Consider the following 144,179-nt stretch of genomic DNA (forward strand, 5'->3'; position numbering starts at 1 on the left):
TCATAAACATTTATTTAAAGCTACGGCGCTGACAGGAGCCTCCAGAACCACGATGCGTAAGAGCTGATTAATGGTGTTTTAAGGCGTGCTGACGAAAGTTACGACATTTAGTGGCTATTTCCGACAGCCACACAGAGCCCAGTGACAGCGGGACTGAAGGCAGTGCGGAATCTACTTTGAGCAGGGGCGTATCCGAGTATACAGGGGCTGGGGCATTAAGATAAGATAAACCTTTTATTGATCTCACAAAGGAGAAATTCACTTGTTACAGTCGGCGTTACTTCACAGTCTTATTGTACAGTCTGACAGGGGAACGAACAGAAAAACTGCCAGAAACTAACAAAAATAAAAATATTATTTCATATTTATCTTTCAGACTGTAGGGAAAAGCAACTCATGTTTAAACTACTCTGTTTCCATTTTTTTTAAGTAGGGCCCCCTTCCTTAAAATGCTGTCCCAGTAATTTTGTACATAGACTGGAACATTTAAAATATAATTATATTTAAATATTAAGTAGACTAAATCCAAATTAGATTTCAAAAACTTTGATTTTAGATAATCTAAATCTTGAGAAATCACTTTATATTTTCAAGTAGATTAAACACATTTTGAAAAGGAGAATTCGGCTTAACACTGACGTTTGCGACTTGAGGTGACTTACCGGCTAAGGAAAGACTTGACTTGACAAAAGCTATGACTCGACTTGACTTGACTTGACCCCATGACCAATTGACTTGGACTTGACTCGAGATATGCATTTAATGACTTCCTCCCACCTCTGCACATTAAAGATCAAACTCTATCTCGTTCTAGAATACGGGATCAAGTATTATAAAAATCCCTACTTTAAGTGCCTATAAAATTTACAAGGGGACGCCCCCGAACCCCCTGTTAGGTCATACACAGTGTAATGTACAACCCTGGGATTCGGAATACTTGGTACTTTTTGGGGCTGCCATTGAGAGCTTTGGTCCCTAGTCCAAGTATTTTGAACACTTCTAAAACAGAAAAGAGAAAAACAGCCAAATTCAAAGCTAACGCATAAGTGAAATCATCTGTAACTAAAAAGTCATGACTGTGTTTCATTTCAACAGATTGTTACTTCCTTGTTCGCAGTCCAAGGAGCATGTGCACTGTGGCCTAATGTGACATTGAGGGCCTGTGTGACCAAGTGGCAAAGATGGATCTCGTGAGACGCAGTCAGGGATTCCAGACAGTGAAGACGCTACATAAGTGAAGCTAATCCGGTTGGTTTGATTTATCGGACTCCCATACGGGCAGGCCTATGTCTAATAAGATGAGGGTGCGTGCAAACAGAACATTGATTAATAAATGACTATTTCATTGTGTGAAAAATTGCCGGGCTGTGGAATCGGGTCAGTTACCATCGCCTTGTCCCCTCCCTCCCCTCTTTCCACCCCTCCCCACTCTCGAAGCATGTTTCTCCACTGCACTTTTTATTACATTATTACAAGATGTAAGCGCATTAAACCCACGGCCTTCTCCTCATATTAAAGATGAGTCAAAGCAAACATGCGAGGGCTTCCTGTTTGATGCAAGAATAGACCCGAGAATATTCAATAAAGTCAGGGTCTCTCTCGTAACACGATGGGAAACAACAACTCTTGCAATAACAAAAAGGCAGTGTTCGGGTTTGTGAGATCTTTGGACAAAATTATTACCGAAGAACATTTCTCTATCTGGTTTTCGGACAAAATTTGAATCTTATTTCTATGTTTTTCTGTGGTTCACTAACATCTCTATGTGTTTTCAATGAGGGGTTTAGTGTTAACATGCATTTGGGGGAAGCAAGTCTTGTAAACTTTTTGTTTCTAAGGTAAAATGGGTTAAAATGGCGATCAGTAGAACATTACAGAGCGATACCTTTTCCCTGAGGGTGGCCTGAGGCATCATCAGCAAGTTGTAGAGCTCGATTTAAGAGGCGAGCTTTATACAGCTTGTGGCTCCAGGAGAGGAGTGAGATTACCAAACCACATAGTAATACAACTGGTTAGGACACTCTCAATTACGCAATAGTTAAAGTTAAAAAGAATCTTAGTAATTTGAGTGAACTCTCGACGTCTGCGTAAAAAGAAGAGGGGCCGTCTTGCTTTCTTAGCATGAGAAACAGTCACACCCAAGAATTTACGTTTCTCAACAATCTGCACACCAGAATCATTTTAAAGTGTTCGAATGCATTAAACAACACTATCCACCTCCTCACGATGATGAGATTCATAGTTTGAACTGATCAGCCCAATGACGGTTGTATCATCGGTATATTTGATTATCACGTTATTGTCATGAAATGCTACAAGGTCATGAGCATACAGTGTGAACAGCAGGGGGCTCAAAATACAGCCCTGCGGTGAACCAGTGCCAACATGCAGCTCATCAGAAATACGACCATTGATTTTGACACTTTATGGTCGACAAGTGAGAAAATGAAAGTCCAAGTCGAAAGTCGAACTACTCCTGGTATTATTACGCCTTACAATATAGTCCCCCCTTTTATCCGCGTAGAAAATCCACATTGTTTAATTTTGTGTAATTATACTTTGTAGTGGAACTCTTCACGTAACCATATTTAAATAGGGAAAACGTGGAAGAGCTTGGAAGCTTCTATCTTGACCTGTTTTGGAGCTATAGAGGAGAGAGGGAGAGGCTAAATGCTAACGCCGTCTGCGCTGTGTTTACGTGACTGAAGGCACGGGGGAAGATCAGACAGGTCCTAAAGAACTTGTCAAAGCTAAGGTAAGAACATATCTCAGTATGTAAAAACGATGGCCTATTCCTTTAACTCAATGGTCCCAACAAAGCTCATTCACAAACTCAAATGACTTGGACTGGATTAGACTTTCGACTTAGACTTTCATTTTCTCACTTGTCGACCATAAAGTGTCAAAATCAATGGTCGTATTTCTGATGAGCTGTATGTTGCACTGGTTCACCGCAGGGCTGTATTTTGAGCCCCCTGCTGTTCACACTGTATACATTACCTTGTAGCATTTCATGATAATAATGTGATAATCAAATATGCTGATGATACAACCATCACTGGGCTGATCAGTTCAAACTATGAATCTCATCATTGTGCGGAGGTGGATAGTGTTGTTTAATGGAGTAAAGAAAACAACTTGCATTCGAACACTTCAAAATGATTCTGATGTGCAGATTGTTGAGAAATGTAAATTCTTAGGTGTGACTGTTTCTCATGACTTGAATTGGACAAAGCTAAGGTAAGAACTAGGTAACTAGTGTTTTGTGTTAATGGAGCCCCTCGCAAACGAGATGGAACATCTCAAGGGGCATTCCATAAATAAACTTACTTACTTAAGAACATATCTCAGTATGTAAAAACGGTGGCCTATTCCTTTAAAAGCTGAACCGTAGTCTCATCAAGATGCTTGTAGACAGAGTTTAAAGCAAAGGAAATGGCATCCTCGACGCTTCTGTTTTTCCTATATGCAAATTGCAGCGGATCCACAGACACGGGGATTTAATGCTCAAAGGTTTTCATCAGGACAGATGTGAGAGTCACTGGCCGATCGTCATTCAGACAGGTCACAGGTGTCTTCTTGGGCATTGGAATGAGGAATGATCTTTTAAATCTAACTGGCACAGTGACATGTTGAAGAGATCTGTCAGAACCGGAGCAAGTTTAAGGACATTTTGAGGAACACAGTCGCACTTGTGGGCCATCATTGCTGGCACAGAACAGCCGCTTACCACCTGCCTCCCAACACCACACAGGCCACAGGATGTTTCATTCACATTACGTACACTCCATCCCCATCTCCAGCCACAGCTGTGCCCTGTACTCAACGTAAATCCCTTAATTCCACTCATTCAGACAATAATAATCATCATCGGAATGGTAAAAACACGGTCTCTCCTCTGTCCCATTCCTCTAATTGCGGCGGTAATCCGGCGGATGAAAGGGCATCTGCGACTGGGAGCGCTTGCCCTGTGTGGTCTCGATGAGCGGATCCCTCTCAGATTATTCAGCTCATGCTCAACTAACGGCAATCCGGTTTCTCCCCGTCAGACCGTAGGGACTCGGCCCGACAGAACCAGAAACAGCTGAGCCAAAATGTTGTACGGATTCGACTATTATTGACATCATGCCTGATATCAGCTGCTTCACATGCACAAACCAGGGCTGAATCCTTCCCCCCATATTCACCTGCAGACAACTTGATTCAGCCGACTGAGTTTCCAGTTGTCTTCTGCATCTTCATGGTTGGCAGACGCGGTCGTGGAAAACGCCGCGGGCCTAAAAATAGCTCCACTCTGTTTGGCGCTCATCTCTCGTGCATGTTCTGACCTACTTGTCTTATGGCCAGTGCCTGTCTTCGGGAGCATCTACACCATTGTGATGGCAGCCGACAAATGAAATAATGAATAAAATAAGAGTCTGGCTCTTTAACTTGGGATAATTACACCGTGGAAGTTCTCTGTTTCTTCATCTTCCGACTAATGTTATCGTTGAGTGGGAAGTAGGTCATAGTACTGTTTTTGTGTCTTGTCAAAAACGTTCAGCTCCTCACGGACTACAAGGGAAGCTGAAATTGTGTTTAGCAAATGTAGGTGTTAAAGGAACAGGCCACCGTTCTTTCATACTGAGATATGTTCTTACCTGAGTTTAGACGAGTGGATGCGTAACTGTCTGGTCTTCGTGCGTGCCCTCAGTCATGCAAAATGACCAAAAATGATGTTAGCATTTGGCCTCTCCCAATGTATTCCTATAGCTCCAAACGGGGGTGAAGTTGGAAGCTACCACTCTCTTGCACAGGCACGTACAAAGACTAGACAGGTATTTAATGGAAACATTTAATTAACCTAATTATTCTTTTAGGTAAGAAATGTATTTTCAAAGTAAAAAAAGTTTTCTACGATATATGGAGTATTATTACAAAGTTGCGGGATGTACAGTAATATCCGCAAAAGGCAAGGCAACTTTATTATTAGAAATGCATCTTTTTTCTGTTTTGTCTGTTTGTACTGTAACTACTACTTAGTTAGCGGTAGTTATAATTTTCCCCCTTTTCCTGGTTTAATATATTTCAAAATAAGTCTTCCTTTTTTTTTTTTCCTCCCTGTAATATGTATTTAATCATGATTTTAGTTTGTATTGTTTAGTTTTATTTATTTTGATTTCTTTTTGAACATTTGCCTACTATATTCCCTTGATTAAGTTAAAAGACCATGTACATTTCATTTTGCATGCATGTGTGTGTGTGTGTGTGTGTGTGTGTGTGTGTCTGTCTGTCTGTGTGTGTTTTTGTTTGTTTGTTTGTTTGTTTGTTTTTTTGTTTTTTGTTTTTTTATGCTTTGTCCTGTCCTGTCATGTATGGTTTTAAGTTGAAATAAAAAATAAAAAAAAGACTAGACAGGTACGCATCAACTCGTCTAAGCTCAGGTAAGAACATATCTCAGTGTGGAAAAACGGTGGCCTGTTCCTTTAAATGTCGTGATAAATCCACTAGAGTCTGTTAAATTGTGTGACAAAGTTCATTTGATGTTTCAGTGTGGTCTTCCCTGTCCCTCTGAGTTACTAATGCTCTATGAGAAATCCCGTTTAAGCTTGACTTCAAAGCTGGGGGTGATGTCTAACACCCACCGGCTGAATGGCGATTGGCTGCTTCTGCAAAAAGGCGGGAAAAAGCTTCGACTGACAGCTCCCGCTCCTCCTCTGTGTCTGCGAGAGCAGCATTAGCATTAGCATTAGCTGCTGTCACTGTGAAGCTCCAAGGGGAAAACTGAACATGACAGGGATGGACGACTTCTTTTGTGGAAGCTTTCCAAAAAAATGGTGGAAATAAGAGACTTCTGGGGTGAGTGTAAAAATAGGCTATTTTTGGCATTAGCGCCTCCTGCTTTGTGCTGCTATTAGCCACATTCAGCTACAATCATGACACAAACACATCAGCTTCTAGCTAGCCCTAATTTGGACATGGTTTAATCCCAGGTTTTCTCTGTTTAGTCCTAGCTTTGTTTTGTTCCAGATTAAACCCTGTTAGCATTGCAGCTACTGGACTTGGTTTAGTCCCAGGTTTTCTCTGTTTAGTCCTTGTTTTGTTTTGTTCCAGATTAAACCCTGCTAGCATTGCAGCTACTGTTTGGACTTGGTTTAGTCCCAGGTTTTCTCTGTTTAGTCCTTGTTTTGTTTTGTTCCAGATTAAACCCTGCTAGCATTGCAGCTACTGTTTGGACTTGGTTTAGCTCAAGGGTGCCCAAAGTGGGGCCCGCGGGTGAGTGACCTACATTTGCGCCGCATATGGTTAATACTAATGTATGTCTCTTTCTTCCCATTCATTCTCAATGGTAAATATGGATGCAGTACACTGTTTGGCCACCAGCGTCAAATTGGGGGCGCTGTTTCACTTCTTTCGCACAGTTACGGAAACACTGTTTGTGGTGTTCATCAATCACAGAGCGTTGTAGCACATCAACTTTTTTCAACTTAAAACTTGGCTTTTGCCATAGTTACCATTTGTTTTAATGTAAAGATAGAATCAAATGCAAATGTATAGCCTACCGAAAAAATAGATTCAAGTAACATTGTTTGCAGTTCTATGTGCTTCACACTTCACTTTGGCCTGCGATATTTTACCCCTACTCGGAGACAAAAAGTTTGGGCACCCCTGGTTTAGCTGATGATGTGCCAGTAATGCATATGCCCCTAAACAATAGGCCTAGTTCAATTGTTGAATTGTAACATTTAGATTTTTAACTATGAGTCTAAATATATCCAGTCTGTTCACAAAAGGCTTTGTAAAAATGTCGGGTACAATGTTAGAGCAGGTATGTTGATGTTTTATGGATTGATTTGATGCTTTCTTGTAATTTTATGCAACCGTGAAGCACTTGTGTGAATCGCCTTGCCAGAAAATATCATGAGCTCCCCCTGTTTGAAAGACCACCAGCCGCCACTGGTGATTTGATATCCGCGGAGAGGCTGCCGTGTGATAAAAATGAATTTTGTTTTTCCTGCAGTGCCTGGAAACTACCGGACACCCCAGAGCTTACACACAAACGCCGGGCCTTGTATCGAACTTCTTTCTTTTCTCACAGGCCACGTTTTATCTTTGTTTTTCTCCAGCTTGCCACAGTCAGGAGTTCAAGCTGCACAGAGATTGCAGGTTGCAGGTTTTCGTGGTGTCCCGGTCTGTTTACCCTCCCAGAATGTGTCTCCTCCGGCGTATTCTACAGTAAACCCGCGCTCCGAAAACAAACCAGTCGTGATGCAAGCCTAAAAGAGTCCGCACAAAGAAAGAAACGTGGGCGATTGGGACACAGTCACCGGGGCTTCGAATTTCACACAGGTATGCCATGTCTTTTCCTGGCTCAAATTGGAAAAGCAAAAGTTGATGGCAGAGATGGTGCTTATAACCTAAAAAGCCTTAACCGTATATTAATACCTGAAGGTCCAGGGCCGTCTCAACCCTCCCATCTGTGTCTACAAAGTACTTCACACACGAGAACTCTCAGCTTCACTGAACTCGCACGCCGTGTCCTTGACGTTTTGTTCCCTTCCTTTGACGGTTGCAAACAGAAACTATGTCCTGCCATAAAACCGGTCAGGTTATATTTAGCGAAGAGTTTGCTCAACAGCCCGTCACTATCACAGAGCAAATACAATCTCAGCTTCTAATACCATTCATGTTAAAAGGCCCTGTACCTAATATTTACCTTCTTCAAACCAAGAGGGAAAAAAATGGAGCTTGTTAGTTGTAAATCCGGCATCCCTTTTGTTTTTTTTGTGGGAATGGGTTTTTGGGCATGATTTACAACTTCCCCTCAGCCTCCGCCGGGCTCAGGTGCTGTTTACACGGTAATAGTCTCCAGAAAAACAAAGCAGCCTCGTCTTCTCTCGATCTGCTTTTTTATGAAAATGAGGACGTGTCAACAAAACCGCTGCAAGTGCAGGGCGCGCCTTTGTCCAGAGAACGGCGCTGTTTTCCTAAGACACGCTTTTGTTTGCACCGTGAGTACGCAGAGGAAGACGGCTTGTTTGTTTATACTTCCTGGGATGAACATGGCTTTTTTAACGTAATAGGCCACTGCTTTTCCTTACTGAGATATGTTCTTACCTGAGCTTGGACGAGTTGATGCGTACCTGGCTGGTCTTCTGGTCAACTCGTCTAAGCTCCGGTAAGAACAGTATGGAAATACGGTGTGCCCTCAGTCACACTAAAAGACCAAAGATGTTGTTAGCATTTGGCCACTCCCAGCATATTCCTATGGCTCCAAATAGGGTGAAGTTAGAAGCGACCACGCCCTTCCATGGGGACACACAAAGACCATACAGGTGCCTATCAACTCGTCTCAGCTCAGGTAAGAAGAACATAAAATGGTGGCCTGTTCCTTGAAGGTGACTCTGGAGCTTTCTAAAGTAACAGTAAGTCCATAAATGATTTACTGGCCGTTATGCGACTAAATGTCAATGTGAGAAGCTTCACAACACAATATTATAAGTACGTGAGTTAGCCAATCATTGTTCAGATCGGGCCATGACGTGACCATCCTGTGTTCGTACTTGTATTCTCACCTGGGGCAGAGAGGCTGAGAAAGGCCTCCTGCTAAAACATGAGACTGCCTCCTCCAGAGTTTTCAGTGAGGCCCGGTGTCAGACAATAGCGCCTTGTTGTGCAAAAGAAACATGCGGCCGTTCACCGTGTAAACTGCGCCTAATTGTTTTTAGCATCGGTGCTACCTCCGGGTTTAGGATGGCTCATATTAGGCTACAGACATCGTACAAAGTCATCCTCTTACATTCACCCACTTTTATTTCTGAAATCCGGCAAAGGTATGACTTTGGTTATGAAGAATTTCAGATGATAAAACACCATCAGAGGTTCTGTGGAGATCAAAACAAAATGGAGGAGTAACAATGGTAGCTACCTTCAAACGCGCTAAAAGCTAAAAGCTCAGAAAAGTGGACTTCCTAGTGTTCTTAATTGTATATATCCAAAGATGAGACTCTCTTTTCTCTGTGTCGGGGGTTGAAATGATGAGTGCAATTGAGATTGATAGTTAGATGGTGTAAAACGTAAAGAACACAACCTCAAAGCTAACTGGAGCAGTTCTCAATACATCCTACAGAGCCTATCGTTTAAAACTGAGGTGGAGGGCAGCTGTAACTGTCAAAATGCAGATTTCTAGTCTTAGTTTATTGCCAATTTCTCTATAATTCCTTAGCCAATTCACATGAAACAAACGCTGTCACAAAGTTCAAAGTCCTCTCTTGCAGCACGTCTGAACTACTGTCTAATTATTTCCTCATAAAGGCGTCCAAAAGTGGAGACAACATTCAAAAACATGACACGACAAGAACTTTCATATGTCAGGTTTTTGCGAATCCAATCACTGTTGGATAATGATCAGGGAAAACATCTGGACATTTTGTTTTGGAAACTGTTTCTCTCCCATAGAGTTGCATCAGTCCCTCCAACAGGCTTTTTATAGATACTGCGAAGATTGTCATCGTGGAAAATGATGAAATATGTACATCACTATTCGAGATGTTGAGATTGAGCATTTTGTACAGGAATGAACTTTAAAGTGTTTGTCCCGGAGCATCTACAACACGTATGTGCAGTAGTATTTATTTTGTAAACACCCCTCGCCTTAACAGCACTCCCAGTCCTTTCTCTCCATCTGCACGGTGACGTCTAAAGGCCATGTTTAACGGAAGCCGCTCTCAGGCTGTTTACCTATAGCAGAGCGTGTTTGGGGCTAAACAGGAGCGTATCCCTCAGTAATTACCACGCTGTAATGTCAGTAAGCTTCCGTTAGCTTCCGTAGGGTGTTAGCGAGTTTGACTGCTGCTGCGGTTCGTCCATGAAGGTAAACGGCTGCTCTCTCCGTGTGTGCCCGGGACATACGTGTTTGAATAAAAGGCGTGGCCGGCTGTCCGGAGGAGTGCGGGGAAGGACATAAGAAGAGGCTATGCTAGGTTTTGCGCTACTGGGAGATAAAGAACGACTTCACAGACTGCAGGGGTCTCCAAGTTTCTATAATTAAGCTGCCCCCTAGTGGCTGGAGTGAGCATTCTGGTTCAGGAATGGGCTAGAGTAGAGACTTGTTTTTTTTTACTTACTCAGGATTTTGCGCTCTACTAGTCAAGGGCTGGATTGAATCATCTGGTGGGCCGGATTTTGCCCGCGGGCTGCCTGTTGGAGACCCCCTGCCTTATAGACACAGATGGCATCTCTACATCGTCTCCATGCTAACGCTAGCTACGAATGCCGTTTTGTTTTTGGCTTCGACTGGACAATCCGCTGTGAAAGAACATCCATATGGGCCTGATTTAGACTTGACTTTATTTGTATGCGATAAATTGGTTCATATTCTGCCAAATATAAATATATAAGAAATGCTGATGCTTAAAGAGGGGGTGTTATGCTTTTTTCAATCACATAGCACCAGTCTATATCACACTACAATGATGACCAAACCTTCTGTTGGTCTGTAAATGCAGTAAATTAGAATAACTGCCTTGTATAAAATTGCTCCCTCATAATGGCTGTAGTGAATGTCTTGAAATAGGCCTCTGTCTCTTTAAGAACCTCTGACCCTTTCCGACACGCCCCCTCCACACGCTGTCTGTGGCATCAGTGGGGAGGGGGTTCTGCTGAGGAGCAGTGGTCGGTTACTCGGCTGGTGACGAAAGCTCGGAGGCGTCTCCGGGAGGTGGGGGCGTTCCTAGGAGGACTCAGGCAAACCTATCCCTAAAATGGCCGCCATCAGAGTTTTTACAGATTACTCAAAAATACGTGAAATGTGCCAAGGCAACACTTCAGGCATGTTTTTAATGAGGGAATGACAAAATAACATGATGTAAAGCTTGAAAAAGTCGATTTTTTAAAAATTTAAAAGTGTTTCAGGTGCCTTGTGTATGAAATGTGCAGTATAAATAAACATGCCATGCCTTTCTGTACATTAGGCCATACAATAAATGGGAACTTGTATCTCCACATACACAAGCTGGAGAGTCGTCTGTTTGCGGATGGATCAACCAATCGCAGGTCTTTGCGTTCCACAGTGTATTGTGGAATAAGAACAACATGCAAACATCCCCTGGAAAGGCCCCACACAGTCTGGGAATCAGAACCGGGACCTAAAAACGTTCCACTTCGTGTAACTCTGCGTGCATTAAAGCGTGCTCCAGAATCCCCGCGTTCTCGTGCGCAGACAGACTGTTCGGTGTAGAAATCGCTCTAATCCCGGCGGCTCCCTGAAGGCCTTTAAAAACATCTCCGTCTGTAATCTCTGCATCAGTCTCCGCGCTCCTCTGATTAGCTTCATTCCTCGAACACGAGCGGAGCAGATGGAGTTGAACGCGCTGCAGGTCTTCCCGTTGCTCGCGCTCCCATGCGGCTGGAAGAAGGTTCATGTGCAGGGATTAGACTCAGGTAAAGGGAACAAGTCTGTGACAGAATTCAAAATACAAATGTTTATCTCTGTAATTACTTGGTTTATCCACATGAAGCTTTTAACTCTAGTCTTGTCTTCTCTTGCAGACGAGATTGTACATGCAGAATCTGCGGTTTTCTAAATGACGTAATGAAAAATAATTACACAAGGATCACGAGCTTTCTACAATAAATGTCCTTGTCTACATGCCTCGTTATTAAGTACATTAATATAAACAACTCACAATGTTTAGTGATCTGATCATTACAACATGTGCAAATATAATGTCAGTTATTCTTTAACAGCGTTTAAAGGGACTATAGGGAGTTTAAAAATGTTAAAATTATGTATTTTCCTCCCCCTACATGTTCCAGCCATGTCCTAATGTGTAGAATGAGCTGAGACCTGTTCACCACAACTGCCTCTAAAATCCTGTACGGTCAATCAAAAATGTGTCACTTCGGCCCGAATTGCCGTCATGCACGAGCGTAATATAGAAGGTGCAGTTACACGTATGGCCTGAGGTGGCAGTAGTGAGTATAAAATGGCGAACTTCCATCCAGCCCCTTTAATAATAATAATAATAATAATAATAAATTGTATTTGTATTGCACTTTACATATGAAAAACACATCTCAAAGTGCTACAGTTGACAAAGACAAACAAAACAGAAACAAATAAAACATATCAATAGTAAAAGCACAAGGGATATTATCAGTTAAAAACACAAGATAACACATTAAGAATAAGCCGCACAAAATAAGTGGGTCTTAAGTGAAATGATTTAATGAAGTAAATGTAAGTAAATGTGAGTAAACTGAGACCTTTGTGCCAATATTATTTTATTAGGCTACTTTAGAACCAGTCATTCTGTCCCAGCCTAGATTACTTGTTGCTAGCATTAGCGTGCTATAGCTAGCACTAGCATGCTGCAGCTAGTGGGGCCATTTTGTGCGGCCATAAAAATATATATATCCTATTGAATTGTTGAGGTTAAGTGCTTCACAATGAGATACAGTCTGTCCATATTTACTTAGATTAAGTTGGTGAAAGTTGTGTTTTTATAACGACGTGTGTCAAAACAGGTGTCGGTTCAGTATCGGATATTTGGAACCGATACGAAATGTTTTCCAGGGTCGGCTCTGGGATCTGACACCAGTATCGGATTGGTGCCTCCCTCCTTAACAACGCCTATACTACTATATTGCGAGGCGTAGTGATATTACTACGCCTCGCAATATAGTTCCCCTTTTTATCCACTTAGAAAATCGACATGTTTAATTTTGTGTGACTATACTTAGCTCATGTGACCATATTTAAACGTGGAAGAGCTTGGTTGCTTCTAACTTCACCTCTGTTTGGATCCATAGATGAGAAGAGGAGAGGCTAAACGCTAACGCCGTCTGTGCTCTGCTTACGTGACTGAGCGCACGCGTAAAGACCAGACAGCTACGCATCAACTCGTCTAAGCTCAGGTAAGAACATATCACAGTATTTAAAAACGGTGTCGTCAACATGGGCTTGAATAACATTTTGAACTAACTGTACTTCTTAGAGTACTTTTATCACACAGTACCTTATACCTAAAATACAATAAGCAAGTGGCTTAGCAAGGTTTGCTTAAGGTTCATGTTAACATATGAAACTAATTCAGTTTTTGTTTTGTGTGCTTTATTCTTCTTAATGATTTCCATTTATGTATTTTTATGCCTTTTTATTTGGAAAGATTTCACTTTATTTCTTTGTTTCTCATAAATGATGTCCCTTGTGAAACTTAAATGTGACTTTTACGCTCAAAGAGTCAGTTTTGAGAGTAAAGTCTGCAGAGGAAATGCTACATTCCTCAAGTAGCATTTCCTCCAAGCACCTTATTACTTTCTCTTCTTACTAGTTTAGTCTCTTCCTCTAGCCTATCTGAATAAAAACGATTTGAAAGTAACAGTAGGCCTGAATATGATTACAATGTCGCTGTTCCTCCCTGAGCGCTCTCCTGTTTATTGCAGAGCCCACACTCACTGTAAACAGCACCGAGTTTCCTACAAAAACACCGCTCCACCCCCCACTGACGAGGCGGGCAGCGAGGGCGCTCCCTCCTCCACAGGCAGCCAGCCTCTCTTCCTCCTGACTGAGGTCGTGAATGCCCTTTGATGCTGCTAATCTGGCTGCCTTCAACTCCGCGATTTATGCCTCTGCGAACACTGGGTCAGAAAGCCCTAAGACTTACATCGGCGACGGCGCGTTCAAGGACCGGCTTTGTTTGACGTTCACTCAATCATTCATTAAGACTTGGTTAATCTTTATTGATTTACGAAGCAGGGCCACTCAAGCCGATTCAAAAGAAAGGGCTATTTTTTTCACACTCAAGGATTTCTTTATTGATTTTCAAACCAATTTTAGAGATAAGGTTCCTTCAAAGTAGTGTTTTGTGAGCAGAGTTCTTCAGGGACCACAACCATATGTCCATTCTGGAGGAGCACAGAGGGGACACTGGACTGGCCTCTCAGTTTTCTCCTCTTGTCCCCCGCCTTAACCGAGCTTTACCTAAATCTAAAAGCATCCAAATAGCAACGTTAATGAGGATGAAAACGGAAGAAAAATGTGCCGGAAAAGCAACAAAAAAGTGTCAAAAACATAACAAGAAAGCAACGGAAAAAAGCAATTCAGAACCAACAAAAACATGACAAAAAACAGAGATGAAAACAAAAAAAAGCAATAAAAAAGCCACAAAAACACATCAAAAACAGAACAAAAAAGTGACGAAAACATAACGACAAAGCAATGGAAAAAGCAGTGATAAAGCAACAAAAAAACACACCAAAAGTGACAAAAAATGTGACAAAAACAAAAAAAAGCAATGAAAAAGCAATAAGAAACATGACAAAAATGTGGTGACAACGTGACAAAAAAGTTCCATTCACTTTTGTAGCTCTCAGCTTTCAAATCGGGCATTAGACTGTTGCTCTTCGGTTAAGAAGCTTAACTCGGTTAATATGTTTTTGTAGAAGTGTTGCATTTACTCTAATTTGGGCCTGGCCGGTCAGAGTCCGGGGCCGTTTTTCGGTCCCAGTCCTCCCCTGCATGCACGTCAGCACAGAATAATCCCATTTCAAGACGTGAGTGAGATTTTTTTCAATCAAAATGCAGTCACTTGTTACAGAAAAGCAAACAGAATCAGAAAAGGACATACATTGATTTGTTCTGTGTGTATTTCCATGAGGCACATGAGTTTGACTTTCTTTAGTTGTGTTCAAACCAGCCCCAGCCAAGGGGCCCCTTCCAACTGCATTTTTGACATATCTTTTGGCGTTTCCAGGAATTCACGTACCAAATAATACAAGTGCCTGCGTATTGCTCTCATAATTTGTCACCAACACACGCTTCTTAGTAAGGACAGCTGCTTTGTACCAAAAATATCTGCACGAATGCATACGCTGTCCCAACCAGCCCCAGTCTCCAACTAATTGTGGACAGAGGCACCGGGACGGAAGACATTATAAAAACAATTGTCCGAGGGGTGAAAAAAATGACCCGAATGAGCAAAATGAATGTGATTTGTGGATTCAGCACATCAAAATCGTCCCATAGATATTGTCTTAGTAGAGTACAACTAAAACCCTTTGAACCCACGCCCCATATAATCTGTGTCGCACTCTAAATCATCCGTGAGTCCATTGATCATTGATTCAATTGTGAAAGCAGATTCCTCACTCATGACTCATTTGTTTTTTGCAGAACAACGCGACCTTGGGAAATATTTGACCAACGCAGGGGTTTCCATTGTGCATTCCACGTGTTATGACCTCAAACAGAGTGATTTCAGTGCATCAAGGAAAACAAAACAACAACGAAAACCTTTTACTTTTGTCATTCGGCTTACAACAAAGAGGTGCCGGCTATCAGCCACGTGTGGACTTTCACCAACAGAGCCGGGGCCTTATCTCGCTGACCACAGGGCCGTCTTAGCCAGCGCCGCTCATCCTTGTTTGTAGTGTACACTCAGCGCTCACAAAGACAGTAGGCTACGCTAGGCTAGGTCAGGTTAAGTTTGAAGGGCATCGGGCTGCACTTACACTGCAAAAAACGTCATACCTAGGCTACCTCGATTATGAATTTATTATGAATTTATTGAATGACCTTTATGATATGTTCTTTTTTCAAAAAAAATTGCCCGAAATACGTAAAGTGAAGTGATTTGTACAGCGCTATCAGAGTATGACCAGGAAGTTAACTGATTTGAGTAAAAGGACTTTAATTATAACTTTTAAGTCCAGCTAACTTGATCTTTTTCACAGAAATTACACTTTATAAGTAGACAAACAAAACAAACAAACAAACAAACAACAGAGAGTAGCCTAAGCCATTGTTTCCAAACGGGGTACCAGCAGGGGGTACTAGGAACTAATTCAGATAAACTACAAACACTATTTTGAAAGGAAAAGCTATATTTTTGCAGTATAATACGTAGGCTTGGAAGTATTTGGGGTTTATGCGAACACAACATTATCTTTTCACTTACAAATACTGCTTTTAAGTGATTGTTTTCAAAATAAATTGCAACAATTCCTGCGGTGGGGGGTACACAGAGTACCACTGAAGGGTCAAAGGGGTCCACAAGACAAAGAAGATTTAGTTTGAAGGACAACTCTGTGCAATATGTAGTCGAGTTTGTGTATTTAGTGTAAACACAATTTAACTACAAAACTATAAACATGAATATAGCCGTCGGCGTTGGCAAATGGAAGAATTACCCCGCAGATTTGATTCTCGTTTTTGCTCCGCTGTTGTGTGATGGACCGGTATGTGCCAGGGCTGTTGCTATACGACGCTAGAACATCCCACGCATGGCCTTTATTGTTTGTTAGGAAGTAAAATGTTTGAAAAGTATAGCGAAATAAATCCGGACAGCTCAAAAAATGTATGTTTATGAAGTAGCAACTTCAACTTTTTTAGTTAAATACAGCTAAAATTCCAACTCGTAAAACGTGTAATGAGGACTCAGTGGAAGTAGTTGAAATAACCTTGTCCGGCATACACTGCAAACGATTGACTCAAAATTGCTTGAAATAAGATTGCCAGTTGAACAAGTTTATGAAAATAAGCTAAAACCACAAAATGTATTAGAAAGCAGTAGCAATAGTATTTTTTTTTTTTTTTTTTTTTACAGTGATTGCAGATTAGTCCTAACTTGCAATTTCACTTATTTTACTTGATGGCCTTTTTTTTTTTTTTTTTGCAGTGTAATCCAACCACGTGCACAGACTCCACTCATTTCGGAAAGAAAAAAAAGAAAAAAACTTGAGCTAGAACAAAACCAGGAAGTTGAGCAAGGTCCACCCCCCTCCCCTTTACTCCTCCTCCCCACCCCCCACAACCCCCCGGCCACCTTAGCCCCCCCTCACCCCCTCCCCTCCCCTCCTTCTCAGAGCCACAAAACAAGATCCGAAGACACCGGTCTCACCTGGCCAGTTTCACCTTCCAACCCCCCCCTTCCCTCCCTCCCCTGGTCCCAGGCACCTCCATGCTCCTCCTTATGGGGGCAGGTAGGTATAAAAGTATGCAAATCTCAGGGGGAAAGGACCATTCTCTGCTGCGGGGAGTGCGGAAGACAGGCACAGGGCAGGACAGAGAGAGAGAGAGGGAGTGAGAGTGAGAGAGAGAGTGAGAGAGAGGCGGAGTAGGAAAAAGTAGAAATTCAAACACAATTGGATTGACTGTTCCACAACTTTCAACGCAACCATGGGGCTGGGAGTAAGTACCGCTGGCTTTTTGTCACATGCTCTGGCCTGCTTTTGTCTTAGGAGCCCGATTGATTGAGATAAACGTTTGACAGCTGAGGATTTACCTCCAGAACTTTCAACTTTTGGAACTTTTTTTTTGTTTTGTTCCACAACTCTCTCGCATTTTTGGAGCTCATTGATTTCCAAACCTACAGCTACATAGCTCCGGAGAAAGCCTATAGCCTTTGCTCTTCAAGATAGCTCTTTCTTTTTTGTGTTGCTGTTTCACCTCTAGCTGAAAGGAGGAAGTGGAGCGCGGCTTTTTTTCCCTTCCCCACACATGTGCTCTTGAGCCCCCTGACAAAACTCCCCGGCTAACTCTTTAACTTTTGTGCTTTGACAGAAAGGGAAAGATGAGTACCAGCTGGCGGCCACGTCTGAAAATGAGAAGAAGAAGAAAATGGGGAAGAAGGCGAAGGAGAAGAAAGACATGGATGAACTCAAGAAAGAAGTGGATCTGGTGAGTAGACACAACAACTGTGGGATTTGTAACAGCTGGTGTGTGTGGGACAGGGGGGGGGGGGGGCAGGATAGTCACTAAACGCTCACACATTGCCTTGATTTTTACGCCGGATCTCAACTTTCCCCGACTTGTAACCCTCGCTTGCAAGCCCGCTCACTACGAACAGAGCAAAGTTTACTACAGACACCGCACCACCCCCACTGTAGAGCAGGCTTACGAGCAAAGGACAGCCCCCCCTCCTCCTCCTCCCGCTGCTACTCAGACAGACAGTCAGGGAGCTTCTTTGCTTTTGTTACCAACTTTGAAAGTGACATACCTTCAAAAAAAAACGGAGTCTCGAGCGATTCCGTTCACGTTGTTCGTTTCCTCCTCTGCTACTGAGGCCCTTCTGTATTTACTGTGTTGCGTCATAAAGGAAACATAAAGGAAAGCTGTCACCGTTTTTTAAAAGTCCGTAATCCAACACTGCGCTCAAAGCGTGTTCATCGCGGTGCCATGGATTTGCTCGCATGCAGTTGAATGAAAATGAAAGCTTATTTTCACTTTTTTCGATAGCTAATGCATTGCCTGTGTGCTTGGAGCTAGTTTGAAATGCTAACCAGCCCAGTCTCTCGCATGTGTCAAATTTCAAAATGTGAAATATCAATGCCCAATAGTGGTTTAAACTCAACAAATTATGCAGGGTATGCCCGCTTTGAATCAAGAATTCAGTTCCCAGTCCATATTTCAACGCAGAAGGAAGGCTTGAGTATGAATTGCTGATCACAAGAATCTCATTCACTTCCTGATTCAAGAGGTCTAAAGTACAGGCGGCTTCTAATCCACATAATCCTTCACATGACACTATATTAGCGAAATGACTGCAGCCTGTTCGATTTGTTGTTTGTGATTCGTGAAGCCTGTGTGTGGAAGGGCATGGTTTAGCTCAGTCCGGCAGGTCTCCAGATAAATGCTAACACATTGCCCCTGTAAATCATCGGTCGAATGATCCTAAGGCGCCTTGTTGTAGCCCACACATGCGTTGCCTCATAGTTAAAGACCGGCTTGTTCTGGCCTGGCTAAGCTCCCGTGCCCACGATGACACAAACTGCAAACTGCAGACCATCACAACAACATTAGCTACCGTTCGAACAGTCGCTAATGGCTAATGGCTAAATTGATGCTTCATGACACTATGAAGCATTTGTAAAGGCATTTCTAAAACATTTGCTTCCCTAATCATTTGTTCGTGAGTGTGAACATTTTCCCCACAAATATTTTCCTGCTTAAAGTGATAGTCTGTAAGTTTAAATGTTTTACAAATTTTGTAAAATGTGCCAAATCGGCCACCTGGTCTTCCATTTTGATGTAAAGTAAGAAATAAATATGTATAATTTTTTTTGCTAAGTCCCAACTTCCCAGATCTCAGCAACTAATCAGAGTCTGGTATCCTCCCGCGTCGACCAATGAGACAAGCTCAACCAGCCTGTCAGGTCCAATCATGAGGGAGGGATCATTTTCTTTTGAATATGATATCCCTGCTCTCCTTTTGCAAAATAAGAGGTGCTTTCTGGTTAAAGAGGGGAGGAATTTGATCAAATTAATTCAAATTTCATGCTCTCTCTCTCTCTCTCTTCACTTTGCAAACTTACAGAATATCACTTTAATAGTGAGAGATTTCATACACAATGAACCTGTTTTAAACTGTTATTACAAAATGTGGCTTAACACGCCCTCTATATAAAGCTAATGCCCTTGTGTCCTGTTGTTTTGAAAGGCACGCGACTCTGGTACAGGTTTAGCCCTTAGCTTGTTCATATTTCAGTCTTCCTCCAAATCCTCCTGATATCAGAACAGAAATGGCAAAATGAATCCCAAAAAGAAAAAAATTAGCCTAAGTCACATTAAGAGGCTACTGTCTGTACTAGGAGAGGGCTAGCTACCCCCGCTACCACAAGCTAACTCGCATGCTAGGTGTTTTACTGACTTGACAGCTATTCTTGTACCTATCTACTCTCAGATTAGTTCTTTCATTATTCACATGCCTGGGTTTACTCAAAGGTGAGCTAGCATAGCCTGTCAAAGTCTGAGATTTGAGTTAGAACAGAGGAGCCTTTTTTCCCCCGCTGTTGTCAGCTGTTTTTGCTAACAGGAGATTGAGGTCACTTCCCAAGGTCGGACGGGTATTGAATGAATAAGTTGTTACAAGTTTGCCTCAAAGTATTATATGTAGCCTACGGAAAAAAAAGTTGCTAGTTTACTCTGCTTTAAGAAGGCTCTAATGATGTGCTAGCTTGCGGAAAAGATCTTTGTCATTTGATGCAGTGTCGAGCCAAGTTGGTGAAGGTCAATGGGTAATAAAAGCTGCGTTAGAGTGACATATTAGTGAATATTACCCGGCGACATCTTAACTGGAAGTCAAAGTCCTGCGTTTGGCCCGAGGAGGCATTAATGATTACTGACCTCGCGTTTCAAAGTCTGTTCAAGGACTTCTCAATGACACACAATGGCGGTTGCATGCACGGTATCTGTTGATCTAAATGCACCGTAAGGGGAATGCAGATAATGTCAAGACCGAGTCATGAAATTCAGTACTATTTGACACTCTAGAGGTTCCGTTTAAGAATATGTCTTTCATCCAGAGTAAAGGTGACCAACTCAACACAGACAGATTACATTTATTCCTTCACATTTAACTTGTATTATCTTTAAGTATGAGTATAACGCTTCCCATATTCAAATAAGTCTGTTACTATTTCGTTTCTTGCAGAAAAAATGTTCTTTTTGTTAGGTTTCCTCCTGCAACTGGTTCTGTTTTTGTTCATATACTTTTTTAAGGCTTGTTTTGACGCAACTGGATAAAAATAAAGGGTTTGTTTAAACTTAGTGGAGCGCTGGCATAGTTTGATCATATTTCTTTTTCTCTTCCTGTGCAGCTCTGGGCCTGACTTCCTGGAGACATTTTTTTTTTTTTTGGGTCAACCCTCCTTCCTGTTAGATCAGTGGTTTGGCTTATTTAACCTCTTAACTCATGCCGTAACTGAGTGGATTTTCTCCAGTTTTACCCAAATCTTAAAGGTGCATTATGCAACTTTTTATGTGGAAAAAGAAAAGTTGATATTTGTGCGTATTTGACCTTGTAGTGACCCCTGGCTGTGTGAGTGGTCAACATGGCGGCTTTACTTTCCATCACAGTGGTCTCTCGGACGCTCCAGGATCAATTGTTTGAAGGTTTTCGCTGCTGACGGACCCTCCCACCAGAAAACCTACAAAACAATTGATCCTGGAGCGTTATAGAGACCACCGTGATGGAAAGTAAAGTCGCCATGTTGACCACTTATACAGCCACGGGTCACTACAAGGTCAAACACGCACAAATATCAACCTTTTTTTTCCGCATTAAAAGTTGCATCATGCACCTTTTAAAGCTTCTCGAATGGAGAGCATACAGCCTACTTTTTTGTAACTTTTGTTCTGTTTTCAACTTCATTTACCTCTCATTTTTGCTGCTATTTAGACACTTTTTTTCAAGAAGCTTTTCGATTTGGGTAAAAGCAAACTCGAGTTAAGAGCTTACTCAAGAATAATGTTTGAGGAAAAGGCAATAATTAGCATTTTATTTGTAAGTCTAAGTCTTATTTGGGTCACTGGTGGTCATCCCAGAGGTGACTGTGGGTCCCGATGTCATACCACTTAAGAACCACTGTTTCAGATGACATCCCATACATAGTAGTATTCGTAGTAGTATCAGATCATGTGAGTGGGGGTCACATGCTCTCTACATCTTAACTAATCAACAATGCCCTTCCTTGTAGAAGACGCAGAAGCTTCCATATACCGTCATGCCCCAGGTCGGAGTTAGTGAAGGTTAATGGGCAATAAAAGCTGCATTTGCTGCACGCAGAACGGCCGATCGCTCCATCATGCGTTGTGAAACACCAACAATCAGTTGCCGGCAGAGGTTTCAGACGGACAATGTAAAGTTAATGATTATTGCCGCCTCATGCGAGCGCCGGCGGCCTCAAAGTCCGTGTTTAAAAGACAACGGATATTGTTCCCATAGCAACTCCAAAGCAGCTGCTGAATGTGACAAGAAGTGCCGACAGGGCTATATATAGTCAGTTTGGGAGTTCAGGAGCGCGTGGTCTAAACATGAACTCATTGTGTGTGTGTGTGAATGTAGGGGAGGCGGGGGGGGCGTTGGGTCGCAAGTAAGTAAAGACACGCTCGTTCTCTCCGGGCTTCACACTGACTCCTGCCTGCTGTTGCCGAGAGACGAGACGGGCGGCGAGGTTATACTTTTCGACTCCGAACCAAAGTATCTTGCTAATCATTCGTTTTCGACTTGGTAATATCGCTATTTTTATGACGGAAGGCGGGGAGAGGCAGTAGTTGCTTAGATTCAGGCTGATTTTCTTCCTCGTCAGGGTTGTATATGTTCATCGAAAGACTCCAAAATGATGGTCTAAAACAGGGGTAGGCAACGTCAGGCCCGGGGGCCAAATCCGGCCCTCCAGCACAGCACCTCTGGGCCTCAAGATGATTTTGAGAAACATTTTTACACAAATCAGAGAGTACTTTTAACATTATTAGAGTTAAATGGGAGGGGGAAAAAATGTAGAAATACTGTCAATACACCCAATTAGGTCATATATTATGTACAACACTGGCATTTGAAAGAAGTGCACTGGAAAAAGAATTATCGTTTTAAGGAAGAAATGACATAAATCTACTTGAGTTAACAGATTAAATCTAAGGTTTGAGTAGATTTGGTCCGGTCCTAGACGAGATTAAACCTCTAGTAGTAGTTATTCTCTTTTTTATTCTTTTTCCATTGGCGCTTTAGCATTTGTATCTTGGATTAGTTCAAACCAAATCAAATTCAACATAGAAGAACTTTAATTCAGGCATTTTTAAGTCATTTATCTCATTTAAGATGGTCTTTTTTTTTCCAGTGTTGTGCTTTAATTTGGGCCAATAATCAGCGGCTTTGGCCCTCGGTCTATTTACAATAAAGAAAATCGTCCCTCCACCAAGAAAACTTGCCTACCCCTGCTCTAAAACATATGCAGCTGCAGTTTTAGCTGAAATTAACCTCACGTTTTTGCTTAAAAGTTGCCTGTTGTGTCCAATTCATTTTTTTTTTCTGCATTTGTGGCATTAAAACATTGTAAAGAGTGACTAAGGCAGGATATCAGAGCAGTTGGTACCAAGGCTGCACAGTATACTGCAAAAAAGTATGGTAATGTATGTATCGCTATTAAGTGCAAGTGCAATACACTGCAAATCATCCGACTGCACTTGAAACCCTTCTTTGCCTATTCACCAGTGGCTGTAGGCGTTATTCAAAACTCTGTGTAGGCTGGGGAAATGGGTCGGGTTCATTTGCAAGATCCGACATGAAATCAATTTGTGCAGGAGCACTTAGAATCCGCTATAAAGGTGTTTGAACGGACTTATTACCAAACCTGGCTACAGTAATGGGGCTGCACTGCAAACAGAGGAATATCTTGGTTTGTATAATTTCATGTGACTAGAAAACACCGCCTTGAGAGGTGTTGAAATGAAACGCAACACATAATAATCAACATTATAACACAGCTTCAAGCTCTGCAAAACAGGATGTGAACCCTTTGATCTTGTGTTAAGTTCTTTCAGTAGTTCAGGCTCATTTAGTTGTTCGCTAAATGTGTTATTTTCAGTGCAATTTGCAAGGTTTGCCATGTTATTGAGTGATATCCATACACCACAAACCCAATATTTAAAAAAGAACAAATCTACAAAGGATTGATGTGTACAATTAACACAAAACCATGAGGGGAACAGTGGATTTAAGTCCAGCACTACAAAAAGTAAATATCAAGCATGGGCTTAAATGACTTGAATTGAGGAAATGTATCTTGTTTTGAGCGGTTTACACTCATTTAGGCTTTTTTTTCTCTGATCTGACCAAGTTTACTTTGCTTGTTTGATGACATTTCAAACTAGTTCTAAGGTAAATCTTGCTTGACATGTGGAAGTATATCTGCCAATGGGATAAGACTCATTTTCTTGCCCCATTGGCAAAGAAATATACCTCAAACAATGACAAAAAGTATTGAAACGAGTCAGAAACATGTCATAGCAAGTGAAATAATCGACATCAAATGCACAACTATGCTTCTTCACTAGTCAAAACAACTCAAACTATGCTCAAATTGAGACATTTAAACTAATTTAGTTATTCATTTTTTGCAGTGCATCAACATATTTTTTTAGTGTAGCTCGAAGAAACAAATTAATACTTTGAACGCAAAGTGAAAAATAGTAAATCTACTCAATGTTGCCTACAATTAACAAAAGCTCTAGGAATTTAAGTAGGGTCAACTTCTTTAGTTGAGCTTGAATAACTAATATATTTAATAAAGTTACAAATACTTTGAAACAATCAAACTACTGTAAAATAAATAATCAAATGTGTATTTTTGAGTGAATCGTTTAGATTCATTATCCTATTACTCAAAAGTACACATTTGAGTCATTGTAACTTGTATATTTCTACAGTGCATTGGCTTCCCCCTCCCTTCATTTGCAAAATCCACTTCACTGCATCCCTTATTCAATTATCATTGCACTTACCCGGTATGAAACATTTGGATTGATTCATCCATACATTTCCGCGCTTCGTTAATGAGCTAATTGCTTCGCTGCCAGAGAGGCCCACTCCAGATGGTTAGCACGGTTAGCAGGGTTAGCAAACACTGTTGAGTGCCATTGATTCACGGAGATGTGCCATTTTCTCACGCTCTCTTACTCTATATGTGGACGCTTTTCGGGTGAGCTGCTGATACCAATGAGAGATTAATGTTGAATATGAAATAAGAATCTGGTCATGATGTGTATTACTTTAAAGGGACATATCATAATCTGAATTTTAACCAGTTTAAGAGTGTACATCAGGGGCACAGACCCTCTGGCCCCCACGATGAATTTGCTCACATACCTGCCAAAGTTGGGGAAAGATGAGCCACTTTTTTGCTTTGGTGGTTATTGTGTAAAAACAATATAATATAAATACAAAATGTTACTGTTTTTGAACCTCTTAACTCCCACCTGAACTAAGCACATTTCCCCCTGTTTGGCTTTACCCAAACCTAAAAGCCCCTTGAAAAGAAAGCATCAAAATGGCATCGAAACACAACAAAGTGACAAAAAAGCGACATAAACACAACAAAAGGATGACTAAAACATGCCAGAAAAGCAACAATAATACAACAAAAAAGTAACTAAAGTGACGAGAAAAAAGGGCCAAAATACTTACTTAAACTTAATTAAAAACGCAACAAAAAGCTACGATTAGTTTTGCAGGCCTTAGCTTTCAAATGAGGCACTACACTGTTGCTTTGCAGTTTTTAGACTTGGGTAAAGCCGAACTGGAGGCAAAAAAAAAAAAAATAATCCAGGAAAAACATCCCATATAATGATTTGGTGATGATGAAAATCGGCCGTTCACCACACAAACTTACCCCTGGTGTACATTATCACACCGGAGTGTCCACAAACAAGTTCACAAGCCACAATTCTACATCTTCATTTTAAAAAATAATAATAAGGTGGATTTGCTGCAGCCATGGCCTCATCTGTTTTTCTCCTTCACAGGATGACCACAAGCTGACCTTGGATGAACTGAACAGAAAGTACGGGACTGATTTAACCAGGGTGAGTAAACCAGACCAGTTGTTGACATTTATTTACATATTAATTCACCACGTATTCAGCGTTCAATATTTTTAGAGAGTGAGTCACCGTGCACTCCGCTCGCACCCCCTCGCGGGTCAAAGAGCCGAACTTTTCCACCCGCCCCGCGCTCAAGAAATCCCCCGTGCTCTCCTGTGCGCGGCCCGAATGCCTCCCTGCAACCTGATCCGCCTGAGTTTACGGCAAAACAAAGCCGCCATTCAGGGGCCAAACACTGCGGCTATTGACCCAACAAACAAGCCGGAGAGAGGTGCGCTTTTCCAGTCGCGCCGCCGCGTCACATCCCTGCAGAAAACGGAAAAAATATATCGTTAGCTACGACAACCTTGACCTTGTGGAAGGACGGAATATTCTTCGGAAACAGCCTGATAGGAATGTGTCATGAGCAGCATATCGAGAGTGTCCTTTTCTTATCGGCTCATTAGAATATAAAAAGATAACTAAAAGTGTTGAAGAGAAAGACTCAAAGTTATTTATCCATGAAATAAACAGGAGGTTATGTAAACTTCCCCTTTTTGTATTACTACATGTGAAATTAACTTTATTCAGGTTTTAACCATATTATTCTCGAGTATTGTTGGTCATTTGTAAAGTCCCTGAAACCATCACTGGACCTGTTCACTCTTCAAATGCATTCATCATGACTTTTTTTGGATTTGTTAGCATGCCGTTGCAACAAAAAACGGAGGCTCACATACTGTTAAAAGCGTTTTTTAACCAAAATTTGAGACACAGGCCAATATATTCAAGCTATATTAACTAAAGTGTCTGAAAGAAGGTTTTTAAGTCACAAATGTGCAGGATACTGTATGTCTTTGCTTAGTAGAATGTACTTTTTGAGCTTGCCTCTTCACTAAAAGCACTTTGAGAACAATCAAGAGAGAAAAAGAGCCAAATAGGTGGTAATAAAGGGTTTTGTTCACACACATTTGCACATTAGCTGCACAATATACTTTAATAATGAAGGTTATTGCCGTGTTAGAGGACGCAATACCCATATTGTAGTTCCATTTTAGTTTTCTTTTGGGTCAGATTTTACCCGTTTACCCAAAACCTAGGCCTGTTGTTCAAGTTTCACTCTGACTGGATGCAGACGAGACCCAAACCGGCCCCGCAGGTTTGTGTTTTAATGCCTGTCCCCGTGGTTTACATAGACGTCGCCTCCAGCGGTCTCTTTAACGCCCGCAAATGCACGTCAGGATGCATCACACTGTCAAACATGGGCGCGGCTCACGCTCCCGCTGCTTTTGTTTTCCCTCCGCAGGGTCTGTCCTCCTCCCGGGCCAAAGAGATCCTCGCCAGGGACGGCCCCAACGCGCTGACCCCGCCCCCCACCACTCCGGAGTGGGTCAAGTTCTGCAGACAGGTAACTGGGCGCATCTTTAAGCTTTTAGTGACCCAGAGGTTGCATGGGTGGTTAGCTTAGCGCCTTGACTTTCCATTTCAGAGGCCTCTATGACGCTCCAGGACTAATTTAACTTCAGTTTTTTTAGGGTTTATGGTAGGTTTTCTGGATGGAATATATATGTAACCATGGAGACAGTTCCACCAGCAGTGATAACCCATCCTAGAGGGGCATCCTAGAGGTCATTGTGATGGAAAGTAAAGGCACCATGTTGACCATCCATGCAGCAGATCACTGACAAATCACATACTCACCAATATTAACTTTCTTTTCTGCATTAAAAATGTTACATAATGCACCTTTAACCTCTTAACTCCCGCCTGAACCGAGAGCATTTTCTCCAGTTCAGCTTTACCCAAATCCTGTAGGCCAGTGCAACACCTCATTTGAAAGCTAAGATCTGCAAAACTCATTTAAATGGACCTTTTTCCTCTTGTCATCAAATTTTTTCCATCTTTTTTTGGGGGGGGTATTCAACTCATTTTGGAACTTTTTTGTCATTTTTTTCTTTTCATTTTTTGTCACATTATTTGTCATTTTTTTTGTCACTTTTTGTGTAATTTTTTGTCACATTTTTTGTCATTTTATTTTATTTTTTTGTCATTTTTTTGTCTTTTTTTGTCACATTTTTTGTCACATTTTTGTCTTTTTTTTTTGTCTTTTTTGTCATTTTTTGTCTCATTTTTGGTCATTTTTTCTTATTTTTTTTCTTTTTTTTGGTCATTTTTTGTCACATTTTTGTCATTTCTTCGTCACTTTTCCATCAAAGTTTTCTCACTTTTTTGTCACATCTTCATCATTGTTTTCATCTCAGTTCTGTTGCTATTTTCACACCTTTTTTCCAGGAGCTTTTGGATTGGGGTAAAACCAAGCTGGAGAAAATGTGCTCGGTTCAGGCGGGAGTTCAGGGATTAATGAACAGACAGTACACGGGACTCAGATCAGAGACTAACTCCGACTTCAACGGTTCGCCCTGAAGTCATTAGTCGAACGTTAATTCCACTTTTGCATTTCCAGTTTTGAGAGAGAGTTTTGAGTCTCGTCCCGTCTTGTTCTTCTCGCTCTGGAGAAATTCAAAAATCTTGGAATCCGAGTTGATGCAAATGCGATGTGAGTAATCCGTGCGTCTCTGTCGACAGCTCTTCGGCGGTTTCTCCATGCTGCTGTGGATCGGCGCCCTCCTCTGCTTCCTCGCTTACGGTATCCAGGCGGCCTCTGAGGACGAGCCCGCCAACGACAACGTGAGACCCTCAGACAAAATCAAAAAGCTTGTGGATTTTTGGCAGTACTCATTCATTCCCTCTGTGTTTCTTGTGCAGTTGTACTTGGGCGTCGTGCTGTCCGCCGTGGTCATCATCACCGGGTGCTTCTCCTACTACCAAGAGGCCAAGAGCTCCAAGATCATGGACTCCTTCAAGAACCTGGTTCCACAAGTAAGTCCTGGTCCTTTTCAGATCAACACAAGAGAAAAAGACTGCTCAGCTCTCGGCCTCTGACGCCTTTCCCCTGTGATACGCAGCAAGCCCTGGTGTTGCGCGACGGAGAGAAGAAGTGCATCAACGCCGAGGAGGTGGTGGCCGGAGATCTGGTGGAGGTGAAGGGAGGGGACAGGATTCCCGCTGACCTCAGGGTCATCTCGGCGCACGGCTGCAAGGTAAGACCGTGAAGGGATATTGGATTGTTGTTGTTTACAGGAACCGTAGAAATCATAGGAATGGCTTTAGCTAGCTCAGCATGTTAGCCATCAAATCCTTGACCCGTTCAGATTGCGCAATACTAAAGTATGGCGAGGTACGTCTTGTCCTTTTCATGGCGTTAATATCATTTCTGTTAACATCTTGCTGTATAAAATGATTTTTAGTGTGGCATTGGATGTTTTTACCTGAACATGACTTAGCATTTAGCTCGGAGGACACTCGTATACGCTAATTTGTATCTAAAGTAACATCTCAAAAGGTCTGTACATTTTATTAAAGAAATAAAAATGGAGGAGCGGCGTTTGAACCTAATGTATGTGGACAGTTAGCCAACTAGCATGTTAGCTAGTCCAGGGTACATTTTCAGAGCCTGCACAATGTGTTTTTCATATAGCCGTTAGCATTAGCCATCAGACATCGCGGTTTATGGCCTAGCTTGATGAATGTACAGACCAACAGATTTTACTTTTGATGCAAATTACCGTATAAAAGTGTCCTGAGCTAAATGCTAACACAAATTCTGTCAAGTTTTGCTTTTTGTCGGGTCAGATTCACATCTAGCGGCCACTCAACTTTATCTTGTAAGAAGTTAATGATAAAGAAACTACAGAAATTCTATAAATGCCATGAAAAGGGCAAATCATACCTCACCATACTTCAGTATTGAACCTGGCTTCTCTAATCATATGTATGGGATAGAGCGTTCAATTTAAATCAGGTCCAGGATTCGACGGCTAACTAAATGTGGGCCTTTGATGGAACAGGCTCAGATAGCTTACAGCATTTCAGTCATTTCTCTGACGGGAAACAGTCCTAGGAAGTTAGCATCATGTTGCTAGGTAACATCAGCCACAGTCATGCAAAGCTAAATTGAGACATGAGTCTGAGCGGTTCTCTGGAGAAATCAGACCGGCTTTGGAATAAGGAGCATAGTCGCAGTAGAGTGTATTTAAGCGTAATGACTAATGTATGTGGGCTTCGTCAAACATGTTCTGATTCAAAAGTGTTTCATGTAGGACGATTATAATACCGAGGTTTAAATCAGTCAGATAATCCACTTGTATATAGTATTTTCTGTAACTGGCAGATATAAAAGTCCCTGTAGTCTCTTAAGTTTCTCTATTTCATTTCATTTAACTTTCACACGTACAGGTGGACAACTCCTCTCTGACCGGTGAATCCGAGCCGCAGACCCGTTCTCCTGACTTCTCCAATGAGAACCCCCTGGAGACGAGGAACATCGCCTTCTTCTCCACCAACTGTGTGGAAGGTACGGCCGTGTCTTCGTGCCGTTCGATGTGATGCGCTTTGCAGTCTTTCCTTCATTGTGCACACGTTTGTTTCCAGGCACTGCCCGCGGTATCGTCATCAACACCGGAGACAGGACGGTCATGGGTCGCATCGCCACGCTGGCCTCCAGCCTGGAGGGCGGCAAAACTCCCATCGCCCGCGAGATCGAGCACTTCATCCACATCATCACCGGTGTGGCCGTCTTCCTGGGCGTGTCCTTCTTCGTCCTGTCCCTGATCCTGGGTTATGGCTGGCTCGAGGCCGTCATCTTCCTCATCGGTATCATTGTGGCCAACGTGCCTGAGGGACTGCTGGCTACCGTCACTGTGAGTGTCATCTTTCAGTCATACGATTGCACCTTTGTGGCTAAAATTAATGAAGCGTGTGTGAATCACTTTGTCTGCAATGAGTGATGTGCCCTCATAATGAATCCCTGCAGTTCTTGTTACAAGGGTACTTTTCCAAATCACCCTGGACTTCACTTCACAGACCCTTATTCGAAAACAACACATAAACTGAAATTGGATTGTTTTATTTTTTTGTCACATTTTTTGTAATTTTTTTGTATTTTTTGTCTTTTTTGTCATTTTTTTGTCACATTTTTTGTCATTTTTTTGGCCATTTTTTGTCATTTTTTTGTTATTTTTGGTCATTTTTTTGGTCATTTTTTTGTCATTTTTTTGTTATTTTTTGTCTTTTTTTGGGTCATTTTTTGGTCACATTTTTGCCATTTCTTCGTCACTTTTTCGTCTTTAAATAAAATCGATTTTCTGAAAATATTAATTGATCTGATATACCGACTCGATTTTTAATTCAAATAGATTTTTTGCCCAGCCAGACTCGGTCATATTTGATTATTTTTAACCATTACATTTTGCTCAAGATATATCACTCATGAGCTACTGGTTGGGGCCCCCCCTTGGTTAGGGGCCCTGGGAAGTTGTCTAACTTTGCCTAATGGTAAAAGCGCCCCTGAAATGATCCGGCACATCAGCTAGAAATGTCAGTTTCATGAGCTAAGCATCGATTTCACCCAGACTTGCAGGCTATAAGCAACAAAGACCCATCATAGGTGGTTTTCTATGCACCCAGAAGATGTTTCTATTTTTTCTGTTATTCTTATAAGAGGACAGTGCATTTTCATGGACAAATAAAGCACAAGCACTTCTTTACCAATTCTCTCTTCCCGTCTCCCCCCAGGTGTGTCTGACGCTGACGGCTAAGCGCATGGCCAAGAAGAACTGCCTGGTGAAGAACCTGGAGGCCGTGGAGACCCTGGGCTCCACCTCCACCATCTGCTCCGACAAGACCGGCACCCTGACGCAGAACCGGATGACCGTGGCCCACATGTGGTTCGACAACCAGATCCACGAGGCCGACACCACCGAGAACCAGAGCGGCACCTCCTTCGACCGCAGCTCCGCCACCTGGGCCGCCCTGTCCCGCATCGCCGGCCTCTGCAACCGCGCCGTCTTCCTGGCCGACCAGAGCAACGTGCCCATTCTCAAGGTGGGGTATTGTCACAGGAAACCGCCACACGCTGCGCACCGGCTCCTCCATTCAGGCAGCTACAATGCACCGAGCGTTCATTATTTAGTAGGCGCTATATTTAACTTTGACGACGGCTTTTAACAATGTTCAAATGTTACGAAAAAAATCATATCTGGAGTGGAGTTTTGGTCGGTGGAAGTAGCACGGTTTGAGCTTCTACTTTGCTTGAGGCTCATGTTTAAGAATCAACGTTCATGCTTTGTGGTCTGATGATGTTTCGACTTGCCGTTCACAGAGGGATGTTGCCGGTGACGCCTCCGAAGCCGCTCTCCTCAAATGTATCGAGTTGTGCTGCGGCTCTGTCGCCGGCATTAGAGAGAAGTACCCCAAAGTCGCCGAAATCCCCTTCAACTCCACCAACAAATACCAGGTACACCCTCATGCTCTGGGAAGAAGGGTTGGCGCCTTCTAGTGGTGGGGCTAAATTCAAGAGTATGTACACTCAATGGCTTTGGTGTTGTGCCATTTACATTATCTGTGTATGACTTTTCCTTTTCTGTAATTCCATAGACTTACATAACATAGACACATGAACATCAAACACCTAGAGCAGGGGTAGGCCCTCAAGATGATTTTGAGAAACATTATTACACAAATCAGAGAGTACTTTTAACATTATTAGAGTTAAATGGGTGAAAACAGGTAGAAATACTGTCAATACACCCAATGAGGTCATATATTATGTACAACACTGGCATTTGAAAGAAGTGCATTCTCGTTTTAAGGAAGAAATGACAGAAATTTATATGAATGAACAGTGAAACCTTAGATTACATCTAAGGTTTGAGTAGATTTGGTCTGGTCTCAGTAGTTATTCTCTTGATTCAGATAATTTTGTTTCCTTTCAAGTGAAAAGCAATTATTTGTCTGATTTGTTCCATTGGTGCTAACATTTGTATCTTGGATTACTCCAAATTAGACTCGAATTCAACATAGAAGATCTTTAATTCAAGCAATTTTAAGTCATTTATCTCCTTTAAGATGGTAATTTTTCCAATGTTGTGCTTTACTTTGGGCTGCTACTCAGCGGCTTCAGCCCTCGGTCTATTTACGATAAAGAAAATCGGCCCTCCGCCAAGACAACTTGCCTACCCCTGACCTAGAGGCCACTTAGTACGTTTTATGAAAAGTTTCTGTCGCCCCCCCGCAGCTGTCCATCCATAAGAACGCCACCCCGGGCGAGTCCAAGCATCTCCTGGTGATGAAGGGAGCACCCGAGAGGATCCTGGACCGCTGCTCCACCATCGTGCTCCAGGGCAAAGAGCAGCCGCTGGACGACGAGATGAAGGACTCGTTCCAGAACGCATACGTGGAGCTGGGAGGCCTGGGAGAGAGAGTGCTGGGTAAAAAAATACAAATGAAATGAAAACAATCGAAAGTCATGTGATTTCACCTCAGTCATTCAGTTTGGAGTTCATAATGCAATGCAATGCAATTTCGATAGGATTCTGCCACTTCAGCTTGCCCGATGACGAGTTCCCAGAAGGCTTTGCTTTCGACACGGACGAGGTCAACTTCCCCACCGAGAACCTGTGCTTTGTTGGACTCATGGCTATGATCGACCCGCCCCGTGCCGCAGTGCCCGACGCCGTGGGCAAATGCAGGAGCGCTGGCATCAAGGCACGTAGAGACGAAACACGACGGCACCTTTTAAAACATCACGTATTAACTGTTTTCTCCGTGCAGGTCATCATGGTGACAGGAGATCACCCCATCACAGCCAAGGCCATCGCCAAAGGTGTGGGCATCATCTCTGAAGGCAACGAGACTGTGGAGGACATCGCGGCTCGCCTCAACGTACCGGTTTCTGAAGTCAACCCAAGGTGAGAACAAAGCCATAATAATATTGTTCCTTCATAAAAAAAAACAGACCTGGAGTTGAGTGGTTAAGGGCACAACATTGGCTTTTCTTTATTTTCAACACGTGGGATTATGTAGGGAACAAAAATGTGTTTTATATTTTAAATCCTTCAAAATGTAACTGGATTCATCAAGTTGTCACTGTAATAGTTTAACAATCTGTGAAGTCAAAACTATTTCTGGCGACTACATCGTGAGGCTCACCGAGTAAATGTCAAAAGTGTGCATGGCAGTAAGTAAAAGACAGCGATTTGAAAGAATCTATTGAAACTTTTTTTTTTTGTTCAAGGCGAGACACTGCAGGTGAATAGGGAAAAAATGTATATTTACAGATATCAATTTCAAACTTTTAATGTAGATTATTGGCATAAAAATGTGAGAAAAAAATACATGGAAGTTTTCTATTATTTTATCTTTTCATTTATCTTTTCAAGGTGTTTTATGCCTAAAAATGCCCCAAATTTCCCATCTTTTCGGCGCCGAAATCTGAATAAGGGATAGAGCTAAATTCTAATTTATGGTTTCATTTTATTGATAAATGAGCTGCCAAGACTTTCTCAGAGGGGATTTAGGATTTATTTTTAATTTTTAAAATAGGCTGTTTTTTAGTGGAAAAATTTGTAAAAAATTAATTTTCGCCTTATTTTCTGACATTCAAAACTCAATAAATGGGGCTTAGGGATTAAATAATAAAAAATCCCTCTGAAAAAATCTTACAAGTATTGTTCAGTCCAAGGCTGGAACATTTGAAGTCTTTAGGTCCGACTGACGTGGACATAGTGTCGCCACAATGACAGAGAAAAAGGCCCATGAAATTGCATTCTCCCATATAAGTCTATGGGGGAACATTGAATCAGCGCAATATTTAAACATGTTATTGTGAAGATTCTGCATATTTTCTGTTTCCGGGTGAAAGCTTGTATGTTCAGAGACCAATTTGGCCCAAAACATGAAAAATGAAAAAATTGACTTTTGCCTGTAGTGTCTCCCCTTAAAGTAATTCGATATGTGGTCACTCGGAAATGAACGCCTCCATTGAGAATCTAGTGGACATAGCCTTGAAATAAAAGAAAAAACAACACATGTAAAAAGCATTTAGAGACTTTTGATGTGTAGCAGCCACATTACTTTTTCCTTATTGAACAATGGCACTTGTTTCTTCCCCTCACAATATATTCTATTTCCAAATGGGGATAATAAAGACCCTAATGTGCTGTTTGCGTCCTAGTATGGATAAAACAACAAGTTTCTAGAACACCACTCGCCAAATAGGGACTATTTTGCAACACAGAGCGATCCATCTCCTCGCCGCTGCTTGGATCTTTGTCAGGTGTTGCATCCCGTGAATAGGACCACGTTTTACTTCTCTGAACTTGTCAATTGTCTTTTCAAACTCCCCACAAAGAACTGAAAGAAAACACTAAAGAGGTGAGAATGTATAAAATCGGGGCACACTTCAATGTCTTAGTGTTTTCATTACATTACTTTAAGTTGTAACCCATATAATGACTGAGGTGCTAAGAAGTGTTTTAGGTATTTTAAAAGCTAGAATAATGCACAACAAAATCGTTCCACTTTGATTTCATTTGCGCTGTAGCACATAAAAAAGTGTTTTGGCGAACGATCCTTTCACCGCACTGCTTTTCATTTACTGCGGGCAAATAAATCTACTCCGGGCCGCTGGCTTCTCCGGGCCTTTATCAGCAAATTTCTCTGTGGACGTCTTCCAATCGAACCCCCTCTGCTGCCTGAAAACTCTTCAAATGGAAAACGCTGCGCTGCTCTCGCCAGTGTATTAGTTAAAAGGTCCGATCTCGTACTTTTAGCCGTGCCATTGTCTCTCTTATGTGATCTTGATCTGGGCCTGGTGGTGTTTTAGCAGGTGATGGTTGGTGTGAAAAGGTTTTAACAGTGTAGTCGACATCTAAAACCATCGGGATCTGTCATAATGTGAGACGTTTGAGGCTAGAGGATGTAATGTGGTGAAGACGTGCGACAGAATAGAGGGTTTCATGACATGCCATTCCCATTCTGCTGCCTGCAGAGGGCGCTCCAGGCCAATACCAAATACTTCCCAGGCCATTTTCTCAATCTTGACTGTTTCTTTTTTCAGACTTACAGTATCAGTGTTGGGGTAGCACAAAAAGAAAGAAAGAAACAGACAAAAAGAAAGTAGGAAAGGAACATTTGAAAGGAGGAAAAAAGGAAGAAAGAAAGAAAGAAGGAAGGAAAGATGGAAAGTAGGGAAGGAAGGAAGGAAGGAAGGAAGGAAGGAAGGAAGGAAGGAAGGAAGGAAGGAAGGAAGGAATTAAAGAGAGAGAGAGGAGGGAAGGGATGGAAAGGGAAGGAAGGAAGGAGGGAAAGAGAGAGAGAGGGAAGGAAGGAAGGAAGGAAAGAGAGAGGAGGGATGGAAAGGGAAGGAAGGAAGGAAGGAAGGAGGGAAGGAAAGAGAGAGAGAGAGGGAAGGAAGGAAGGAAGGAAGGAAAGAGAGAGAGGAGGGAAGGAAAGAGAGGGAAGGAAGGAAGGAGAGAGAGAGGAGGGAAGGAAAGAAGGGATGGAAAGGGAAGGAGGGAAGGAAAGAGAGAGAGAAGGAAGGAAGGAAAGAGAGAGAGAGAGGGAAGGAAAGAGAGGGAAGGAAGGAAGGAGAGAGAGAGAGAGAGGGAAGGAAGGAAGGAAAGAGAGAGAGAGGAGGGAAGGAAAGAAGGGATGGAAAGGGAAGGAAGGAAGGAAGGAGGGAAGGAAAGAGAGAGAGAAGGAAGGAAGGAAGGAAAGAGAGAGAGAGGGAAGGAAGGAAGGAAAGAGAGAGAGAGGAGGGAAGGAAAGAGAGAGAGAAGGAAGGAAGGAAGGAAAGAGAGAGAGGAGGGACGGAAAGAAGGGATGGGAAGGAAGGAAGGAAGGAAGGAGAGAGAGAAGGAAGGAAGGAAGGAAGGAAGGAAAGAGAGAGAGAAGAGGGAAGGAAAGGAGGGAAGGAAAGAAGGGATGGAAAGGGAAGGAAGGAAGGGAGGGAGGGAGGGAGGGAGGGAAAGATCACAGCAGGCTGGAGAACCACTTTGTGACATCAGCGGGTGAGGGCAAGTGTTAATGAGATTTGGACAGACTGACCCCAAACCAACTTCAGGTCTGTTTGACATTGCGAGCTCTGCAAAAAACCAGTGTAAACTTGTAAATCTGGCTGAAAATGAACGCGGTGTGGGCGTTCTCCGCAGGGATGCCAAGGCCTGCGTGGTGCACGGGGGAGAGCTCAAAGACATGACCACCGAGCAGCTGGACGACATCCTGAAGTACCACACGGAGATCGTGTTTGCCAGGACCTCGCCGCAGCAGAAGCTCATCATTGTGGAGGGCTGCCAGAGACAGGTGAGGCTGTGGGCAGCATGTGACCGGGCTGTGTGTGGAGGCTCTGGGTAGGTACAGGATTGATCATTTCAGAGCAGAGAAGACCAAGTATTGTCAACTGGACCGGGGACGTTTCACTTCTATTCAGTTTCTTCTCACTCTTGTTGTCTGAATGTAAGATCTGGCCACTCTGGGACAGGTTTTAATCCTTTTTTAATTATGACTTATTTACTGTAGATGGATAACATCTGTTGTAAGTACTAATTATAATTCTATTTCAGATGAGCAGCAGTTTAATGAAGAGAAGTTGGGAGGAAAAGTTAATTTTATTAAACTTTTTATATAGTTAGAAGGAAAGTTCCATGTTCTGACTCACTAATTTCTCATTGATATAGATACAGACGGCTCGAAGCAGCCAGAGGCGGAAACTGAACTTTCTCCCATTTCTCCACCAATTACTTTAAGAAATGCTGAATGTACTTTGTTTCTACAAATTAAAGATACAAAGTGCTTCAAGAGCCCATAAATACAACAAAAAATGGACAATGCTACTGGCTAGCAATGTCCTGAAGCTATTGTTTGCTTCATGCTACATATTCTAATGTTAGCTTCATGCTACATATTCTAATGTTAGCTTCATACTACATATTCTCAGGCCAGTGTCATGCTACATATTCTAACGCTAGCTTCATGCTACATATTCTAATGTTAGCTTCATGCTACATATTCTTAGGCCAGTGTCATGCTACATATTCTAACGCTAGCTTCATGCTACATATTCTAACGCTAGCTTCATGCTACATATTCTAATGTTAGCTTCATGCTACATATTCTCAGGCCAGTGTCATGCTACATATTCTAACGCTAGCTTCATGCTACATATTCTAATGTTAGCTTCTTGCTACATATTCTCAGGCTAGTGTCATGCTACATATTCTAACGCTAGCTTCATGCTACATATTCTAATGTTAGCTTCATGCTACATATTCTCAGGCCAGTGCCATGCTACGTATTCTAACGCTAGCTTCATGCTACATATTCTAATGTTAGCTTCTTGCTACATATTCTCAGGCCAGTGTCATGCTACATATTCTAACGCTAGCTTCATGCTGCATATTCTAATGCTAGCTTCATGCTACATATTCTAGCGTTAGTTTCATGCTATATATGCTGACGTTAGCAACAAGTGCTGTTTTTCGCTACTACCAAACAATTTATGGGTGTGTAATAAATATGTTTATAGTCCGCCAGAAAATGGGTAAAGACTGAAAAATTGTGATTCCCATGAGAGCTTTTTTTCCTCCCTCAGCTCGGCCACGCCCCCTAGTGACGCATTCCACCTGTATCTATAACATGGTTCTTTACCTCTACCCAAGTCACTTCCTGTCCAATAAGGAAGTGAAACAACAAACATCACAAAAAATGAACAAATGAAAACTGGGATGCATTTTTTTTAAAGTTTTAGCAAAAAACCCAGCTTGGTATGGATGATCAATGGCTTTAATAAAATAGTTTTGCATTTAGATAGGACGTGGGATAGGACATAATTTCTCAAGCTATAGAAGCAAGCAAGGTAAAGATCCTCCCCTGCTGTGTGTCTTCAGGGCGCCATCGTGGCCGTGACCGGTGACGGCGTGAACGACTCCCCGGCCCTGAAGAAAGCAGACATCGGCGTCGCCATGGGCATCGCCGGCTCAGACGTGTCCAAACAGGCCGCCGACATGATCCTGCTGGACGACAACTTCGCCTCCATCGTGACCGGAGTGGAAGAGGGACGCCTGATCTTCGACAACCTCAAGAAGTCCATCGCCTACACGCTGACCAGCAACATCCCCGAGATCTCGCCCTTCCTGCTCTTCATCATCGCCAACATCCCCCTGCCCCTGGGAACCGTCACCATCCTCTGTATCGACCTGGGAACTGACATGGTGAGGCTCGACACACCTCAGCGGGAAACCTCTCTTCAAATAGTGCCGCAAACTAATTCCGCGTGTCTGTCCAGGTCCCCGCCATCTCTCTGGCTTATGAGGCCGCTGAGAGTGACATCATGAAGAGACAGCCCCGAAACCCCAGAACAGATAAACTGGTGAACGAGAGGCTCATCAGCATAGCTTACGGGCAAATAGGTAAGTGCGTCAGTCGCTAAAATGGCCCGATTCACTGGATTTGCGTCACATAACGTAGCAAAATGATCAGTCATCATATCATTCCTACTTTGACAAAGCGCCTAGAATTTAGGATTATAGCTATATTTCATAAACTAATTCCAAAAGTATAACGATGGCACGAAAAGCTGTCTAGAAAAGAAGGAAAGTCCATGAATAAAGGTTTATTTTAAATCTCCTAATGTCATGACAATCCTCCTCTGGGAGCCCAATTAGGTCTTCATGCTGCCCTTATTTTGGAACAGTCTTGGCCTCTGATTTTGTTCCCTGGTGCCGCTGTTCCCCCATTTCTAAGGACAAGGAAACGGCGGGTCTTCCCACCGAGGCTATTGGGAACAGTGGGCATTCCCGACTCCAGACAAGTGCCGCTGTTTCCGGGGGGAACTCACTGACGTCCTGACCCTGATTCAAACCCAAACTCACACTTGTTGTATCACTATTACTGACAGGGCTGGACTGGCCATCACGACGACTGTTCCCAATGGGCCGACACACCTTTGGGCTGGTCAGAGAGATTAGATTAGGCCCATGTTGCACCTCAAATGGCCCATAATAGGACACATCTTCATCCTTGGATTATGGTCCCAAGATATTTTCTTATAATGAGCAATTTCTTGGATGTAGGCCGACTATTAGTCCTGGCACAACAACAAGTGAAAAGAGTTTATTCTAACACCCTTATTGACCCGGAGAACCTGAGTGCAGAGGGGACTGGTAATGCCCCAAAAGCCCAGACAATCCAACAACTTATCCGAGTGTGCGGTTCCTGCTCGTCCTTCCAGGTATGATGCAGGCGACGGCAGGGTTCTTCACATACTTCGTGATCCTGGCCGAAAACGGGTTCCTGCCCATGGACCTGCTGGGCATCCGTGTTTACTGGGACGACAAGTACGTCAACGACCTGGAGGACAGCTACGGGCAGCAGTGGGTGAGTATCACAGCCTCGACAGTTATTCCCGAGCTCTCTCTCTCTCTGTGCTCGTTCACTCATTTCTTGGTTCTTTCTTTCAGACGTACGAGCGCAGAAAGATCGTGGAGTTCACCTGCCACACGGCATTCTTCGCCAGTATTGTAGTAGTGCAGTGGGCCGATCTCATCATCTGTAAAACAAGGAGGAACTCCATCCTGCAGCAGGGGATGAAGTATGTACTTTTTACTTTTTAAAGTACTGAAGTATTTACTGTACTTTTTGAAGAGCATTGGTACGCTGCCACCTGCTGTTCTGGAGAGAAGCTTTGAAACTGAAAACACTGGAGACTGTTTGACTTTTCACAGAAGAAGTAGTGGAGAACAAAGTAGTAATGGTTTCTACTCGAGGCTTGAAAACAAAATCTTAATTCAGATTTTTAAATTTAAAGTCCTAAAAACTCATAATTTAGCTGAAAAAGAGTCTAGGTCTTAAATTTAAAGTGTATGTTTATGATACTCCTCCTCAGAGAAATAATATACTATGTGATATTATGAATATTATATAACAATTCAATAAATTAATAATCAATTGAAATGATTTGGAAAATTACGTCATAACCCGAGCTTTTATTTCTGAACAAAAGTCCAAAAAAAAAACATTCTGTGCTCATTACACTAAAACTATAAACATTTAAATGGCAAAAGTGTAAAATGTATTTGTAGATATAATAATTTAATGATCAGAATGCATTTTAACTATATATATATATATATATATATATATATATATATATATATATATATATATATATATATATATATATATATATATATATATATATATATAAAATTGTAATTCATAAACAAAGCAATAGAGTAAAGAGTAAGGAGCAAGGAGCAGTCCTATGATGGGACTGTACAGTTCTAATGAGGGACATGGCTCAGGTCTGTCCCTATGTGCTGCCCCTACAGGCCAAAGCTGCAACTGCACTCATGGGAATGCAATAAGCTCTGCTAACTTCTATGGCAGAGATGCCACCGGGGTCCAGACCGAATAACCTCGAGGTCCTCATCCGGGCCTGTGTCTCAACAAAAATACTCAGATACTCAGCAGTAAACCTGACCACCTCCTTGGGCTTAAAGCATTAACATCACTCATGTGTCATCTCCATCATTGACACCCCCCAGCATCTCCTCATCCCCCGCCTTTGTCTTGCAGAAATCGCATCCTCATCTTCGGGCTGTTTGAGGAGACCGCCCTGGCTGCCTTCCTTTCATATTGCCCCGGGATGGACGTGGCGCTCAGAATGTACCCCCTCAAGTGAGTCAGACACACCATTCCCTCAGCATTTCACGTTCTGACGTCAGGATTACCAGGTTTTTAATAACAGCGCTACACATCAGTCTGCTTTCGTGCCTAATTGGGCCTCGGCTTGTGTTTGAGTCTATTTGTGCGCCACGGTGAATAATTGGATCTTATTTTAAAAGAAGCAATGCATGAAATCCTGTTTGTGTTAATGTGCTCAGATTAGCGTCTCCTTCAGTCAAGCTGGAGACATATTCCCTCCTTTGAAGTGCTACAATAAACACCAAAGCATCTGCGACCTCCGTGCCATCGTTCCCACTTGGACCAAATGCCTAGAATTGTCTAAATCTCAAATGTGTTTCCATCTTTAGGCCAAGCTGGTGGTTCTGCGCCTTCCCATACTCCCTCCTCATCTTCTTATACGATGAAGCCAGAAGATACATCCTCAGACGCAACCCGGGCGGTGAGTGCTGCTCTTTCTGTCTTTCTGCTCTTTATCGTTGTAAGGAATCTGACCTTTTCGACAAAAAAAAAACTAACCAGGGCGTTCGTCTCGAGACTCATTTTGAGATAATTTTAGCCCATGTCCCAGAGGAAGCGGTGTCTTTTGGAACTGTGAGTAACGCTGAGTCCGTCTATAGCTGAAGGCCCCGCTCTGTCTCTCGTGTTCTCGATTTGTTCGCTTTTTTTGGGCTCGCTTCTCCTCTCCTCTACCTGTTTTTGAAGTGTTTCCATCAGCTTTACAGTTAACTGGTACTTTTATTTTGTACCTGCTTGGCCTCGGTTCTAGCCAGGTTAAAGTCAAGCAGTATACATCATTATAGTTCTTCCTCAAATGATAATTTTTTGGCTGTAAATGCTGATAAAGTGGCGCTAGGCCGCAGTTAGCCTGTTAGCTTCTTCTTCGTGATTCCATTAGTGTGTATTGCGCCCTCCGACCCGGCGCAGGGAAAGTTGCAATTGTGGTTTTCTGGCCAGAGACACCAGGGGGAGATGAAAGACCCCCCCAATCATCCCATTAACACTTGTATTACTCCCAGAGGGATTAAGGAATGGATTTAGTAAGGTAAACAAGTTACTGAGTTCTTCTTTAAAGGTGCATTATGCAACTTTTTATATAAAAAAATAAAAAAATAAAAAATCCAGTTCATACTAGTGCATATTTGACCTTTCAGTGACGGTATGGGTTAGCTTGGCGCCTTCGCTCTCCATCCTGGTGGCTCATATGATGCTTCAGGATCAATTTCAATTTCAATTTTTAGGGTTTCTGGTAGGTTTTTGGAATGAAATGTATGTGTGTAACCATGGATACGGTTCAATCAGCAGCGAAAACCTATAAAACACTTGATAATAGAGAGTCCTACAGGCCATCAGGATGGTCAGTAAAGACGCTATGCTGACAACCCAGCACCCGCTAGGTCACTGAAAGGTCAGATGCACTCTAATATCAACTTTTTTTTTTACATAAAAAGTTGCATAGTTTACCTTTAACCAAATGCAAAATACTGATTTACTTTAATGTACTCTTTTTCTACTTCTGGAGCTGTATTCCTTGGATTTTGTAGCACCACAGAAAGAACACCAAACTGTCCGCCGCATTTTTAAAGCCCGTCATCCATGATTGGTTCTAGACAGTTCTGCTCTCAAAAGTGTGTTCATCGCGGTGCCGTTGATTGCCATCCTGTTGCCTGAAACCGAAAGCTTGTTTTCACTGTTTTGGTGAAATCATGACAACAACTTGACGTTTGCACATTGTCAAGTTCCCGAGCATTTTAGCTGTGGCCTGTGTGAGCAAAAAGAAAAGCAAAAGGATTGCGTTAGTGATTTATTTCGGCTTCTCGTGATTTGGATGTTGCGCTAATGATACCGTAGCGATACGTCGTCGTTACCCGGAGGCTTCGCTAACGCCGCACTCCAGCCGCCGAGGAGCACTGGCCCCGCGCATATACACAGGCCCCTGCATGTGTTCCAGCTGCACAACAGCCCTCTCAGAACACATCAGTGAGCATGCTCAGCCATGGACGTAATGTGTAACAATCACGCAGCACGTTAGCTTCACTCCGCTAACCAGCTCGGAAGGCAGTCACGGAGGAGGGAGGGCCTGGAAACACGAATGGAACAGATCCAGCCTTTTTAATGCGACGAACAGGGGGGAGGAAGTTTAAGATGTTTTAAGGTGAGACACGGCCAGTGAAAGCATACGTTTTAATATCTTAGTTTTATTGTCAATGAAAATAAAAACAAGACCCAAATCACACATTAAGATGTCCATTTTGTGGCATTTTTTCCCTGAAATCACTACAAGTTAGCGACATTCCACCGAGTCTCGCTCCATCTCTATTCACAAAAATATGACTCTGTTTGGTTGTTAAGCGGTTATCCAAATACGGTCATTCCTGTAGTTAAAGATACCAGTCGTGAACGTCTTTTCTTTAATATCATATTCCTAGCCCAATTTATTCCCAAAACTCAGAATGGCTATCCATGGGTGTATTGTATTAACTGGAAACCCTCAGACCTGTGTCCAGTTAGCTCAGTGTGTGTGCCCATGAAAGAGCTTTGGTCACTTCTAACTTCCCCCCTGTTTGGGGCTATAGGAATATGCTAACAACATCTTTGGTCTTTTTGTGTGACTGGGGGCACACAGTTCTTCCATACTGTGATATGTTCTTACCTGAGCTTAGACGAGTTGATACGTACCTGTCTGGTCTTTGTGCGTGCCCTTGGAAGAGCTTTGGTCGATTCCAACTTCACCCCCGTTTGGAGCCATAGGAATACATTGGGAGAGGCCAAATGCTAGCAACATCGTAGTCGGTTTGCGTGACTGAGCGCACGCACAAAGACCAGACAGGTACGCATCAACTCATCTAAGCTCCGGTAAGAACATATCTCAGTATGGAAAACGGTGGCCTGTTCCTTTAAAGACCTAGCCTAGCCCGCACTAGCTTCCCATCGCACTGGTTAGCCAAAACAAACGTTAGCACACAAACGTTAGCACACAATCTAGCGGCTCCACATGACGGAGGAGAGTAAAAAAAGTGGACAGAAAAAGGCATTAGCGGCACATGACCTAGGATGTTAACTCCACTTTAATTTTTAGCAAGGGAGAACACCATGCTAACAGAAATGGCCCGTATGTTTTCATCAGGGGAATCGGCATTGGCCCCCGGTGCTCCCCGTCTCCTGAAGACTCGCCGCGGCCCTGGCAGGTCTATATTTAGAGCGTGTTGCGCTGACATCCGTGACCCTGTCGGTTTCCCTCGCATCACTGTCACCCACCTGAGCCGCGGTATCACCCGCCCGGCGCGGGGCAAATGTCAGCTGCTGCCGCTCACACCGGCCCTCGCTGGCTCTTTGTAGCATCGTGTGGAGGCGCCGTAACAAGCTAGTCCTAAATATGGTGCCTCCAGCAGGGGGGCGGGACATGGTTCAATTGGAGATACAAGCACCGAATAAAGTGGTTTTGCTTTTAAAATGATTCATATTTGAGTAGTGCTTGTTACTTGTGTCATAATCACATCATTTCATGACCGCATCTGTCCAAAGTGTGTGCGTTTCATCATCTTTCAATTGAAACCGAGCTGAAAAAGAGGTTTGGATGGGTTTCGGAATCCAATGGGGCAAAAGAAATGATTTTTTTGGGGATGGGCTAATGGGCTTTTATGCTAAACCACCCGCTCCTCTAAAAGCTCCACTAAAAGCCAACATACGTAAGTCAACATATTATGAAACATAATATACTTTCATCATAATATGTTGATGTTATGATGAAAACCATGACAGGCTGCGCTTCTCAACCAGGGTTTAAAAAAATAAAAAGAAGAGGAAACTGAAGTTAAATGTAATCCCATTTTTCCATAATGGTTTAATTTGAACATCATATGGAACATGGCTCAGACAAACCTTGATTTTCCCTGTTGCATTATAAAGCCTTTGACTAGATAAACATAGTAATAATGTGGTGTCATGTGTGTCTGTTTGCAGGCTGGGTGGAGCAGGAGACGTACTACTGAGTCCACAAATGGTTTCTTCATTGTTCCTGCCCCATGTTACAGATCTGACTAACATGTTAGCCAGACCGAAAGCCAACGCGCCAAGCATGGACTTCAAACAAAAAGCATTTCTGTCTGTACGTGTCATTCACAATAAAGCATTCTGGTTTGTGTACGTGAAGCCTGTCTGGTGTTTGCATTTCACCTCTTCAAAGATTTTAAGTTTCATGATGTGGCTCTTGGTTTGAGAAGTTCCGGATTAGACAATTACCTTGTTAGTCCTCAATATTGTGGAAGCCAGACCGATGTGTTTGTGCTCAGACATTAGCTCCATGAGTAGCCGGCGTCGTGGATGCTCAGTGGAAATGAACTGGTGCTGTCTACATTGTGTTTGCCCTGGTCGTTAAGTAGGGGCCCCAATTCACATCCCTATGGGGGGGTGGTGAGAGTGTCTAGTCAAGCAGAACACTCAGACAGTGAGAAGAAGAAGTATAAGAAGATATCAGGGACAAAGTTTTTATTGGTCTTTTGAGGAAATGATCTGAAAGTCTGTCTTTTAAAAAAAATGTTTTCTTTTTTTAACAACCAAGGAACCAGACTTGTTTCTGGGATGCTAAGTTTGTTTGGTTTGGAGCTATCAATGATCAATGTAGGATGGACAACACAGTCCTGTAGGAGCTTACACGGACAATAATATTGAGATAATAATAAGCCCAATGCCCATATTGCATCATGGATAATAGAATTTCTTTTGGCTACCAAACAATATTTAGCATAAAGCAATGAAGAAAGCTCTGATTTGGACCGTCTGAACCGCTGGAAAGTTGTTGATGTAAATCGTTTTTGTCGTCGCCGTGGAGCTTGTTACAATATTAGCATAAAGTCTATTTTTACAACCACGGCTGCAAATGGAGATAGACAGAAACGGAAAGAACTGAACGGCTGTTCATATGTAGAGATGCTTCAAAAGTGACGACCAGTCATTGTTCACCTAGTTGGAATAACTATGTGAGAAAAACATTTCTGACCCTTGAAGGCGACTGTTGGACAAAGTGCAGGGTCTAAAACTGTGGCCTCAAGTCGGCGACATTTAGAACATTTAAACTGGAATGAGAAATAAATCGTAGAATAATTCTTTCTTTTTTTGTCAATAAGGAGGTGGACAGTACACAAAATTGTTTTCATTATTATTGTGACCAGAGAGATCCACATATAGGCTATGCCCCTAAATTTACTTTGTTTGCAATTATTATTTTTTTTACGAATGATCTGATGGTACAACATAGCTAGTCGATCGCTAATTTGACAGACGGAAATGTACCCACTATATTTAACATCAACACCGTTTACTTTTCCCTGTGATTTCAAGACAAATTTAAATGATTTAAAAAAGTGACGGTGTCTTTGTCAGGCTGATCCCAGGCCACCGTTTTTCCATTCTGAGACATGTTCTCACCTGAGCTTAGACGAGTTTATACGTACCTGTCTTGTCCTTGTGCGTGTGCTCAGTTACGCACAACGACCAAAGATATTGTTAGCATTTGACCTCTGCCAGCATATTCCTATAGCTCCAAACAGGGTGAAGTTAGAAGCGACCCCAACTCCGCCCAGGACCGCAACCCCAGCTTTGTTGAACCCTGGACTAGAGACCCTCAAAACCTGTTCTCACAGCCAAAGTTCTTTGCCCCGGCACCTGTACACAAACTGATTCTGTGGCTGGTTTCAAAAGGGCCCCGTGTTCGCCCAAGCCATCCCAACAGATGACTTTGCCCACTTATATTTTCTTTTAACGGCGGGCGCAGGAGCAGTCTGTTTGCAAACAAAATCGAGGCGGTGAGCGAACGGGGAGCTTCATGCGCGACAATAAAGACGCCTCGATTGGGGTCTGTTGCGTACTCTGTCATGCTCTTCAAACGCTGGCGCCTCCCCCCCCCCCCGACACCTTCAGATACAGTGAACCGTGCGGCGGATACAGTTGGCGGAAAGCGCGGTCAGAGAGAGCGAGAGAGAGAGAGAGAAAAGAAGCAGGCGAGTAGAAGGCTAACATTATCATGCCTCCGTCCTCCGTTCACAAGCTGGGCCCCTGAACGTGCCTGTTGCTATGGTAACCGCTCTCTTTCTCTCTCCCCCGTCCTGCTCTCTAATGTCTAAATAAAATCGGAGCTATTTTTAGAAGCACGCGGGCAAAACGCGAGCGCACACTGTACATGCGTGTCCATTCACTGAAGGAAGGCCCAGAAACAGTGAAAGCACGGGGGCCCGTTTGTCATCCATGGGTTCTGGATCAGTGAGGGGCCCCCAGACCTGCAGCCTGTTGATTCTGAACTGTGTTTATTCTGAACTGGAGCTTTATATAAGGCCTCTGTGGGCTAGGAACAGCCCTGAGATACAGAGACCCAGTGAGTCGGCGCTGGGAGCCAGGACTCCCGCAGTGCTCCACCTGCGCTCCTGCTCATTTACACCTCACAGCCGGGTTAGTCCAGTCTGCTGCGCTCGGCATGCCAGTTCACGGGAAACGGCTATATAAGTTCACTAACATGATGGAGCAGCGGCGGTGTGTGTGTTTATCATTTAGACAGGCCCTTTTTCACAGAGGTTTAGCTCATTCAGAAAGTCACTGCCTTTGAATCGCATTTTTCTTTTCTCATGGGGCTGTCACACGCATATTCTAAGTCCTGTACATAATGGCAGTCAGCAGACCGTTTTAACCCTCCTGCTTCTGATCTATTAAAAAAAAAACATCTATTTTATTATGACCGTGTCCACTAGATTTAAAGAGGGGGTATTATGCTTTTTTCAATCACACAGCACCAGTCTTTATCACTCGGAAGCTCGGAGGCGTCTCCAGGAGGTGGGGGCGTTCCTAGGAGGACTCAGGCAAAGCTATCCCTAAAATGGCCGCCATCAGAGTTTTTACAGATGACTCAAAAATCCGTGAATGTGCCAAGGCAACACTTCAGGCATGTTTTTAATGAGGGAATGTCATAATAACATGATGTAAAGCTTGAAAAAGTCAATTTTGCATAATATCCCCCCTTTAAGCAAACTCTGAGGGGTGGTCAACATCACATGGTATCTCCCAAATCCAAGTTCAAACCAACTGGATTTATCTTGACAACAAAAAATGTTATTTCTTCACAGACTGGGTCTCACAAGGCAGCACAGAGGACGGTTACACATGACAGTGCACAGGTGTTTCAAATATAGACAGTCAAAAGTAGGAATGCACCAATCCGATGCCGGTATTAGATATCGGAAAACAAGCACAATATCGTGTACCGATTCCAAATAGCCTATCTGATATTGAGGCGATCCCTCTTTTGGCTCTCGCAATTGTAAAAAACGTACAGCCACTAAATCTCAGTGAATATGAACATGCTGTATATTGGAACATATTGGATCTGTTTGTTAATGTGATCCTTTTGCCGGTGCTTTATATGTATTTTATATCGTGAATGGACTCGGAAGTAAGATGCTCACTGGCCACTGTGTAAACCTGCTGTCACTTTGCCTCTGCCCAGGGACTACACATGTAAATGAGCTTTGTAGCTATCTCTGGTCTGTGCAACACATTTGTCATTTTGAAGCTCTGGACCTGGAGAATTCAACAGCAGAGATAGTTTTAACCTCTGTAACTGTATGACAATAGTGTTGGAATAATAGACCACGACTTCAGCCTACACCTTTCACTCAAAACATGTTCTTATAGCCAGGCCTGTGAGGTAAATCATGCCCGACAACAAATCATATGTAGCAGAAACTGGTAGGGCATTCAACCTCAGGAAGAAAGAGCATACAGAATGTGAAAAAGAAGCTTGCACACGAGTCAGCCAGAAAGTTCCCAGTTCTTAAGAAGTCGGACTGCAGATGCCGTTGTCAGGCGTGGCTACTACAAGCAGGAAGACAGAGCCAAAAACTGTTTGAATCAGCTGACCAGACATGACACAGTAGCTGAAACTGTCGGTTTATTGTCGTCATTACTAAAAGACCAAATGAGCCTAATTGGAAAACTCTGCAAATGTACTTTTGGTCGCTAATGCTAACGTCGACCAATCAAAGCTGGGACAGAAACAATGATAAGAAAAGATAAGACTTGACTTATCTCACAGTGTTAGCCTTGGTATCCGTGGGTATCAGATAATGGTGGACACTCAACCCCCCAGTGAGGGTATCAGAAGCAAAAAAGTTGGATCGGTGCGTCACAAAGCAATCACTGTCCGACTCGAATCCAATCAACAAGTTAAATCATCCGGGTGCGTTGAATACATACGCCCAATCAACTGAACCGACAGGGAAACGTGCTGACTCCTGATTACCCAGCATGCCAGTGAACTACGGCACAGTCAGAAACTAATCGCACTGACTTGATTTGCTCTATACAGTACCACTGGCTACTCCGGGGGGAAAAAAATGCATACGCTGAGAGAGTATTCAGGGTATGCTCTCATTTGGCTTCTGCTGCCAAGTTGTTGAGTGGTCAGGGATTCAACAAAAGCTTTGCGGTTGATTGAAAATCCAACTTGTAACTGTCAACGTTTGAGCAAGAGTCGTCCGTTTTTTGCATGACTGGGCAAAGAAAAAGAAATCCTTCATCTTCGTGAGCCGATCCTCGTGTAAAACAAAGGTCAGATAAATATGGGTTTGACAGCAGAGGCAGCAGGAGTGTAAAAGGAAGATGGAGCACCAGAGGCGGAATCCGTACACTCGCATCTTTCCTGATCCGTCCGAGTTTATCTCCGCCGTCGTGCGCCGCGCTCCTCAGGGCTGGCAGATAAGCTTTGTCAGGATGCGACCGGCAGACGGAGAGCGAGCACAATGGGCTCCGATCAGCCTCCATCACCGTCTGAGATGGTGGGGGAAGAAAAGCCCGACTGACAGTACCGACAAACACCACCTTTTCCAGTCTTGCACTCGATTTTGTGGCTGAAAATAAAGACAATTGGGCCATGTTAGTTTTTCTTGTTGTTTTCTTGTGACGTCAACTTCGTTTGGCGCCATAGATCTGATTTGTGAAAGAAAAACAGACCAAGTGCAAACCAGGAAGTCAGAGTCCTCCAGCGCCAACCAGGAAGTCAGAGTCCTCCAGCGCCAACCAGGAAGTTAGAGTCCTCCAGCGCCAACCAGGAAGTCAGAGTCCTCTAGCGTGGACCAGGAAGTCAGAGTCCTCCAGCGCGAATCAGGAAGTCAGAGTCCTCCAGCGCCAACCAGGAAGTCAGAGTCCTCCAGCATGAACAAGGAAGTCAGAGTCCTCCAGCATGAACAAGGAAGTCAGAGTCTTCCAGCGCGAACAAGGAAGTCAGAGTCCTCCAGCGCCAACCAGGAAGTTAGAGTCCTCCAGCGCCAACCAGGAAGTCAGAGTCCTCCAGCACGAACAAGGAAGTCAGAGTCCTCCAGCGCCAACCAGGACGTTAGAGTCCTCCAGCGCCAACCAGGAAGTCAGAGTCCTCCAGTGCGAACCAGGAAGTCAGAGTCCTCCAGCACGAACAAGGAAGTCAGAGTCCTCCAGCGCGAACCAGGAAGTCAGAGTCCTCTAGCGTGGACCAGGAAGTCAGAGTCCTCCAGTGCGAACCAGGAAGTCAGAGTCCTCCAGCACGAACAAGGAAGTCAGAGTCCTCCAGCGCGAACCAGGAAGTCAGAGTCCTCTAGCGTGGACCAGGAAGTCAGAGTCCTCCAGCACGAACCAGGAAGCTAGAGTCCTCTAGCGTGGACCAGGAAGTCAGAGTCCTCCAGCACGAACCAGGAAGTCAGAGTCCTCCAGCACGAACAAGGAAGTTAGAGTCCTCCAGCGCGAACCAGGAAGTCAGAGTCCTCCAGCGCCAACCAGGAAGTCAGAGTCCTCCAGCGCCAACCAGGAAGTCAGAGTCCTCCAGCGCGAAACAGGAAGTCAGAGTCCTCCAGCACGAACAAGGAAGTCAGAGTCCTCCAGCGCCAACCAGGAAGTCAGAGTCCTCCAGCGCCAACCAGGAAGTTAGAGTCCTCCAGCGCCAACCAGGAAGTTATAGGCTAAATTAGCGCGCCGTTAGCATTGTTTACATCTCAACTCTGCCTCGCTTTGAACTCCGGCGTAGACGAGCTTCAAACTAACAAGTGAACAATCATGATGAGAGCTAAAAACGAGTTTAGGCAACAGCTCATTACTGCCTATGACTTTCACTGTTTGTTCAGGTAGTGCAGCTTTAAATGACAGAAAACTTGCATTACCCTCACAATTATATCAATAATCTAACAAAAGTTTCAAGCTGTTATGTGAAATTATAATTTTACTGACCACCTCTGGAAATGTCCGCCTTTAAAGTGATAGTCTGTAAGTCTAAATATTTTACTAAATTTATAGATGGTGTATAATTGACCGCCTGGGTCTGAAATTTGACTTAACATAAGTAATATTACATCCTAATATTTTATTTTCTTCTCAGACACTAAACATAATCCCCGGGCTATCACTCTGACCAATGAGACGAGCTTTCCTGTGAACCGGCCTGTCAGGTCCAATCAGGAGTGAAGGGGGAAGGAGCTTGATCGTTTGCTTTTCAAAGTTTGTTCCTGCTCTCCCCCTTTAGCTTTCTGGAGGGGGAGGCCGGGACTTGGATTGCTTACTTTCACATTTTGCTCACACTCTCTCATCACTTTGCAATCTTACAGACTATCACTTTAATGTCACACTAAGGACTGGGATAACCCTATGAATGATTTACTCAATTTTTAAAATACATTTCCAAATAGCCAAAATGTTGAACTGTAGGGCACTGAAATGGCAGTAAAGTTGGGGTGCTAGGACTTGGCACCACTGGCAATAGAAGAGGAACTCCAGTCCATTGAGTTTGCTGTAAAAGCGTGGGACGGCCTGGGAGTGTATGCGACCAAACAAAAGAAAAGTGGGGCCTCGAGCTTTCAGGGGCTGAATGGGCCCCACAGGCTGCAGTCTCTCAGAAGAGAAGAATGCACGAGTTCGACACAGTAATGCTCTTGTTTTAGAAAGTTATATGGACTGAACCGGGACTGAACGGGGCCCGGTGCGCCGGTGGATTCAGATCCGTGCAGCCCTGTCGGCTCCGCGGTGAGCAAGGCGTGTGCGAACAGCTGTTGCACCTGCTGAGGAGGCAGCTGGAGGAGAGTCATCCCACAGCAGGACCAAAAGTACACTTCTGTCAGGGTCGGGGAGAAATGAAGTCGTTCTTAAGGCATACGAACTGGTTTTAAAACGATTATCAAGGCATGGTGATGGCCTTGGAGGAAGTCCACACTATCAAGCTTGTGCAACATAAAGTTATCGTGAGCTTGAGTAACTATCAGGGGTGGACTGGCCATATGTCCATTCTGGAAGAGCACAGAAGGGCCACTGGCTCTAGGGCCACCGGTCCCGCCTCAACCGAGCTTTACCCAAATCTAAAAGCTAAAAAGAAACGCATCAAAATAGCGAGAAAAAGGGGAGGAAAAGTCAACAAAAACATGAGAAAAACACGGAAAAAAACAACAACAAAAACGTGAGAAAAACACAACAAAAAATTATAGAAAATATAATTTAAAAAACAAAAACATGTCAAAAATGTGGCGACGTGATGAAAAGTTTCCGTCACTTTTGTAGGTCTTAGCTTTCAAATGAGGCGTTACATTGTTGATCTCCAGTCGAGAAGCTTTTAGATTTGGGTAAAGCCCAGTATAAAAAAAACATGAATCTAAAAGGAATTCCGTGGAGTATGGCGTACCACAAGGTTCAATTTTGGGACCAATATTATTTATCATTTATATTAATGATTTTGCTTCTGTTTCTACGACCACCTTTCCTGTTCTTTTTTCTGATGATACCAATCAAAAAAATCATAATAAAAAGCCGAACTGGGGAAAATGCACTCGGCATCGGTTAAGGCTGGTGGTAAAAGGTTAAAATATGTATTTGTGGAAGTGCACAATTACGCTAATTTGGGCCAGGCTGGTCAGAGTCCAGGGCTGTTTTTCAGTCCCAGTCCAGCCCCTGGTAACTATGGTACTTACACATTCATTTTTACAGTGCTTGTTTGCATGCTCATTTTGGGGGGGAAAAGCTTGAGAACCCAGCTGCTCCAGCATGAAGTCCCAGTCCAGGACTTGAGCAGACTACAGCAGTTTAATGAGCGGTGTGGCTGCTTAACACGGTCATTTACTCTGAGGAGCCTAATGAAGTGCATCAGGTGTATCTCCTTTGCTGTTTTATCATTTTATATTCCCTGCATTGTGCATTGTTTTCATTCTACTTCTAGTGTAATCTTAAAAAAAGAAGGGGGGAAAAAAACCTCTTGAGATTCTGATGCTGAAGCCACGCCCTCGTCCGTGGCGTTACCATGGCGAGGGCGGTGACGTCACAATGGCCCCGTATAAAGCGCGTGGGTCTGCGGCTCCTGTCTTCGGTGCGCGTGAGTACGGGAGGAGTGGAGCATAAAAAGGAAGAAAAACAAAAAAAATAAAAATATTACAAAAATAAATAAAAAATCACCCGCGGGTCACAGCCGGGGGATTGACCTCATTTTCATCTCTTTTTTTTTTTAGACTGTAAATATTTTTTTAAGGTGGATTTTCGGGTTCATCTTCTACTTGAACTGGGAAGAATTCAGTCCACATCCTAGCAGCCATGGGAAGAGGAGTAAGTACCGCCTCGAGCTCATTGTTTCATTGTTTTTGTCGATATTTCAAACGCCTTGTTTAAGAAAGAGATGTATCGGTGTCCAGGGGCATACAGTAGCTACAGTGGGCAGATACTCTCACAAGTGGTTCGCCCTCGCGCTCGAGACAAACGCACGCTCGCGACGACAACAACAGCAGCAGCAACAACCTCTTTTCCCCAAACCGCTACTATCTTCAGGTGGCTCGAATTTAGGACTTCCGTGTTTTCGTCCCCCCTTTCGAAACGCCCATTCGCTTTCGGTTTATTGATTTCCAAATCAAATCTCGACTCGTGAAAGATGCTCCGCGCGCGCCTTGCAACAGCAGCTCGGTGTCCAGTTACGTAACGGGATGTTCTCTGTAAAGTTGCAAGTGTGTAGCGGCATTAGCCCCCCCCCCCGGTCCAAGATACGGAGATGATAATGGAGGGGGTACTTCACGCTTCGAAGGCTATACTCCTGTCGATTATTAAATGGGAGACTCTGCAGGTGTAAACTTTTTCCGTCAAATAAATTGTCGGAATTTCCCGGTTTGTACGGGGAGTCAACTTTCCGTCGCAGGTTTGTGTAGGGATATTGTGACTTCTCAAGCTCAGGGGGACAACATTTAAGCTTAAAGTAGCATTTAGAGACTCAAATGTGTCTCAAACTTTACCCCCGATAATTCCTGGTCTGATTTAATTCTGGTTATTTGTGTACGTACCTAAAAAAAAATCCGTTCGTACTGTATCTGTCGGCCCTTATGATCATTTCCCTGCAGAGTCTTGCCTTTTTCAGTTGAAAAGTTGCGCAAAACATCACCAAAACTTTTGATTCTTTTTCATGTGCGCACTTACTTCTTTACACATGAAGGGAGTGTGAATTCTCTTTAACGAAATAGACGGTGCAGCCCTTTTTTCCCCCCCTTCTACGCCGAGATTCAAAGCTCCTCCGTGACTAAATTATCTCATCAACTTATCACGAGCACATCTCCGTGAGCTGCGGGCGCATCCTGGAAATGCACCTGTTTTTTTGAGACTTTTGTGTCTTAATTTACCATGGAGCCAATCGCCATTTTCAAGACTCTCCGAAGTGATATTGATTCTCTAATCTCTGGAAACTGAGCTTTCCTGACATGCTACGATTGCCACGGGCTACTTTTCGCACCAAGTAGTAAATATATGACGTTCCAAGTACCACCGGGCCGAGATCAAGATTGAAACTGGGATGAACCAGGCTTTGAATCCACCTGTGTCTAAACTATGTGTAAACCAGAAAAACAGCAAAGTCTATTGGATGAATTACCACCAGTTGACTTGAAGAAATACCAAAGTAATCAAATTGTTGGCGACTTTCTAATTCCTCCCAAAATGAGCTAGCTTAATATCTAGCACTAGGGCTGGGCAATATTGGTAAACACAAATATCTCAATATATTTTTGGAGACCTTATCGTTAACGATGAGACGATATTTTCGCGAACTATCAGATATATGCAAAAAACATGTTGGGAAACCTCTACATTTCGATTGTTTTGGAACTCCGAAAGATAATCGTCTTGAACGAACGCCAAAAGTGCAGACACGCTTCAAATATTGTTTATTTCTATTTTCTAGCAGCTTTTTTTTGTTGTTCTTGACAATGGACATAAACTCGACGTTAGAAATGCGCATATCTCCCTAACCGCAATTTTGATTCGATCTCGCAGACGATATACATGTTTCCTACTTGCGAACCGTTCTCTATCTCTTTTCATTTCGGCCGACGCAAATTTCTCTTACTGTCATTCTCCGTGATGGCATGAATCCGAAACCCTCCAACTCCGCCCCGGCTTGAGAGCCCTTTTGATCGTCCTCCGTAGAATTACGAAAGACTATTTTTAGACGCTACTGTTTTGCAAATACCGCGTCGTATTGGAATATTGGCACGGTCGCCACACCCCGATCTCCCCCTGCAGCCCGCGGTACCAAAAGCCTCATTATGGATTCAGCCCGCGAGGAGGAAAGAGGTGATGGAGGAGGAAGAGGAGGATGTGTAAGAAGGAGGGATAGGGAAAGGAGGCGAGGAAGCTGGGTAGGAGACAAGCTGGTCCGGGACGTTGGCGGGAGATGTGAAGCTGCAGTGGCTTATTCAGTCCATTTACAAGACTCTTGGCATCATGCTCGCCTCTCTCTCTCTCTCTCTCTCCCCCCCCCCCCCCCCCCCCCCCCTCCTCTCCTTCTCCCATATGCGATGAAAGCCATGCCCTGCCCCCATTCAACCCCATCCCCACTGCACCCCCCCCCCCACCTCCCCACCACCACCACCACCACCGTTGGCTGCTCCTTCGCTTCCCTCTTCTTTCTTCAATGCTGGCACCGACGCTTCCATGCAGTTTGGATTGGATTTTTTTTTGGGGGGGGGGGGACAAGATTTGCAACTTATCATTGCAAATATGACAGGGCGCGTGGAGAATGGATGTTTTCTCGGTTTGCAGGAGGACAGTATCGTCTTTGCCATCCGAGAAGACTTGCCCCCTTTATTTATGCACATGATCTCGGTTTGCTGTCAAAAAATGGCATCTTATCTTAGACAAAAATGACTTGAAAGGGCTTTGTTTTGGACTATCTTATTGACAATGGTACAAGAATGATTTTTCTTGCCTTGACTCTTGACTTTTTGTCTCGTTCAAAGTCTTTTTGCTTTGTTTTAAGTCAATTTCTCTTAAACCCTATGCGATTGTACGCTTGTTCCATTGGCAATCTCATATCAAGACCGTCTCAAAATCAGGGTTAATCGCCGCAATTCAAGCACATTTCAAGCCAAGACGAGACATTTCTAATAAGATAATTCCCACACTTGCCCATCACCCCCCTTCCAACGCCGCCTGACGTTTTCCCCCGACACGTTTCGCCGCGCAGGGCAATAACAAACACCGGACCGGAGGGGAGGCGATTGATAGCCTCATCTGAAGGGAGGCGGCGCGAGGTAGGGGTTTGCGAAGGAAGGGGAAGGGGAAGGGGTTTGGTGGGGGAGGTGGGGGCCTGCGAGGCACCAGTTGCCGCATTGCCACTTTCCAGCAACTTGACTACTTGGCGGGGAGGAGAGAGCGGAGAGGCGAGGCGAGGGGCGGGAGATTAGGAACCTCGCAGTTGATGAATAAACTTGGGACTGCAGTTTGCTGCTGCTGGGGCACAGTCGCATTGGCAATTCGTGTGGGTAGTGATTTCATTCAATGTGGTTTAGACTTGGTTTTGACACAACTTGGGTCTTGGTCTGGTCTGATGAAGGTGACACACTGTATTTCACGAGGTGGTGCTTGTTGTTGTTAAAAAGTTGGAGAACCGCTGCACTAAATCATTCGGCAAACCATACATTCACTTTTGATTTTTGAAAAAGTGAATGCATGGTTCTTGACGAATGGTTCTTGAAGCTTTCACACAAAGTACCACCTGATAAATGATTTGATCTTCCAAGATTAAATCAGGACTAAAAGCGTCAAAAGAACATCTGAAATGGACCTCATTTAAACACTAAACTGCGTCTAAACCAGAAAAACACTTAACTTAAAAGCAAAGCATCAGTGAAATGAGTGAAGACCCGAGTACCACAATTTGAGAACCACTGATTTAATACATTAAGTCCCTTGCACAACAAAAGATCCCGTCTAAATCCAAGCCCTGCTAACCCTTGAAATATTGTCTTCGTTTAGCAGTTCATATTTCAGTCTTCGCTCTGATGTGAATGCTTTCTGACGTGTTTCAAATCAGGAGACATTTAAGAAATATATATATATATATAGTTCCCTTGTCTAAAACAGACCTGGAGTTTGTATTTTGTTTGAGTAAGCCTTTTCATTTTGGTCATTTCTTCTTCTACTGCTGAAGCGCTCTGATCAGCATTTCCTGGATTTTATTGCACGTCATTGACCGAATCTGAAAACGTCCCCGGCCTTTTTAAAGCACATAATCCATCACGGGATGAAAGCGAAAGCCTCTTTTCTCTCATTTATTAGGGGTTATTCCCTCTACTGCCAGCAGAGGGTGCTCCAGTACAACATCCAGTCCAGACATAATATGATATATTAACTTGGAAAGAACGTTTAATGCCTCAATTGTGCATATGTCCATTTAAAATCCCAAATTGTAAACTGCTACATACCTAAATCTGAAATGACTTGAATTAGTTTTAGAAGTTCATTTTCAGTCTTCTCTATAAAGTCAGTGCAAAACAAATTTGTTTGGTTTCCAAGCATGGGGGGGGGGGGCATTGCGGCACCTGGTCCCATCTGCAGTCGCCGCGCCCACTCATTTACCAGGGCAGCCATGCTGAGCCTTCCCTGGCACCGGGCGGCTACAAGGCAATCAATACTTTATGTTCCTCACAACAGATTCAGCATTTCAGCCTGAGGAGGAAACTGACTTACATCGGTCAGGTTTCATTTGAAGTGCAGGTTTTTTTTTTTTTCCCCCAAATGCCAGTTCTTTACTGCTGCAAGAGAGGAAGTGTGTGCATAGTTAGAATTGGGCGATGGGGATAAAACAAAGCAGTACATAACGTATCACTTTGTTTGTTTCCCTAAGATAATTTTGAAGTTAATCTTATTTCTTATTCAAATTGACCTTAATGAAACATTTAGACTTGCAGACATTCTCTTGGTTTTCTTCTTTTTCTGAATAAACATTATTTTCCCCTAAGTCTGTCCAAAATAAAGATGAAAATGCATCCATAAGTAAGTCTTCGCTGGTTTGACTCACAGGCATAACGCTTTCCACATTTTTTGTTTGTTTGTTATTTGGCAGGGAGCCGTGCTCCATGCTCACAAACTAGTTTTGGACTGGCCCCCAAGCACCCCAAGTCCATGATGGTTCATGAACTTGGACTGCTGTAGGATGGCATCGTTTGGGCGTGGGAGTATTTTAAGTATTGCAACTAAGATTGGATTTTCAATTCATATTTATAAAAAACAAAACAAATCGAGGTCCCATTCACACTTTAAACAGGCCCAGGAACATGCACATTTAGGAGAAGTTAAACATATTCTCATAATGATTGAAGTCTTTGCTATTTGTTATATCTGAAACCATTTATGTAAATGGAGATTTGGAGTTGTCAAGCCCTTAAACCCCAATGTGGATATCTAATGAAGGCTTTCCACTTTTCCAATTTATTCGTCCTCCACCCCATGCCATGTGACTGTGATTGGATGGTAGACATGGCCATTGGTTCAATCATAAGATTTTTGGCCACTAGAGGGCGTTGGCTGACTGACGGTAGCAGTGTTCCTCATCGAAATAGTCATTGGCAAAGTAAATAAGTACTTCTAGATCAGCCTGTTGATCACCGTGATTTGTTCCTCAGCTGTTCATTCATTGCAAGTTTGAATCCGTTTCGATGAATTCGCCGAACCGTCCTGGGTCGCCGCAAACGTCCCACCGCAGAGGACCCCCCCCCCCCCCCCCTCCCATGTCCCCAGTGTCTCTGTTTGTCCCCGCTGCTTTCTGTCCCATCTGCGCCTGCTCTCGTCCACAACACCCAGCGGAGTTCACATTCTTTCCGCTCGCTAGTCACTGCCTATTAACTCAGGCTTTTGTCACACCGCGCTCCCCCTTCCCCTCTCGCTCCCTTCATCCAATCTCGGATCTTATCGCCCTGCTACTAAACCCATCAAGTGCCATCATGCGTCCACAAAATGTTCTCGATCTTGTCCAGGCTATGAGCAACTCGAGTCCGTCTTCGCCCAGATAATGCCTTGAGCTTGTCTTGCAGACTCCAGCAAAAAAAATATCATGTTTTCCCGACGACTTTGCCGATAAGATTTGCAATTTGTGTTTGTAAAAAAAAAAGGAAGATTCAGTTCACGGTGCACTTTTTAAAGTTGTCTCTGAGAGGAGGCTGAAGGAGAAATAGGCTCTTTGCTTCCTCGCCACGAAAATCAGCACCTGAATTTTGCAAAAGAACATTCAGACAAGCCAGATAAGCAAAGGTACAGGGAGTTTCACGAAAAGAACATCCTTCCAACTTTTAAGCCCGGGAGTTGATCCATCGGGCTTTGGGGTTGTATCGCAGCCGGTGGCACAGGGAACGTTTCGCGGGTAGAGGGAAGAATGGATTCTGGAAGGAAACGGAATGCCATATGTAAAGAAAAAAAACCCGGACAGCTCCTACAAATGGATAAAAATGATCGTAAACCTAAGAATCCTCGATGGACGACCTTAATAGGCGCTGTCTGAAGGATTTGCTGTAGCCTTCACAGTCTACTGACCCAAACACCATTGAAGATCTATGGATGGACCTCCAAAGTGTGCAAAACAGCCCTGAAATGTCTTAGTTATGGAAGACTTTTTCAAGCACCATCAGGCGTAGAAAATCCCTCAAACTAAAAGTGAAAGACTCTTCGCTGTGATACTCGCGGAATGGGGGTTACGTGGTATTAACTCTGCTGGGTGTCCAAACTTTTTCAAACAACAAAACAAACATGATTGTCGGGAGTTTCTTATCTGTAACTTCATGTCTTTTGGAGATCATGTCTTCTCCCCCAATGGAAGCTTATTTGCTTTTCACGAGTCGCCCAAAGCACTTCACACAGTGTTCGGGGATTTGTCCTTCATTCACTCCACACACGGTGGTGGGTAAGCTGCCTGTGTACTTAGCTTCCCGTGGGGTAGACTGACAGAGACAGTATGGTATTGAAAAAAATGCTAGGTACTACTGGAATTGAATGAGTATCAAAAATATATCTTTAGAGACCAAGTTTTGATGTCTGTTTGGTTGAGGAACAACATTCAAGGCTGTTCCATCTTAAATAAATGATACAGATTGAAATGAATTGTCCTGAGTGGAATAAATTGACACTATTCTTCTGTTCTCTGGTTCTATGTATAGCAAATATTTTAGCCCCAGCCCTAAGCGCGACACATCTGCGGCGACGGATGCTGTAATCAGGAGGCAGATCCCCCCCAATCCCTTTTTCCATCGAAGCGCATTGCCGTCACAGATTACATCATCGCTGCTATTGTCTCATTTTCACAGACAGTTGTTGCGTCTTTTTTGGAGTAATCCCCGGTGCGCCGTCAGCTTGAGTTTGCTTGATTAAACTTTCCTTTTCGTTCACTCATCATTAACCTTGACAAAATGTGGGATCATGAAAGAACGTTGACGACTGTTGAAGGTGGGGGCGCACCGGGCGAGGTGATGAAAGTGGCTTCTTTTGTGATGTTTGTCGTCTGTGCGGGGCTTGCCGTGGCCCCCGGTGTCGTCGCTTGTGCCGCCGCTCGATGGGGGTCGGCGATGTGGCGTGAAATTTGGCGGTTTTTCAAATGCGAGGCGAGTTGTTGACCGTGAGACTGCCTTCAAGAGGTCGGGAAGGCTTTGTCCAGATGATGGCTATCGTAAAATCTGGCCAAAAAAATCAACAACTTGTGAAGTGTGTTCCCTGTTTCAGTCAATTATCATTAATTATTATTATTTTTATCATGTTGCAATGTTCTTTCATGAAGCTATACCTGGAATTGTCAAATACTGAAACAACTAGAGTTTGATCAATCCGTGCTGCTGGACATTCTGAACATAAGGTCCATTCTCCAGGTTGCAAAGTGTGCAGTGGACGTCGGTCAAGAAATGTCCATCGGTATTGACTTATTGAACTCTTCCAGGATGTTTAGGCATTCTTCCATACTCTTTCTTTCTTTTTATCCTCTATGGAATCATCCCTTAAAGCAGGGGTTCCCAAACTTCTCCAGCTGGGAGCTCAAATATTGACACGTCAACAACTCTGGACCGCCATTGTGAAAGTTATTGCCTCGTACGCTACTTTAGGGAAGAAAAACATTTTGTAATCAAGTTAATGTGTATTGTAAAAGTTTATTTAGAATATCTGAATGGATTTCACAGATAATATGCTGTTTTTTACACTCAAAAATATACTCAAAACAGCAGCATTTTTCTTTTTAGTTCATCCTGAAATCATCTGAGTTCTTTCAAGATATAAAAAGGGAAATATTGGTAATGTTTTTCAGCGGTTGGGACCGACCATCACACTTGGATTACAAGCCATGACCTTAACTGGATTTTAACCAAGCAGATGATGATAACATTAGGACAATACAACTCTTAAACAAGTCAGTAACACCATCTGACAATCTTCAAGTTTATTATTGAAACTGCGTTGATTTGCCAACTGCGGTCAACGAACAAAGTCCTGCACGTCTTACCAAACAATGATCTATATTATTATCCGTCTGTACTGTGGGTCCTAGATGTTCGTATGCTAATTTCTGGGGGGTTCCCGACCTGAAAAGTTTGTGAACCGCAGCTCCTGAAACGACAGAGTGAAAAACGCTTCCTGGAATCGATGTCGGTCCATTCACGAGGCCTTTGTCCGGCGCTGGCAGTTCCTCTGGACGTGCGCGGCGTGTAAAGCGGCGCTCTCTGTAAGCTCTGTAAATTAAAGCGCTCGCCATTCTCCCGCAAACAAGGGATCAGGAAGCGGACGACAGAAAGGGGAGTGGGGGGGGGGAGCATGGGAAGACGGAGGAGGGGGCGGCGCACGTGACGCGGCCAATTCAACCGAGCCGGTGGAGGTGTGGCAAACGGTCGCCGCTGGCAACCAGGCACAGCTCCAGCGAAGGAGAGGGCAGAGAACTCAATGAAGCTTGTCTTATTTATTTAATCTCTTTTACGTCTCTCTATCATTTTCACTTTTCCTTCATCTCCATTTCTTTTTTGAGTTCAAGAGGACAATATGTGTAGTTGATATTTTGTTGGACCACTTTTGGCCTTGATTGTTGGCATTGCTAGCAGTTTTCTTGTGGAGATTTTCAAATGTCGTCGGCTGGAATTGGGTTGGTCCAGAAGATAAAGCCTGGCCTCGTCATTTTGGAATATGCCTGTACCATAGGGATGGGCGGATCGATGCCAAAGTATCGATATATCGATGTCAAACAGCTACTTTTTAAGTATTGATATTGGGCAAAAAGTATCGATACTAATTTGTATATGTAAAAAGAAGGCGGGGCGGCAATTGTCAACCCAAAAGGATGATTTATTTCTTTGTTCTGAGCCAAAACAGTCACAACAGCAAAGGATTGAACTGAGCCAGGCAAATCATTCTGGTTTAGGTTTGTTAAGTATTAATTTAAATTGTTTAGTTAACCAGTTAAAGTAATATAATTTTAATTGACCTGTTAATTATATAAAATAACCAGTTTAAGAAATGTATTTTGATTGAAATACATTCACCCATATGAAATGATCAGTTTCGGTATCGACAAAAAAGACCCCAAAAGTATCAGTATCGTATCAATTCCAAGAAATGTGGCATCGCCCATCCCTACTGTACCATCAGGGAAGAAAACAAAACCATTTACGGAGTAACATGGTCATTCAGTCGGCCCACAACCAAACTACTCGTTTGCAGGAAATATTGTAATCCACCATTTTATATTTGATTTATAAATCACCAGACCATGCTTTTTCCAGTTTATATTTGGCACCATCCCTTACTCGCATACTTAAAAAAGTACCACATACTGACATGTACGATACCCACTCTTCTCACTAAAGAGCAGTAGCTTTTCTCTTTGAATCGATTTGCTCTGATACTGCCTCCTCCATCTAAACTTTGCACTTTGCACAAGCTCCTCCAGAGACCCTCCATGTTGCTTGTTCCAACATTGCCATGACGACGGGGTTGCGTTCTGGGTCACGTCTGCGATATCACAGTTTGTTTCCACCTTTGACATTTCAAATGGATGAAAAATCCAGTGTTTGGGATTGACTCATGCTCGGGTGGCGTAACATTATGGATATCGCGTGAGCGTGGACGTAAATGGATGGTTTTGAAGCAGTGCTGCCTTCATTAGACTTGGCAGTATGATGGTTCACCCGGGCCTGAAGAGTAAAAATCGGGAAAATGTGTTTGGTTAACCTCTTAACTCCCACCTGAACGGATCCCATTCTCTCCAGTTTGACTTTACCCTAATCAAAAAGCTTCTTGGGAAAAAAGCACCAAAACAGCCACAAAAAATTAGAAGAAAACAAGGATGTAAACGCAACAAAAATGTGACAAAAATTCAACAAAAAAGTGACAAAAATTCAACAAAAAAGTGACAAAAATTCAACCAAAATGTGACAAAAATTCAACCAAAAAGTGACAAAAATTCAACCAAAAAGTGACAAAAATTCAACAAAAAAGTGACAAAAATTCAACCAAAAAGTGACAAAAATTCAACAAAAATGTGACAAAAATTCAACCAAAAAGTGACAAAAATTCAACCAAAAAGTGACAAAAACTCTACAAAAATGTGACAAAAACTCAACAAAAAATTACTAAAACTCAACAAAAGTGCCCAAAATAAAAAAAAAAACACAAAAAAAGGTGACACAACACAACAACGCGAGGAAAAAGATCAGTTTTGTGGGTCTTAGCTTTCAAATGAGGTGTTACACAGGCCTCTATAATAGCCGAAGAGGACAGAATGCATTTGGTTTAGGCGGGTGGTAAGCGGTTAAAGGAAGAGCCCACCGTTTTTCCATACTGAGATATGTTCTTACCTGAGCTTAGACGAGTTGATGAGTACCTGTCTGGTCTTTGTGGAAGAGCTTGGTCGCTTCTAACTTCACCCCGTTTGGAGCCATAGGAATGTACTGGGAGAGGCCAACGTTTTTGCAATCTCGTGTTACGCTCTTTATCGACTCCATTTTTCGAAAGTGTGACGGACCAGGCTGGCTTTGAACATTTAGATCACTGCAGCACTAAACCAGCGCATTACATCACTAATCTGGGAGCTCTCCTGATCAGATTGAGCTAAACCCCAGTGGCTGTAGTGGATGCCATGGACGACGCAGCCCAGGTGCCCAGACACATGCACAGAGGCGGATTATCCACCTTTTTATATGTGCAGCTGCACCATGGCCATATCGGTGTAGTCGCACATGCAGATTGAATTGGAGTTACATAGAATCCATTTAGACACACTTAAATGCAGTCTCAGATCCTTTGAAACGGTGCACCGCCTCCTTGGTTTGTCCCTGTTTCAGAGCGTGGTGTCCTGCACTGCTCAGCTTCTCCACCTCCTCCTTCTTCTTCCACCTGCAGCTCCCTCCGCATCACAATAGTTTTTCACCATCTTCTGGAGAAAAAAAAAAACGTAGCAGTTAATCTATATTCTTCAGTGAATGTGCATTGGCCAGAACACTCGTAGGGGGAGAAGGCATGTGTGTCTTAGCTGTGAGTCTTTCCCGGATACCTCCTTGTTTGCCCCTTTTTTTTGTTTCCTGTAGCTCCTCTTGTGACGCCTCCACTGGGCTGCAGGTGTGGGGCTCTTGGTGCCTCTTCAGTGTTTCAGAAGAAGAAATTTGTAGGTCTCTAATGTCTTTAGCTCATCAGCTAGCTCTTTGTTTACTTTGGAATCTCTGCGGTCATTTTCTTTTTTGCTGAACTTCACAAAAACATATTGCTGCTTGTTAATACCATCATTTCTGTTTTTAAATATGGTTTTCCAGTCCATGTTGTATCCCTTGAACAGCTCTCTAGTCTGCTCGAGATACTGTATCTTCTGCAAACGTGGGTCACCCTCGGAAAGCGGTAATTTCCTTCATAGCATCGCTAGCTTGATTTGCAGTATCCGTTAGCTTGAAGTAGTTTGACAGATCGCTATCGTCCCATTCCACTCATGGGACCGGCTCAGACAGTACTAACCGCTTGATACTGTGCCGGACGGTTGTGGGACTGGCACTCCTCGCACACAAAAAACAGAATGCCACTCGGGGAAACGACACAGAACCGACTATTTTCTGTAATTATTCCGCTATGGTCAAGCACACTTCACCATCAACACAGGCTTCATTGGAGAGCGCTTGAAACGAGAGGTGTTGTCAACATCCAGTAGACCAGTAGGCAATATATAGAAGAAGACTAACTACTTTTGGATTGTGTTTCTATAAAGCCTGTTTGCCGCCCAAAATATGTCATTGCAGGTGCCATTTTCCTACACTCTTGAAAAGTGATAATGAATTGATGCTAGGGCTGGGTACGGTTCAGTTTATTTCAATACCAGCACTTGGTTTACGATACCGGTACCTGAACGATACCTTTCTCGGCATTTCATTATTTAGATAATCTAGATATTCACTGGAACCGAAAGTGATCACGACTTTTGTGCATTGTAGAGCTTAGTCGGAGCTTTAAAATGTCCTAGGAGTCGGGGAGCTGAGAAATTTCACGATTACAGTCCATAGGTATTTTAAGGTGTTTGTAAAAGGCACAATATATAATTTTTAATAAATATCCTGAACAAATAACTCACAACCTGCTAAATAAAAGCTTAAATTGTCAGATCCTCTTTCCGTCAGCTCCGAACACTCTCTGAGCAGGGTTGGTAAGTGAGCCTGAAGGCAGCTGGCCCCCGGAGGCCCTCAGGGGTCCAGGGGCTCAGATGTGTTTACACCGGCCAGGCCCTTCGCTCTGTTTTCCCAGCTTAGGCGACCGCGGGGGGTCCGGCAACAAAAACAACATATCCGGATCACACACTCGGCTGCCGTCACGGCCTGGGAAAGTTCAACAACCCAGAGCGTTAGCAGATCGCTATCGAGAGAGATTCAACGGCAGCCATCTGTCTCAAAAAACTGGTTGCAATATTATTGAAGCGCTATGGCTGAGGTTTACCAGTCTCGTTTTGACCCAATTTGATGCAAAAAAACGAATTGGTAACGACTTCTTTGGGAATTCATCAAAACGTAGCTCTCCGCTGGTGTTTAGTTATCGAAAATCAATCACAAATATCAAAATAAGCTTTTCAAACAGCTTTTAGCCAACACCGAAGTAGTTCTGCACTCAAACTGGCACCACTGGTTTGCTAGCATGTGGTTGTGTAAATAAACGGAGGCTCGTATGTTGTTTTTAGCATGTTTAACCATTCACCCTGCTGCCAACAAAACTTTGAGGCGCAAACTAACAACCCTTGCTGATGGTCTCCTCTCCTTTACACAAACAATATTTCAAGGAACAAAACGATGAACAAAAAAGAAGCAGTTCATGAGAATTATTGCTAATTCTCAGAGAATAATCTCAATTTCCCAAACCATTCCGCTCTGTTGGAATGTGCTCCTTTCGGTCACGTTTCGCCCAAAAACCAGACGGGTCACTGTGCCCCTCTGGAAATAGTTGTTACTTGCAGACAAATGCCTCATTAGCGGTCACTGGGGCCTTTAGGCAGCGCATGTGTCCAGATAACACGCCTGGACACACCTCCGGCCGCTGTTCTCTGCTCAATTATGGATGGATCTAAACCGCCCATCGATTTGTCGGGCTGCTCGGGTTGCAGTGTCGCATTACCAGCGTTCAACATACACTTTTTCCTCCATTGACGAAAGTAAAACGCCATTGACTGCACCGAGCCACACATTCCATGGTTTACACAAGTTCCCAATAGTCTTCCCTTTGTCAGAGCAGCATCTCTTTGTAGTTCTAGCCACGACCCAGGTTCAGCAGGTGAATACTTTGAATATGTTTTTATTCTTAATGCTTATAATGTATCTTTTAATAAATTGTTCATGCAATCACTGCTTATGTATTTGTAGTCACACAGTTTTAGTGAATATTTAAGGAAAGGAAATGTGCACAGACGGCATCTCTGGAATCGCTCATATATGGTCATTTTTTAAAACTGTTAAGGGGAAAACAATTTGGAGAATAATGTAAACTTTCTCTAATTTTTCAAAAACTACTTTAACAAATGCTGAATTATGAATATAGTTTTCAACTAAATAAAGACGCAAAGACATGGAGAGGAACAAAGTGGTTCAACATTCCATAAATACATAAATAACAGAGAATGCTAACATGTTAGCATCGTGCTAATAATAATAATAATGCATCGGTTTTATATAGCGCTTTTCTGGACACTCAAAGACGCTTTACATTGCATTATTCGTTCACTCCATACCCGGTGGTGGTAAGCTACTATTGTAGCCACAGCTGCCCTGGGGTAGACTGACGGAAGCGAGACAACCAGTTTGCGCCATCGGCCCCTCCGACCACCACCACCACTCACTCACACACTACATTTGCTAGGCTTCCTGGTGTTACCAAACGGTCTCCCATCCAAGTACCGACCAGGCCCTTCCCTGCTTAGCTTCCAAGGTCTGACCAGATCAGTGTTAATTTCGTCGACTAAAATATTTAGTCTTAATTTTAGTCAAAGTGATATTTTTGACGCCTAAAATTGGACTAAAACTAAATTAAAAGTTGTTTCTTGAGACTAAAACTATGACTAAAATGTCCAGATATTTTAGTCGACTAAAATAAGATTGAATAAAAATGAGAGACTAAAATCATACAAACTTCTATTGACCGTCTGAAAGAGCCTCAGATCATGTAAATTCTCTGCCAAAGGATCAGCTCTGAGCTTTGTTCATGTGGAGCAGCTCCATGAAGCAGAGGAACAAGATTAAATATGATTATAATCAATATTACAAATGCATAGTCGACTAAATTAGTCTTAAATTTAGTCGACTAAATTTACTTGCAATTTTAGTCGACTAAAACTAGACTAAAATTGAAACGATTTATTTGACTAAATCTCGACTAAAATTAAATTCCATTTTAGTCAAAAGACTAAAACTAAATTTAAAAATGTTGTCAAAATTAACACTGGACCGGATTGGGCAGAGCAAAGGCGGTATGACCACAAAGGCGGTATGACCACTAATGCTAACGCTAGCTAGCGGCTGCGACTGCTGTTTTTTCACTTCTACTGAACAATCTGCTGTCAATAAACATCCATATGGACCTGATTTAGACTTGACTTTATTTGTATGTGATAGATGCATTTATATTTCGCCAGAAAATGGCTAATAAGCGTGAAAAATGTTGTTTCCCAAAATATTCTATTTTACCCCTCGTGAGGCCACGCCCCTTGTATGATGCGATGCCGCCTGGATAGCACCTTTCACTGACATGATCACAAAGAGCTTTACATGGGACAATTTTATGTTCACTCCACACTAAGCTGACTGAAGCGAGGCTGCTAATCTGCGCCATTGGTCCTTCTGGTCCCTAACCACTCACACATAAACCCTAATGTACATGTTTTTAGAGGTAGGACACACCGGAGGAAGCCTACATAGACACGGGGAGAGCATTGCGATCGAGCTAGCTTTGACGCACGAGCGCTAACCTAATAATTGATAAGTTATTCGTGAATATTTCAGATTTGTAACAGATCACAGCGGAATAGATTGGGCGTTTGTATTTTATGGCGTTGCCTGCTCCCCCTCTGCCCCCCTGTCCCCTCGCCTGACATGCCCTGTAGTTCTCAGCAGACCCTCTTCTCTAGGCGCTTTGTGGGGCTGTCGTCTGTCCCGACTCCTGATAAGCCCAGGAGAAGTCTAAAGGAGGGGGAGGAGGAGCAGATGAGCTGATAGAGTGAGCTGCAAATAATGGTGACTTTTAGTTCACCTTACCGCTCTCATACCACGGGGAGATGGCACATAACGCTGCGAGATGAATTGTAATGGACTCGAAGCTGCCGTTTGAACAGTTGAACATCTAAAATCTCTGAAAAACCGTCTCTGTAGCTAATCGCAAAATAATGACAACTTGCAGCATTACACAGGAGAGCTGCTCGTGATGAAATGTATCAACAACTTGGCGCAGAATGTTTTTGAACTATACTGTTTGTACATTGGAGACGTCAAGCGTTTGAAGAATTTCTGCGCCATATCGCCCCTCAGATATCGCAAGCCTCCAAATATTTATAGTTCAGGCTAAAAATACATCTGTAGCCCAGACTGCGAGACATCCGAAGTTTGATTTAGACTCGGCAGCAGATGGAAATTGGTTTGTGGCAGGAACTTCTCCAAAAGTTTGCAGATCTATAAATGGAAAGATCCCTACAGAGCGCAGTGCACGCAGATGGCACTGGCTTTTAGCGCGCGCACATTCGCTCTTTGAAAGCAGCTCGGCGCAGGTGGTTTGGTGACTAGAAGTGCCAGTCAACTTTTTTTTACCCATTTTATTTGTCAATTCTGCATAATTGAGGCTTAAAAACATTCTTAAGGAATATCTCAACAGTGATATTTGACTTTGAAATCATGTCTGTGTAAAGAGAAGAGCTTAAAAAGTGAGATACGAGTATCGAGTTGACCTGGAGCGCCCTCTTTGTAGTGAGAATGATGCACATGTTATAAGATAGTGAAAATAAGATTTTTACTGATACTAACATTCTTGCGATATTGGCCTGGAGGAGAGAAGGAGAGACTGCTGAGCTTCATTTACAAATCAATTCAATCATATGGGTCACATACAGACATGGGACCAGCTGCACCTGCCAGAAGCAGACCTGTCGGCCACTGTCATGTCACACCTGCCAACAGCTGTGTTGATTATTGGCATGCACCAACCAGACGTTAGAAACCCATTCTCCTGGTCAAATAATGGAAGCACTGATATCAAACAACAATGGTGACCTTTGATCTTTAGACATAATTAGGTCTTGGCCTCCCCATTCGCCAGGTTGTGACTTCATATGAATTTAGCTGACAGGCAACGTGCACAATCAGGATTGTAATACAATATTTATGGCACAAACGCCCCGAAGCTCTAAAAACAAAGGAACTTTTTACCGTAACACTGTAAACACAAAGATTAGTTAGTCAGGACAGTGCATGTTGATGAACATACGTGGATACACGCATGTAAACACGCCACACCGAATAGTAGCCTTAGGCTAGTTTCCATCAGTTGCCTAACACTCGCACTCTCAAACACACTCTCATTCTTCCTGGCCTATTGTACATGTTTTTAGTGGTAGGGGAAACCTACACAGACACTGAGAGAACATGCTAACTGCAGAATCGAACCTGGGACCATCTAGCTGTGAAGCAGAGCACTAACCACTACACCACCCTGCCACCTCTTTACAAGCACACTGAAATCACATTGGTACATTGTCAATAGCTCGATGTACTTGTGACTAATATTGGGGTACAGTATCGGCTACTGCAGATATAATGCAGATATCTCCAGAACTGAAAGTGATACCTACATACTCCACCTACTTAACATGAATGTCCTGAATTAATCAGCCCTCTGCCATCGCGGACACATTTTACAGTTTAGAGCCATCATACACAGGATCATAGACAAAACATTTTTAATCATCATCGCCCAATTAAAATTGCCCCAATCAACACCGGCCTTAGAAAAACCCGTATTTCTAAATATATTCATTCTATATCGCCCGGTCTTGAAGATTCCTCTCATTTAATTCAAACATGCAGTATGTACATGCATCATACATGAACTATTGTTACTTGAAATGTACATGACATTTGAACAAGGCCAAGCCATACGTCCAGTGAGGACAGAAGTATCCACATGCAGCCTTTGTGTTTCCGCATAGTCGCTCATCTTCTCATCTTTCATTTCCATTTCCATTTTTACAACTCTTTTGAAACGTCACCCTCATGGTGTTGGTCCAAACTGTTCATAAAACAAGCATAATGGGAAGTAATTCCATCAAAGCGTGCGTGTGTCATTAGAATAAGCAATGCTACAACATGTTGATAAAAGCGGGCCGTTTTGTGTTTGAAAGATCATAGAGCACAAATGTGTTTCGTGAGCGCTGATCTGACGGGCCACTGCTGAGTGCTTTGAACACTGCTTCGTGGGACGGCGGGGCGGCTTGCTTAGAAGATGCACTGTGTAATGGAACAAAAGTTCAACATTTGTGTTGAAGTATACACAGCTCGAATGACCCTGTTATTCCATCAATGGATTTTTCTTTCCCAGTATTCCACAATGACTATGCCAGGATTCATTGAGGTTGAGTTGACACTGACAAACTTTGAAAACTTCATTAAACTTTCAGAACTAGGTACTGTTTCTTCGATTTACAAAGTCCCATCACAATTAAAGTAGAGATTGTGATTTGGAGGCCTTCGTCTTTGCCCGAGCTAAAGTGACTGCGGCTCTGGCTCACCGCCTGACGATCTCACACACTTTCAGTTTTGTCCTAGCACATGTCTTCTCTCTTTTACCAAAGCCACAGACAGTTTGACAGGCTGTCAGACTCGTGTATGAAATATTCAGTATGGCACCGTGTTATTAGCACATTAAACCACACAGCTGGTAGAAGTCTTTGGAAATCAACAGTTTTAGCTTCGTCGTGACGCGGAGCCACAGAAAGACCTGATGCGTTGTATTTCTCCCCTCAGAGTTTAAGATTCCAGCACAACGTACCAGTGAAGTGCATATACATCGCTTTTATAATGAAATATTAGACCCAAGTTGATGGCAGACGATGACACAGCGAAGGCGTGTTAAAAGCTAGAGGAGAGAGTGACCTGGAAACATGGAGTTGAAAGAGTGCAAAGCATAATGCAGAATTAACCGATACTTTCTCAAACCCATCGGTCCATCCTTACTGATCGTGCATTTGTTTGTTTTCCAGGACGGACGTGAGCAGTATGAGCTGGCTGCCACCTCGGAGCAGGGCGGCAAGAAGAAGGCCAAGGGTAAGAAGAAGGAGAAAGACATGGACGAACTGAAGAAAGAGGTGGACATGGTGAGTGTTCGTGAGGTTCCTTTTATACAGGATGACGACGGCGGCTTCTGATCCGCTGGTTTGGGCTGTTTGTTCTGCGAATACCGATGTGTAGAGGCTTACATTTACTCATGCACTTCAGGAACTTTTTGGAAGTAACTGGTCTCTTGGAATAGTTACTTCTTCAACTTGTTTTTTGGATGTGTTGGCACGAAATGTGAATCTCAGTGCGACAAATGATGGTACAACATACTCTGTGGCTTCTTGAGATATTGACAATGCTAATTAGTACAAGCCAAATCAAAATACACAAATCACCAAGAGACATCACATAATCCAAGGCGACCTTCATAAAGGATGGGTGTCATCCTTAATGAAAAAGATATCCATCCTCCCACTCTTTTCTTCCACATTATGGGATCTTTTTAAAGCAAAAGGTCAGAAGGAAATGTCAGTGACGCCATGTATTATCCCTTTCTTTCCTCAGGATGACCACAAGCTGACCCTGGATGAGCTGAATCGCAAATACGGCACCGACCTCACAAACGTAAGTCCATGTGGGCACGCTGTTCCGCTTTTCTGGTTGGGTTCACGGAACATGGGAACATTCCCAAGAGGCCTTCTGTGGTTAACAAATGTGTGCATTGGTAGGAACAGGTTCAGATAGCTGAAGGCATATCTAGGATTTCTATGGAACTATCAAGCACTGGCCATAGAGCAATTCAGTGGTTCTTTATGTATCACTTCATGAGATATTTGACCATCCAAGTACCCTCTCATGATGTATTTGACCTTGTAAGTACCATTTCATGAAGTATTTGGTCTTCCAAGCACCACCTCGTGAAGTTCATACACTAAGCCCTGATGAAGACTTGCCTGGGTTTGCTGCTTTCTTATCCTTTTCCCAAGAGGACCAACTTTTGGAGTACATTTGGACACCTAGAGTGATCGGTCACTTCGCTCTTCGGTTCCAAATATCCATCACTTAACCGACCCCTGTTTTGGCTCTCAACATAACATTTTTGCCGTACTTTAAAGAGATTGGTCTTCACTCATCAGTCTGTGGAGACTTTGAACTTGAACATTGGATGGCTGCACTCATTACCGCGAACAACCTTCTGTTTCAACCAGCCTGATGAAATGCTGTTAAAACGGCACTTCAGAGGACGACAGATGAATCACCCGGTGTCATTATTCCAAAGTTCTGTTTTGAACAGCGTAAATTTGACAGAAAGTGATGAGCCGACGGAGACTCTCTCTCGGAAAGGTTTCCAAACAATGAGCGATGACAGAGCGAAGAGGCAGAGGAGATTCTATTGTCACTTTCTATTGAAGCGATGTATGCTTTTTTGCAGGAATAGTAGACACCATCTTACAAGTCGTTGTTTTAGAGAATGCTACATCTAAAGCGGCTTTTCAAAGTTTCCCTGGGGCCCAAGACCAGTCTCCATATTTCCCTGCTTTAAAGGAACTTGTTTAGCTTTAGAAGAACTTCACATCTTCCAGTCTTGGGACTTCATGTTTAGAGAACAAATTGTCCCAAAACCAGAAAATCCCCCCCCCAAAAAACGGTTTTGTTTGCAGTGCGTCCTTAAATTTGATTATGGCGTTTTGAAAATGATGTCTGAGGCATTGTGATCCATGCCCGTGCCGCGTAACTCTCTGTTGTTTACCAGTTGCCAACCAGATGGCAGATTTAGTCTTCAATCATATAGTCTCTCTCAGCTGAAATCGATAAAGGTCCCAATATAATCTGTCAAGGCAGTTCTAGTTGAACAACACGCCACCCCCACCCACGGGGCCACACGTGGCGAGTTAGCCTTATGCTAATGCGCTCCTGGTCATGCAGCGAGATGAAGGGGAATGGTTAATGAGCGCCGCTGGGCTGAATCCTGAAGCGCCGCGCGTATGTGTGCGGTGTTTGTGTGAATAATTGATTGTGCTGCCTGTGCCCTCGTTTCTGCTTGAGCTTATTCGTCTTATCTTTACTCACACTCACCTGGCCCGTTCGCAGCCCGTTGCTCCACATATGGGCTGTTGCTCCGACCTGCTGCTCCCAGCCTCGGACCTGTTTGGTGTCGATGACGTTGCTAAGCGACTCGCACCACTTGTAATCCCCCTAGGACTTTCGTACGTGCCCGGAAGGCTGCACGGAGTGTTTGTCGTAGAAATCATAGCTATTTCTATATACTACGGTGCACACCTTTGGCTTGTGCAAAATTGAAAGCCTTCGATGCCATTTAAAAGGATGAAATTGGATTCAAACTATTGTTTCAACTCAAAAGAATTCCAATGGCTGCTGAGAAATCTTACATTTAGATCAATTACAAGTCTACATTGTAGTCTCACGATCTTTCTGTTTTTGCGCAGGGTTTGACCGGAGCAAAGGCGGCCGAGAACTTGGCCCGGGACGGCCCCAACGCCCTCACTCCTCCTCCCACCACGCCGGAGTGGGTCAAGTTCTGCAAACAGGTACGGGCGAGGAAAACAAAGATTGTATTCATGGGAGAATGGGAGAAACCCTTTTTTATGATTTAGAGTTATCGAGATATTTTCCTGCCTCATCAATCGACCTTCAAATTTAGCGCTATATTGTGTGTGCTTGGCCTCCTCCTGACCCATGTGGTGCGTTCCAGATGTTCGGCGGGTTCTCCATGCTCCTGTGGACTGGGGCCATCCTCTGTTTCCTGGCCTACGGGATCCAGGCTGCAATGGAGGATGAGCCTGCCAACGACAACGTAAGTCACACTTTGGAGAGAGAGAACCGAGGCTGGCGTAGATGAGTGATGTGATGGAGCCGTTGCCTTTGCTGTTCCCCAGTTGTACTTGGGCGTCGTGCTGTCCGCCGTGGTCATCATCACCGGGTGCTTCTCCTACTACCAAGAGGCCAAGAGCTCAAAGATCATGGACTCCTTCAAGAACCTCGTCCCGCAGGTGAGGTGGTCATCCGTTTAAACCGCTGTAAGCTTTTAATTTGAATGTTAATCGTAATCCCCCTGACAGCAGATTGTTGGGTAATCCGACGCTCGGTGATTTCGATGTTTTCTATTGCTAAACACGAGTATATTAAAATCAAGCTGTTGTTTCCGCGTTCCCGCAGCAAGCCCTGGTGGTGCGCGACGGAGAGAAGAAGTGCATCAACGCCGAGGAGGTGGTGGTCGGGGATCTGGTGGAGGTGAAAGGCGGAGACAGGATTCCCGCTGACCTCAGGATCATCTCGGCGCACGGTTGCAAGGTGACACTCCGGCCCTCCGCACATTTGCCCCACTGACAGTTGATGTGGTCCAAAAAAGCTGCCGGCTATGCAAGACATGATACAGGCTCTTTGAGGAGTTCTACAATGTCCTTTAGACCGGTGGTTCCCAACCTTTTTCCTTTTCAAGCCCTCTCTGCACATGCTGTAGTCGGACAGTGCCTCCCCAAAACTGTGGCCCCACAACCGTATCAAAACTAGAAAGTAATTGCTAATAAGTATTTATTTCAAATAAATAATCTGAAATTTGAGTGTTTTATGCACATATAGTCCTTTCTCAGTCATTTTTGATAATTTTTAAGCATATAATTTGATCAAATAATATCACTTAGGACCTGACCCTCTGACCAGATAAACCTCTTGGATTTCTGCTATTTAAGTAATATTTACAAACTGAATTGCTGAATCTGGAGTCCCCCAGGGGTGTGCACTAGGGCCAGAGTTATTTATGTACATTCATTATTCAAGTTAGAAGAAAAAGGTCACACAATCTAATATTTGGTTGGATGCCTTCAAGTTTATTTGAGCTGAAACAACCAAGTCCCTTCCTTAAATGCTGTCCCTGGACCAACAGGCATCAAAATCCGGCCTCAAAACATATTTCTGTCTGTACCTGCTTTTATTTTTTTGACAGCAGTAGTGCGCAAACTTTTTTTCTGGTATCGTTAAACCCTTGTCGTGGCCTGAACAGTTTGGGAACCCCTGCTTTATGTCATGGAAAAGACACTTTTTCTTCTCGCTTTGATTTTGAACTCTTTGAAACGGCTTGCACTGTGGAAAGTGGGGCATGGATGTCCAAACCTTCCGTGCAGACTCTGGTCGTAGCTTGTACCGAAAAGGGTTCAGGGCTAATCAAAGTGTTCCCATTTGAGTTCCTATTTAAAGTGTATCACCTGCCTATATGGGCTAGCGCTCTGATTTGGGCCAAATCTGCCTCTGAACTCCTAGCCAGGGGGAAGGACCACTGTGTTACTTAGACGGAATTTGAAAAACGAAAAACCCAGACAGCACAAACACGAATGAATGAATAAATTAAATGTATATAAAAGAAGAAACAAAAACATCTTTGAACATGGACTTAAGAGGGATTTTTCTTGTTTTACATCCAGTCATGTAAAGTCGCCCAAGCTCATCTTGTGAATGGGCCATTTTTTGAGAAGTCCTTCAGCGTTATTCTCCGATCATCCATTCACCCGTGTGTTGTCCGATTCCAGGTGGACAACTCCTCTCTGACTGGTGAATCCGAGCCGCAGACCCGTACACCTGACTTCTCCAACGAAAACCCCCTGGAGACGAGGAACATCGCTTTCTTCTCCACCAACTGTGTGGAAGGTATGGCAAAAATATCTTGCCTTTTAGTTGCAGTTGCCTGTAATCATGCTTTAAAATTACCCCTAAGGTCCCCAGGGCATATTTTGATCACTGTAGACGGTCACCCACACAACCTGGAATCATATTTGCGCTTCATTCACGTAGTTTGGTGTCATCCTGTTCATCAAAGTGAAAGCTTGTTCCATTTCTCATTGTGTTTGTGGCCCAGGTACTGCCCGCGGTATCGTCATCAGCACTGGCGACAGGACGGTCATGGGTCGCATCGCCACGCTGGCCTCTGGACTTGAAGTTGGACGCACTCCGATCTCCATCGAGATCGAGCACTTCATCCACATCATCACCGGTGTGGCCGTCTTCCTGGGCGTGTCCTTCTTCGTCCTGTCCCTCGCCCTGGGCTACTCCTGGCTGGAGGCTGTTATTTTCCTCATCGGTATCATTGTGGCCAACGTGCCTGAGGGACTGCTGGCTACTGTCACTGTGAGTCACGTTGCTTTGACCTCCTGTCTCTGCTGGGGGCTGTTTGGGGTCACCGCAGTAAAGTGGTCACCTCTTGAACAAAATTAAGGCTTTAAATGTTATTATATAGCGTTAAGTGATCATGAAACCTGCATTTACATTCTGTTTATGAACATACTGAACAAAATTTTGTGCCACACGATCCACCTGTAGCTGCTTGACGTGGCCTTTCTGTGCCCAGGTGTGTCTGACGCTGACGGCTAAGCGCATGGCCAAGAAGAACTGCCTGGTGAAGAACCTGGAGGCCGTGGAGACCCTGGGCTCCACCTCCACCATCTGCTCCGACAAGACGGGCACCCTGACGCAGAACCGCATGACGGTGGCCCACATGTGGTTCGACAACCAGATCCACGAGGCCGACACCACCGAGAACCAGAGCGGCACCTCCTTCGACCGCAGCTCCGCCACCTGGGGCGCCCTGTCCCGCGTCGCCGGCCTCTGCAACCGCGCCGTCTTCCTGGCCGAGCAGAGCAACCTTCCCATTTTAAAGGTGTGAACTTGGGGCAGGGTTGGGTCATTTGGGTTTGATAGAATGCACTGTTAAGCACCTACAAGAGACAACAGTGCTTTCATGAAGACTGACAGTGTTTTAAGATGATGGTCATTGGCCAAATCCAGTCTGTAAATAGTTTATATTGTAGGTGATATCGCCTAGTGCAGTATTAGCATTTGAATATGAACATTGCAGGTGAAAATGCAGGAAAACATTTAATTCAAGAGACTTTTATTACAATGGTTTGAAGAAAATGGTCAAATCATATAACGTTGTATATTGTTTTGTGGACATGGAAAAAGAGACAAGTTTACTATTGTATTGCAATGATATTTAAAAGGGGATTTCTTTCAATCAATATAGTTTGAAATTGTAGTATTCCAGCAACACTAATATAAACACAATTTCAAAAAGACTTTCAGCTCAAATAAATATTTGTTCCCTCATTTTTTAATTTTTTAATATATATATATATAAAATATCTATTACTTCACTTGTTTTGCCCAAATGTTCATTTATTTTATTTTTTTATTTTTTGCAATTTGTTTCTAATTTTTGCCCCATTTTTTTATTTTTTTTCCAAATTTTTCCCTTATTTGTAATTACTAATATTTTCCCCATTTCCCCACTGTTTATTCCCCATTTTTCCTATTTTTTCCCCATAACATAAATAACAACAACACACATTTCTTGACATTGGAGAAGAACCTGATATTGTAAATTCGCCTGTCTTGCACACATTTTGGTTCCGTTTTCTGGTTCTAGATGACAAATATTCCAGTATAGGTATCGCAGAAAGTATCCTCCAGGTATCCATGTTGTTAAAGTACTGGTATCGACACCTGTAATGTATCAGAAGCTCCAACTGTTACCCACCATATTTGTGACACCGTCCTAACGCTGAAAAACACCTGCTTACCCAGGAGTCTCGCAGTCCCCTGGCTCCCTCGGCTCCTGGATGCTGAGCGCTAGTTTCCCCTCAGCATTAATTACCTGGAAAAGTGTCTCAGCTCTTGTTGCTGTGTCGGTTAATCACCTGTAAACGTTTGGCTGGTTGTGCGCCATTATTGACACTCACTCACTCTCTTGTTGATCCGTGTTGTCTTTCTGGATTGTTACATCAGGGGTATATTTTAGAAAGTGTTTTAGACTCAGTTTAGACATCATTTAGTCCAGTTCCCTTTGAGACCCACTTTAGTCCTGATTGGATCTTGCTGTAGAACTGTCATTGTTTGCGATCCTAATCCCTCCCTTGAATACGCATTAAGGCTTATCAAAATGATGACTTTCAAACATGCGGCACATTTCTAAAGCTCGTTCTTGTTCTTTCAGAGAGACGTTGCCGGCGATGCTTCCGAGTCGGCCCTGCTCAAGTGCATAGAACTGTGCTGTGGGTCGGTGCAGGAGATGAGGGACAAGAACTCTAAAATAGCTGAGATCCCGTTCAACTCCACCAACAAATACCAGGTATGTACAAGCTTTCATAGGGAATTGGTTTCGTAAGTAGCCCGAGGGAAAACAAAGTGTGGAAAAAACTTTGTCCCATTTCTCCACCAGTACTTTAACAAATGCTGAATTCTGAATATATCTTTCTACTAAATAAAGATACAGAGACATGGAGAAGAGCACGTGTAAATGCCTAAAAACACTCAAGCTTCAAGCCAAATATGCTAACGTTAGCTTCACACCACATAGCTAATGTTAGGACGCCACATATGCTAACGTTAGCTTCGCACCACATGGCTAATGTTAGGATGCCACATATGCTAACGTTAGCTTCGCACCACATGGCTAATGTTAGGACGCCACATATGCTAACGTTAGCTTCGCACCACATGGCTAATGTTAGGACGCCACATATGCTAAAGTTAGCTTCGCACCACATGGCTAATGTTAGGATGCCACATATGCTAACGTTAGCTTCGCACCACATAGCTAATGTTAGGACGCCACATATGCTAAAGTTAGCTTCGCACCACATGGCTAATGTTAGGATGCCACATATGCTAATGTTAGCTTCGCACCACATGGCTAATGTTAGGACGCCACATATGCTAACGTTAGCTTCGCACCACATAGCTAATGTTAGGACGCCACATATGCTAACGTTAGCTTCGCACCACATAGCTAATGTTAGGACGCCACATATGCTAACGTTAGCTTCACGCCACATCATGCTCAAGTTAACAACAAGTGGTGTTTTTCGCCTCATTTCGATTATCAACTAAGATGAGCTATAAGCCACGCCTCTGCAAATTCCCATTGGACACTTATATTTGCTTTAAGCAGATCAACCACAAATGTCCAAACTTAGGCATGCATAAATCTTGTGCACTTCTTATGAAAAATGAATTAGCAACTTAATAATACTTTGTTCTGACAATAAAGACATCAGCCTTTTCATCAACTTGGCGAGCAGCTGTAATATTTCCTTTTCTTCTTGCCCCTAGCTTTCTATCCATAACAATTCCACGGCCGAAGGAGAGTCCAAGCACCTCCTGGTGATGAAGGGAGCTCCTGAGAGGATCCTGGACCGCTGCTCCTCCATCATGCTCCAGGGCAAAGAGCAGCCGCTGGACGACGAGATGAAGGACGCCTTCCAGAACGCATACCTGGAGCTGGGCGGGCTGGGAGAGCGAGTGCTGGGTAAGAGGCTCCAAACGGACTGAACGCTTGTGACTGAAACTTTCCACAGTTTGATCCCTGTTCCGCTTCGGGGAATCATTGTCCCCCCCCTCCCTCGCTGAATGTTCCTTCACTTCTGCCCAGGTTTCTGCCATTACCACCTGCCGGACGACCAGTTCCCCGAAGACTTCGCCTTCGACACAGAAGAGGTGAACTTCCCCACGGAGAACCTGTGCTTCATCGGCCTGATGTCCATGATCGACCCTCCTCGAGCTGCTGTGCCCGATGCCGTGGGCAAGTGCAGGAGCGCTGGCATCAAGGTCATTTCCAGTGATTAAATTTCTTTTTTTTTCTGTGGAATATATGTCATCAGGTGAAAGAGATACATTGAGTTTTCGCAATGTTGTGCCTTTCCATAGCCGAGGGGTAGCAAGCACAAATTAAACAACAGAGGACTGAGGATAGAACCCTGTGGAACCCTGTGGGGATAGAACTGGGACCCGCTCGGGGACCTTATGTACAGTACAGTTGCACGGCAACAGTTGTGCAATGTTTACTGCTTCTTATGTCGCTTCCTGTGTTTATTTCCAAGGAGGGGGTGAAACATGAATCATATGCACTCATCGGCTGTTATGTGACTGAGTAATTGCTCTGATTTGAACAAGGCCATGTCTTTTGTAGGTCATCATGGTTACAGGAGATCACCCGATCACAGCAAAGGCCATTGCCAAAGGTGTGGGCATCATCTCTGAAGGCAACGAGACTGTGGAGGACATCGCGGCTCGCCTCAACATCCCAATCAATGAAGTCAATCCAAGGTGTGCCCCCACTTTTTGGTATTCAGTGACTTCATTTTAAGGAACAAAGTATGACACATCTTCTGCTGCCTCGTCCGCAGAGATGCCAAAGCGTGTGTGGTACACGGTGGAGACCTGAAGGACTTGTCCCCTGAGCAACTGGACGACATTTTGAGGTACCACACAGAGATCGTCTTTGCCAGGACCTCTCCGCAGCAGAAGCTCATCATCGTGGAGGGCTGCCAGCGACAGGTATGGAGACCTTGGGATAGTAGCCTTCTTAGGGCCTGACATACATCAGATTTATTACTTGGGCCGGGATTATTGCGTTAAACGATTACCAGCTAAATTTAATTTCTGGATTACTAAAATGTCTCCACAAAGAAAACATTTCTTTGGATGTCAAGGAGAATCCTCATTTTCAAGTTTCCAAGTGATGGCACAAGGTGAGAGAAGTCAGAGTTTGTCTGTGGTGACCATCCTTTGTACCAAAATGCTCTTATTTGTGATGAATGCTTCGTAAACAAGGACTTATTGGAGCAGACCTGGCACTGCCATAAGATTTAAGAAGCTGCTCCCCCAGAGCCTACAATGGTGAGTAAAACTACGGCGAAATGGTTCCATTTGGGTAATGTTATGTCACTGAGAGGCTAGAAGCTCCAGTAACTACTTCTCATAATATAAATACGCTAAGCCTGACTGTGACACTAACGTCACATGTCTCATAAACGGCACCATCGCTACAAAACTCTCCTCATGTCGGAGTTTTGTCAAAAACAGGGCAAAATTGCCTTTTTTTGGGACCTGCATGGGATCTAATATAATCATTAGGTCCCATGAGCTAAATTGTGGCCTTTTAGCGTTTATGAGAGACTCCAAACTCGCCTGCACTTGCTTTTTGCTCAGTTATCCCCCACACTGTCCCTTTTGCAAACGCTTTGTAGCAGTTGTAGTGTAAGTAGTCAGTTTAAATGGCTGGTGCGAGTGACATTCTGTCCTACATTTTTACACCTTGATGCTAATGTTTGAGTAATGACTTGGTGCGATGACGAGGTGACAGAGGATTGAGGCGTAGCATCTGTGAAGCTGCAGAAGACGGGTCACCCATAGTATTTTTACATGCAAACGCTGCAAGCTGAGCCAAGATTTAGCCGTGAGTCACCAGTCGTATGGACCAACACAACATGATCTTTTAAAAGCTATGTTAATTTGCCCATTTGTGAGCTTGTAAGATGACCCGATATACAGCATCGAGATGAAATTGACAAAACACAAAGGCTGCAGTTATTGAAGTGATGTCTCTGTGTCCTGTCGCCTTGGGGTCCCATTTGATATCGCTGCAGATGTTGTGATGTGATAATTATGGGGAAGAAGTGCTCCACTGAAGCTTGTCACGAAGCTTTGTCACCACTTCTGAAAAATGGAAAACACAGCTTTTTTGTTTGTTTTTTGCTTTTTTCCTCTACGGGCTTGTCGCTTAGAAATTGGGTTGTTGAACATTGAGACATACTTGTTATCTGATATGGGCTTCTTTCTAGAACTTAATGAGGCAATGTAAGTTTTTGGATTAGGCACCATTTTAAAATCAAGCCAAATGTATGGACTAGTTTAATGTCACACACTAAAGCAAACACATAGCCAATGAGAATGCTGCTCTTAGGGCTGTCGCGATAATAACTATATCAACTTTTCCTTCTATAAGCTACAGATAAGCAATAAAGTCTCAATATTTATCGTCTGTACGTTTATTTGCATTTTTTCTAATTCATTTTTTCTAATTCATTTTCTACCCAAAGTAAGTTGTATTTCATGTTGTTGGATTGTTGGATATTTTAAGACAGAGTACTTTTGAACAAAGCCTAGCTCTCACTTTTATGCTTTAGAGTTTGGTATTTTGGTATTTGGTGTTTCTGATCACTCTTAAAGTGATCAGAAAGTAAACAATCAAGTCTCCTCCTGATTGGACCAGACAGGCCAGTGGAAAGCTCGCCTCATTGGTCGACGCGATTCTGATTAGTGTCTAAGATCAGCAAAGGATATCTGCAGTTTGTGTGAAACCACCAACAGAGTCAGAGTCGGAAAATTGTCGTCAGTCAGCTGTCCTTGCATGCGCTGTTAGAACGGAAATTATAAACGTCTTGGTGGCAGAGGCACAACTGGAGAGGCTTGGACGTGTCAAAGTTGCTTCTCAAGCCATTTGAGGGTTTGGAGGCTGGAACTCAACAGATACACTCATGAGGAGGGCAACCTCAAGTAGTCGCTTGCGAGAAGCTCCACTTGGGCCGCACCAATCCGCCTAAAACTCATTCCAGTTGTCCCCAGCTTTAGGATCGTAAGCTACTTTAACCACAGCCAACATTTCATTTATCATTCCAAACTTTCTTTTCTTCTCAGGGCGCCATCGTGGCTGTGACCGGCGACGGCGTGAACGACTCCCCGGCCCTGAAGAAAGCAGACATCGGCGTCGCCATGGGCATCGCCGGCTCAGACGTGTCCAAACAGGCCGCCGACATGATCCTGCTGGACGACAACTTCGCCTCCATCGTGACCGGAGTGGAAGAGGGACGCCTGATCTTTGACAACCTCAAGAAGTCCATCGCCTACACGCTGACCAGCAACATCCCAGAGATCACGCCCTTCCTGCTGTTCATCTGCGCCAGCATCCCCCTGCCCCTGGGAACCGTCACCATCCTCTGCATCGACCTGGGAACTGACATGGTAATACTGAGCTAAAGATGTAGAAATCAAGGACTCCTCTTGTCAGTGAACATGCTAATGCTAAAGTTTACCAAGCACTAACTTTTCAATTGTTTGTAGAACACACCCTGGACATTTGACTTTGAGGACTTAGTACTGTGCGTAATACTGTAGGGAGCGGTTCTAATCTGTGTCACAGTTTCAGTCTTAGTCTTTTGGTCCAAAATGCTTTTTAGTGTAAATGTGATAGTTCTAGTCTAGTTTTATATATATTTTTTAAAATATTAGTATTTCAACAAATGAATTCAGGTCAGTCTGTATCGGTATTGAAAATTTGAAAATAAGTATAAGAATTTGGGATGGTTGCAAGTAGTACTAAGTCTAATAGGCAGAAATGTTCTCACTGTGATGATGGCTTTTTCTAAAAGCGACCGCTCTCCTCATCCTCTCATCAGATTTTTTTATGACCAGCGGCGTCTGCACATTCGTTCATCAACTACTTTCTGCGTTCATACCACTACCATATTCAGTTGGTGGGGAAAAACTGTCCTCAGAAAAGATAAAGTCCCCGAAGATAAAGAGCCTGACAAAGGTCATCAGTACAGGGCACGATAACTTCTGTCCACTGCTGTTTAAAGTGTCCCTGCATGTGCCCAGATCACGCTTTACTTAACATGGTTGGCAAAGCTAAGGCAGCCCAACTGCGGCAAACTTGGACACAGCATACACACACTGTAAGCTGTAAACATGAATAATGTAATGATATGTGCTTGGAATAGCATGACAGGAAAGCATGTCATGCTAAAATGGGAAGATTTTTGGAGGATTTTGTAGTCTAGTGATTTAGGGTAGTTTTTGGGGCATAATCCATGGGACTATGGGACATTGGGGCAATTCATCCCCCCCTATATATAGATAGAGGGATGAAATTGTAGGTGGACGGATGGATGGATGGGTGGATAGATCGATCGATGGTGGGATGAATTGATGGATTGATGGATGATGGATAGATGGAGGAATACCTGGATGGATGGATGGATGGATGGATGGATTAATCAACGAGTGGGAGGGTCTGTGAGTGCTAGAGACGAGACCCAACTACCTACGACTTTCACAGTTTGATTCAGGTCGTACATTTTTAACTACAAAAACATGAATAATAACAAATCGACATGCTATGATCTTGTATTTTCTGCACAAAACTCCACAAATGGCACTAACATCAATAGTATTTTACACTCCACACCCCTTTCCTTTGATCCCTCTGGACACTTGTCAATGTTCTGATTCCTTCCCTGTCTTTGTCCAGGTCCCCGCCATCTCTCTGGCTTACGAGGCCGCTGAGAGTGACATCATGAAGAGACAGCCCCGAAACCCCAAAACAGACAAACTGGTGAACGAGAGGCTCATCAGCATCGCTTACGGACAGATCGGTACATGCTCTCGCTTTCAGGCCCATTCTCGTCCCCGATCCGATACGAGCGGCGGTGTCAAACTCTGAGCCCAAGCTGACACTGAGAGATCGGAGATTAAGAGCAGTGCCCTTACAGCTTATCTTGACATTCAGCGATAAAAAAGAAAATAGAACGGCATGCCCCAGAAATAGCACTTGTGATACCGGGCTGAAGCTGCAGCTCTGCGCACGGCCGCTCTCCTTTTCGTCTGTGCCGCGGTTGTATTTCCGTCAAAGATTTATGACCTGCATTTCTTCGCATTCACCAAACGCTCAATTAACTTGAATCCATATTCTAAAAGATTTACAAGACTTGTTGATTTCTGTTTAGCTAATCATAAAAAGACAAGCGGTTGTTTGGCCAGATAAATTCATCTCGACTCATTTATTCATTGTGCGCCTCAAAAAACGACCACAGGCCAATTTACGGAATCCATTATTAATCCCGAACGCCTGCCTTCTGCTGCCACTTGGAGCCCATAAACCCCATGCATCTATTAGCTTTATGACCAGCTATAATTACACGGCAGTGTTTCGGCTCCTGTCTTAATGTCACACTCAAATATTTGTACAGAAGCTTGACACAAATTTGAAATTAGGCGTCCAGAACTAGGTGATGAAAACTACAAAGTTCAAACATTTGCATTTTGTCTGATTTGTGTTGAATCAATTCATTAATCTTTTTATATCGACTTGGTCTCATTACACAGACATGTCTTTGACAGACAGGGGGCGCTGCGAACTTAGTTGGGTGGGATGAAAAGTGAAGCAGAGATCGAGAAACCATTGTACTCCTGCTTCTGAGTACGTCACCAAGAGCCCCCCCCCGAAGTTCTAGTTTTGTCAGTAACCCGGTGCAAAATGTTGTTTATCTGGTCACAGGGTTCCAATTTGTTTTGTGGAAATGCTAAGTAACTTGTTTACCTTTAATAAATCCTTTTCGTAGTCTCTCTGGGGGTAATACAAGTGTTAAAGGGATGATTGGGGGGGGGTCTTTCATCTCCCCCTGGTGTCTCTAGCCAGAAAACCACAGTTGCGACTTCGCTGCCACCGGGTTGGAGGCCCCAATACACACTAATAGAATCACGGAGAAGAAGCTAACAGGCTAACGGGCAAAGCTAACTGCGGGCTAGTGCCACTTAAACAGTATTTACAGCCAAGTTTGAGTGAGAAAAAATATCTCCATTGTGTAATTGGATGTACAATATCCCTCTGTCTCTTTGTCTTTTCTGTTAGTGTAGCTTTTATTCTCACGGACAATTAATGAGTAAAAAAAAAACGCAATGTGCTATGACACCTGCAGTGGCGCTCATGGCCTCTAGGGACACTACTGCTTTAATGCCTTGGACTTTGTCATTAAAACATATTGCAAACTTATTGCACTTAGATGTAGATATTAGTTCTAGGGCCATGAAACTGGAGGGTTAAGTTAATCTTTCTCTTTTCTCCAGGTATGATCCAGGCTCTTGCGGGCTTCTTCACATACTTCGTCATCCTGGCTGAGAACGGCTTCCTGCCAACCACTCTGCTGGGCATCCGAGTCAACTGGGACAACAAGTACATCAATGACCTGGAGGACAGCTACGGACAGCAGTGGGTCAGTACATGCTTCGTTATGTAAACATATTTTGAGTCATTTCACCCTTTTGTGTTTCCTACATAATCCCATTTGCTCATTCATAGTTTAATACAGATCCATTCCTTCCACTAATCCAGTCCCGTGTTTGCCCTTTCCACAGACGTACGAGCAGAGAAAGATCGTGGAGTTCACCTGCCACACCGCCTTCTTCGCCAGCATCGTGATTGTGCAGTGGGCGGATCTCATCATCTGTAAGACCAGGAGGAACTCTGTCTTCCAGCAGGGCATGAAGTAAGCCACAAAGCACCATTTTCAAAAGCTGTCACACAAAAAAGGAAAATAAAGAGTTGGGAAAGCTTATTCTGAATTGTCTCACAGGAACAAAATCCTCATCTTCGGCCTGTTCGAGGAGACGGCCCTGGCTGCCTTCCTGTCCTACTGCCCGGGCATGGACGTGGCGCTCAGAATGTACCCTCTCAAGTAAGTGGACATGCACGTTGCCAACTTGAAAGGTCCCATATGCCTCCTGCGAAACGAACGATATGGGACCGTTTACATTTCCACACTCCATATGTTGATCCACTGCATTTCCCACTCACTTTGTTTGGTGTTTTTAGGCCCAACTGGTGGTTCTGCGCGTTCCCGTACTCCCTGCTCATCTTTATCTATGATGAAATCCGTAAGCTGATCCTTCGACGTAGCCCAGGAGGTGAGGAACTGGCCACGTTTTCATTCTCTGCATGTTGCTCCAGCTCGGGGGTTTTTCCCACACTTTCTGACTTTACTTTAAAGGGCATATTTGTCACATTTTGAAATCGGCTCCTTCAGGGATGGATTGGTGACTCTGGCTCCCACAATACGTAACAGTGAATGTGTTTACATGCACTCGAGTTTCCCAGTTATTGTCATGGGTTTTTGAGAATCCTGACTGCGTCCATATAACACTTGATTAGTCTGTGTTTCTGATCAGTTAATTCCATTTTACTTGTTATATTTGCGCGTAGGACACCACCAGCCCATCAGCGGGTTTAAGTCATTCGGACTGAAGTGAGGGCTGCTGCTTTTGCTCCGCCCCCTCCCACTTGCCTGGGTCTGACTCTACAGCGAGCCCCACTGTGTGCTCCATTGCTCCTACCGCCCTCTGTCCGGGTTTTGTTCCTTTATTAGACGATGTTTCTCAACTCCTATGAGATCTAGGAAGCTGACTGGACTCTTAACAATCCTCTTTCTTATCATGGTCAGTTCCGGAGATATCGGCATGATATCGACCGATAGCCGATATTGTAAAATACCCAGTTCTAGTCAGTTGGGTGTTGATTTGCCATTAACGGTATTTACTGCTGTAGATATCTAGGCTTCAGAGGGGTACGGGGGTTAATGGCAAATCAACACCCAACTAACTAGAACTGGGTGTTTTACAATATCGGCTATCGGTCGATATCATGCCGATATCTCCGGAACTGACCATGATAGGAAAGAGGATTGTTAAGTCCAGTCAGAGCCCTCACAACTTCCTAGACCTCATAGGAGTTGAGAAACATCGCCTAATAAAGGAACAAAACTTGGAAAGATGGCGGTAGGAGCGATGGAGCACACAGCGGGGCTCGCTGTAGAGTCAGACCCAGGCGAGTGGGAGGGGGCAGAGCAAAAGCAGCAGCCCTCGCTTCAGCCCAAATTACTTAAACCCGTTGAGGTGCTGGTGGTGTGGAATTAACTGATCAGAAACACTGACTAATCAAGTGTTATATAGACGCAGTCAGGATTCTCAAAAACCCATGACAGTAACTGGGATACTTGACCCTCGTACCCCTCGCCTAGAAATTTACTACAGTAAATACCGTTATTTATCATCTTTTTCTCAAAGTCACTGTCACCAATCTAGCCTTGAAAACGGTGAAATGTTGGTTTTTCATTCAAGCAAACCCAGCAGTTTTAGACGTGGGGAAAAGTATTTGTTCTAAGATTGCTGTCCTAACGTTTGCTTTCCTCTTTGTTTTTCTCTTCCCTCGCGGTGCCAGGTTGGGTGGAACGGGAGACCTACTATTGAAGCACCCGTCCCCCCCCTCCTCTGTCCGACGTCCAGCCCAATCAGCTCGCATCTCCTCCTCCACTCCCTCTTTGCATGAATATTGTCTTGCTGCTCGGAATTTAAACAAAACAAAAAAAGAAATTTAACCTCTGTGAAACTTAAAAAGAGACTAAAATTGGAACGTCGTTTTTCTATATTAGGAATGCTTGATACTACTAATAGACAAATACTGAGATGAACGTGCAGATGCAGATGTTGGTAATGCTAATTAATATGACATGAGCACTGAACAATGACATGACTATGCGTGCCTTGTTTATGAACAGGACCAATTTTATACATGTTTTTAACAGTTAAAAACGTTCAATAAATGCGCTCGAGTCAGGTCCCACATGGTTTGCTCTGGCTTCGTTTTTGTGTGTGTGTGAACTTCTCCACTTAGTAGCTCCAACAAACTCTGAACTTTACAGTCTCAAATCTCTGCCTGATTTATTGAACTTTGGACCTGCAAAAAACAAAATCTCCTTGGTGCAAGTCTGTGTGACTAATAGGCCAGGTTTGTATTTATTTTGTGACAGATTCTATTGCTGAAAATATGGGCACTTGCTCCAATTTTCAAAAAGATGAATAAAGTTGCATACAGGCACCTCTTTTCTCGTAAGACATACTGGAATTCCCCGCACACTTGCATCAACAAAGTGCTATTGTACTCTCACAGTCCCCTGAAATTTGACCATAGCTCTAACCAGGCTGACTCTGTCCAGGGAGCTCATTATAGTCAGCTCTGTGGGTGCTTTTACACTCCAGTCTAGCTCTATGTACTACATAACCTGCTCAAATGGATTCAAATGAATGAATCGTCTTTCAAACAGAGGAAACTCATGATATTTTCTGCTCATTATCATGGAACTGCATAAACAAGGTTTGTAATACTTCACCGTTTAGGGCTAAAATTAGGGCTACCTCTGAGCTGTTGTGTTTGTGTCATGATGTAGCTGTATATGTGGCTAATAGCAGCACAAAGCAGGAGCAACATCTTTTACTGTCCACATAAGTCGTCCTATTCCCACAAAGTACACTCCTTTGAAAGCCTCCATGAACCATGAAACTGCAGCTAATGCTAATGCTAATGCTGCTCACACAGACATAGAGCAGCGGCATCAGGAGGCGCAAGAGCTGTCAGTATTTTTTTCCCTCCTTCCAATCAGCATTTGAAGCTCTCCCTCAGCTAGCCAATCAGAGGCGGCTCTCTAGAATCAGAGCTTCAATGGGATTTCCCAAAGAACTTCAGCAGTTCTGAGGGACAGAGACGACCACAGGGACGACCTCACTGAAACACCTGATAAAAAACTGACTTTCTTACAACATTTAACAGCCTCTAATGGATGTATGATGTATGATTGAACATCTACATTTGTAAAATTAAATCAATTTTATTATGCAATTTATGTTTAATATTATTATGTGGGACATTCAACTTCACTTGGAGTCAGTGAGGAGCATCCACTGTTGAAATCCATTTTGGTTTGATCAGACTTTATGATCCATTATTAAATTGCCTTGTTTTTTTGGTTCCAACCAATTAGATACTGAAAAATCTCTGTGATAAACCTTCACAATCTTAAGCACAACATAACTAATGAAATGCCTTTCGGTGCAAGAAAGTGAAATGCTACAAACGCTGCATGACACAAACTGTTAGCACTCTCCAAGGCGAGAGGCTGGAGACAGGCTGCTGGCTCAGTGCTTGCGTTTTGTCGCGTCAAGACATCTCCTCCGCCGCTCGACCTCCGTGACAGCTCCAGGAGGGATCAGGGATCAGGGGCCTGTACAGTGGAGCCGTCAGCGCTAGCGAGGCCTCCCCCTGTCAGTCTGTCCACGTGAATACAGTCTGTCTGAGAGGATCGCCCGTCTGGGGGTGCGACGGTGGGGACGGGTGTCACAGAAGCTGCTGACAGAGCGACTCGGGGATGGACAGGAAGACAAACGGGACTGACAACAGACCCTTCATGTGTTTGGAGCTTCATTGAAAGGGATTCACAAATAGTATCTGTGTCCCCAGATGCGGCTCCTCCCCCTCACCTCCTGATTGGACCTGGCAGGCTGCTTCACCGCAAATTAATAGCATTATGTCAAATATGCAATTTTACACACAATGAAACTTAAAACTTTAACATTTTCAAATCACATAGAGTATAGAACTTTCCAGTCATTATATAAAGCGGATTGTTTAGCAGTCTCATGTCATGAAAAGCCTTAAAGCCTCTGAGTGTTTGGACGAGTCAGCAGCGTCAGCCCCTCAGTCTGACAGCGGTAAGGGATGACGTGTCTGTCAGCGTCAGACTCCACTCCAGTCTCAAGGGGAGTCTGATACGTGTTGCTTTGGAGTGTACTTGGCCGACAAAATCCCCACCAGGATTTAGTCCAGACTAGACAGGTTGAATCCGGATTAAGCATAGTCTGAAGCATCACTAAATCAAGTCAAAACCAAGACGAGATCGAGTATGAACCCTGACCAAGTATGAACCCTGACCAAGTATGAACCCTGGCCAAGTATGAACCCTGGCAAAGTATGAACCCTGACCAAGTATGAACCCTGGCCAAGTATGAACCCTGACCAAGTATGAACCCTGACCAAGTATGAACCCTGACCAAGTATGAACCCTGGCCAAGTATGAACCCTGACCAAGTATGAACCCTGACCAAGTATGAACCCTGACCAAGTATGAACCCTGACCAAGTATGAACCCTGACCAAGTATGAACCCTGGCCAAGTATGAACCCTGACCAAGTATGAACCCAGACTAAATCGAGTAAAAACCCTGACTAGATCAAGACTAGACTGAGTATAAACCCAGACCAGGTATAAACCCAGACCAAGTATAAACCCTGGCCAAGTATAAACCCTGACTAGATCAAGTAAAAACCCTGACTAGACCAAGACCAAACTAAGTACTATAAACCCAGACCAAGTATAAACCCTGGCCAAGTATAATCCCTGACTAGATCAAATCTAAACCAAGTATCAACCCTGACTAGATCAAGTAAAAACCCAGACTAGATCAAGACTAAACTAAGTATAAACCCAGACCAAGTATAAACCCTGGCCAAGTATAAACCCTGACTAGATCAAGTAAAAACCCTGACTAGACCAAGACCAAACTAAGTACTATAAACCCAGACCAAGTATAAACCCTGGCCAAGTATAATCCCTGACTAGATCAAATCTAAACCAAGTATCAACCCTGACTAGATCAAGTAAAAACCCAGACTAGATCAAGACTAAACTAAGTATAAACCCAGACCAAGTATAAACACAGACCAAGTATAAACCCTGGCCAAGTATGAACCCTGAGTAGATCAAAACTAAACCAAGTATAAACCCTCAGTAGACCAAGACTAAACCAAGTATAAACCCTGACTGGATCAAGGATAAACCCTGACTAGATTAAGTATAGACCCTGACTAGATCAAGGATAAACCCTGACTAGATCAAGACTAAACCCTGACTAGATCAAGACTAAACCCTAACTAGATCAAGACTAAACCCTGACTAGATCAAGACTAAACCCTGACTAGATCAAGACTAAACCCTGACTAGATCAAGACTAAACCCTGACTAGATCAAGACTAAACCCTGACTAGATCAAGACTAAACCCTGACTAGATCAAGACTAAACCCTGACTAGATCAAAGATAAACCCTGACTAGATCAAGACTAAACCCTGACTAGATCAAGACTAAACCCTGACTAGATCAAGACTAAACCCTGACTAGATCAAAGATAAACCCTGACTAGATCAAGACTAAACCCTGACTAGATCAAGACTAAACCCTAACTAGATCAAGACTAAACCCTGACTAGATCAAGACTAAACCCTGACTAGATCAAGACTAAACCCTGACTAGATCAAAGATAAACCCTGACTAGATCAAGACTAAACCCTGACTAGATCAAGACTAAACCCTGACTAGATCAAAGATAAACCCTGACTAGATCAAGACTAAACCCTGACTAGATCAAGACTAAACCCTGACTAGATCAAGACTAAACCCTGACTAGATCAAAGATAAACCCTGACTAGATCAAGACTAAACCCTGACTAGATCAAGACTAAACCCTAACTAGATCAAGACTAAACCCTGACTAGATCAAGGATAAACCCTGACTAGATCAAGTATAAACCCTGACTAGATCAAGACTAAACCCTGACTAGATCAAGACTAAACCCTGACTAGATCAAAGATAAACCCTGACTAGATCAAGACTAAACCCTGACTAGATCAAGACTAAACCCTGACTAGATCAAGACTAAACCCTGACTAGATCAAGACTAAACCCTGACTAGATCAAAGATAAACCCTGACTAGATCAAGACTGAATCATGTCTAAACCAGGACTACATCACTACATCTCATTAGCATTATTCAGTACTTTTTGTGAAGACCAGGGCTGTAGGTGGAAGCTGCACCTTTACACTTTCAGCGGCCGGACTTCCACCTTCATCAGAAGTGTCACCTGACGTTATTTTTTTTCATTTATGTGTTTTATTTATTTGATCGGGACTGTACAACAAAAAATCACACAAATTGTCCACAAACTGTAAAAGCGGCATCACGTGATCTCCATAGCTTCTTGTCGTCCTCCGTTTCTATCGGTTACACACATGAGGCGACGCTTATGATGAAGCCGCCAGTCCGATCCCCATCTGGATCACGCTCTGAGTGCTTCTAAATTAGGGAGAGTCTCTTCGGCTGCAGTTGTAACACAGATTTGAGCACACGCACTATATACGAGGCGCCTCTGGGGGGAACGGAGCACAAACAGACCCGATCCCAGCGAGAGACATGTAAGATCTTATCACTGCTGATGCGGCTGTGGCTCCGGGCAGCTCCGCTAATGTCCACCATCCCTCACAGAGGCCAACCAGGCAGAAAGGAGGAGGAAGCAGACTCTTGTCCCCGCGTCAGTCTTCCAAATAAACTGCTCACTTGGGCGTCCCGAGGGCTGAGCGGGGACGATCCGACGTGGCACTGTGGGGGCCCTGTGCAAGATGTTGGTTTCAGGACTTGGTAGAGCTGTGGTGTCATGGTTTGTTTGGGTTTACGTTCACAAAACCTGCCATATGAATCTTGTGGCTATGAGTCCTTTCAAATGACCAACACGACACCCATGTTTCTGAAAATTGTCACCACTTTTGGAGACCATAATGATGAGATAATTGGACTTTGCGCGGATTTTTGTTTCATCTGGACTGGCCCAGTAAAAACAGAGATATCAGCCATAAACTGTCAAGTCCAAAACTCTATATTTTGATCGTTACCATAGTTACCACCTCAGAATTCTAGCTACCCTCCACCTCAATTGTAAACTATAGGCTCCTTAGAGTGTCATTGTTAAAGATGGAGTGTTCTAGGTTGTTATTTCCACTGCCACACGGGGCACTAGATCCCACCCTGTCTTCCCCTGTTTGCCCTCTGCCCTTTGCATTTCTTGGCTCCATCTTTGTTGGGAGTGGCGCTCTGTGGGAGCAGGTGAAGAAACAAACAAAACAGCTCAATTATGGCGAGTCCTTTTCCAGTCTTTTCTTTGTCAGTATCACTTTCACTATATGGAGAGCGCGTGGCATGGCATCCCTTTCTACGGATCTTGGAGTGGTATGTTTCTCAAAATTGTAATGCACTCACTTCTTCAGCCCAGCACAGTGAAGGATTTTTAAATGTTGATACAGATTTATGATGTGGGAGGATGAGTGCCTTGGTTTTTTGTTTTTTCCTTTGTAATGTACTGGGTTTGACGTGGCGCTGTATGTAGTTTGTAATTGAAACCTCCCTTTTTAGGTCGTCCTGCCTGAGCCCATTAGAGCACAGATGCCACCACTGCCTTTTTGTGCTACTTTTGGTTCCGTCATGTGCAACACGATTTGGAATCTGTGTGTCCTTATGTGGAAATGAACAACCTTTGGGTATTTCTATTGATGAAAGGTATAAAGGTATAGCTCAGTTCATTACTTATGATGTCATATGGTGAACGCAACCTATTTTTTACAACCTGAAGTTACATACAAAATAAGTATTGGCAATGACTGATGGATATTAGTTTAAAGGCACACCGCGTAGAATTTTACTTATAAATGTAATTGAAATACTGGCATTTATTTTATGATGGATCATTTCATCATTGGAAAAATCCATCCATCCATTTTCTTCCGTTTTATCCGGGGCCGGGTCGCAGGGGCAGCAGTCTCAGCAGAGATGACTCAGCTCTCTCTTCACCACGACAGACCGATACAGCGACCGCATCACTGCTGACGCCGCACCGATCCGTCTGTCGATCTCACGCTCCACCCGTCCCTCACTCGTGAACAAGACCCCGAGATACTTGAACTCCTCCACTTGAGGGTAAGGACTCCCCACCGACCTGTAGAGGGGAAGCCACCTTTTTCCGGTGGAGAACCATGGCCTCAGATTTGGAGGTGCTGATCCCCATCCCGGCCGCTACACACTCGGCTGCAAACCGCCCCAGAGCACGCTGAAGGTCCAACAGAACAACATCATCCGCAAACAGCAGAGATGAGATCCTGAGGCTCCCAAACCGGACGCCCTCCGGCCCCTGGCTGCGCCTAGAAATTCTGTCCATAAAGGTGATGAACAGAACCGGTGACAAAGGGCAGCCCTGGCGGAGACCAGACGGTCATTGGAAACAGACCTTGTAAATGTACAAACAAACATGTGTTTTTGCTGTGAGTGGCTCAGCTCTCTGCAGACATGACTGTAACTTTATCGGGAGTGGGTGTGTCTCCATGGAGATGTGGCTAAAGTCAGTAGAATTTTAGATTAAAATACGCTAGGTCCTCATTCTTTGATTATTCCCTGCAGTAATAGTATTTTTCTGTGTCGAGCTGGTCAATAGGAGCATGTTTTGCACTAATGGCAACAGTATAGTCCAAAATGTTACGCAGTGTCCCTTTAAGTAACATTTAACAGATTCATATAATTTCCTTTCCTTTTCCCCCCAGTGTATTTGTCTTGTAGTCAGACTTTATGGGCCCCCTGCCTTGCCCCTGAGGCCTCCCTGGGAGCAAAGCACTCACGGGTTGTGGTGTTAAAGTACTTTCAAGTATTTAACACAAAACAATGTCATTTCTCTTCGACTACACGGTGACATTACTTATTGGTCGTATCGCCGTGCCTGCCGTACTGAGGACACAGGAACACCACTTGGCCGGCCGTGCGAGGGGCCGTGCGAGGGGCCCCCGCGGTGTGACGGAGGGTCCTTGGAAACTGAGCGCAGCATTGTGTCACCGTCTGGAGCGGCCCTGCTGGAAAGAACACAGCTCCACTGCTGAATGGTTCCCAGGAAGTACTTTGTCACGTCACGGTGTCTGGACGCACTTTTTTCCACTGTCCCAGCCAACTGCGAACCCCCCCCCCCCCTCCCCCTTCCCCCGGCCCGTCACAGGCACATGTCCCACGAGGAGACAGGAGAGACAGGAGAGACACACAGACGGGCAAAGCGACGCGAGATGCTGGGGCGCACTTGGCACTCGGACAATCGGGGACATTGTGAGGCCTGATACAAAGACAGGGGGGAAAGAGCAGTGAGGTCAGAGCGAGCGAGAATACAGTTTTTATCAAACAAAGACTCTGAGGGACTTTTATCAAGCCAGTGAGTGCAAACTGGAAAACAGCCAGTACCTATTTGTGGGCCCGTTAAACCGAATTCACCATTTTAAATTGCACGTCTCCGTTGTGGGTTGTATCTTATCGTATCTCATCTTATGGAGCTCGACAGTCCCGCCCACTTCCCCTCCTCTGCCGGGGCCGGAGGCAAAAATCCCATTCATGTTTCGCATTGACTTTTCAAACAATTTAAATAATAGGAGTTTAAGGCGAGACACTGCAGGTGAATAGGGAACACATTTAAATTTACAGATATCACTTTGAAACTTTTGCTGTCGATCACTGGGGCATAAATGTGAGAAAAAAATACAGTGCAAGTTTTCTGTCATTTTATCTTTTCATATAAGAACAAGGTGTTTTATGCCTAAAAAGGCCCCAAATTTCCCATCTTTTCGGCGACGAAATCTGAATAATGGACAGAGCTACATTCAAATGTATGGTTTCATTTTATTGATGAATGAGTTACCAAGACTTTTTCAGAGGGGATTTAGGATTTCTTGTTTAGTTTTAAAATATTTGGGGTTTTTTTAAATGTAGTTTTCGCCTCATTTTTTGAAATTCAAAACTCAATAAATGGGGCTTAGGGATTAGATAATAAAAAATCCATCTGAAAAAAATCTTCCAAATATTGTTCAGTCCAAGGCTGGAAAATGTGAAGTCTTTAGGTCCGACTGACGTGGACATAGTGTCGCCACAATGACAGAAAAATGTGTTTTGAGAAAAAGGCCCTTGAAATTGCATTCTCCCATATAAGTCTATGGGGGGACATTGAATCAGCGCAATATTTAAACATGTTATTGTGAAGATTAGGCATATTTTCTGTTTCCGGGTGAAAGCTTGTATGTTCAGAGACCAATTTGGCCCAAAACCTGAAAACTGAAAGTAATTGAGTTTTGCCTTTAGTGTCTCCCCTTAAAAGCACTACCGACCATACAAGGAAAGAAAACACTAAATACTGGATAATACGGCGAAATGCGTTTATAAGTCTTCAGTTTGTAAATTATTAGATGAATCTTCAGTCTCTCATGAAAAGCCAAAGCAGTTGAAGCAGATTGTGCCGGAGCCTCGAATCGCAGTTGGAAACAATCGCTCCACAGTGACATCTAGTGGCAAAGTGTCAAAAAAACACACATTCTGTTTGTTCTTACTGTGGTGGCCGACAAGAAAAATAAATCAATGAAGCAACTGTCATGAATCTTCTACATTTTTCCTCCAACTCAGTGCTTTATAAAACACATGTCACCCTGAACTGAGATTGATGATACCAGCTACAACATTCACAACAGGAAGTGGAGTCAACCAATCAGTGAACGGCAGTCAGTGGCGTTATTAGCAGAATCATGAATCACAAAACTCACCTACTGCCCATGTGTTTTTGGTCATTTATCGCTGATTAGAAGAAAAAAAAGACTCGGCTCTCCCATGCGCCGCCCGTCGATTGTTATCGATCGATTCTGATTGCATGCATTTGTTTCAATTTGGCAGAAGCGGCAGCAGCCAGCCCCCTGCCCCGACTCGTATCCCCCGTGTATAAAACATACAGAGGGGGATCATTCTGGATGCCAGGCTAGACTCTTACCCAGGCTACTTAGACGAGCTGTGTATACAAGCGCAGCGACTTTACCAACTACAACTTTAATCAACACAGACGACCCTAGACAGTGCTGAATCGCTAGTTCAAGACGGCCATCCAGGGGCGGACTGGGACTGAAAACCAGCCCTGGACTCTGGTCAGCCTGGCCCAAATTAGCGTAAATGTGACACTATGTGAGCCTCTTAACCCCCGCATTTTCTCCAGTTCGGCTTTGCCCAAATCTAAAAGCTTCTTGACTGGAGAGCAACACTGTAGCGTCTCATTTGAAAGCTAAAATCTAGAAAAGTGATGGTAACTTTTTGTCACGTTGTTGCTGCATTTTTGTCATGTTTTTGTTGCTTTTTCATTACTTTTTTCGTGGCTTTTTTGGCGTGTTTTCGTCACTTTTTTGTCACTTTTTCGTTGTGTTTTCGTCTCTTGTTTTTCTCCAGTTTGGCTTTACCCCAATCCAAAAGCTTCTGGAAAAAAGGTGTGAAAATAGTGACAAAACTGAGACGAAAACAATGATGAAAATGTGACAAAAAAGTGAGAAAAGTTTGACAAAAAAGTGACGAAAAATTGATGAAAAAGTGGCAAAAATGTCACAAAAAGTGACAAAAAAATGACAAAATGTGACAATTTAAAAAAAAAAATGTAACAAAAATTTGATACAAAATTGACAAAAATTAGACGAAAAAATGACCAAAAAATGTGACAAAAAATGACTAAAAAAAATGAGTTGAACACCCCAAAAAAAAAATGATGGAAAAAAAATCTGATGACGTGAGGAAAAAGATCCTCTCGGTTCAGGCGGGAGTTAAGAGGTTAAGCTTTTAGATTTGGGTAAAGCTCGGTTTCGCCCGGGGGTAAGGGTAAGGTAAAGTGAGAGGTGAGACCGGTGGCCCTAGAGCCAGTGGCCCTTCTGTGCTCTTCCAGAATGGACATATGGCCAGTCCGCCCCTGCGGCCATCCCTACTTCAATCTAAAAGTGTGCACTCTATGTCCATGAGTTTGCACACAGCTGATCAGCCTGCATTGTGCTTTTGAATTTTTCACATCATAATCCCTTTATCGCTAATCGTCTTATCTCTTCAAGTTCAGATTGAAGCAGATGAACCAATCAGAGAAAGGCGTTAGGCATAGTATTGAAACAAACATGCCCTAAGAATAGAATGAATAGATCACATGAATGAAAAAGCGCCATCTGCCAATTAACTCCTGAAAAACGACACGGCGGGACGCAGTTTTATAATGTGTCACCAGGTGCACAAATCGCAGACACTTTCACACAATCAATGATCTCTCAATGATCTACGGAGCCACAGACTGAACTGTAAAGAGGAGAGCGAGCAGATCCGTGGGAAGATATTTTAGTTAGGGGGCACTGAGGGACAAAATGTACCCCCAAAATACTTTTTCGGTGCATAAATCCTATTTTTTAACCTCTTAACTCCCGCCTGAACCGAGAGCATTTTCTCCAGTTCAGCTTTACCCAAATCCTGTAGGCCAGTGTAACGCCTCATTTGAAAGACCTACAAAACTAAATGGATCTTTTTCAGATTTTTTTTTCATCACTTTTTTTGTTGGGCAGTCGTCTCATTTTTGTCAAATTTTCATGACATTTTTGTCACTTTTTCGTCCATTTTTTCTCCATTTTTCGTCCATTTTTTCTCACTTTTTTGTCAAATTTTTGTCCATTTTTGTTATTTTTTGTAAATTTTTCTCACTTTTTCGTCCATTTTTTCTCAATTTTTCGTCAACTTTTTTGTCTATTTTTTCTTAATTTTTCGTCCATTTTTTGTCACTTTTTTGTCCATTTTTAGTCCATTTTTGTCATTTTTTGTAAATTTTTTGTCACTTTTTCGTCCATTTTTCTCAATTTTTTGTCAATTTTTTTGTCATTTTTTGTCATTTTTTTGTCACTTTTTCGTCAAATTTTTCTCACTTTTTCGTCACATTTCTCTCACTTTTTTGTCAAATTTTTGTCAATTTTTGTCAATTTTTTGTCACTTTTTCGTCAATGTTTTCTCACTTTTTTCACATTTCCATCATTGTTTTTGGCCGAAAACATTTTCATCATGTTTGTGCTCAACCATCTCCCTCTTTAGCATGCCTGTGACTCCAGGGACATTCTGAGTAAAGCGAAAGAGACACTAAGGGAAGGTCAGCTATTTCAGCGCAGCTCTACTTCCCGCAGACAGAAAGATGTTGATGTTGATGTCTTTGTAGACCTGGCCAGACCACAGGTTTCAGGTCTGAACAGGATCCGTGAAGTCGAATGGCTCTCCAGGCTTCCAGACAGAGCTCAGATGAGAACGTCAACCTCTTACCACCCGCCTAAACCAAATGCATTCTGTCCTCTTTTGGCTGTGTAACACCTCATTTGAAAGCTAAGACCCACAAAACTGACCTTTTTCCTCGCGCTGTTGCTGTGTTGTGTCACCTTATTTTGTGTTTTTTTTTTTCTTTTTTTCCATTTTGTCACAATTTTGTTGAGTTTTTGTCACTTTTTGGTTGAGCTTTTTTGCCACTTTTTGTTGAATTTTTGTCACATTTTTGTTACGTTTTTGTTTAATTTTTGTCACTTTTTTGTTGAATTTTTGTCATTTTTGTTTTAATTTTTTGTTACATTTTTGTCAGATTTTTGTTGAATTTTTGTTGAATTTTGTTAATTTTTTGTTACATTTTTGTTGAATTTTATCACATTTTTGTTGAATTTTTGTCACATTTTTGTTGAATTTTTGTCACATCTTTGTTGAAATTTTGTCCCATTTTGGTGCTTTTTCCCCAAGCATCTTTTTGCTTAGGGTAAAGCCAAACTGGAGAAAATGAGATCCGTTCAGGTGGGAGTTAAGAGGTTAAAAAGCCAGAACTCCCCTGACCTCTGCATGGTTTTCAAATGCACAGGTAAGTACCATTAGCCTTGTGTACTGTCCTGATTACATGCTGTGCAGCTGTCTTATTTTATCTCTTGAACTTTTGGGAAACCCGGCTAATTCCTCGAAGAGCGCAGGCAAACACAGTTACAGGCCCGGGCAAATGGGAAAACAAGATGTAATGAGCGCTTAAGGCCGGGCGAGCCCACGCCAAATGAGATTTGAGCGTCATTTCTTGATATAAAAGCCCCGGGGCAGCGCTGCAAACAGATCAGACAGATGGCAGATGTAGAAGGAGAAGGCAGAGGCCGGAGAGCGCAGACGGAGGCGCTGGGGAGGAGAGCGGAGGCGCAGGTGACGCTCACGACCTCATTTTCCTTAAGCGTCATTCAGGCATCAGTCATTCCCAAACGGAACAGTTAAAGAGCCAAACAAATACAATCATGCCACTGAACTATCATCACTATCTAATCAGGATACTGCATTTTGTACCAAGTTCAGTAACCCACTAAGTTCACTACCGTTCAAAAGTTAGTAATTTTCTAAGAAATCTCGTACGGAATAGCCTTCATTTCTCAGTAGAAAGTCCACTCTTTCTGGACGTTTTTGGAACGGAACTCACAAATGTCATCACACAGCGTTTGGGCGACGTACAGATATGGCAGACACCTCTCCGGATTTGCAGGACCATTGTCTTTTCGAGGAAAAGAAAAAGCTATAGTCTCTATCTCTGGGAGGAGGCCTCGTGGAAGGCCCAGGACATGCTGGAGGAGGTGTGCGTGGATCGGGAAGTCTGGGCCTCTCTGCTGAGACTGCTGAGACTGCAGACCCCGCAACCCGGCCCCGGATAAAGCGGAAGAGGATGGATGGATGGATGGATGGATGGATGGATGGATGGATGGCCTAAGAATAGAATGAATATAGATCACACAAATGAAAAAGCGCCATCTTCTGCCAATTAACTCCTGAAAAACGACACGGCGGGACGCAGTTTTATAATGTGTCACCAGGTGCACATATCACAGACACTTTCACACAATCAATGATCTCTCAATGATCTACGGAGCCACAGACTGAACTGTAAAGAGGAGTGCGAGCAGATCCGTGGGAAGATATTTTAGTTAGGGGGCGCTGAGGGACAAAATTTACCCCCAAAACACTTTTTCTGTGCATAAATCCTATTTTTAAACCTCATTTTTGTTGAATTTTTGTCACTTTTTGATTGAGCTTTTTGTCACTTTTTGTTGAATTTTTGTAATTTTTTTTGTTGAGTTTTTGTCAAATTTTTGTTGAATTTTTGTCACAGTTTTGTTGAATTTTTGTCACATTTTTGTCACATCTTTCTTGAATTTTTGTCACATTTTTGGTGCTTTTTCCCCAAGAATCTTTTTGATTAGGGTAAAGCCAAACTGGAGAAAATGGGATCCGTTCAGATGGGAGTTAAGAGGTTAAACTCCCCCGACCTGGATGGATGGATGGATGGATGGATGGATGGATGGATGGATGGATGGATGGATGGATGGATGGATACCTCTTACAGATCAAAAGACATTCACATAAAACTTGTTCTTTGGACGTGGGTCTCAGAAAGTTAATATTACAGTGCTGTGAAAAAGTATTTGCCCCCTTCCAGATTTCATACATGTTGTTTGTATTTTGCACACTTGATTCTTCTCATCACTTTATTTCACAAAAGGACATTCCCAGTCGATACAAAATGCTATTTCCAAATGAATATTACATTTATGAAGGGAAAGCAAAATCCCAAACCCCTAAGGCCCTTCTGTGATAAGTCGTGATTATCCCGCCGTGCCAAAAGTCAAACGAGGGGATGGCAGTGCTTCAGGACCTTTATAACCTACTGTCATTGATGGAATAATTCCTGTAGAAAAACACCCAACCATCAGTTCAGGCCCTCAACCTCAATCGCTCTTGGGTCGTGCAAATCCACTTCTGAACGGCTCAGAAAGAACAGTATTAAAGTTTCGGAGTGGCCAAGTTTAAGTCCAGAAGTAAATCCAATTGAGATGCCACGGTGTGACTTTAAAAGAGCAGTTCATGCACGAAAACCCGTCACTGCAGTCTCGCACAGTTCCTGAGAAGACCGTGCTTGACATCCACAGTTCAGGCCGCGAGGGACAGATCATCAGTTTTGACAAAGGGAGGGCAATCAGTTGGAGACTTGGTCCGCATTCGAGAAAGAGCCTGCGCGATGCATAATGCAGGACCTTATTTAAGGCGTACCGAGTGCGTGACTGATGGCTTCCCCCGACTGCTTCTCGGTTTGTCTGAAGCTGCTTCCGATCGCGCGGCGACGGGGAGGTTGCATTAGCGGCGGAGAGTGGAGGTAATGGTGCTCGGCGCGCGGCAGTAAGCAAACACATTCGGGGCTAATTGATTTTGCCGCTCAAGTGCGTGGGAGTGGACTGGGTGGAATCTCCGGAGGGAAAGCGAGACGTTTGGGACTCTCTCCGCGACTCGGCGTCCATTTGTCAGGGCCAACGATATGCATAAATACGGAGACTAATGTGTTTTTGTGTAGAGAGATTGGATTGTTCGTCTGCCGCATCTGCCGCAGAGTTGATCGCCTGTGGACCAAAACTTTACTAGCAAGGACTACGCGATCAGGTGAAGGGTGGTCCTTGCTCCTGAACCTAGTCAATGAAGTATTAACTCCATAAGGCGGCATGGTCTTACAGAGGGAGTATGGGCTCCTGTTCTGTAGACGAGAACGGACGTGGAAGTATGTAGGAAGAAACGATGATACTCTCAGTACCTATGGAGAAGAGCAACATGTCTCAGACTACCGACGAAGCAAGTTCAAACTTTGTTATAAGAAGCAAGTCAGTCACTTCTTAGGCTACATTTTTTGCAAGGTTGTTCTTTACTATCACATGCGACCTGTATGTGATCCCCGGTCTGAACAGGATACGGCTTGAAGGTGGGCAAAGCACACTGCTGTTTGCAGAGGTAAACATGGATAGAAACACTGTGCTGCGGATCTGGCAATGTAAAAGTTGTGGGAAGCCAATGCATTAATATCCAATTCATTTTAACTATTAGGTTATGGATGTCTTGATGTCTTTAATGAGAGACTTTGCTCTGCCCGATCCCGTCAGACCTTGGAAGCTAAGCAGGGAAGGGCCTGGTCGGTACTTGGATGAGAGACCCAGGAAGCCTGGCGAATGTAATCACATTTTTCCTGATCGGAGCAAGTTTACTTTGCTTGTTTCAAACTGGTTCTGAGGTAAATCTCGCTTGAAATAAGAAAGTAAAATTGCCAATGAGATAAGACCAATTTTCTTTCCCCATTGGCAAAGAAAATGACCTGAAATAAGGACGAAACGTATGGAAACGAGTCAGAAACATCTCAGAACAAGTGAAATAATCCAGGACAAATGCCCAAGAACAACTTAACTAGTCAAAACAACTAAAATTTGGATTATTATGCTCAAATTGAGATGTTTATACTGATCTAGTTAATTACTTCTTGCAGTGTTGGTGGTGGTCGGAGGGGCCGATGGCGCAGACTGGTTGCCTCGCGGCGGAAGCCAGTCTACCCCAGGTCGGCTGTGGCTACAACAGAAGCTTAACACCACCCAGTATGGAGTGAACGAATAATGACGACAGTGTGGCGCTTTGAGAAACTTGGTTATACAGGCTTGTAAAGCGCAATACAAGTGTAAAGCATTATTATTAGTATTATTATTATTAAGTTCATTCATAACAAGTGCACGTGTTGTTTTCCATCTACTTTAATGCAGAATGAGTGGCATTTGTAGCGCATTGATGACGTGTAGGTCAGATAAAGGCGACCTGGCCATATAAACTGAAGTCGTATTCAGATGCAACGATCAGATACATATCAGATTAAGGACTAAACATCCAATTGGCCTGGGTCTCATTTGAAAACACTGTCGTTCAGACTGGCATGAAAAGATCAGATACAGGTCACATAGGGGCCAAAAATAGTAATTGGATTTGGGTCGTTTCAGCCTTCAGTCTGAATTAGTGTGACGTCTCTGACTCACATCCATGGAGCTCCAACCTACTGAGACCGCACGTTTGTTATTATATGTTTGATGGAACACTAGAAACAATTAAGACAGAGTCAGGGCACAGCCATGTTCAAGTCAAGCCGGAACATTTTACTCCCACTAGAAACAAACAGGGACAAAGGTTCCTACCCAGCCTGTTCCTACACCCCCTCTCTTCATACGAACAAATCACCTTCTTTTGTTTATTAAATGCATTTTTTTTCCACATTTCCTTTTTAACTAGTCTCACATGAACGCAATCAGCAAGACTTTGCAAACCAATTACACAAATTCAAATAACTAACCCGCAATGGCGCTCCTGGCTTACATGCACTTTAGGATTCTCGTTGTGATCCTAGATCTGTGTGTGAGCGTGGTGAGTGCTGGTTAGCCTAGCGTGCTCGGCTGCTCGCGTTGCCGTGTTCATTTATGCATGAGTGCTAGCGCGGCGCAGCTGGAGCGCGCCGTGGCTACAGGAAGAGCTTTAAATAGACTCTGCCTCACCTAGCCGTTAGCTGTTAGCATGTTTACGAGGATCTATGAGGCATCATGGACGTCCCCCCCAGACCTGTGTTATGTCACCACTCTTCTCAGCTAGCTTTACTCAAGTATAAGTAAAAGTGGGAAAATTCGAGTTTAGTGAAGGGAGAATAAGAAATTTAAAGTAGACATAATTAAATACATGGCAACATACATGTGGAAAGAAAACGTAAAAAAAAATGGTTATGAATATTTCAACCAATGGTCCCTCTAATTGTGCATGTTGTTTTATTTTCCACTCCATTTGCTCCTAATGAACAATAAAGTTATTCTACTACATTGATTGTACTGTAACACCTGAACACAGGCAGCCTAATCGTCTGGGGCCCCCTTTAATTTGGGCCCCCTTCGAAATTGCCTGGTTTTCCCACCTCATAGTAACCTGGCTAACACCAGGCTGCTGTGTGCGCTCGAATTATTTCGAACTGCACAACAGCCTGGGGACCAGGCCGAAATCTCCGGTGGGTTTGGGAACCAATCACAGAGCGAGGAGGGACGGCAAGACGATGACGCGCTATTCGATATATGGAAGCTTGTAGTTTATTTACGGATAATAAAAAAAAAGTTTATTTACGGATCCAACATGACAGCAGCAGACACAATGGTATTTTTTGATCAAGCTTTAGACCTTGTTCTAAATAATTTAGCTCAAAAGTTTACAGCGGGTACGTCATACGTCATCTCATACGATGATACGATTGGCTGTGGCTACGTGCAGACGCATGAGACTTTTTTTTTTTTTTTTCGTATCGCCCAATAAACGAGTATGGACGATCGTAAACCACACCTCTCCTACGAGAAAATGAATTGGTGGTCCCCAGACTAAATATCACTTGTGATTTTAGTCTGGTGTTAGCCAGGCTAACCTCATAGTGACAGCCCTGCCAAAATACATTTTTACTTTCATTGTGAATTTATTCATAACGTAAATTCTCTAATACTGGCCTGTATTCCATTAGCGGCCGGGTCTCTAACAGTGGCCGGGTTTGCGGCTGGCGGAGGCAAATCAAAGCCGGTCTCTAAAACAGGCCGGGGCTTTTATTAGAAACTATAGCGGTAGAAATATTCCCCATGTTAGGAATTTGTCTCATACTCGTGTAAATGAAAACTGACGTGCAGGAAGTAACAAACGGGAACCCGGGCCGAGGGGGACGCTGCAGAGGAGCTGATCCGAGCGTAAGTTTGACACAGATTTAGCCACTTTTCAAACCTCCTGTGACTATATTTGGAAACAGGGCAACAAATGTTGTGTGACCCTCCAGGGTTTTAATAAAGTCTCCATCGCGTCTTCAAAGCACGTCCAGCTGCTCCGTGTGCAGGTCAGTCCCACGCCTCAAAATAACTCCTCCCATCAGCGCGAGCGTCTCGTCTTCTCTCGGGTCAGTCTCATGATCGATCACAAACACAAACGCTCCGTCTAAACTCGCCTTTTACACAAGAGAACAACAAATAATCCTGTCTGCGGTAAAAACGAAACAGAAACCTGCAGTGACATTGATGTCAAAGCTCCGCTAACAGCAACGAAACACTTCCTGTTGTCCCGACAAAATAAAAGGCGTCAATGTTCCAGCCGCTGGGAGAGGGTTTGAAATGTTAATTAATAAATTAATAAAATTAATATTGTAGGTCCAAATGGACACAAATCTCGTTTTTCTTCATTTTCCTGGTCGTCCGTTTGCTCAAATAGAAATAAAGGCCTGTCTCTAATTGTGGAGACAGGCCTAGATGCCCTTGGTCCTAGACGCCCTTGAGTAAATAAAGGCCCCGGCCTATATTAGAGCATTTACGGTATATTAAATTGAACACAGACACAATAAATTATGATATGAACCAAACTGAGTAGTAAATGTGATTAAAATACAAAGTAAATAAAGAATCTGATCTAATTCCCAGGCGGTTGCTAAATGAGGCTGTACAGTGTGGGGACCGAAGCCAAAATGAAAACTTACAGCTGCAAATTGAATAAAGCCTGGCCTGCTCTCCCCATCCCCTCACAACTCTGATCAAATCAGCTGATGTCTGTGGAGTTCACCTCTCGCGCTGTCGAGCGAGCGACTTTTGTCCTCGATTTGAGAGTCTAATTTCAAATGTGTCCATGAGGCTCTTGAATTAAGATGAAAGAACTACAACAATTTTATTTCAAGTGAATTCAGTTTGTAAATCTATGAGTGCAGTGATTCCTTTTATCTTAGTGGAAGTGTAAAATCTTGCTTCATGGACACATTTCTTGAAGTGGATCTCTCAAATCAAGGACAAAAGTACTTATTTCAAGATTACTTACACCGACGCGAGCCGCTTTGTGGAGAAGTGGAATCGTTTTCTGACATTTTTGTTGAATAAAGACGGGAGTGCGAGGTGCTGTAGTGTTCTCGACAGGGGGTGCATCCACTTTCCTGTCTCGTTCAGGCCTGTTACAGCGACAGTACATCTTTCTGGAGCAGGAGCCGTTCAAGAACACTGATTTCAACAATGATTTACCAATATGGACATTTTTCACTGACTGACTGCTCCATACATCCCTGCACAGTGCACACAGTCAGACAGTAGTATCTCATATGAAATGACACACAATAGCTCTGATGGAGAATCACCAGGGCAGGGGGAGGGGCCTCGGTTCCAGGCAGTATTTGAGCGTTGGGAGCCAGTGAAGTGAAAGGATTCATTAACACTGGTTGTCAGTCTAATTGGTTCGGGAGCTGTGGGCACCGACTGGCGCTGCAGTGATTATGGACACGCCGTATCTATCAGCTTCATCTGCACTCGCTCCAGGAGCTCTGTAGCGCGGCAGGGACTTATCTGCTGATTTGCTGCTTAGTCCCTCTTTTGCTTCATGTGTGTTTCTCCACCTCGACTCTATTTCACTGTTTACAACCCAAATGAGTCCCTCGCGCTCGGAGAAAGCTGTCAGTGTCGGTGCCTGTGTGTTGGGGAGGGGTCACTGGGGGGTTGATCCGCTACTGTTTATTCTGTTTGTTAATTATCTCATCCGCCATCTGTTACAGGCATATGATAGTTGGGAACTGGAGCGCTGCAGCCAGGAAGAGAGCGAGGCAGGCGTGATGGAGAGGTGTACAAGGATGAAGACAGGATTCTGTCCTGTCGGCGGTGTAGGCATGTCTTTGTTTTGTGTTTCAAAAGTGCCCCCCCTGATCTATAGACCTCCAGGGAGCAGCAGAACAGCATTCTGCAGATTCTAATGTCGATCAATCGCAATATTCCTTTCACGTAATCCTCCCAGCTGTCCGTTTTCTAGACTTCATATCTTCATAGCCAGTGTTTGTGTTTTAGCCTTGTGTATTAGTGTTGGTGCAGACATTTACATATTTATGAGGCTTGCAGGAAAGTTTGCAGGTCACAGTTAGTGGGTGAAGTGAAGGCAGCACAAGGTAACGATTTGTACGATTTGAAGGGTCCCCCTGGACTCTGTGAGGGACAGGAGGGTATGAGGCGAGCTCACTTCCATCATGGACAACACCCCCACCCACTGTACGGGACTGTAGAGGAGCCGAGCAGCTCCTTCAGAGGAGACTGTAGAGGAGCTGAGCAGCTCCTTCAGAGGAGACTGTAGAGGAGCTGAGCAGCTCCTTCAGAGGAGACTGTAGAGGAGCCGAGCAGCTCCTTCAGAGGAGACTGTAGAAGAGCTGAGCAGCTCCTTCAGAGGAGGCTGTAGAGCAGCAGCTCCTTCAGAGGAGACTGTAGAGGAGCTGAGCAGCTCCTTCAGAGGAGACTGTAGAGGAGCCGAACAGCTCCTTCAGAGGAGGCTGTAGAGCAGCAGCTCCTTCAGAGGAGACTGTAGAGGAGCAGCTCCTTCAGAGGAGACTGTAGAGGAGCAGCTCCTTCAGAGGAGACTGTAGAGGAGCAGCTCCATCAGAGGAGACTGTAGAGGAGCAGCTCCTTCAGAGGAGACTGTAGAGCAGCAGCTCCTTCAGAGGAGACTGTAGAGGAGCAGCTCCTTCAGAGGAGGCTGTAGAGCAGCAGCTCCTTCAGAGGAGACTGTAGAGCAGCAGCTCCTTCAGAGGAGAGTGTAGAGGAGCAGCTCCTTCAGAGGAGGCTGTAGAGCAGCAGCTCCTTCAGAGGAGACTGTAGAAGAGCTGAGCAGCTCCTTCAGAGGAGACTGTAGAGGAGCCGAGCAGCTCCTTCAGAGGAGACTGTAGAGGAGCCGAGCAGCTCCTTCAGAGGAGACTGTAGAGGAGCCGAGAAGCTCCTTCAGAGGAGACTGTAGAGGAGCAGCTCCTTCAGAGGAGGCTGTAGAGCAGCAGCTCCTTCAGAGGAGACTGTAGAAGAGCCGAGCAGCTCCTTCAGAGGAGACTGTAGAAGAGCCGAGCAGCTCCTTCAGAGGAGACTGTAGAGGAGCAGCTCCTTCAGAGGAGACTGTAGAGGAAACTATCGCCCCTCACAGGTCACATCTGCGTAGGCTTTCTTCCTGTACTCCGGTTTCCCAAACCTCCGAAAACGTGCTGGTCAGGTTGGCCGACAGTGGCGGCGCAGAATCGCAGTGTCTCAGGGCGAACCCTATATTTGATTTACGCAATTTTGTTGTACAATTGTATAATGACAAAGCTCTTCTTCTACTTCTTCTAATCTCTTTCTTATCTAATCCTTCTTCTTCTCCTTCGTCTCCTTCTTCCTCATCTTCTTCTAATGTTCTTCTTCTTCTCCTTCAATTCTTCTTCTTCTACTTTTTCTTCTAATCTTCTCCTGCTTTTAATCTCCTTCTTCTTCTAATCTCTTTTTAATCTTCTCCTTCTTCTGTGAAACGTGTTAGCTCTATGTGTCTTACTGCGCACAGTGTTGTCATTTGTGTCGTGGAAACAAAAGGATGTTGCAAACACGTTGTTCTTAGAAGCAGAAATGTTCTACAGGCCAGTGTTCTCAGTCTGTTCATCTGTTCAGTCTGTTTACTGATGCAAACGGGAAATCTGACTTGTTACGGCAGTTTGTGCTGATTTCTCCCTTGTCTGCTTAACGGCACACAACTTCTTTTAACACATTTCAAAATGAACGTGAAGTGGCTACAGGAAGAGCTATATACGGCCTCTCTGCCTCACCATAGCCGTTAGCGGTTAGCATGTTGTTTACCAGCATCCAGGAGGCATCATGGCAGTCCCTCTAGACCTGTGTTATGTCATCGCTCCTCTGCTCCCTGTGAACAGAGCCAGCGTACAAACAGTTACTATGGGGGAAGTGCATTGGCTTTATGAATGGGACCGGGCTTTGTAGAGCTGTCATTTTAAGTGCATTTGGTTTCCCTCTCTAAAAACTTGTAAAAAAAAATATGATTTATGTTTAAAATGCAGTTTAATGATGTTAGTTTGGATACTGTATTTTGATTTTTTTTTAAATACATCATATTAAATGTCAGAAATGTTGAAAGAATATTGTCTCAAAATCATCTTGCCACCCCCACTTCAGTGTCTGCGACCCCCCCAGAGGGCCCCGACCCCCACTTTGTTAACCACTGCATTAAAGGACCTGGAAGTGGCGCTCGGAAGCTGGACCCTTTTCCAAAATAAAAGATCAAAGAACAAATGTATGAATAGATAAATGAGTCCATCCACAGCTGCGATGCACCACTCAGCACGCACACGCACACGCTCACATGCACACGCTCACATGCACACACACGCTCACACGCACACGCTCACATGCACACACACGCTCACACGCACACGGACACGTGCACAGGCAGTGTTCCACTCTCGAGCTGCAGATGTGTCTCTATTCCCCGCTCTCTCAAGCACATTCATGAATAATGAATAACAGCTGATGGAGAGATAAAGCCAGGGGTTCTGCGGCGGATGGTGAGAGAGGAAGAGGAGTGTGGGGAGAGAGGAAGAGAGAGGAAGAGAGAGGAGTGTGGGGAGAGAGGAAGCAAGAGGAGTGAGTGGAGAGAGGAAGAGAAATGTGGAGAGAAGAAAAGAGACGAAGAGAGAGGAGTGTGGGGAGAGAGGAAGAGAGAGGAGTGTGGGGAGAGAGGAAGAGAGAGGAGTGAGGGGAGAGAGGAAGAGGAGTGTGGAGAGAGAAGTGTGGGAAGAGAGGACGCAAGAGGAGTGAGGGGAAAGAGGAAGGGGAGTGTGGGGAGAGAGGAAGAGAGAGGAAGAGAGAGGAAGAGAGAGGAAGAGAGAGGAAGAGAGAAATGTGGAGAGAAGAAAAGAGAGGAAGAGAGGAGTGTGGGGAGAAGAAAAGAGAGGAAGAGAGAGGAGTGTGGGGAGAGGAAGCAAGAGGAGTGAGTGGAGAGAGGAAGAGAAATGTGGAGAGGAGAAAAGAGGAAGAGAGAGGAGTGAGGGGAGAGAGGAAGAGGAGTGTGAGAAGAGAGGAAGCAAGAGGAGTGAGGGGAAAGAGGAAGGGGAGTGTGGAGAGAAGAAAAGAGGAAGAGAGAGGAAGAGAAATGTGGAGAGGAGAAAAGAAGAAGAGAGAGGAGTGAGGGGAAAGAGGAAGGGGAGTGTGGAGAGAAGAAAAGAGGAAGAGAGGAAGAGAGAGGAGTGTGGGAAGAGAGGAAGAGAGAGGAGTGAGGGGAAAGAGGAAGCAAGAGGGGAGAGGGGAGAGAGGAAGGCGTGTAGTGAGAGAGGAAGAGGAGTGTGGGGAGAGAGGAAGAGCAGTGTGGGTAGAGGAGAGGAGTGTGGGGAGAGAGGAAGAGCAGTGTGGGCAGAGGAGAGGAGTGTGGGGAGAGAGGAAGAGGAGGGTGGAGAGAGGTGTGGGAAGAGAGGAAGCAAGAGGAGTGAGGGGAAAGAGGAAGGGGAGTGTGGAGAGAAGAAAAGAGGAAGAGAGAGGAAGAGAGAGGAGTGTGGGAAGAGAGGAAGCAAGAGGAGAGAGGGGAGAGAGGAAGGAGTGTAGTGAGAGAGGAAGAGGAGTGTGGGGAGAGAGGAAGAGCAGTGTGGGCAGAGGAGAGGAGTGTGGGGAGAGAGGAAGAGGAGGGTGGAGAGAGGTGTGGGAAGAGAGGAAGCAAGAGGGGAGAGGGGAGAGAGGAAGGAGTGTAGTGAGAGAGGAAGAGGAGTGTGGGGAGAGAGGAAGAGCAGTGTGGGCAGAGGAGAGGAGCGAGGGGAAAGAGGAATGTGGAGAGAAGAAAAGAGGAAGAGAGAGGAGTGTGGGAAGAGAGGAAGAGAGAGGAGAGAGGGGAGAGAGGAAGAGGAGTGTGAGAAGAGAGGAAGCAAGAGGAGTGAGGGGAAAGAGGAAGGGGAGTGTGGAGAGAAGAAAAGAGGAAGAGAGAGGAAGAGAGAGGAGTGTGGGAAGAGAGGAAGCAAGAGGGGAGAGGGGAGAGAGGAAGGAGTGTAGTGAGAGAGGAAGAGGAGTGTGGGGAGAGAGGAAGAGCAGTGTGGGCAGAGGAGAGGAGTGTGGGGAGAGAGGAATAGGAGGGTGGAGAGAGGTGTGGGAAGGGAGGAAGCAAGAGGAGTGAGGGGAAAGAGGAATGTGGAGAGAAGAAAAGAGGAAGAGAGAGGAGTGTGGGAAGAGAGGAAGAGAGACGAGTGTGGGGAGAGAAGAAGAGAGAGGAAGCAAGAGGAGAGAGGGGAGAGAGGAAGAGCAGTGTGGGCAGAGAAGGAGAGGAGTGTGGGGAGAGAAGAAGAGCAGTGTGGGGAGAGAGGGAGAGGAGTGTGGGGAGAGAAGAAGAGGAGTGTGGGGAGAGAGTAAGAGGAGTGTGGGGAGAGAGGAAGAGGTTTGTGGGGAGAGAGGAAGAGGAGTGTGGGGACAGAGGAAAAGGAGTGTGGGGAGAGAGGAAGAGGAGTGTGGGGAGAGAAGAAGAGCAGTGTGGGGAGAGAGGAAGAGGAGTGTGGGGAGAGAGGAAGAGGAGTGTTGGGGAAAGAGGAGGAACACACCGTAGGCAGACAACCATTAAGCCTGTCCGCGAGCGTGGCCGTGGATGAGCGGGCCGCTGCGACAGAGGAGGCGGCTCCATTAAGGTGCAGGGATGGAGCTGGAGAGGAGCGGCGAGGTGTGACGCCACAGAGAGAGAGGGAGAGGGAGATCAGGACCAGGAGAGGAGGAGGAAGAGGAGGAGGAGGAGGAGGAGACCCAGGCCTGTGCCGCTGACAGCCCCATTTCAGCGCCTAATCGCCCTCAAATTAAAAGAAAGAATAGCTACTGAAAAATTCACAAATCTCCGCTTCGTTTTGCAGGAGCGACAGGATTTATGGCACTTTAATGAGACGAGGGTGAACCTTCGGGAACCATCCATTTGAAGGAGACATTTTTTAAAGCCCCACAGCGGAAAATTGAATATTTCGCTTTTTTTTTTTCTCACCTAGAACTAAACACGATCCAAAGTTTGTGGCTACGGTCACGTCTCTCTCTCCCTCGTCTCTCTGCTCCATTCGATTAAAGCTTTTAGTTCACTCCGAGATGAAACATTTATGAGGTTACTATATTCCACTCGCTCACTGAAGCCTGTCCAACAAAGCTCTTTGGAGAAACAAAGTACTCAGACGAAGAAAAGTCGATACGGAGTCCCCGGGACCCGTCTGTTCACGTGTAAAGTTGCCCTAGATTTTCACAGGACTCGTTTTTCAGACGGATTTATCAGATTCCTTGAGATGTGACGTTGACGTTTTGGGAGCCTGTAACGTTCACTCATCGCTGAACAAACCTCGTCCAAGAACACCTTCAAAAAATCAGGACAAAACGGTTCCAGATTCGTGACACATTCTTAAGGAGGGGAAAACATGGCCGCCTGTGTTTTGAGGTCGGTGAATGCCAAGTTGGAAGCGTGTGTGTGTGTTTGGGCTAATAAGCGTACGCCACCGCCTCATTCGGAAAAGGACAAGACGTGTCAGCCAGAGGAGGGACGCAAAGGGCAAAATCCAAAACTGATAACCAAGAAAACCCCAAGAGGACTTTTTCAATGCGAGGTCATAGAAGCAAAAAGCAGGAGCGACGTTCGATCCAAACGTATGCAAAGAGTTAAGCAAGTAGGCTAGTCCGGGAGGCTTTTCAGAGTCCGTTAGCGTTAGCCTGCTCAATGCATTTTGCCTGGAGCTGTTAGCATCAGCCATTCAACCACCATCGACCACATTTAGGTGAGATCAAAGCCTTGTTAGAAATCACGAATGAATGTACAGACCTTTGCAGATTTTACTTCAGATACAATATCCTCTGAGCGAAATGCTAACTCTAATTTGAAATGTTAGGTTTCTGCTTTTTGTGGGGGCGGATACACATCCAGTGGCCAGTAAACATCACATTGTATGATGTGAATGATAAAGAAACCACAGAAATGATACAAATGTAACAGTAGAGGGCACCGTATAAAAAGGCACAGCCTACCTGCGTTCGACCTCTGACCCCTTATCCTTCCGTGTCTGCCGGGTAAGGGGGTGGTGTAGCCTCCCGTAGTACAACGTAACCATCTAAATTGTTAGCCTAATCCTCAGTGTAGGATTAGACACTAACTTTCTGATGTGTGTTTAGAAAATGAATTGAACCACCTAGAACTTGAGGAAACCACAACAGCCATTGCTGCTTTGTCGACACTGAGTCTGTCAACACAACAGTGCTGTTGAAGTCTGCCTGTGCAAACCTGTGAAAAGCGCTGCTGCGAATGGACAATTGCTGACCTTGTGTTTTGAGACTAAGACGGGACTGTGAACCTGATAAACTGAAACTTAACTTAATATTCTTAAAATAAATTACAGTAAACTATTGGAACCACCCCCTCCTGGAACCGCCACCTTAATGCGGTGGAGGGGTTTGGGCGCCCGAATAATCCTGGGGACTCTGTTGTCGGGGGCTTCGTGCCCCTGGTAGGGTCTCCCATGGTAAACTGGTCCGAGGTGACGGGTCAGACAAAGAGCGGTTCAGAAGCCCCTTATGAGCGACCAACAGGCCCGGTTAGAATCATGAGGCCGTCCTTCTGTGGACCCACCACCTGCAGGAGGAGCCATAAGGGGCTGGTGCAATGTGATTTGGGCTCCAACAGCTGCCCCCACAACCCGGAAAAGTGGAAGAAAATGGATGGATGGATGGATGGATGGATGGATGGATGGATGGATGGATGTTGAAAAGACTTACCTCTTCAATGAACAAACCTATGGTCCTTCTTAATAATATCTGCAACTGTGCTAAGCTAAACCTTCAACCCAGTCACACAAATGCCATGAAAAGGACAAAACATGCCTCCCCATACATTAGGGTTAGGGTCATTTGTATGGGGATAGAACGTTCAATTCAAAAGAGGTCGGGACGGCTAACAGCTGTATATGACTCAGAACATCTTCCAGCAGGAGCATTATCGTGAACAGAACTGTCCTCTTGACCGTTCTTCCAGAGGAACATTTCCAAGAACCTTCCTAAGAACAAATGTGTACGAGCGTGTGGTGAATGAGGCCCATTGATATCCAAATGCCTGCAGATATGCACCGGCACGTCTGTCTGTTTACCGTCTCTCCATAGGGCAGAGGATTAGCATCACACTGGCCCGTACGCCGTGGTCAGTGAGACTCCGAGGGGCGGAGCGTGTTCGCCTCCGTGTCCTGCCAAGTGCTCCCACGCTAACAAGTGTGTGACTCAGCTGCAGCCTTCACTCCGCGTTAGCCTCCTCATGCGTCCATGAACCGGGCACACGCACGTCCCGCGGGCCGCTTCCAGTCAGGTCTGGGCCCACGGCGGGACGGTGTTCGACTGACGCGACAACATGGGGTTCACATGCACGTCTACGAGGCATCGGCATCGAACCTGGCCAGGGTTTGTCCGAAAAATCACTGAAGGTTCGCCACGTTCTGCAAACGCCGCGTCCATTCACAAAAACAAGCCTGTGTGTGCAACATGTGCTCACCGCTACAGCTTACCCTGGCCCCTGGTGTTCCGGCAAAGCAACCTCAATGTTTGTGTGTACAGGTATAGCAGACCCCACACAATTCTTTCATATTTAATGTTTCTTTTTGTTTCCTGTTCGTTGGCTCTGTGAAGGAAATCCACATTGTATTGTATAGACAGATTGTACGAGCGGACTAATGCCTTAATTATTTTCTGTTTGTTTGTCTTTTTGTTTGGGTCACTTCCCTACGACCTTACCAATATCGCTGGTTATCCCGGTTCATGCCGATCATAAGTGTGTGCGTTGCGGTGCTTTTGGTTTGCCGTGTTATTGCGTGCCCTGAGTTGGTTTGAAGTGAACTGTATCTTCGGGTTTGTCCTCCTTCGGGATCTGAGTAATGTATCCGGAAACAACATAGTGAGGAAAGGAATAGTTCACCGTGTTTCCACACTGAGATATGTTCTTACCTGAGCTTAGACGAGTTGAGACGTACCTGTCTGGTCTTTGTGCCCGTGGAAGAGCGTGGTAGCTTCCAACTTGACCCCGTTTGGAGCCATAGGAATACACTGGGAGAGGCCAAATGCTAAAAACATCTTTGGTCTTTTTGTGTGACTGAGCTCACGCACAAAGACCAGACAGGTACGCATTAACTCGTCTAAGCTCAGGTAAGAACATATCACAGTATGGAAAAACGGTGAACTATTCCTTTAAGTAAATAATAGGGACGCCCATCTCTCTGTTAAAATAAATAATGACATGGAAAGTTTTATTTCTTTTGTGGTTGTCTGTCTATCACCCAACAGAGACCTGTAACATTAAAGGCACACTGCGTAACATTTTGGACTATACTGTTGCCATCAACACAACACTTGCTCCTAATGACCAGCTCAACACAGCAAATGCTACTTCTGCAGTGAGTAATCAAAGAATAGATTTGGATGAGGACCTAAAGTATTTAAATCTCAAATTCTGGTGCCTTTAGTCACATCTCCATGGAGATGAGCTGGAGACGTACCCACTCCCAGTAAAGTTACAGTCATATCTTAGGAGGGATGAGCCTGTTTTTTTGTACATTTATGAGGTGTTTTTTAGTGATGAAAATATCTGTCGTAAAATAAATGCTTGTATTTCAATTTGATTTATTGGGTAAAATGTTACGCGGTGTGACTTTAAGTCTAAATTATGAGAATTACCGTCAATTTTTCGAAAATTATTCAGCATCTAGTTCTAGCCTGAGGGAGCTTTGAACTCCAATAAACAAGGGGAAATAAGAATGAATTTTCTAAAGATTTCTTACTATTAACTAATGCACGACCTCAAAAATCCTCTCTGAGTCAAGTGTATCTAATGCAGTATATCAACAAAATTAAACCCTCGATGTTAATCTGGCTTTAGTCATTACGACTTCATCTGCAGAAGAACAGCACACTTTGGGCATTTTTACTCATAAAATCCACCAAATCAACTGGACATTTCTAAACTCTTTCTGATGTTTCGAGAACCCTCCGATGCACCTCTTCAGGCACTCCCCAGGAGAACGACGCCAAACTCTGGTTCAAACCTCAGCCGCCTCATCTAGAAGTGTCCAGATGTGTCAATTTACTATCCTGGATGTTTTCTTGCTGCACTGAACCCGAGTTTGACACTGCAGTTCATTTGTTTATATGGCGAGGATCCACTTCTGTAAACTAGGCGGGGATTACGGAAGTGTGATATCAGATGGTCGGCGTGTCGTGTGGAAGACGCCGCTGATTCGGAGCCAGCCTAAAGGCGCTGAGCTCAAGCCGTTGGGGCGGTGTTTCCTCGGAGTCTGCGACGAGCTGAGTCCGCAGTAATGCAAAGTGCTTAAGGATTACCGCATTTACTCAGCGGAAGAGCAATAAACGCTGCACATCCATCACCACCACCACAGCAGCAGCAGCAGCAGCCGCCCTCAGTCGTTTGGCTGGAGACTCTGCTCATTATGCTGAATCCACTCCCGCTGCACTGGAGGAGGAAGCTGCAATCGTACAAATGCTGGTTCAACAGGAAGAATGTGGAAATGATTCAGAGTCAGATATGGTTTTATTGCCATTGTCAGTACAGGTTCACAAACTACAAATATATAAAGGCATACATATAATAGATTAGAATAAAACATGATTAAAAAAACAACAACAATTTGACACTGTGGATTTACAGGTGCATTAGGGGTTATTACATTCATGAGTTTGATACAGAGCTATTGGGTCTTGTTATCGTTCATGAGTTTGATGGCGGACGGGAAAAACCTGTTCCTACCTTGTGGTGGGAGGAAAGGGTCTGAATGGACCATAGCCTCCTGCCTGTGGGGAGAGGGGTGAATGGTCCATGTCCAGGGTGAGAAGGGTCAGCTGTGATCCGACCCACACGCCTCCGGGTCCTGGAGGAGGTGAGGATGGACAAGACGGTGATGGAGGAGGTGAGGATGGACAAGACGGTGATGGAGGAGGTGAGGATGGACAAGACGGTGATGGAGGAGGTGAGGATGGACAAGACGGTGATGGAGGACGTGAGGATGGACAAGACGGTGATGGAGGAGGTGAGGATGGACAAGACGGTGATGGAGGACGTGAGGATGGACAAGACGGTGATGGAGGACGTGAGGATGGACCACACGGTGCTGGAGGAGGTGAGGATGAACCACACGGTGATGGATGAGGTGAGGATGGACAAGACGGTGATGGAGGACGTGAGGATGGACAAGACAGTGATGGAGGAGGTGAGGATGGACCACACGGTGATGGAGGAGGTGAGGATGGACAAGACGGTGATGGAGGAGGTGAGGATGGACAAGACGGTGATGGAGGACGTGAGGATGGACAAGACGGTGATGGAGGAGGTGAGGATGGACCACACGGTGCTGGAGGACGTGAGGATGGACTCGATGATGGTAGAACTGCACTACCATCCTGGTTTGCAGCTCAAGTTTCCTCAGCTGCCGTAGAAGAACATCCTCTGCTGGACCTCTTTGATGACGGAGCTGATGGTTGGCTCCCATTTGAGGTCCTGGGTGATGGTGGTGCCCAGGAAACAGAAGGAGTCCACTGAGATGGGAAGGGGGGGTTCTGTGCTTCTAAACCTCGATACCAAATCATTCTTTCACAGCAGTCTGAACCCACATTCATCTGATGTTCATGGTGCTACACACCAACAAATGCCAACGTTTTTCATCAGAAAGGTAAGAAGCAGGACCGGTAAGACGTACAGAGACGTTCCTTTCCTCCCACTACAAATGAAAGCCAGAGTGAAAACTGGAAAATCCGCATCCCGTGTGTTGACAGACATCAGGGCTTGTAGATATCTGGATGTAAACCTCTTTCCCCTCCCGTGCTGTTTTGGTTGTACTTGTATGCCCCCTCCCGAACCCGATAGTAGCAGTAACTCATTCCCCTCTGCTGCAGGAGCTGTGCCGTGGAGTGGGTCTCTCTCTCTCCTCGCTCTGCAGTGGACCCATTCCCCCTCGGGCGTCTCGGATGCCGGAGCGGGAGTGGCGGCTGTGAGCGTGTCATGAAACATTCTCTCGCCGCCCGCGACATGTCCGCGCATCTGCTCATGAGGCATGATCTCCGAGCAGGGCCGGCTCCAGACGAACGCAGACTGGGCACACGCAGGGGGCTCTGCAAACCAACGGGGGGGCCAAGATCAAGGAGGGGGGAGCCTCGGAAAGATTCTTCAGAAAGATTATGATGAGCAAAACTGAGCATATCCTACAGTACTTTCTACAAGGAAATAAGTTCCGCCTTTAAGTATTCATACCCTTGATGGCACAGGTACAGAAAGGTGGTGGATGAGAACGTGACCTGTAGAACATGTTTCCAAGTTTTTAACCAAAAATTACAAGGTGAAATTTGAAATAAACAACTAGACAAGAGCCAAAATGAAATATAGATAGATCTCTTTTCACCTGCAGTGTCTCACTTTGACAATAATCTTAAAAAGTGACTATAATGGCACTGGCTAATTACGACCATGAGAAGATCATCTTTTTCTGGACCTCCTCTCTGTGCTGCGTTACATGTGGCACAGTCTGATAGAAGTGATTTTTCTTCGACAAGGCTGGTTTCAGTGTGTCTGTCGTACACAGTGAGAGCAGAGGGAGGGGTGTCTGCTCTGCTACAGACCGGCATCAGCAGAAAAGTCTCCACTGACAGTTACTGCAGAGCCGTGCCATTCTGTGTGCCAGTTTGTGTACGTTTACGCTCATTTGCCTCCAGCAGCCACACCCAAAGATTCCACAATATTGGCCAGGGTGAGTGAGAGCCTGCTCGACAGTGCGGTGGGGCTGTGTTTACATGCATGAGTCCCATGTGTGTTCATTTACATCGTGACTACAGGCCAGTGCTTCATTTGATTCCCTGTTTGAGGAATCGCAATGCCTCGTCTTGCAGTTTTTCAGGCTAAAGGATCTGGGAACTATTTTGGAGGATCCGGCACAGATTTGAGATGATTTAATGGTGTTTAATGAGAGTGTTCCTGTAACTGTTTTGGCCTGTTCTTCAAATCCATCCCATCAATTGCAAATTTACAAGTGGAGCACTGCTATAGGCTTAAGAGCATTTCAAACCACCAGTAAAGTGCTGCCTCCTGTCCCGGTCCTGTTGGAATGGGCCTTATATTTTGTGGTGAAACAAGTTTCCCGCACCATCATTATTCACTCACTCATACTCTGTGGAGAGAATGAATAATGCTGCTATTGTAGCCACAGCTCCCCTGGGGTGGACTGCACTACATTCATACAGACAGTGGGTGCAGGGCTTTACCCACAGACAAACCTCTTGGTTATTGGATGAACTGCTCTATCAACAGAGCCACCTGTATTTCCTCATTTCTTGCAGTTACCGCAGTTTTAGTCTTGTTGTGTGCAAAATCAAAATGATGTGATGTGTGTGGGATGGCTAGATTTGGCCCCTTGACCGAACATTGCCTACACCTTTCACGCGGTAACGGTCCGGTAACTCTCTAACATGACACAGCAAGTTTGTAAAGAAAAAAGAAACACTCACTTTTTACATCTGGGTCTTCCTTAATGAACTAAGCGTCTGAAGTTTTGATTTTCTCTCTTACTTTCTTTTTCTTCCTAATGAATTGTTGCTGCGGGAGCACAGAGTGCTGGTTGTAGCTGGCACTGACGGATGGCATCATAAATTAGCGTCTGCGCTAACTCTGCCGTCTCAGGGAATGTCTAACTAAGAATATATCCACGCCATCTGTGGCTCTGTTTGCTAAACACTTTCTGAACGACAACAGGCAGAAGCGGCGACGGAACGGCAGCTTTTACATCGACTGAAGACAGATCTAAGCCTTGTTGTTTAAGGAACTGTACCCAATTTTCAAACTGTATTTTCCCCCCGTAGTAGAATGAAATCAGTTTTGGCCCTTGCAGTTTGTTCACAGATGTTTGAGGAAAAGAAGAAGAGTCATCCTCACCTGAGAAGAGGCACAGACACTAAAGCAAACAGCTGCAGGTGTGATGCTGTAAACATTACCGCGCTAACACTTGTTATCTCAATGACAGGCAGCTTTGGAGCTGAAGTCATAGGAGAAAACACATGGACCGTCCGCACCAAAACACACATGGAGGCCGACCCGGCGATTCAAGATGGCGGCGCGATGATTTCTTAGGCCTGAGCTCACAGGAACAATGCAGCTTAGGTAACTTTGTTTAGTCAGTGCAGGTATGTAATTCTGCCCCCTGACACTGAAGGAAGGGTCAATGGTTCCCAAAGTGGGGATCGTAAGACAGTGGGGGTCCTGCGTCAGCTTTATTTGATGATAACCACCAAAAACTACCATGAGGGTCCCAAACTGCTTGCTTATTTTGGGGGTCATGCTCTAAAAAGTGAATTGCCTTAACCTCTTAACCGCCACTGTAATGAAGTACATTCGCTCCAGTTTGGCATTACCCAAATCTAAAAGCTTCTTGACCGGAGAGCCTACAGCCTATAGGCCAGGGTAACCCCTCATTTGAAAGCTAAGGCCTACAACAGTCATTTAAGCTTGTTTTTCATATCGTTAGCCACATAGCATAATCATTTTTGTTTTGATTTTGGAAAACATGTAAAAAGACGTTTTATAGGAAACACATTGTTTTTCTCTTATTGCCATTTTAACAATACAAAATGACTTGGGCAGTTATGCTATGTGGCTAACGATATGTTGTGATATGTATCGTTGCTTTATTGCAGCGTTTTGGCCACATTTTGTTCTTTAGTGTAATGTAACTGTGACGAAGCCACAAAAACGTGACGAAGACGCAACAAAAACAATAAAAACAAGAACAAGGAAAGAGCTGAGGCCTTAGCTTTCAAATGAGGCGATACTCCATTATTATGCATAACATTAAACTTACCACAATGACTTACTGTATCGCATATGTATCAAATCGTCCCAGCCCGAGTAAATTCTATGTAAAGTAGACTTATGTCCCCCATGCAAACATTAAGTCTTTATCTGTCTATGGGGTGGTCCCGGGTAGCACAGGTCACCCCTTGGAATCTGCCGTCCCACTCAGAGGACCCACCCCTGAAATCCAGCTGTTTCTATGAATAATCCGCCCTGAATGAAAAGGCAGTGGCGTTCCCGCCCCTCTCCTCTCTGAACCGCATGTCCTCAGCAGCTCCGATTACATAAGCTTTGGTACAATCCTCCAGAGGGACAGAGCACTTTACTCACGCGGAGGCCGGGCATTAGTCCAACAACGCGACAGCAGGAGGTACGCGGCCCGGGCCAACCCGCTGCCTTTTTCGACGCCGACGTGGCGAGTGTGTGAGCGGCCGTTAGTGGGTCAGTGTGTGGTTTGATGGGTGTCTCTCTCTCTCTGCTCTTCATCCCCTTTCATCCTGTGCTGTCGTGTCGGATGGAAGAAAACGGGCCGAAAAATCCTTTAAAAAGAGAATTAAAAAGTCAGTCAAATAGTGAGTCCAACCGGGCCACTTCACACAACGAACCCCTGAAGAATTCATTCAAAGGCTGATCACTTTCTAGATGAGCTAAACCTTTCCCTTTTTGTCGGGTAACAGTCTTTCTGGCCCCAAAAAGTATGTTGTAAAAGTATAAATATTAGGCAGGAGCATTATCAAGCTTTCATTCATCATTTTTAATCTTTGCTTCCTCTTTCCTATGTTTAATAATTGAAACTCATCATCTCAGAATTGTATGGCACCAAATGTCCTGTTACATCTGTACAACGAAAGATGATCATTTATTTTGATGTCTGCTTGAATTCCTCGTCTACAATTTTATTTATTTCAGGGTTCACACACGTACATTTAGGTAAAGACTGTGTGTGGCTGGCTGTGTGAATGTGTGAACTAGTCTGTGTCTCCCTCTAGTGGTCAAATGGTGGAAGCAACGCGTATTTTATTTGTATCCTTCATTTGTTTCCTAAATAAATCTCTTTCCCTTCGTGACTTTCTGGAGCACTTACAGATTTGTTTTCCCCCTCTTCTCTTTCCTGGTGAAGATTTGACCCTGGGGTTATTTATGGAGAAAGTGATTGTTGACCTTCTACTTTCTGACTGTAGTTGAATGCTACTTGGGAAGGCCTAGTGATATTTTACTGCTGGGTGGTTTTGTTTGTAATAATTCATATTTTTTTATACATTTCTTAGTTAGTCTTAGCCTTTTTTTTTTTTTTACTCAAATTTGCTTTAGCCTAATAATGTTATTTGACAAAGTGAAATATGGAATTGAAGTGAGGAACAGTGTCGCCACATATTACTTGAAAAAGTAATCCAACTACTCATTACTTCTTTAAAAAAGTAGCTTAGTTAAGTAGGTAAGTAAGTGCTTTATTTCTCATTGTGCAACGAAATATAGTTCAGGTGTTCCGGAGTACCTGGCTCTGATCCTCTGAAACGGTGCAGCGCCTCCTGGGTTTGTCCCTGTTTCAGAGCGTGGTGTCCTGCACTGGTCAGCTCCACCGCCTCCTTCCTCCTGCGCAGCTCCCTCCGCTCCACAACAGTCTTTCACCATCCTCTCCTTATTTGTCTCTTCCTCGTTTCCTGTAGCTCCTCTTGTGACGCCTCCACTGTGCTGCAGGTGTGGGGGCTCTTGGTGCCTCTTCAGTGTTTCCAGAAGAAATGTGTCGGTCTCAACTGTCTTTAGCTCATACGCTAGCAGTTTGTTTACCAAAAAAGCTCAGCACCATTATGCACTCTCTGCAGAAAAAAAAAAAAATCAGCCGAACCCCACAGAAAACGCAAACAAATCCTAGCTGGTTTAGTGTGGTGTTTATTATAGTGAAATGAGTGTACTGTAGTTTGGGTATCTGACCACTAGAGGGCACTACATCTCCACATTATTCACTTCAATGCGCCGCTGTTCACCTGTAGATCTCCTGCATTAGCTGTTTGCGTCACATCTCATTGTAAGTTTGACTGCTGCTCTTACAAGTCACCCTTTTGTCATTCCTGTTATCAAACTACAAAAACCCTCCACAAAGTAATGATGAGGAGTTTTTAGAGTCAAGCTAGTCGGTGACTCTTCTACAAAGTGCACTGTGTCACCTGTTTCTGGAGAGCTTTCCTGTCATGTCACTCGTGTTTCCAATTTTGAATGCACATTTCCAAATATTATCGATATCAGTAAGAAATGTAGTTTCCAGGTTGTTCAGCATGTGCCTCTGTTGCTAATTAGCTTTAGCTCGCAATATAGTTCTGGAAACTCCACAGTTACCATGGAGATCCGCCATCTTTGCAGCTGTTAGCATACATATCCATTGACAAAAACAGTATAAAAAGTGAAGAATAAAGCCGTGGGACAACTCTGTTACTGCTGGTAAATGCATCTAACTCACTGTGGTGTCCAAGTGTTTTAATGTGAACAATATCTCTTTTAACTTTAACTTTTAAAATCTCCATTGGTTCATTATTGCTGCTAATCCCATAATGATGGAAATGTATGCTAAGAGCTGCAAAGATGGCGGACCTCCATGGTAACAGTGGAATGTCCTGAAAATGTGTCTAATTTTATCATTCCTGTTATCATTCTGACAAAAAAGGGATAAACTCACACCAAAATTAAGAAGACTGACTGAGATGGACCTGAAAAATGTTTGTACACTGTAGCATATATGCCAATTTAAAACTTATCAGGATTTCATATCATTTTTAAAGCACGGCAGAATCACCCCTGTTTGGCGTTCATTGACTAGTATGTTTTAGACATGAGGTCATAAACTCACGAGGGTGCAAGGTTTAAAAATTCATTTACATCCAGGGATGTCCAAACTTTTTTTCATGGAGGCAGTGAAACCTTTGACTAGGTGTATTTAGCAGAGGTTTAAACCGTGCCCCACACTTTTATTTGTACTTAAAACCTTAATGCTAGCTCTGTTTTGCAGTAAAATGCTAGTTGTTGAGGTTAGAATTGTATAGAATTGTATTTAACTTGAAACAGAAGCGACCTTTTCCGATGATGTGTACAAATTCAGCAAGAAGCCTGAGGGCCGCCAAAAAGTGGGTCTCATTTGGTCCTCCAGCCACACTTTGGTCACCCCTGGCCAAGACTAATGCTAAATACTTACCATTTAGTTCTCTGTTACTTGCCTGCCAATGTAGTTTAGTCACTTTTAATCTTTATACTTTTACTTACAAAGAGTTAAGTGGGTGTGATGTTTAGGTTACTCACTTTTGGCCTTAAACCTTAAACTAGCCAAAAACTACAACCACCTGGTCCAAATGTGTACTCTGCTCTGGAGTCATGTGATTTTCATTTTCGTTCAGAGAGTCCAGCGCTGGATCACGGACTGAGGACTTTCTAACAGAGCACAAGAGGAGCGCAGGGTGAGTAAACTTTACTGCAGTGAGCATCTGATGAAGACGTCAACGGTGAGTGGCTGCATGATTATTATTATTATTATATATCAGTGGTGGAAGAATTACTTCAGTGAAAGTACAGATACGGGAGCAACAAACTGACTCAAAAGTTTGTTGCTCCTCACAAGTTAAGCTACTTTCTACTTTGTTTCTTTCCACCACTGATTTTGCTGATGAGGTTGTTGATTTGCTGATTTTGCTGATGCTGTGGTTGATTTGCTGATTTTACTGATGCTATTGTTGATTTGCTGATTTTGCTGATGCGGTTGTTGATTTGCTGATTTTACTGATGCCATTGTTGATTTGCTGATTTTGTTGATGCCGTTGTTGATTTGCTGATGCGGTTGTTGATTTGCTGATTTTGCTGATTTTGCTGATTTTCTGATTTTGCTGATGCTGCTGATTGCTCTCTTGCACTCTGCATACGTACATCCATGCCATCTTTCTCACACACTTACTTTCCACCCTCGTTCTCCCTCCTTCCACCTCTCTTCTCCCCCATCATGGATGCATACACTTCACGTCATCAACTTTGCTGGAGCATCTGATGAAGACGTCAACGGTGAGTGGCTACTTTTAATATTATACATCTGCAGTGGTGGAAGAAGTACTAAAGTGAAAGAAAGTATACAGGGGCATCAAATTTAAAAAGTAACAGCTTTAGATTCAACAGCTGTTCATCACAATGCAAACAACACTGTGTAAACCACTATTACTATATATTTATACTTTTACACCAATTCAATATGTATGCAATGTAGTGGATTAGAAAGATACCTGTTTCAAAATGTTGGGAAGTTAACAAAAAAAGGAAAAACCTTTACTTTTTACTCTAATGCTCTGTTCCACCACATGCTTGATACTTCTGTTGATATTAGATTCACTCTAAAATCATCTTGCACACATATCAATACTACCTTTCTTACATACTTTCACTTTGCTATGACTCTCTTCTACAACCTCTGTCTTCTTCTACATCTTGAATGCATACACATGTACCTCATCAATTTTCATCCATTGATGTCGTTCTGCACAATATTGGAACAAAAAAATTTGCAATGATGATATTGTGATATTTTACAGATATCACAGAACACAGTTTAAAAGTAATTTATTTTTCAGCAAATTCCTTAAAACCTTTTGTTTTACGTGGAGGAAGTAAAGTAAATAAATGTGTCAATCTTAATTATTTTTGCGATAGATTGCAACACCTATTACTGCGATATGATATATTTTGCAATATATTGTGCAGCCCGACATTCATCCATGATTCTCTGATGCCCGCGTCAATTGTCTGATTTGCTGTGGCTAATTTTGGCTGTCTTTGGGTTTGATTTTGCTCTGTTTTATTGTACTGTACTGCAGTGTAGTGTCACTCCATAGTTTATTTCTCACCGTAAGACTGGTAATGTTTTACACGTAATATTGTCTCTGTATGATGAAATGTTTAATTTTCCGCATAAAGCTCAAAACAAAGCTCAACGGCAAGAGCAGTCACTCAGGTAGGCAATTTGAGAGCCTAAGCCGTCAGGTGTCTGGACTGCAATGGTTGCACCGATCTGACTGTCTCCCAACCTGTAGGAGACCAGGTGGAACCAATTCACCTAAAGCTGCCTTTCCACGGGCAGGCGTGACTCAGTCCAGCGCCTGGTCAACTCAGTTTGTCGAGCTTTTCCACAGCGGAGGCCAGGGTCAAACCGGTCTGACCAGGTATAAGTTTTGGACTCACCTCTGTTGTGCTAACCTGTGACTAACGTGCCGTGAACAGACGCTGGCCTCTGATTGGCTATTGACACACAGGTCAAACTTAATATTTCACAACCTCATACCGCTGTTCGCTGATATTAGCATTTAACCCCCGCATTTAACATTTCCAAGTTGCTTAAACTTTCATGGTTTGTTTTTTAGCGGTTTCTTTTCTGTTTTATTAGCCTTGGCACCTCTGAATGATTCCATAACCCCCACCAGAGGGCAGCATTTGTCCATAATGCAAAAATGCCTGAACATTTGTTAAAACCTACACAGTTCTGAGGCATCCATGATGTGAAATGTAAACACAGGACACGTATGACAGGCAGTGACGCTCAGCCACCAAAAACTCAGGGTATTCACGTCCTCACTGAAACACGTAACTGGAGTTTTCCTAAATCTTCACTTTGAAGAGCTGTGGTTTGGTGTGGGTGATTAGTGAAATTGTAAGAACAGATCTTTGTTTTATGAGATAGCCTGCTACATGTGGACAAGGCACATTTTTTGATGGACAAATCATGAAATACTGATTCCATGGACAAAAGCCTTGTAATAAGGATTGGGAAAAGTGGATATGATTTTTTATATTTTTTTGTTAAGTGTTTATAATTTTCACATAAAATGATAAAAATACAGATGTGAGAAAGGCAATTTCTTGTTGTACACATTTGTTTTTATTTTTGAGAAAGCTAAACCCTGGTCTTTAACCTGCATGGTATGAGGTTTAGTAATATTTTGTCCTTGTTGCACACATTTTAATGCTAAAATAACATACTTTAACCATACTTTATTCATCTTTTATTTTTAATTGCCTGCCCCTGTTTTATTTTAGTCTGTTTCATGTTCTGCATCAACCCAGAGTGTACACCAGAGGGCAGCAGGTTTGCAAATACCTCAGACCGACATGTATTTATACATCCTTCTGGAAATAAAAAGGAATCCTCAAATCATTGTGAAAGTACAACAGGCAAAGTTACATTGAACGCTTTTCTCCCTGCTATCACAAGTAGACATTTCAAGATATAAAAAGTACTTCGTCTAAAATGAATCAATACCAGGGAAATTACACCCACAAGCATTTTTTTAACCTCTTACCCTCCGCCTAAACCAAGCGCATTTTCTCCGGTTCAGTTTTACCCAAATCTAAAAACTTCTTGACCGGGGCCTACAGCCTGCAGCCCAGATATGAAAGCACTGAATAAAAGAAAACAAAATCATGAATTATTATATTAATCACGATTGTTTTTGCGAGCCACTCTTCTTGATTGAGATCATTTTGCTGCAAGAAGAAAAAAAAGAAAAAAAAGAAGTAATCTGTGATAGATTACCGTGTCCGGGCTGTCATCGTCAATGCAAGGAAATTGTAAGGAATCTTTTAAAAAGCAATGTAAAAAATATAATCCTAAATTAATTTGGCGCTCAAGGAGAAACGGCCGTATCGACGAGGCTGAGGGAGGGCACTCCATCACTGTCTGTCAGCGGAGCACGGGGCCAGGATTAAATGAAGACGGGGCTGAACCTGGACCTGCAGTTTGGCATTGCCCAAATCTGAAAGCTTCTTGAGTAAAGGGGAAAAAAAGCTGGGATGAAAATGCAACAAAGGAGCAACAGCTTTGACCCTTACCTTGATACACTGCTCCTCCACATGAACCGACATGATCATTGCAGCCTGCAGGGGGCGCCCGTCTTCTCAGTGTCACTGTGGATTACTCGCGTCCTCCTTCATCTGCCCGGAGCTCATCGAGGAGCCCGCACATTTTCATTGAAAACGCCGTCCAAGAAAGAGATTGACTTAAAAGGCTGCGTTCACGTTGTAAATGTGATTATGTGAAAGTCTGAGATGGAGGGCAGGGCCAGGGTCACCGAAGCACAACACGGCACAACACAACAATATCAGCTGCACCACTTTTTACCACAGTATTCCATTTTAAATTTTATCATAATCTAGTATTGTAAAAAATTACTACAATGGTCAGATATATTAGCGCTTTTCTACCTCTATAGGCTCTCAAAGTACTTTAAATCGAGGAATTACTCACCATTTGGCCTCTCCTTATATCGTAATTTATAAACATGTAATATCTGGAAATAACGTTTGAGTGAAAACCATGTTAGCTGATTTCCCCCCCCCTCAATTTTTAAGTGTTTTAGTGTGTTTTTTAGGCTCTCAGTCATCCAGCCAGACACTACACAAGTGGCACTGTATTGTTGTATTTGTATTTTACACTGCAAAATGTTTAACATAGATTTTACAGTAACTTCACTGCACAAAGTAAATATCAAGCATTGTCTTAAATGACTTGAATTGAGGAAATATATCTTGTTTTGAGCGTTTTTCGATAATTTTGACATTTTTCCTGATCGGACCAAGTTTACTTTGCTTGTTTGAGGACATTTCAAACTGGTTCTAAGGTAAATCTCGCTTGAAAGAAGAAAGTAAAATTGCCAATGAGATAAGACCGTTTTTCTTACCCTATTGGCAAAGAAAATGACCTGAAATAAGGACGAAATGTATTGAAACGAGTCAGAAACATCTCAGAACAAGAGAAATAATCTAGGAAAAATGCCCAAGAACAACAACTAGTCAAAACAACTAAAATTTGGATTATTATGCTCAAATTGAGATGTTTATACTGATCTAGTTAATTACTTATTGCAGTGTTACTGGCAGCAGGATTTCAGTATATAACTGTAATGCCAATGACACTAGTGATGCTGTATATTATTATTACAGTAATAGTGTTTTATCATAGTGACACTGTGATGTGAACTACAGTAAGTTCCTGTAACAGTATTACAGATTTACAGTGAGTTGCTGTAATGTTATACAGTTAGTAAGTTATTTAAATTACTTTATTTTTACAGTAACTTACTGCACCACTCAACCATTTCCCAGAATACTTTAAGAATTACAGTGTTTGACTCTAATTGCAATTTACAGTATGACATAACTTACTGTCATAACTTCCTTTACTGTAGTTTAAGCCTTTATGTCTTTGAACACTTAAAGAATATATTTTAAAAATAAATAAAACGGTGCAAAAAAGACTTTGTGACAGAGCAATGAAATGTACTACTAAATGATGGTGACAAAACTCCTATTACTGGTATCATGAATAGAGTGATAAAGTTTAAAGTACTGTAGATATTGACCATGAACCGGGTCAAAGCCTCCGCACTATGAACAGACCATCTCCACTGTAGAATGCTTAGTGCCCACTTCAATAATAAACTAAAGGCTCTTACACTGACAGAGACAAAGCGGCCGAGCACGAGGAGGAATCAGATTAGTAACAAATGTCTTTATGGAGATTACGTTTTTGGGTCACTAAACGCTTAGAGGCAGATTTCCAAAATACTAAACATATTTGCTCTTTTTAATAATATTGCACTTGGAGCAAGAAGATGAGTCTGGAAGAGAAGAAGAGTGTTTGTTAGAAAATGTGGTGGTGGAATTCCTTTTCAAGGATGTGACGTTTGTGGCCCAATGTCTCTTTAAAAATAATAATGATCATTTGAGCAATTGGGGGTGGTCAGACTCCCATGGCGAGGTTAATGACCTCAGTGGTCCCTTTGCATTTCCTCCTGGACTGGAATATATTCCGCTACTGCGTAAGGCGGTGGGTTTGCGTCGGGGCCAGATCTTGTGCCTGGCGCAAGGGCAGCGCAAACTCTAGCTGGATGGCTATCTTCCTGCGCCTCTTGTGAGAGGGCGGGGCTTATGAAAAGAGAAGAGGTCAACTGAGGCGCTGTTTATTACAAGCAGCACTGAGAACGGCCTCTGATGGCAGCCTCACATTCATGTCCTCGTTTACATGGCACTGCCTTATGTTCTTTAAAGAGACTAGATGCAAGTTGGCCATTCATGCTCACTACTGCCACCTCAGGTCTTATGCGTAACTGCAGGTTCTATATTAAGCTTGTGCATGAAATAGCACCTTTTTGAGTGACAGTGCAGGATTTTAGAGGCAGTTTGGTGAACAGGTCTGGGCTCATTCTACACATTAGGACATGGCTGGAACATGTAGGGGGAGGAAAATACTTAGTTTGAACATTTTTAAACTCCATGTAGTCCCTTTTAAGCATTAAAGGCTCTCACAGGTCAAACTAAAAACTTTATTAACCCCATCGTGAGCTAAACAATGTTCGTGACTTGAGAGAAAGAGATGTATCTACAGTGGCAGCACTCGCTCGGCTTTAATCGCAACCAAAACACACATGTTCACCCCCCACATCCCCTCTCCCTTTCCCCGCCCTGGCCGCGGAGTCTGATTGGAGAAAAAAGGCTGTTGTACATAACACCACTGTTGGCCATGGGTGTTTTTCCCTCTTAAATGCACTAAGTCTTGGAGCTGCATATAGTACAATCATTATTCACATAGAAATATATACAGCCAGTACATGTATAAACACATACTTTTCTTCATTTTGTAAACTGATCTGTTTGTTATCTTGGACAAATAACTGGGCAAACTATATTAGCATGGACCTTGACAACAGTATAATGAGCTTCTTATGAATATAGTATCTTTACAAACATATTGTTCATGGCCTATTCATTACTAATGCTCATAAATACCTTAGTGATACTACCTGTTGGAGAAAATGCCTCTATCCACCAAGAGCTTTACGGTTTATTCACTTTCTTTTATGATTACAAAGAAAATGCTGTAAATACATTCATAAATCAAAGGCTCTATGTGTGACCCTCTCCCTCTGGTTCAAAGAAACTCCTTTTCACACACAGTTATATACAAGGTTATATATTTGTAATAGTAATAATGCAGTAGAATTGTGTAGTGTTTAACCGCTATTCCAGTTGTAGAACGTGAAACTCAACACTACCCACCTCTGAGGACAGGCATGCCCCGTGCAAAGCCCTGTGGACGTTACAAACACATGTATGATTTGTGGCATGTGTGAGATTCATGGTGGCACACGCCTAAACACGGGCTTAACCCTGTTTTAACCCCGATAAAAGCGCGCGCCTCTCTGCCCTGGCCCCGCCGCGGCCCCCCCGGACCTGTTTAGCTGCCAATTGACAGCTGTCCACAAGTGTTTCCGAGTGTGTGAGTTTTCCATGCGGCCGCGGCCCTGGCACCGCGTTGGCCTGACCTCCCGTTGAACCACTTGTTTAGACACCGAAGACACATGAGCAGCGCACACCTCAGGATTGCTCCTCCCGCCGCCGTTTTCATCCCAAAACATCGGCGTCAGAACTCACAAAACATCCACAAGAGCCGTTTCTAGTCTAGTCTCAGTACAGTCACTCGATACTCTGTGTTCACTTACAACATGTACAATAGGTCAGGATGAATGAGAGCGTGAGTGAGTGGTCGGTGGCACAGATTGGCAGCGTCACCACCGTCAGTCTACCCCAGGGTGGCTATGGCTAAAAGTAGTAGTAGTAATAGTAGTCATGATTGAATGATGATTGCAGTGTAGCGCTTTGAGAAACTTGGTAGCGCAGGCTTGTAAAGCGCAATGCAAGTGTAATCCATTATTATCATCATCAAACAGGTGGTCATGTGCGGCTAACTGGCAGAAATAAGTTTTGTTTTCTTGAGATAAACCTTGATTTGAGAGTCTTAAAGGGGCTAGATGCAAGTTCGCCATTTTTATACCCACTACTGCCACCTCAGGTAATACGTGTAACTGCACCTATTTTTTTTACTTGATTCACGATGATTGGGGGTCTTTTCTCTCCCCCTGGTGTCTCTGGCCAGAAAACCACAATTGCAACTTCCCTCCCATCGGGTCGGGGGCACCAATACACACTAATAGAATCACGAAGAAGAAGCTATCAGGGTGACGGGCAAAGCTAACTGCGGGCTAGCGCCACTTAAGCAGTATTTACAGCCAAGTCTGAGTGAAAAAAAAAGATCTCCATTGTGTAATTGGATGAACAATATCCCTCTCTCCCTTTGTCTTTCCTGTCAGCGTAGTATTTACTTTCAATTAATGAGTGAAAAAACGTAACTTGCTACGACACCTGCAATGGCGCTTATGTGGCCTCTAGGGGCATGAGTTACTTAGCACTGCTTTCATTTAGAGATCTTGCTCCCTGGACAGATTTCTTGAAATCATACTCTCAAATCAAGTACAAAAGTATTTCAAAATTACTTTTTATGCAGGCTTGTTCCACTTTATACTCCACTGTAAATAGGTTTCAATTTCAGTTACTACAAAGGGTTCCACATCGTCCCTCTCTGCTCTGAAGGCCTAACAAATATTCAAATCAAGTATTTTTCTGCTCGGAGTCCAGCCAAAGCTCCACAGGTCAGATCGACCAATCAGCATCTGGGGTGATGCTCTTCTCTGTGGACTGTGTTAGACTGTTGTGTTTTGGCTCATCAACAATGATCGGGACTGGATCCATTCGACTGGCTGCTCAAACAGAATGAGCAGCACTTGGACTCTGTAGGTCTAAATTAAGACAATGAAGAGCATCCGACAACAATACATTTGAGTTTTCTCATCCTTGGTTTAAAATAGGAAATAGCGCCATGAACTTCTTGAACCAACAGTATTTATTCCGCTCTCCTCTTGTTCCACAGCATAGTCCTCGGGCTCGCAGCAGTTGTTTGAAGGCAGGCCGCTGCGTAAGCCGGTTATTTTTAGTGGAGAGCCTCTTCTAGGAGCCCTATCCGTTTCTTGATAAATGAAATTCCTTGGCCCTTTGTGTGGCTTTGACAATGGCGGAACGCAGTCGGAGCGGAGCTTAGAAGACTTAAGAGAACATCCGAGTGCGTACTACACCTGTCGCTCTTGTCAACCGCCTGACTCCTTGTGCTATGTCTAAGGAGCAGAGGAGTGTGCGCTCAGGGCCAAGTGGAGCGCCATCAAACTGCGGTAAAGTAATGTGCGCTGACGGGTACGAGCGCGGGGAAGCTCAACCCAGACTGGATCAGGGCAGGAGATGTGCTTCAGGTGATGGTCTAGGAGGTCAAATCAAAAGCAGGTTTATTTATGTGGCGGATTCTCACCAAAAAGAAGTGACTGCACGTGTGGTCGGGGCTGTGGGCGTGCATCAGCAGCCGGGCCGTGCTCTGGCCCACCTCCTCAAAGTCTGGACGGAGCCACTACCGCTAAAAACATGTACAATGAACGAACCTGGCTTCACGGGGAAAAAGCTAGACAATGTGCTCAGGAAGTCAAGGATTGAATTAGTTAGTTAGTTCTTCTTTTTCTTCCACTTCTTTTTCTTCTTCCTCTTCTTCCTCTTCTTCCTCTTCTTCTTCCTCTTCTTCTCCTTCTTCTTCTTCTTCCTCTTCTTCCTATTCTTCTTCTTCTTCCTCTTCTTCTTCCTCTTCTTCCTCTTCTTCTTCCTCTTTTTCTTCTTCCTCTTCCTCTTCTTCCTCTTCTTCCTCTTCTTCTCTACTTCTTTTTTCTTCTTATCTTCTTCCTCTTCTTTATCTTCCTCCTCTTCTTCCTCTTCTTCTTCCTCTTTTTCTTCTTCCTCTTCTTCTTCTTCTTCCTCTTCTTCCTCTTCTTCTCTACTTCTTTTTTCTTCTTATCTTCTTCCTCTTCTTTATCTTCCTCCTCTTCTTCCTCTTCTTCTTCCTCTTCTTCCTCTTCCTCTTCTTCCTCTTCCTCTTCTTCCTCTTCTTCCTCTTCTTCTTCTCCTCTACTTCTTTTTCTTTATCTTCTCTCTTCTTTATCTTCTTCCTCTTCTTCCCCTTCTCCTTTTCTTCTCTTCTTTTTTCTTTTTCCTCTTCTTCTTTTCTTTCTTCTTTTTCTTCTTCTTCCCTCTTCTTCTTCTCCTCCTCCTCCTTCTCCTCCTTCTCCTTCTCCTTCTCCTTCTTCTTCTCCTCCTTCTTCTCCTTGTTCTTTTTCTTCGTCCTTCTTCTTTTTCTTCCTCCCTTCTTCTGCTTCTCTTCTCTTCTTTTTCTTCTTTTTTCTTTTCAACGGTCAGCTTTTTTGAATGATCCAGCTGTTTTGACTTTCTCACAGGTATCCTACAAAATCCGACCCCTGGATGCCGCAGATTGACATCATATCACTTGTGCAGTTATAGCATTTTCATTTTACCCACTGAAACTGTCATTCGGAGTCACTTGCACACCATAAAGTTGAGAGTACTTGGAGGTTTTTCTCTGCATAAACCAGCGTGAGTGTGTGTGCTGCGCCTGTGCGTCAGCTGATGGACCCCTGGTATTCTTGAAAGCTTCTTATTGACAGTCTTAATGCCTTTATTGGACACGAGGCGCGTGGCGGACACACTCCCCCTGGCGCCTGTGTGTTCAGGGGCCGCTGGGCTGTGTGGGGGGCCCTGAGTACTCGCGCCGTGTGGGGGCCATCGATCCCCCCTCTCCACAAGGCTCCTCTCTGCGCCGCCTCGGCCAATCCCGAGTGACGAAGCCTCCATTTGGGCCGCTTGTGCATATATGAGGAGAGCCACTTTGGTAATGTCAGTCGATGTCTATGAATGTATTGGAGGAGCTAATGACGAACAGTCACGGGAGGCTCAGAGATCAATGAGCCTCTTCAATATGTTCTTGAGAATGTTATCTTTACTGCGCTCAACTTCTACACAACACGTCTTTGACCTTTTAAACATGTTCTGAAGTTGTTCTGCTTTCTTAAAGAGGGGGTATTCTGCTTTTTTCAATCACATGGCATCAATCTATATCACACTACAATGATGAGCAAACCTTCTGTTGGTCTGTAAATGCAGTAAATTAAAATAACTGCCTTGTGTAAAATTGCTCTCTCAAAATGGCTGTAGTGAATGTCTTGAAATAGGCCTCTGTCTCTTTAAGAACCTCTGACTCTTTCCGACACGCCCCCTCCACACGCTGTCTGTGGCATCAGTGGGGAGGGGGTTCTGCTGAGGAGCAGTGGTTGGTTACTTGGCTGGTGACGAAAGCTCGGAGGCGTCTCCAGGAGGTGGGGGCGTTCCTAGGAGGACTCAGGCAAACCTATCCCTAAAATCAGAGTTTTTACAGATTACTCAAAAATACGTGAATGTGCCAAGGCAACACTTCAGGCATGTTTTTAATGAGGGAATGACATAATAACATGATGTAAAGCTTGAAAAAGTCGATTTTGCATAATGCCCCCCTTCCCCCCTTTAAAACAATTCAGGCTAATGCAAGTCTTTGGTCTGTTTTGGTATGAGTTTGATCCGCCATCGACAAAAAATTAAAAGATAACCCTTCAAGCATGTATTGAAGTTTGCATGCACTGGCTCAACCATGGTACTCCTGACCAAACCTAACTCAAGACCTGGGGAATGATTTTTTCATACCGCAGCCAAAGACAAAAACGCAGGGTAGCTTCAAAATGTGGGTGTGTTTTGGTCATGATTCTCTAAATTGTGTTAAATCTTTGGCTTAAAGAGCGAGTGTTAAGCTTTTTTGCAGGTATTTGATAGTAATGTCAAACACATTTTTATCAATATCTAGCTGAAACAAAATATCCAGTAGTTTCACTTCTTGGTTTTCACGCGCCCCTTGCACCCAGCTCCTCTTACTCTCCTTTGCTGTGCGGCTGTTTCAATAAAGAGGACACAAAAATTGTCTGTTTGACTGTAGTGAAGCTATGGCGAGTGTTTTACCCCGCGATGAAAGGATTAAGATCAGCAAGAGAGACCAAGTGTGGAAAGCATTTCCTAGATATATCGGACCTCAGGAGGAGCTTTTTGGGAATTGCTGCCACAGATTCAAAGATTACTCAAAGATGCAAGAGTGGGTGAAAACAATAAGCCTGTTTCCCCTGCTGCTCAAACATTGGCAGAGATTCTTTCTTTTTTTCAGGACATAAAATGCCTTATCACCATTTGATAATATTAAATGCAAAAAAAACAACTATCAATCAATTCTTTCTTGAGATTTATGGCAGTAAGACATATTTCCAAATGTAAAAGTTTTCTCTATCTCCTTGTCTCGCCTTCAGGAGAGCGTTCCTTTCCTTTCCACTGGTCTTCGCCAGTCCTCCGCTCTCTGTGACTAAACAGTGGCGTCTGCGTAAAGAGAGGCCGGGCCTGGATGCCAGCCTGTGGCAGTGGCACAGAGTGGTGCCAGGCCCGAACATCTGCCCTGCACCAACGAGCGGTCGGGGAGCCGCTTCCACAGACAACACTTGAGGATGTCTTGGCATGTTTGGACGCCAGCAGCGCCGCAGCGACATAAAAGTCACTGTGCTAGCTTAAGATGATTGTGTTCTTCTGGTTAACTGTAAATTGCTGGCGTGTGTTGGGAGCTTTTACTTCCTCCATTTGCTCTTTCCGACAGGCGGATGATCCTTCCCTTGACGCGCCTCGCTTCAGCTTTATCATTTTTGTTCAGACCTTCTGCTGCAGTGTCTTGCCCGAGGACACAGCAGTAGTAAACCATGGCTGCAAAGTTAGAGCTGTGTAATTTTGCTGATTTCCTGACAAGTTTTGCAATTGCACTAACCCCTTAACTCCCACCTGAACCGAGCACGTTTTCACCAGTTTGGCTTTACCCCAGTTCTGGAAAAAAGCTGTGAAAATAGCAACAAAACTGAGATGAAAACAATGATGGAAATGTGACAAAAAAGTGAGAAATCATTGACAAAAAAGTGACGAAAAATGGATGAAAAAATGACACAAATTTGACCAAAACAAATGACACAAAAGTGACAAAAATTTGACAAAATGTGCCAAAAAAAAATACAAAAATGTGAAATAATGTGATAAAAATTTGACAAAAAATTGACAAAAAAATGATGGGAAAAAAAAATCTGATGACGTGAGGAAAATGATCCTCTCAGGCGGGTTCAGGCGGGAGTTAAAAGGTTAAGATTCGTGAATTGCTTTGAAGATTCTTCGTGTCTTAAAGGTCCTTTGTATCTCTCAGAACTGCTTTTACCTTATAAACCTTTGTGGCTCCTGTGGCTCGGGTCTCCTAGTCGTTCCTAAAATCACCACACACTCTCACGGCGAGACGTCTTTCCAGTATTCCTTCTGTGGGGGCCTGATGGAGGTGTGGTGTCTCTGCTACACCAAACGTTTTTCTAGGAAGACATCTGGGGTCCCAGGCCAGTTCCAAGTAAACAATCAAGTCCCTCCTACCTCTCCTGATTGGACCTAAATGACGGTAGCGGGGATTCTGATCAGTTTTGGATCTGGAGAAGGCGTGAGTTTGTAGATGAGACATTTCCGTAACAAATAATATAAGAAAGGCCAGTTCCTTATTTCTTCATGAAGGCGTCAATATTCAATAACATGTGCGTGATGTTGGCCAGAATAATGTGTCAGGTTTGTGAATCCAATCACTGTCAAATAATGACCAGGGAAAACATTTGTACATTTTCTTTCTCTCCCATAGAGTTGTATTGGCCCTTGTCCTCCAACTCAAATAGAATTCTAGAATATGAACGCGGCCTATTCTAGTCTGAGGGATTTTAGCCCTTTCTTCCTTCAGGTCAGGAGACTGCGAAGGCCACGGCGAAACCTTCAGACCGCACCTCATTATGTGACTCATCAGGGATTCTGAGCCGTGTTGGGAATTATTCGTACAAGCTTCTTGATGGCGCGTTTTTCCTTCAGAATTTGTCGGAAATGAATTGGTTCTTCAAATTTTGTTCAAGGGTGCCTCAGCGTTTCCAGAAAGGGCCCTCTGGAATGGAGTCGTCAGCAATCAAAGACGATGGAGTCTGAAACGAGCACATACGGTCCCTCCAGGGGAAGCACACCATTCGAAAGTTGGTCAAAACAGACTAGATATCTTTAGCGAACATTGTGTGTTCTTTTACGTCCAACTGTTAGCTAACCGTTAGCTCTGACGGCGTTTGTTGACTCTTCCCTTGATCACTATTTCTCTGTGCCTCACTTTGGGTTTATCATTTTGTTTAGACCTTCTGCTGCGTCGTTACTCCGCTCCCCCCACCCCCCCCCCTCCAGATTCGTTTATTTCCTTGGCCGAGGCGTTCTTATTGTGGCCGCTGAAGTTCAGCCAGGGGCCAGGGCGCGCGGCTCCTTGCCTTTTTAGCGGGGTTCAGTTCGCGTTTGCTGCGGTGTGATCCGGGCGGCGAGGCGTGCCAGCGGTGGCGGAGGAGAGCGATGGAGGAAGCAGTTGTTAAAAGTGTTGTTAAGAGGCGCGTGGCAGCTGTTCTGACAGGCCGGGGATGGAGGCACAGATGGTGTTTGATTAGCCAACAGACCGCCCGATGGAAGGAGGCATGGGGAGGAGAGAGAGGGAGGGGACGGAAGGGGGAGAGACTTTGAGATTTTTTGGCTAGTTTTGTCTCTTTAAAACCCCCGATAAGCAAACGGACCGCTCGGACTGTCCCGGTTGTATCCATATATTACATCATCAGATACCTTTCGAAACCGCCCGATGACTTTGTCCCGCAGGAGCAGAGGCGAGCTCCGCACCTCATCACATGATCACACCCTTCACCAACCACATCCTCATCTGGCCCTAAGCACAGACACGAGCAGAAGTCACACAGTAAAACAAGTTTCTAATCAAGGGGTTAGGGTTGGAAACAGCAAACGTGATGTAAGTTGGGTTTCACTCACACAGATCTTTTAGAAACTGGAAGGTCTTCGTTTTCAAATGAGGTGTCACACTGGTCATAGGCTGTAAACTCACATGCTTTGAGGTTTTGGATATGTATAATTGCTAACCCTTACTCATAGATACAGTACAAGATCGATGATTAGCAGTTCAGCCCCATTCATAGTGATGATCCCGTGGGGCCTGAGAAATTAACATGGCTACAAAGCCTGTCCCTTAAAGCAGTACTAAGTAACTCCTGCCCTAGAGGCCATAAGCACCACTGCAGGTGTCGTAACATGTTACGCTTTTTTACTCATTAATTGTCTGTGAGAGTAAATACTACGCTGACCGAAAAGGGAGAGAGGGACATTGTACATCCAATTACACAATGGAGATCAATTTTTCACTCAAACTTGGCTGTAAATACTGTTTAATTGCTGCTAACCCGCAGTTAGCTTTGCTCGTTTGCCTGTTTGCTTCTTCTTCGTAATTCCATTAGTGTGTATTGGTGCCTCCGACCTGGTGGCAGCGAAGTTGCGATTTTGGTTTTCTGGCCAGAGACACCAGAGGGAGATGGAAGACCCCCAATCATTCCTTTAACACTTGTATTACCCCCAGAGGGACTACAGAAAGGATTTATAAAGGTAAACAAGTTACTAAGTATTGCTATAAAAGGTCATAAAAATTGTCTCAACTTATATAGCGCTTTTCCACCTACATTAGGCACTCAAAGCGCTTTACAGCAAGGATCCACTCACCCATTCACACTCTCATTCGTACACCAATGCACGCAGACACTCGGGGCAATGTGGGTGAAGTGTCTTGCCCAAGGACACGACAGTGTGCACTTTCAGGAGGTGGGATTCGAGCCCCGGCCCTTCCGATCACGAGACGACCCGCTTTACCATCTGTGTCACCGTCGCCCCTTTAAAGGCCCACACTGTTCCAGAACCAGTCAATAGACTTGTGGTTAAAACTAGGGCTGTCGTATCAATATCGAGATATGGACATTCAAGATATTAATGTCGAAAAAGCAACCATCTGTCGTTATCGTACTGATATCGAGATATGGACATTCAAAACATTAAAATCGAATAAGCAAGATATGAACGATATAGATTTTCATCAGTAAAGCTGCACTCTTTTGTATCATGTTTTTATTTCTCTGAAAAATGCTTGGTTTTCATATCGTCATATCCTATCGATATCGTTTTTCTGGCATGAATATCGAGATTAGAAATGTTGTCCATACCTACTTAAAACACAGCCATGCGGTGTCACAAGGGTCATAGTAATGTTTAGAAAAATAAGTCTTTGGAGCCAGGCTTTGAAGCAGAGGTGGTGTTACAGCAATGTCAACTGCCGACCAAAGAGAAGAAGAAGAAGAAGAAGAAGAAGATCTTTATTTATATAGCGCCTTTCACAGACATAGTCACAAAGCGCTTTACATGAGACAATTGAACATTCACTCCATTCTCAGTGGTAAACTACGTTTGTAGCTTCAGTTTCCCCTGGGGGAGACTGTCAGAAGCGCTTTCGCGACTACACACGTCTGCACCAACGGACCCTCTGACCACCACCATACATTCACTCACACACATTATTCATCCTGGCCTATTGTGCATGTTTTTAGTGGTAGGGGAAACCAGAGTACCCGGAGGAAACCTACGCAGACACGGGGAGAACATGCAAACTCCACACAGAAAGGCCCCCGTCCAGGTGGGAATCGAAGCGAGAGCACTAACCACTGTGCTACCTTTCCTCATCCATTGCCCTCACTCTAACCTGGCAGGTAACAGGTTATACAGAATAATCATATTCAAAGTTCAGTCATCTGAGGGGACAAACCCATTCGCCTGCTTCGAGGTGCCAGTGGCTTTTGTCTTTGCAGCCGCACTTTATCAAAGCGTAAACTTGTTCAAGGCCTATTATTTTGAGACACCGTGGCCAAGAGAAAGGCCATCCGGCTCAGGACCGACCGCCAAAGTTTGACAGCCCCGCAGTCCTAGTCTAGCTCTTGTTTACTTAGTCCTGAAGACGTGGTTTAGTCCTCACGTCCACTGTAAACACAGCACACAAACAGCGCAGGTCGAGAGGTTGTAAGTGGCTGTGAAAGCAGATGAAATAAAGCCTTCGGATGGACAGATACAGAGAAGGATGCTCGGGCCACAAGGGCAGACAGTGGTCCCCTTTTGTGCCGCTCGTCCCCGTGTGTTTTTGTGCCGTCTTTGTACCGGCTAATCTCGGCGTCAGCAGCTTTTTCAGGGCTTTTGTGCTGACAATAATCACCGCGCGCCGCTCTTCTTTTCAATTCATCAGCAACAACAACACGGATCACATGTCCCCCCCCCCCCCCTCCCCTACCTTCAGCGGAGACCGACAGGGCCAGAGGGGCTGCTCCGGTTGCCTGGATACATCTCGTCCGTGTGGGAGGGGGCTAGTGAGGCAGGCCCCGCCCTCTGGATTCTGGACTGTCATACTCCCAAGAGCGACGGCGATGGTCCGGGGACGAGGACTTGGTCTGTCTGGGCTAGCGGTTCAAAGCTAACCGTTCTTCACAGCCATGGCCGATAGTTTCACCATAGATACAGATGGGATCTTTGCAAATGCCCTTATATGGTCATGTTCTGTGCAGCCAGAGGGGGAAAACAAAGAGAAAAAACTCTCCACATTACTCCACCATTACTTTAACAAATGCTGAATTATGATTAAATGGTTCTACTAAATAAACATAGAGACATGGAGAGGAAGTGGTTCAAAAGTCCACAAAAAACCAACATACTAGCTTCATGCTACATATGCTAATGTTAGCGAAGCGATGCTAACGACTGCCGTTTTTCGCTTCTACCGAACAATTTGCTGTGAAAAAAAACATCGATATGGACCGATTTTGGCCTGACTTTATTTGTGTGTGATAAATGTGTTCATAGTCCGCCAGAAAACAGTTTAAAAGAGTGAAACATTGTGATTGCCATGAGAGGTTTTCTTCCCCCTCGGCTAGGCCACGCCCCCCTGTATGATAGGTTGCCGTCTGTGTCTTTATCCCCAATCAAGTTACACCAGTGAGAAATAAGGAAAAATAGTGAAAAAAAAAATCATTGCTGGCACAGATGCTGTATAAGGGGGAAAATGTATTACACATGTTCTTTTATTTATTGTTTATCATATTTGAAACAAGGGCGCGTTATGTGTAAAAATGGCTGAAATTTAAAACTAAATTCCGCAAGCAAAACTTAAAAAACGAGCGACAGTTTAGTTTGATTTTGTGACAGATTACACCGATTTTCATCAGAGGGAATGATGAGTTTTTGAATAAGCTTGTTAAAGACGACAATGGAACGAAATTGTATTTGTCCCCCATTAACATATTGTGAAGTCAAACATTTGTTGGGAAAAAAATGGCTCTAATTATATAGCATTTTGAACAAATTATAAAGCATTTTTAACATTTTTTTTGAATTAGGAAGCTAGTTTTCAAGCATTTATGTGAAAGTGATCATGAAGAGTGAGAAAGTTGTGAAATGTGCCTATAAACTCGTCCCTGTGAAGATGTGGGAAGCTACAAATATGTTTGCAAAGTTAGGAATGTTGTGGCTTCATCTTTCTTTGTTATATATTTCAATGGGTTATTTATGGGTATAGGGCCTTTAAGCACAAGATTTAAACATTTGGTGTCAAATCTATAGGTGCTACATTGTGAGAAAATAACCCTTGAAGTTACAATTTTCAATATCAAACTACGGAGAAACATTGTTGAGTGAAAACATGAATCACCTTATTATGAAGATGAGAACTTTTATAATACAAAATATTTGTGACACACCTTTAAAGTCACACAGCATAGAAGTTTGCCCAAAAAATAAAA

At 43.9% G+C, this 144,179-nt stretch overlaps 1 protein-coding gene across 3 annotated transcripts; it reads left to right on the forward strand.

The window, feature by feature from the left end:
* Positions 1-17,030: 17,030 nt before the first annotated feature.
* On the forward strand, positions 17,031-88,944 carry LOC306981810 (sodium/potassium-transporting ATPase subunit alpha-1). Of its 3 annotated transcripts, none has more exons than XM_079581520.1 (22): positions 17,031-17,170; positions 17,543-17,659; positions 25,280-25,339; positions 26,643-26,744; positions 27,923-28,024; positions 28,103-28,216; positions 28,303-28,437; positions 29,633-29,750; positions 29,828-30,096; positions 30,971-31,279; positions 31,557-31,691; positions 32,472-32,664; positions 32,766-32,941; positions 33,008-33,144; positions 36,388-36,538; positions 38,122-38,445; positions 38,520-38,643; positions 39,465-39,610; positions 39,694-39,824; positions 40,811-40,912; positions 41,269-41,360; positions 44,882-45,064. In XM_079581520.1, the coding sequence occupies exons 1-22, from the start codon at positions 17,159-17,161 to the stop codon at positions 44,908-44,910; spliced, it is 3,078 nt and encodes a 1,025-aa protein (XP_079437646.1). In that variant the 5' UTR covers positions 17,031-17,158; the 3' UTR covers positions 44,911-45,064. The 3 variants fall into 3 exon arrangements, with proteins under 3 accessions (XP_079437646.1, XP_079437645.1, XP_079437644.1); XM_079581519.1 differs by lacking the exons at positions 38,520-38,643; positions 39,465-39,610; positions 39,694-39,824; ... (1 more) ...; positions 41,269-41,360; positions 44,882-45,064 and adding exons at positions 85,052-85,175; positions 86,647-86,792; positions 86,935-87,065; ... (1 more) ...; positions 87,392-87,483; positions 88,793-88,944 and having other exon boundaries at positions 17,054-17,170; XM_079581518.1 differs by lacking the exons at positions 17,031-17,170; positions 17,543-17,659; positions 25,280-25,339; ... (17 more) ...; positions 41,269-41,360; positions 44,882-45,064 and adding exons at positions 53,263-53,506; positions 71,937-72,050; positions 72,517-72,576; ... (17 more) ...; positions 87,392-87,483; positions 88,793-88,944.
* The last annotated feature ends 55,235 nt before the right edge of the window (positions 88,945-144,179 follow it).

Source organism: Gobius niger (assembly GCF_951799975.1).
Source record: "Gobius niger genome assembly, chromosome: 23".
NCBI lineage: Eukaryota > Metazoa > Chordata > Actinopteri > Gobiiformes > Gobiidae > Gobius > Gobius niger.

What these genes read in the sequence shown, in the direction of transcription:
- LOC306981810 (XM_079581520.1), top strand. An exon ending in GGGTCAAGTTCTGCAGACAG is followed by an intron (nt 26,745 to 27,922) that starts GTAACTGGGCGC and finishes CTCTGTCGACAG; the next exon opens with CTCTTCGGCGGTTTCTCCAT. An exon ending in GACTGCTGGCTACCGTCACT is followed by an intron (nt 30,097 to 30,970) that starts GTGAGTGTCATC and finishes GTCTCCCCCCAG; the next exon opens with GTGTGTCTGACGCTGACGGC.